This window comes from Elgaria multicarinata, chromosome 6 (assembly GCF_023053635.1).
Source record: "Elgaria multicarinata webbii isolate HBS135686 ecotype San Diego chromosome 6, rElgMul1.1.pri, whole genome shotgun sequence".
Taxonomy (NCBI): domain Eukaryota; kingdom Metazoa; phylum Chordata; class Lepidosauria; order Squamata; family Anguidae; genus Elgaria; species Elgaria multicarinata.
In genome coordinates, this window is record NC_086176.1 from 110083602 (window position 1) to 110213926 (window position 130325).

Here is a 130325-nt window from a genome sequence, read left to right on the forward strand (position 1 = left end):
AAATTTGTCACAGCGTGCTACCGAGGGTTCCACCATCTCTCGCCCTGGCCCAGAGTGTAACAGGCCGCGAACCACCCGGAAAAGCTCCGCCGGACGACACTGAGAAGACGCAATGCTGGTGGAAAAGAACTGCCTCTTTGCCACCCTCACCGCCACAGAGTAGGCTCGATAGTGAGCTCTAACCCGTGTTCGATCAGACCCAGCACGAGTCTTCCTCCACCTGCGTTCTAGCCGTCTCCCCTCTTGCTTCATTGCCCTCAGCTCAGGTGTATACCAAGGAGCTGACCGGGCTCTGCTCAGAGGGAGAGGACGCTTGGGCGCGATCGTGTCAACCGCCCGAGTCATCTCTGCATTCCACAGAGCGACCTGGGCTTCGACAGGAGCACCGGCCATATCAGCAGGAAAATCCCCCAGAGCCCTCTGGAATCCATCGGAGTCCATTAGCCTCCGGGGGCGGACCATTTTAATAGGCCCCCCACCCTTGCAGAGGGGAAAGGCCGCCGAGAGTCTAAACCTCAGTAGGAAGTGATCTGACCATGACAAGGGGGTAGATGTTAGTTCCCCCACTTCCAGATCACCATCCTCCTGCCCAGTCGAGAAAACCAGATCAAGCGTGTGTCCCTTTGCGTGTGTTGGGCCGATGACATGTTGAGACAGCCCCATGGTTGTCATGGCAGCCATGAAGTCCTGAGCCGCTCCAGAGACAGCAGCCTCGGCATGGAAGTTGAGATCCCCCAGAACCACCATCCTGGGGGTTCTCAACACCAGGTCCGAGACAACCTCCGTCAGCTCAGGCAGGGAGACTGTGGGGCAGCGGGGTGGACGGTACACCAGCAGAATCCCTAATCTGTCTCGAGTACCCAACACACAGTACAGACACTCAAGATCAGCACTCGACTGAACAGGAAGCCTAGAGAGGGAGATTGTATTCCTATAGACCACGGCAACCCCCCCTCCCCGGCCCTCGAGTCTGTGCTGGTGCTGCACCGAGTACCCAGGAGGGCAGAGCTGGGTGAGAGCAACCCCTCCCAGTTCCCCCACCCAGGTCTCAGTGATGCACACCAGGTCAGCCCCCTCATCCACAATCAGATCATGGATGAGAGAGATTTTGTTTTGGACTGACCTGGCATTCAGCAGCAGCACCACCAGACCCGAGAGCAAGCTGATAAGGCCGCCAGGAACCATCTGGTTGGGGGAAGGACTAGAAGAGGGGACAGCTGTAAGGAATTGTATGTGTGTATACCAGTGCTAAGCCTTGGGACAAAACCAAACTGACTCTTCTCGATCCTCCCAGAGTGCAGGACACGGAATAATGGGCTCAGGTTAAAGGAAGCTAGATTCCAGCTGGACATCAGGAAAAACTTCCTGACTGTTAGAGCAGTACACCAATGGAACCAGTTACCTAGGGAGGTGGTGGGCTCTCCCACACTAGAGGCCTTCAAGAGGCAGCTGGACAACCCTCTGTCAGGGATGCTTTAGGGTGGATTCCTGCATTGAGCAGGGGGGTGGACTTGATGGCCTTATAGGCCCCTTCCAACTCTACTATTCTATGATTCTATGAAATTGCATGCTTACCTGAATGAAGCTTCTTGATTCCTGATGAGGCCTCCAGATCAACCACAGTAAGAACGTAAGAAGAGCCCTGCTGGATCAGACCAAAGGTCCATCTAGTCCATCTAGTTCACACAGTGGCCAACCAGCTGTCAACTAGGGACCCACAAGCAGGACACAGTACAACAGCACACACACACCCACCCATGTTCCCCAGCAGCTGGTGCACACAGGCTTACAACCTTGGATACTGGAGGTAGCATTATACTATTTATTTATACTATTCCAGAGTAACAGTTTTTATTTTCGTGCTGCATAGTAAACAGGACAATGAGAGTCATTAGGGTCATTAGGACCCTAAAGGGTCATAAATGACCCATAAAGGGTCATTAGGACCCTTTATCACAAAATACCAAGGAATTTTGTTTAGTTTACTTACCAAGCGTAGCCTCTTCCTTTCTCTTGATCCAATTTAAATACAGAGAGGCTGTATCTTCATCAGTGATCCTTAATCCAGAGCAGTCCTGTCGTTTATCATCATATTCCTGGCTGAATTTCTACCAGCCCATTAATACGGACCAGGGTTGTTTTTCAAATTTTATGTAAAAATTAAACCTTTCAGAGTTTTACAGATGTTTTAATTAGGTGAGGTTATTAACAGGAATGGCTTGGAAACAAAGATCTGGTCTATAAGAGCTTATAGACCATGAATGTCTGAAGTTAGGCGTCACCGGGGCCCTATTAAGTTGACAGTTGCAAGGTTTTATTGTGTTGGGGGGTGTCCCCCAACCCTTTTCTAACACAAAGCCTGGGTGGGGGAGAGGAATCCTTCAGAAACCATAGGGACACATTCCCCACTTTTATGGGGTTTTGTTAGTACAGTTGTAAAATGAAATTGCAATTTGAACCAAACCCCATCCGTCCTGCACATGTTAACTGCACCAAAGCCGAACTAACTTTTGTAATGACAATAAATGGCTTTTCTGGTCCGTTTGCGAAACTGTAAGAATGGAAGCCCTTTACAATTAACTTTATAGCGCTCCTGAGTGTTGAATTATTAGAGTGTAATTGTTGTTTGGGCTTTACTGGAAGTAAACTACACTCTCTTTTGGGAGGAAAGCACACCAGGATTACTTCAGAGCAGCCTACCCCAATCTGGTGCCTTCCAGATGTGCTGGATTTCAGTTCCCATTATCCCCAGCTAGTGGGGAAGGTTACTATTGAGCATAGTCCAATGAAACAAGATTGGGAATGCTGATCTGATAGAACATGTTTAGCACTGAGAAGAGAAGATTGAGGGGAGACATGATAGCACTCTTCAAATACTTGAAAGGTTGTCAGACAGAGGAGGGCCAGGATCTCTTCTCGATCCTCCCAGAGTGCAGGACACGGAATAATGGGCTCAAGATACAGGAAGCCAGATTCCAGCTGGACATCAGGAAAAACGTCCTGACTGTTAGAGCAGTACGACAATGGAACCAGTTACCTAGGGAGGTTGTGGGCTCTCCCACCCTAGAGGCCTTCAAGAGGCAGCTGGACAACCATGTGTCAGAGATGCTTTAGGGTGGATTCCTGCACTGAGCAGGGGGTTGGACTCAATGGCCTTGAAGGCCCCTTCCAACTCTGCTATTCTATGATTCTATGACTCTCCCTCCGTATGTATAGGAGTAGTTTTTCCTCCAGTTTTCAGTAGTTTAAGTACGCTGAAAGATCAGGATGCTTTAAGGTACATTCCTGGACTGAGCAAGGGGTTGGACTTGATGTCTTATAAGCCCCTTCCAACTCTACTATTCTATGATTCTATGAACAGTGCAACCATGTAGCCAAAGTTAAGCATCGCTTAATTCTCACTGATTTCAGAAGGAAAGGTTAAGCACAAACTTAAATCTGTCCTGCTGAAGTCAATGGAAAACGAAAACAAAAGTGAAGGAATTATCAAAAGGCGGCTTATTTTATTTGAGCCAGAGGCATTTCGGAAAGATTACTTTCGATCTTCAGGGGCTAGTCTATAAAAATATACATTTATATTACTTTTTAAGCATCCCCTGTCCTGTTTAGATGTGGAACTCCCATAGATACATTACACAAAAAACTGTTGGGAGACGGTCCACATTTCTCATCTCACTTGGCCCTAAGACTCCAATAACCCTTTCACAAAAGGAAAATAATCTTGGAAAAGTCTACATAGGATTCTTAAATGACTGAGGCAAAGGGAACAACAGGTACCAGCCTTTGCACAAGTAAATAAAATCCCAAAATACATCCCTAAGGGGACCAAATCATTTATTCTTCATTGTTGTCAGTCTTGCTCAAGATCTATTAGTTTGATACAAGGATCTAACTAAACATCGTTCATTCCAGTATTGCAATAGTATCTCTGTTTCTCCAAGGAGGAGAGTTCCAGCAGCAAAAAAAAAACCTAGTATGGTCAGTCAGTAAGATGGGTCCTAGATGTCAGCTGGATGACATAAAAATGCCAATTGGTTTTAGGCGTTAAAATATTGTGCAAAATGTTGCTCTTGTATCTTAAATAGAGGGCTACCAGATGGAGAAAGGTTCTCCAAAAAACAATTAGCAACCTCCACCTCCATCATCCAAAATTAGCAAACACCTCTGAGAATGGCCCATTCACTTTCTCCTGACGTTGTCTTTGAAAGCAAAAATAAACTCTTTTAATATACGTCTTCAGCCACTCGCTCGCAGAAATTTGCTGGGATTGCCTTTTCAGGGAGATGGTTGAAATCTTGGCTTAAGGTTTCAGAAACTAAGTCCGGCTCAGACGGATTCAAATTCTCTTTGCCAGTCGGCATATTTTTGGCTTAAATTCTTAGCCGAGGGTTTGGTGTGAGCAATCACGTCCAGGAAGTCTTCCGTGGTGACGACGTCCAGTTGGATTATGGGCAAGTCCCCGCTGTCTGGAGGAAGGAGAGCAGCGGCTAAAAATCCACAGGTTCCCAACCGCGGCCCTTTGGGGCAAAAATGGGTGAGTGAATGACTCAAGCCTCCAGGCTGAATGGCGTCCGGCCCAAATGATGGCAGGACCACCGAAGGAAGCAGAGCTCTGAGATGCTCTTGTTCTAGAGCAGAGCTTTCCAAACTGTGTGTCGCAACACGTTAGTGCAGCCTTCCTCAACCTGGGGTGCTCCAGATGTGTTGGACTACAACTCCCAGAATGCCCCAGCCAGCTGGCTGGGGCATTCTGGGAGATGCAGTCCAACACATCTGGAGCCCCCCAGGTTGAGGAAGGCTGCGTTAGTGTGTCAGCTGCAGTGTGTAGGTGTGTCGCGCGAACGTAACGAGAAACCTCTGAGTCTCTGTGAAATAAGCAATACCAACTTGCATGTATTTTTACGCAGCAAAGGTGCCGATTAGTATGGTGCACTAGCATATTCCCCTTCCGTCGTATCCGTGTATGCACACCACAGTCGAGGGATCATACAGGTACTGCGCATGCGCAGTATGCATAGTCGGGTCGAAACAGCTGATTCCGCGTCACTTCCGGTGACGCAGCTGCACCTGAAGTGACGCATTCGAGAAATTCCATGGGTCCAGTTTTTTGATAGAACACCGTCTCAACCGTCGCTCGATAGCAGCTCGACAAAATTGGTTCAATGTGAAAAGTCTTGGAAAAGTATGTTATTATCTTGCAAATCATATCTTTTTAAAAATATAAATGAAAGGTTTTCATGAGATATGTTGTGTCCCCATACATTTCGTTATTACAATTTATGTATGTGTCCGTATCTCTTATAAGGGGTTAGTTTAACCTCCGGTTTGCTAGTAAAAATGAATTACTGTGTCGCGAAATGATGCATGTCTAAAAAGTGTGTCACCAACATGAAAAGTTTGGAAAGCTCTGCTCTAGAGGGTTTTCTTTAAGGGGACGGGGAGAAGGTTCCTCTAAGACCTAAGTGAACTACCCCTTTGGGATTTGCCAGAATTTGACAGTCAGGAACAGATCTCCTTCCCCAAAAGCTTTGTCGTGTGTGTGTGTGTGTGTGTGTGTGTGTGTGTGTGTGTATGTGTATGTGTGTATACAAACACACACACACACACACACACACACACACACACATATATATATATATACACACTCACACATACAGTGGCAGCCAAAATTGTGGACACTTTTTGAAATCTTCATGTTTTGCAACTTTGCATGCTTACAGTAAATGTTCTGTTTCACGAAATTCAAATGTTTATAGATCAGTTGAAAGGCCTGATTCACGTAATACAACAATCCTGCTTCTTTTCCTGGGTGTCCAATCAACTCTTTTCTTTGGTGCCATTGCTCTGTTTACGATGTACGTACGCACACTTTTAATTTGAGAAATACCTCAAATATTCACAGTCTCCAATTGCGCTTCAGTTACAGAACAAACAGCAAAACTGACTTTCCCCAACTTGAAACGTGATGTATCGCAGCTACTGCCACGTGATTGGTCCCCAGAACAAGGACTGTGATTGGCCAGTAGGGTTTGCAATTCCAATCCGCTTCTTCACTCAATCACACCTGTTTGTTTTTAGGCTAAAATAAGCAAAACTTTTTTTTGTACTGCAGATATTTGCGTTCTGTGTTTTTGTATTGAATTCAGCATTACATTCTCTTTCAATTGATATATAAACATTTGAATTTCTTGAAACAGAACATTTTCTATAAGCATGCAAATTTGAAAAACATGAACATTTCAAAAAGTGTCCACAATTTTGGCTCCCACTGTATGTATTTGTGTGTATGTATGTATACATATATGATTGACACTTTCGGCACATTATAAAGCAGCCTACCACAGTCTGGTCTCCATCACCACCCAATGTGTTGGAGTGCAACTCCTAGAGCATTTCCAGCCAACACGGTCAGTACTGGCTGGGGATTATGGGAGATGCAGTCCAAAACACTGGAAGGGTACCAAATTGGGTAAAGGCTGCTATAAAGACTAACAGGTTCATTACTAGTTTAATGCCACAATAAATTGTGGGAAGAAGAAGAGGAGGAGGTGAAATGTAAATAAATAACTAAATAAATGAATAAATAGTGCCATAATTCATGGAGGTTCCTTCTTGCCAAGAAGGTTGGAGGAACTACTCTTCACCAACCAAAATTAACGTGACTATCAGGAAATTGAATGCTGCCACCTGCTGTTATATTTATAGAGCTGTACATCACATACCCCAGGAAGATACTTGGTTAGCGTCTCCCCCCCCCCCCCTTTATACAGGAGGGTTTACTGTACCTGGCTGATGATTTTCAAGGGCATTGAAGATTTTTCTCACGGGACGCATAGCAGCTTCTTTGCAGACCAACTTAATGTCGGACCCGGAGTACCCTTCCATCTCCTAGTGCATAATCAGAAAGACACATTTTGATCTGTAGAGACTTCCGTCCCACCGTAGATGGTTGCAAAGCTAGTATTGAACAGAACTGGGGGTGGTGGGTGGTGATTAAACTAGGGTGACCATATGAAAAGGAGGACAGGGCTCCTGTATCTTTAACAGTTGTATTGAAAAGGGAATTTCAGCAGGTGTCATTTGTATATATGGAGAACCTGGTGAAATTCCCTCTTCATCACAACAGTGAAAGCTGCAGGTGCCCTGCCCTCTTTTAAATCTGGTCACAGTATAGCTGCAGTATAGCTCCTGCAGCTTTAACTGTGGTGGTGAAGAGGGAATTTCACCAGGTTCTCCATATCTACAAATGACACCTGCTGAAATTCCCTTTTCCATGCAGCCGTTAAAGAGACAGGAGCCCTGTCCTCCTTTTCATATGGTCGCCCTAATTAAACAGGGAAAAGGTTGTGAGGAACCTTCCCCCATGAGAGCCTTATCTGCCACGTTCATTTAGAACACAGTTCTCCCTAATATTATTCTTTTTCTAATTCTCACCCTTTCCAAATAAAGTTGAACTGACTGTCCCAGCTACGATCTGCTCGGTACACGTTGCTCTTCCTGGCCCAGGCTTCCTGCCTCTCATCTGGCAGTCGTCCCACTGATACAAAGTCAGGTAGTTGGGCTATTTTAGCTTATGCAGCTGCTGGGCTACTAATCATACCTTTTAATGTCTATATGAAAGTGGCGGGTGAGGTCATCAGGGGACTTAAGAGTGAAGTGTCACCACTATGCAGACGGCACCCGGCTCTATTACACTTTGCCATCGGAGGCAGGTGAGATTCTGGGGCAGGGAAACACCAGACAACGTAAGATGATATGAGCCCTGTTTGTAAAACAGGGGTCAGAATCTTTAAGGCCTAGGATCAGGACCTGCATCAACGGTAGGGGTGGTGGGGCACCTGCCAAGGGTCCACAACCCAGCCGGGGCCCCTCTGACAACAGCCCCTTCTTCTCTGCTTTGCCCTACTTGATCGCCTGTCTCTTGGTCTGGCTCAGACAACAGAGGTGGTGGTGGTGAGGAGGAGGAGGAGGAGGAGGAGGAAGAGGAAGAGCAGTGGGGACAACAATGGCGAGTAGTCAGACTCCAAATCGCGCGAAGGACTGGTTCCTCTCTATTCGGCACTGATTGGGCCTCATCTTAAGTATTGTGTCCAGTTCTGAGCATCACGCTTCAAGAAGGATGTGGACGAGATGGAGGGGGTTCAGAGGAGGGCAACACGGATGATCAGGGGTCTGGAAACAAAGCCCTACGAAGAGAGACTGAAAGAACTGGGCATGTTTAGCCTGGAGAAGAGAAGATTGAGGGGAGTCATGATAGCACTCTTCAAATACTTGAAAGGTTGTCACACAGAGGAGGGCCAGGATCTCTTCTCCATCATCCCAGAGTGCAGGACATGGAATAATGGGCTCAAGGAAGCCAGATTCCGGCTGGACATCAGGAAAAACTTCCTGGCTGTTAGAGCAGTACGATAATGGAACCAATGCCCTAGGGAGGTTGTGGGCTCTCCCACACTAGAGGCAGCTGGACAGCCATCTGTCAGGGCTGCTTTAGGGTGGATTCCTGCAATGAGCAGGGGGTTGGACCCGATGGCCTTACAGGCCCCTTCCAACTCTGCTATTCTATGATTCTATGACTCCCTGACAGAGGGGGGTCCATTGAGGGTGCTGGCACTGCAGACCATTTTATTTTTACATTTCTTTTCTTTGTGCAGACCTGCTCCCCCGTTTCCCCAAGCCGAATCTCAAAACTGTTTTTAAAACACAACTCCAGTTCAGAAATCTCTTGCCGTACAGCCCTGCTTTTTAGGAAACCCCAACACAAATGGAAAGGACCCTCGGGCGCATGAAACCAGCTGCACCGTTCCTTGCATCCTGGCCACTTGGGTTGGGAAGAAGGGATTGGCCTTGAGACAAAAGGGATTTGTGACTGGCTGTTTTGTCGTCCCAAAAGAGAACTCCAAGGAGCCCTGTTGGATCAGAGCGATGACACAGCTACGTCCGGCGTTCTACTTCCTTCAGTGGCCCAAACAGAAGCCTCAGGAAGCCGACAAGCAGGGCAAGACGGCCACAGCCCCTCCCTCACTGTTGCGGCCCACCGACTGGAGGCTCAGGGCCTCTAAACTTGTGGGCCTCTGTACGGTCATCAACACCTGTCTAACAGTTCTGCCGCTGTTGAAGCATTTGGTTTGTCTCTGGTGACTAAGAAAAAAACAACCCTTTTGTAGGGCTTTAACTAAAAACTAAAAACAGTGTGAGACTACTATTTAGAGTCTGAAAACCCTACTCCCACGGCTTTTGCTCGCACACGGCGAAAATGAAACTGTTTCTCTGATGAAGTCTAGCATGACGAAACGGGGTTATTACCGGATGCCTGTAACTTATGAAAAACAACTCAGTTATTTATCTGTTTCATTAAGAATCTACCTACTTAATTGCGTAAAATCCAGACTTGAGATATAACCAGTTAGTTGACGTAATTGTCCTATAAATAACTTTTATTTGTGTTGTATGAAAATAATTTATCTTATACGCAATTGTGGGTTTTTTGGTATTGTTTGTTTTCGGCCATCACCACTGACAGAAGAGCCTTTGCGATCTGCGATGGGCAGCCGGACCTGCTCTCTCCTCACCTGACTGAGCAAGGTATAGTTTAAGTCTGTCCTCAGCTCCACTCCTCCGCTGTTGCTCACCGACGGAAGCCAGTGCTGGACCATCGCCTGCCTTGCCTCTGGGTTTGGGAGGTCCACCAGGATCCTCTTTTCCAGCCGCCGCAACATGGCACAATCCAATTCCCTGAGAAGAGAGAAGAGCTTCCTGGGTAATAATTACACAGGTCAAAGCACTTCACAGACATACATAGAATCATAGAATAGCAGAGTTGGAAGAGGCCTATAAGACCATCGAGTCCAACCCCCTGCTCAATGCAGGAATCCACCCTAAAGCATCCTTGACAGATCACTGTCCAGCTGCCTCTTGAAGGCCTCTAGTGTGGGAGAGCCCACAACCTCCCTAAGTCACTGGTTCCATTATCGTACTGCTCTAACAGTCAGAAAGTTTTTCCTGATGTCCAGCTGGAATCTGGCTTCCTGTAACTTGAGCCCGTTATTCCGTTATCTTGCTCTTCTTACAATCACTCTGTAAGATAGGTCAGTGTTTGTTTGTTTGATTTGTGCCTTGCCTTTCCACCAAGAAAATGGTGCTCAAGGTGGGTAAATTTCAGAAGGTAGATAAAAACAATTACAATACATTAAAAAAAAACACAAAAGACAGAATAAAAACAGCACCCAGCCCAACAGGCCAGGTTTTCATGCCAAAAGTCTTTGAAGAGAAATGTCTTTGCCTGCTGATGGGAGGACAGTGGAGACAGAGCCAAGCAAGCCTCCTGCAGCAGGGAGTTCCATATACTGGGAGCAGCCACCGAGAAGGCCCTCTCTTGCGTCACCACCAAATGCCTCTGAAGTACTATTGCTATTATTATCATAACCCTCACCTTGTAGACAGCATACTGGGGCTGAGAGCAAGAGAACGGAGCCTGCCCTAAGACCACCTAGTGAATTCATGGCAGGAAGAAGATTTGAATTGGAACCTCCTAATTCGCCATTACACTATACTAGTCCCTTTTCCTTGTTATTTCTTTATAAAGTAACTGAAGATACTAAACGGTATATATTTTCCACCATTCTCCATTCCCCCCTCCCCCGACCAGATTTAAGCGACATTAAAAAAAAACTGAAGGGTTTTAGCCTGAAACTTTTAAAAGTCACCTATTAATACCAATAAAATCCAACCTTCCCTATTTATAGAGCATATCTTTTCTGAGCGCTGCATGTTTTAAGCACCTTATGAGTTTCTTTGCTGAAAACCTTCTTTAGCTTAACCATAGTAAATAACTTGGCTATCAAGTCCCTTTTTAAATATTAGCAGCTGGCTTGCGCTGGCATATGTTGCCTTTACAAAGGATTATCCACTCTTGTGGCGCAAACAACAAGAACTGCAGAAGCAAAAATAATAATAAATAAATAATAAATAATAAAAAAAAAACCAAGTAAAAAGCTCCCAATTAATCTTTGAAGGCTTTAACCAAATATCAAGGCTTTTACTGCTCTGAGTCTAAGTAAAATCTTTATCTGTGTTTAGAGGCTCACGCAAATGTATTCAAAGCGTACTCTGGATCTCTTACCAGGGCAAGTTGGAAGCTGCTAAAACAAAGACAAGATCATCCGATCGGGCCAAGCCGTCCATCTGCACCAATAATTCAGTTTTCATCCGCCGGCTTCCTTCGTGTTCACCGCTTCCAAGATGTATTTGGAGGGGGGGGACGGGGGAAAGGGGGAAATGTTATTCCTTAGCCTCATCAAAACAATCCCCTTTAGGGACGGATGTAGAAACCCAGCCATGCATTTTGTGCGTCTTCCACACCCCCAAATTCCAAGTGTGGCTGAGTTCCATTAGCTAAAACCTAAGCATTACGTCCAACTTCGGGACGATTAATGCCCAGAAGTTAATTCTACGATGAATCCACTCATAAGAGAACCCAAATGAAAGCAAATGCACACTCTGGAGTTTTATCTTTGCATGCAGATTAATAGAAGAGGCACTGAGCAAATACCAGAGCTGGCATTTAGTGAGAAGGCTATTAAACCTTGAGTTGGATAATGCTGGATAATTACAGAGAACAGAAAGAGGCCAAAACTCAGTGGTAGAATGCAGGCTTTGCTCATCTGATCCTACGTTCCAAAGCAGACAGCCTCCCGAGTGCCATTTTTGGTGGAAAGGTGGGACACAAGTCAAATAAATAAATAATGTACAGCAGACTGCCATTTCTTGGTTGTCAAAGCAACCCTTCATCGTTGAAACTTGAGTGAGCACAGTATACAGCGCTGCCTAAATGACCTTCCATCGATTTTTTGAAACGTACCCTAGGTCATTCAAAGCTGGCAGCATGTGCTCAGTATCTTCCATCTTGAGAGGGAATACGGCCTAGTGGTCTGACTCAGTATAAGGCAACTTCCCATGTCAACAGTCCAATTCTTAGAGGAGAAAAGCTGAATGTTTGGGAAAGGTTCTAATCTTCAGCTCAAAGGACTCATTGGCTTGCAGGACTGAACCTTAAGAAACCACGGGTAGGATTCTCAATTTTAGCATGTGTGTGTGTGTATATGTGTATAAATATATCTTATATAAGAATATGGTAGTGTGAGGCTTTTTACTCGAGATCTTCCTGACCAATTTTGCTCATTTTTGTTTTAAACCGAAGCTTGAGCAGTGTAGATGTGCAGAAAAGTTTGAAATTTCAAAAAAAGTTCAAAGCTAGAGCTTTGGGCAGCTCAGGAAGGGAGAAGGGATGATGCAAAGGGGAGGTTAATGCATCTGCCTCACACTGTGCATGTAATGTTACGGGTGACACAGTGACTGCGTTCAGACAATATGATAGTCAACAGTGGGGTAATAATCAACTCGAGAGTTGTTTATCTAGATCAGCCTTCCTCAACCTGGGGCACTCCAGATGTGTTGGACTGGCTGGGGCATTCTGGGAGTTGTAGTCCAACACATCTGGAGCGCCCCAGGTTGAGGAAGGCTGATCTAGGGGTTACTCCCCACATAACATGATAATAATGAACCGTGGCGTGGATTAGGATCAGTGTTGCCTGTTAGTCCACCCTGAGTTGACTCACTCATCTCCTGCCCTCTCCCCTCCTCTCAGTCCTCCTGCTAGTATCCCATCAGCCATTGCTGCCGAAAATCTAACCTGCCAACTAGACTAGAGCAGCAGCCACCACTTCGACCGCTCTTGCCTTACGACTCTGTGGCTGACGAAATAACCAACAGCGGCCGAGGAAATAACCAACGCTGCCCACCACACAACACGATAACCCATGGTGGGTTAAATAACCAACTGTCAACTATTTAAACCACCATTGGTTATTATGTTGTCTGTACCCTGTCAGTGTGAGCACGTGCACATGTAATAACGCTTACTCCTGTGAGTTCCCAGAATGCTGGGACAATGAAAAGACAGGCACAGAACGTTGGGAAAGGGGCAGAAGAAAAGTCAAGTTGGTAATACTTATAGGAGCAAGAAGAGAAGCTCAGGAAAAAGAACTAAAGGACACCAGAGGGAGAAGAGAAAGAAAAATCTTACATGTGTTTTTGACCTCAAACTTCAAAAAATGGTAAATGTTCTTTTTAAAAAATATTTTTGTTTTGTTTTCACCTTTGCCAGTTTATTTTTAGTACATTTACTTTAAAGGTGTAAAGTTGTTCCAGTCGCAAGGGAGACGGGCAAACAATTTTTTATCGCACCATTCTCAGACTATTAGTTCGTGTGTGTGTTATATAGCAATAAAGGTGGGTATCGGAGCCATTGGCAAAGCTTATAACTCTTTCCTCACTTTGGGCCAAATCTATAGCGCTGTAACAGAATCATCATAGCATAACCTCATACAATGGTCATCAAGACTGCTCAAACTCTGGAAGCGCTTCCCATATAATAAGCACCTCAACGCATGGGCCCACGTCATCGTGAAGAAAAGAGTAAGGGGAGCAGACTGGGTACATAATGCCTTAAGAATCCTACCTTTTTAAAGGTATGGAGCCTCCCATCTCCAACACAGCTGCATAACCGTCGGAAATCCACAGGGGAAGCTCATCTCCACTGCATAAAAAGCTTCCCCTGTTGATTTATGTGGGTTACGCAGCTGTTCATTTTGCTTCTAACAGTTACAAGCAGACCTCCCAAAATACAGTGGCGTCTATCTGTAAAAGCAAAACCCCAGATCCTCTATCTGTAAAAAGAAGAGAGAGAGAGGGAGAGAGGTCTGAATGATGTATATACATTGGAGGGCTACCCAATGGCTCCTTCAGACAGGAAAAGGCCTGTGTCAGCCTTCCCCAACTTGCTATCCTCCAGATGTCTTAGACTTCAACACCCAACAGCCCCAGCCAACATAGCCAATGGTTAGAGATGATGGGAGCTGAAATCCAAAGCATCTTGAAGGCACAGGTTGGGGAAGGGTGCCCTAAGCTGTTCCATATCCAGCAGAGGCTGTATTTCCCCTTGTGAGGCCTACATGGGCAAGGTAATAGAGCCAGGCCTTGGAGGCCTGGGGTTCTTCTGTTGGGAAGGGGGTATCCCTGAGAGCAGTAGTTTCATTTCTCCAGTTAAGGTTTTTCCCCACAAAGTGGAAACTTTACTTTCTGTTTTGGGAGGAAGAGGGAGCAGAGTCAGGAAAGACCAGAGCCAGAGAAAGACCAGACCATAAGGAAGGAGTCGAAAGATGCAGCTGAAGAGGTCTAGGTGCAGCTTAGGGTAAAAACTTGCATTTTTGAAACTTTTATTTTCTTTAGATTGTAAGCCTATGCGGCAGAGTCTTGCTATTTACTGTTTTACTCTGTACAGCACCATGTACATTGATGGTGCTATATAAATAAATAATAATAATAATAATAATAATTTTAATCCCTTTGTATCACTCAGCTCTATTCAGTATTATTTATTTATTTATTTATTTATTTAGCACCATCAGTGTACATGGTGCTGTACAGAGTAAAACAATAAAATAGCAAAACCATACAACATAAAAGAATCATACAACTATATACCTTTAGTTGTAAGTTGCTTGTTTTACTGTACTTGTAAACTGTTGGGTTAAACTAAAAGTGTCTGGAGTGTCACTCACCTCACATCTACAGCCTAAACCCCACGTTACAGGAAAAGGGAAGGTAAAAGAAGGAAGGTGCAACTCTTGAGGTGGCAGAGATCCTTAAGGAGTTGCTCAGGGGATCCAGGTCACAGGAAGGAACCCTGACACCCCCACTTCTCAGAGGGAGCTCAGTGGGAAGACGACCTGGTGGCCAGACATCCCAGCCAGCTCTTCCCCTGTGCTTTCCTGCGCCATCAGCCCTACCCTGGGAGGAAGGCATGCACTTTAACACGGCTAGTCGAGTAAAGAGAAGATCACAGCCCAATTCTCAATATCAATGAGAGCTGCAAACCCTGCTCCTTCCAATACAGATGTGTCTAGTACCTGCTTTCACTTAGGGGAGATCAAACTGCATGTTGTGTGTGCTTTTAGGAGCCCAGCTGAGCATTCACACATATGTAAGGAGGTTCAGAGACAGAAAAGGGAAGCGGGCTTTATGGGAGGACCAACAGATTTCCTTCTATGTTCTCATCCCACACATGCAGCACTTCGCAATTTGGTTGGGTTTATCATTTGGCCAAAATATCTACCTGACGAAAAGCAAAAAAAATTCCTGTTTTATCCACATTTCCAGTTATTCTGATAAGAACGCGCCACTTGAAAATTGTTACCCTGGAGCAGTGCCCCGTTGACTCATGACCGACTCCAGCTCATCCAGGAAGATTGTGGAGGGGGCATGGTAGCGGGCCAGTTCAAATAATACCTGTTCAGAAGAAGGGAGAAGTCAGGAGGGGCAAACCTGGCTTGCATGGGGACGGGGGCTTCTCTTCCATCGCCTAAAGTTGGGAAGGTTACATTGCCATGGCAAGCCACTATCCAAGAGGGATGATCGGAACACATCAAGGCAGCTTGCCTTGAGCTGGACCGATGGTCCATTTAACCCAGGGGCAGCGAACGTCTGGCCCTGCAGATTTTGTTGGAGTGAAATTCCCATCAGGCCTAGTCAGCATAGCCAATGGCAAAGAATAATGGGAATCACAGTCCAATAACATCTAGAGGGCCACATGTCCCCCATCCCGGATCTAGCCCACTAATGTCTCTTCTAATTGGAAGCTGTTCTCCAGGGTGCCATGTGGAGCTTGGTCTCTTCACCTTCTTTCAGGAAGCCTTGCAAGCAAGTTACTATGCCCTTGTGCACCTCCTATTCTTTTCAATGGCAAATGTGCAAAAAAAATCCCAACGAATTGTTTTGCTTGTAACCTAAAACTGTCATCAAGGCAAATAAGATAACAACAAGAAGATTGCCTGAAAACAATTCAGGGGGAAATAGTAATCTCCAAAGTTACTGATATGCACAATTACTATGTTTTGGCTGCAGTAGTGAACAACCCAAAGTAAAATAACACTCCTGTTCAACCGTATTTCCAGTTATTCTGATAAGAACATAAGAAGAGCTATGCTGGATCAGACCAAAAGCCTATCTAATCCACTGTCCAACCAGATGCCCCAATGGGAAACCCACGAGCACGTCATGAGGGCAATAACTTAGAATCATAGAACAGTAGAGTTGGAAGGGGCCTATAAGGCCATCGAGTCCAACCCCCTGCTCAATGCAGGAATCCACCTTAAAGCATCCCTGACAGATGGTTGTCCAGCTGCCTCTTGAAGGTCTCTAGTGTGGGAGAGCCCACAACCTCCCTAGGTAACTGGTTCCATTGTTGTACTGCTCTAACAGCCATGAAGTTTTTCCTGATGTCCAGCTGGAATCTGGCTTCCTGTCACTTGAGCCCATTATTCTGTGTCCTGCACTCTGGGATGATCGAGAAGAGATCCTGGCCCTCCTCTGTGTGACAACCTTTTAAGTATTTGAAGAGTGCTATCGTGTCTCCCCTCAATCTTCTCTTCTCCAGGCTAAACATGCCCAGTTGTTTGTGTTCCCTCGCAACTGGTACTGAGACACACACACTGCCTCAATTCCCAGAGGTAATATATGTGGCCATCATGACTAGTAGCCATTGATAGCCTTTATTCCTCCATTAATGCATCTAAAACCCTTCTTAAAGCCATCCATATTGGTGGCCAAGTTTAGATGGTCACTCCAGGCCATCTATAAACAGTATTTACACAAAAAACACAACCCATTTATGTCAAATGCAAAGGTCCTTAAAAAATTACCAGGACTGAGACCTCTTTTGTTTTCACTTCAGAAATGTTTTTTAAAATGCTAAACTAATGGAAACAAATATTGCCAATTGCTGTACGTTTCCTTGATGTAATTGGGCTGTAGTGATTGATTATGTTTGCTTCTTCATGTCATGTTCTTATGATCATATGAGCGATCCAAATTTAAAATCGCTGTAAGCCACACTGAACCCATAGAATAGCATGGAGAGCTATAAATACGATACAATAAATAAAAAACATTGTATTTATGTGGTATTTTGTTTTATGCTATGACCTCTAGCTGATGTAGTGACTAATATTTTAAGAGAAATAAATGCATGTTCAACAAGACTATTCAAGGAAAATATTTGAAATATTGCCTTGACATGGGAGTACAAACCATTTCTTAAATCTGCAAGGCTTATAAAAGAGGAGAGAAAGAGCAAACATACACAAATAATCCTGTCTTTATGTTTTAAATCTTTTCCTCCTAAATCCTATCCAAGTATATAGCAAATAATAGGATAGAAGAAAATTATACTAGAAAGGGATTCTGGGCAAATCCGAAAGCAGTCACTAGAGATTAAAACATTCCACTTCTTGTATTGTTGCTCCATTAGTAGATTTTTAAATAAGGATTAAAAAAAAGAGAGAGAGAGAGAGAAGAAATGCAATTTCAAATGAAGTTGGGCTGAATTAAAATATTGGTGCGGGGGATGGGTCTGACCAACACAAAATGTGGAGGATCCCACACTACTAAAAATGACGCCTTTTTTTGTTCAAAAAGAGATGGTAAGATGATTTCCACCCCCTACCAACAGAATTGATCTGAGTTGATCTGACATCCCGTCACTTGTACAATCCTGTGTTATTGATTTTCTTGGTTAAAGATGACAGCCTTAAAATGCACATTGAAGTAAACTCCAGCACAGGCATGAAGTTATAGCTTTAATCTTCGCAGTTAATGGCACCACCTACTGAGAGCTGAATCTTTTCAAAGGCTGCTACTGTAACCAGATGGTTCTCTGTAGGTTCTGCATTCCCACACCAGTGCAGAAAGACCAGAGAGCTTATGATACAGGCCAAAAGTTCAGCATTCTGACAATCGGAGTTGTCTTCGCTGTGAAGATTGGCTTTACAGTCTGGAGAAAGCGGACAAGGGGGACATCTTTCTCCCTCTCATAACACCAGAACTCAGGATCATCTCATGAAACGGATTGGTGGGGAGATTCAAGGTGTGAGCAAAAACAGCCAAAGGGATGGGGTGGAACTAGGAGTTGTGTGTCTGAAAGGATTTATTATTGCCAAATTCAAGACAGATAAAAGGAAGGACTTTTAAGGAGATTCAAGACAGATAAAAGGAAGGACTTCTTTACATGGTGCCAAGTAGAACCATGGAATTTGCTTCCAAAAGATGTTGTGACGGCCACCCATTTGGATGGCTTTAAAGGGGGCATAGACAATTTCATGGAGCACAAGGCTATCAATGGCTACTAGTCCTTCTGGTTGTATGCTACCTACAGTATCAGAGGCAGTAGAGCCTGGGTACACCAGCTGCTGGAGTACACAGCAGGATGGTCTTGTTGCACTCATGTTCCACTTATAGGTTTCCCACCGGCAGCTGATTGGCCACTGTGAACAGAACATTGGACGAGACGGACCCTTGGTCTGATCCAGTAGGGCTCTTACATTCTTATTTCCACCCCTTCCTAAGGCCTCCTTGCTAGAATTTTTTTTCTGTTCAATTCTGCTGGTGTACAGGGAAAACAAAAGCAGTTTTTACTTTGACAAGCTTTTCCGAATCACCCCTCCATTTGCTGACGATAGTGGATGCCGAGATGTTGAAGAAGGTCGTATTGCATTCGGTGGCAACAGCTTTAGCTAGCAGCGTTTTCCCAGTACCTAAAAGGTGTAGGAAAGTAGGCATTACTCTCAACCCTTACTTGAGATTCCTCCCACTTGGGAACTGCACATGCACTATGTTTTCATAATAATTTTCCTAAGTTACATGGTCAAGACTAGCTTACCCCCATTAAATATCCTGCAATTAATATAATTTTAAAAGGAGTTAAAAGAACAAAAGGATTTATTGCCAGAAATGTTTCATAACCATCACTCAACCAGAACCCAAACAATGGAAATGCTAGATGAGATGAAAAATATATATAACTGTTTCCAGCAATTTAATATTCTGTTTCAAGTTCTGGGGAAATGAAATTTCCACAGAAATGGATGCCCTAGTGAGAGAAAGGGAGGCTACTTCTGGGTTTGGGAGCAGCACCTTAAGTTACGATGGTGCATTCCTTGCATGCAATAAATACTTTAAAAAGGCCTTTGAAGAAAACAGGCACAGTATCTAGCCTGGATGGTGGTGGTTCTACGGCAATATGAGACAATAGGGAATGACAAATGTTGTATTTCAAATATGGTGGACGTAGTCTCAGGAAACTGTAGCTGCGTTAAAACCAATGTCCAAGAGTAAGTTATGGTGATGGTGGTAGAAACAACAGTATCTTTTGGGGAGACAAATATGTGACTGCCTATTGGCTAGTGTCTAGAATGTCACCCACGTATTTCCACCCTCAATACCTAGAATAATTTTGCAAAGGGTTTAATGGGTTTGCCTTTTCTTTAAGAATGCATGCATATACAGATGTGATTGTGTAAAAGATTTCTTTTCTTTCTTTCTTTCTTCTATCTATCTATCTATCTATCTATCTTATATAAAGCAGCTCGCCTGAAGTATGAGGGAAGGGTCATGACTGGCAGCTAATCTAGCACCCAACTTGCAAGACATACTATGCAGACGGATCCACACCACGGATGAAGAACCTGTTGTCACCATTGCTAAGGATGTTATGCCTGCCTTCAGCCAGAGTGTAAGACACGAGACAGGCGCCTAAGTGAATGCAGGAGTGGATTCATGAGCTGCTTCAGTACCTGGAGGCCCATAGAGCAATAGTCCTTTCCATGGAGAGAGGATGCCCGTAAATAGCTGTGGATACTGAGAAAAGAAGAGGAGGAGTCTGAGAAGTACAAAGAAGTTTCATCTTTGAGTCAAAGAATAAGTTTTTCAACAGACCTCCAAGCTGTCCCCCTCCCAGTCCCCTGTGCTAGTTCCTCAGCTGTTTATATTCACAAACCACAGGGGCAGTTTGTAGCTGAACAGTATGAACACGGGGGAAGGAAGTGAAAGCCACCCCACCCCCCGGGCAAAATGCTAACTTCTTGTGAAGCTTTGCTACTTAGACTTCCACTTGGACCAGAGCACTCAACTGAGAGAGCAGGAAGCCAAAGCCCTTCGCAGGCATAGCCTGAGGCTTGTCTCAAAGTGTCCTAAGCAATGGGGTGGGGTGGGGGAATCAGGTAGACTTCCAGGGAGGCTAGGCCTATCTCTGTGCTACAGATTCGGAGGCAGGCAAAAACCTTTTTGTTTCGGCAGGCTTTTGGAACTATACTGGACCTGTGTTAAGGTACTGGCTCCCCCCCCCCCTTTTAACCTGTTACCTTTTTTAAAAAAAATTCTAACATGTTTTTTAATTCTATTTTCACTTTTGTAAATTTATATTTATATGTTTTAATTGTACAATTTAATCTTGTAAACCGCCTTGAGTCCCAGTACTGGGAAAAAGGTGGGATATAAATAAATATAATATTAATAATAATAAGTGGTCCAACAAACTTTGGAAAAAAAGTGAGTGGTGGAGAAGTGGACAAATGAAGCTGCCTCGCAGTGAATCAGACCATTGGCCCGTTTAGATCAATACAGTTTGCTCTGGCTGGCAGCCTCTCTCCAAGGCCCGAGGCACAGGAAGGTCTTTCCCAGTCCTGCTCTGAGAGGACTGAAACCAGGGGTGTTGAACCTCTTGCAGCCCAAGGGCCGCATTCCATTGTGGAGAAGCGTCTGGGATGGTGGGCGGAGCCAAGGACAAAAAGGGGCGGGGCCAAAGGGGCCTTCGGGCAGGCTGCCGCTGCCCAGTGACGTGCCTGGTGCCAGTGGCTGCTGCATCCCTATGTGATGCGCCTGTTCCAGCTGCCCTGCAAAGAAGAAGAATGGAGCCAGTGCAGAGCTAAGCTCCTCTCCTTGCTCAAAGTTCTCATAGAATCATAGAATAGCAGAGTTGGAAGGGGCCTACGAGGCCATCTAGTCCAACCCCCTGCTCAATGCAGGAATCCACCCTAAAGCATGTTTCTACATTTCTACATCTACTGAGCCCTGCTGGATCAGACCAAGGGTCCATTCTCTCCTTTCTACATGTGCTGGTCAGGGAGAATCACTGATAAAGAGATTGTGACTGGTTGGTACGCAGACACAGTAAGAGGTAGATTTTCCCACCCACCCCTCTTTTCATGGTCTGGGGCTGGGAGATGGATGCAGGTGGGGGACCAGAGGGGTCCTCCCTCCCTGCTCTCAATAATGAGTCTCTATCACCAAGCCACTGCTTCTGTTGGAGAAAGCTGCTGTTGACTCCCGTCGGGGTGGGAGACATATAGGTCTCAAGCCCAAGGAGGGCAAGTTGCTATAAACTACTGCACCGCAGCAGTGCCAGGTAGACAATAGAAGAAGCCAAAATGCCAGTCATGGTTCAACCAAGGAAACTCGACCTTATACACCTTCCACTCCACGGCCCCATCATAGAAGCTAATCAATGTTGAGAATGCAGAACAAAAGAAAGAAAAAAGGAAAGGAAGAGGAAATCTTCGGGGCACAAAATTCTGTATAGAAGGAGGGGCCAGTGTTGCGGCATTCAAAATAGCTATTTAGGATTCGCTTACCCTTATGGGGTACACAACCGCTTCCTTGACTAACCGCTTGGCTGCGTCGAGTCCAATAATATCGCCCCATTTTACGTTGGGGTTGTGGAGGTAGATATCCTGCAAGACATTGTTCGATCTCCTTAAACAGCAAGACTCCTACTTCCCCATACAAGTCTAATTAACAATGATGCAGCAAAATAAGCTCAGTTATGCCAGGTTATAAAATTAAACAGTGATACAGAGAAGGACAGGCTTGTTTTGCTTTGGGACTACAAGCTATAAATTGTTAATTCAACAAAGGACTGAAAATCCTAAGAATGTTCACCTAGCAGTAAATCCCACTGAAACTGATGGGACTTTGTGCTGAATAATTAGGCTTAGGGCTGCAGTGTATGGGTTTTATGGCATATGGGCAGGATTTAATATACACAACAAGGCCACTAAGGATACAATCCTGTCTATGTTTAGATGAACAAACAGCCAAAAAAAAAGGTGTAGTCCTTAACAAACAAAAACACAATGCTCAACCAAAAGTTAAGGGTATACATACAATGAAACCATAATATTTAATGTACAAAAAAGTAAAATAAAGATTAACAATAATATCACATTTATTTATTTATTTATTACATTTTTATACCACCCAATAGCCGAAGCTCTCTGGGCGGTTCACAAAAATTAAAACCATAATAAAACAACCAACAGGTTAAAAGCACAAATACAAAATACAATATAAAAAAAACAACCACGATAAAACCACGCAGCAAAATTGATATAAGATTAAAATACAGAGTTAAAACAGTAAGATTTAAATTTAAGTTAAAATTAAATGTTAAAATACTGAGAGAATAAAAAGGTCTTCAGCTGGCGACAAAAGGAGTACAGTGTAGGCGCCAGGCGGACCTCTCTGTAAAAGCACAATAGCATATTGCACAGATCAGAGTGTATCTAAAACTTCAAAGAAAGAGGCCAAACGCGTTTCGACGGAAAAAGTCTTCGTCAGTGGCCAATACTAGAAAGCAATATACAAAAAAAATGTTACATGAGTGTACATACATGAGTAAATGGACCAAACACAGCTAACTGATTGTAATTTAGAATATGGACACAAGGGTGTGAATATAGAACAGAGCTGTTTAACATACCGGGCTGCTGTTTACTCCCTGCAGGTTTACTTTACAATTCTCACACATGTGTGATATAAGATATAAGATGTCACTCCCCTTTAAAAGTATGTCGGGAATCCTAAAAAGAATAATACAATATTTACAAAAATAATACAAATAGCAGTCCCATGTTGTTAATCAGAATTCCTTAAGAATTTTACTTTCCATAAACTAGTGGAAAGAACAAAACCAAGGTATACTCACAGCCTTTTACACCGCCTAGGTCATAGTCTTTAGAAGAATGGCGTTAAGGCTGGCTGGTTTACCTGCAGGGAGTAAACAGCAGCCCGGTATGTTCATAGAATCATAGTTGAAAGGGGCCTACAAGGCCATTGAGTCTAACCCCCTGCTCAATGCAGGAATCCACCCTAAAGCATCCCTGACAGATGCTTGTCCAGCTGCCTCTTGAAGGCCTCTAGTGTGGGAGAGGCCACAACCTCACCAGGCAACTGACTCCATTGTTGTACTGCTCTAACAGTCAGGAAGTTTTTCCTGATATCCAACTGGAATCTGGCTTCCTGTAACTTGAGCCTGTTATTCCGTGTCCTGCACTCTGGGAGGATTGAGAAGAGATCCTGGCCCTCCTCTGTGTGACAACCTTTTAAGTCTTTGAAGAGTGCTATCATGTCTCCCCTCAATCTTCTCTTCTCCAGGCTAAACATGCCCAGTTCTTTCAGTCTCTCTTCACAGGGCAGCTCTGTTCTATATTCACACCCTTGTGTCCATATTCTAAATTACAATCAGTTAGCTGTGTTTGGTCCATTTACTCATGTATGTACACTCATGTAACATTTTTTTTGTATATTGCTTTCTAGTATTGGCCACTGACGAAGACTTTTTCCGCCGAAACGTGTTTGGCCTCTTTCTTTGAAGTTTTAGACACACTGTGATCTGTGCAATATGCTATTGTACTTTTAATGTGATATTATTGTTAATCGTCACCCTGTGGGGAAGAAGATGCGAGGGAGACTGGAGCAGGCAGGCACCATCAGAGCCTGCTTCAGTTGGAAACCCCCCCACCCCCAGGGCTAACATCTTCACCATGTGGGGGAGAAGGAACTGTTGGTTTGCCCCTCCATTGGGAGATGAGAGGACGGAGCAGGGCCTTCCCACCAGCCTAAGCAGTCTCCTTAATTTCTTTTTATTTTCTCCCTCTTCCCTCCCCGTACACTTTTCCTTGTGTGTCATGTCTTTTTTTAGAATGTAAGCCTGAGGGTAGGGACTGTCTTCTTTATTGATACATTGTAAGCCGCTCCGAGAGCCTTTTGGCTGAGGGGCGGGATAAAAATACTCTAAATAAAATAAATAAATAAAATAAATAAATAATAAATAATCTTTATTTTACTTTTTTGTACATTAAATATTATGGTTTCATTGTATGTATACCCTTAACTTTTGCTTGAGCATTGTGTTTAGATGAAAACAGTCCTACAACAGCATTCCTCAGCCAGGGCGAGCACCGGCTGGGCCACCCTAAGGCTGCCCTGCATAAGCACAGGAGGAAGAGGCTTGGAATTTCACCACACTTTGTGCATGATTAGGGCCAACAGGGCTGGCTGGGAGTTGCTCAGTCAAAAAAGAAAAAGTCCTACAGGCATAAGACTGCACTCTTACAAATTCTTGCGCCCTTCCCCTGTGTTGCATTGGACAAAACATTTGAGACTCCCTCAAGTTTAGAGGTTGAGGGTTGCTTGAATGGTTCCTTTCTTAAAAACGTAAGAGGAGCCCTTCTGGATCAGACCAAGGGTCCATCTAGTCTTGCATTCTGTTCACAAAGTCACCAACCAGGTCTCTGCAGAGGCCACCAGTGAGGGAGGAAGCAGCAGCCAGGCACCTCTCCACCGGGCCTGGGTCCAGCTCCAGCTGAGAGCCCCCTCCCTCCTGCTACCAACTGTCTCTGCAGAGGCCACCAGTGAGGGAGGAAGCAGCAGCCAGGCACCTCTCCACCATGCCTGGGTCCAGCTCCAGCTGAGAGCCCCCTCCCTCCTGCTGTCACCTGTAACTGCTGAACTTTGCAACTAAGATTGTAGTGCCTGAATTTACTTTCCTTTCCCCCTCCTCCTCCTCCTCCCTCCCAGTCCCCTTTCCTTTTGTGTCATGTCTTTTAGATTGTAAGCCTGTGGGCAGGGACTGTCAAGAAAGACTTTTGTAAGCCGCTGTGAGAGCCTTTTTTGGCTGAATGGCGGCATAAAAATGCTTAAATAAATAAATAAATAAATAAAATGCCCACAAGCAGGACATGAGTGTAACAGCAGCCTCCAGCAACTGGTGTATACAGGCTTTACTGCCTCTGCTACTGGAGGTAGCACATAGCTATCAGGACTTTTAGCCACTGATAGCCTTCTCCTCCAGAAATTTGTGTAACCCCCTTTTAAAGCCATCCAAATTGGTATCCATCGCTACATCTTGTGGTAGCGAATTCCAGAATTTAACTATGCGCTGCGTGAAGAAGTACTTCTTTTTATCTGTCCTGAATCTCCCCCCATCCAGCTTCATGGGGTGACCCCATTGGGTCCCTAGTATTATGAGAGAGGATCTTTTGGATCTTCTTTTTGAAAGAACGGATCCAGAAGCTCTCAACTGTCCAAGCCACTCCGTGGGCTGAGTGCGGCTGCCTGTCAGAGCAGAGAGCTGGAAACACACAAGCTGCTGTTCAAGGTTACGGTGATAAACCATCAAGCCCTCTCTCTTTCTTCTGCCAGCGACCATTTCTTACATGGGTACAAAGAGTGTGCAACTGGGCAGGAAAGTCTCCTGTCTGGACCCCACTGAAGTGGACAGGAGCTGAGTAAGAGTTAGAAGTTCCTTTTGTGGGGCTCATGCAGGAAACCTTCCCTACTGGATTGTGCAAAAATGCACGAAGATCTCCATAGATGCTCCTTCTGTGGGTCCTGCCTGGCTCCTTGTACTGAGAGGTGGAGAAACGGAGGATCAATTCCTCAATACCAACTCGGCTAGTACTCGGAACACATTGCAGGACTGAAGAGAAAGGCTCAATCTCACCCTGCTCACAACGGCCGCAAGTTCTCTCATTTCACCCGTCATCCCGACAAAGGCGCCCAGAGGTTTTAATAATCGTTCCTATTTAAAACACAAACAAATGAAATATGCTCAGCGGTATTGTTTTGAGTTACCTAGAGATACCACCAAATGGGACTTTAAACATCCAACTCCATTTTGAAGTAGCCTTTTATATGTTAGATCGTCTTCAGAGACATGAATTCCCACTCCCTGTTCCATCAGGCTCACATACTCTCGCCCATCTTTTCAAATTCAGGAGACGCTGTGGTTATTTGGACAGGGAATTGTCCTGTACCCTGGATATGGCATCCAACGTATGATCAAAGGAGGCCCAATCTTCAAGTAACCACGGGATCTCCCAGTTCGGAGGTCACACACTATGCAAGCATCAAGATGAAGCTGTACTGAAGGCCATCTGGGAAAAGGGCCAGACGTTCAAGAACGCGGGCAGGCATCTGGGGTTGGTTTCAGATGGTCGCGATGAAGAACCCACAGCGCTTTAGATCTCCTTGGCCATTTCCCATCCCCACCCACGCATCTCCATAACTTCCAGGCTACCTAAGGCAGCACGTCCCCAAAACAGTAATCTCGATCCCATAGGAACATCAGGAGCTGCCTTATATTGAGTCAGACCGTGGGTCTATCTAGCCCAGTATTGTGGACACTGATTGGCAGCAATGCCTTTCCAAGGTTTCAGGCAGGATTCCTTCCTAGCCCTGCCTGGAGATGCCGAGGATCGAACCAGAGACCTTCCGCATGCAAAGCAAGGGGTCTACCACTGAGCTACATCGCCTACCCTAACTGCGTCTAAAGCAGGATGCAATTTAAAGCAGCAAAGATGCACATGTGCAGGGAATGCCAAAGCTTCCTATATCCCCACTACCACCCCAGATCTGCAAGTCATCCTGGCCGGGGGAACAGTTTCTGGGGGAGGGACTGCAGAGAGAAAAGCAACCAGCAGAGGGAAGTGTCAGGACCCCTTTGCTCACCGTGCCTCCTTGGGACTTTCAAACTGCACGTCTCGCTTTGGGCACAATCTGGGCAGACTCAGCTTTGATGAGACCGGTCTGTTGCCATGATGTGGGCCTCCCATCTCTCCCAGGCAAGACCAAACCTTGCCTGAGGGAAAGGGAAGACAACTTTGTCTTGTGTATCCAAACTTAAATACTCTTCTCAAAGACAAACACCTCCCTCCTAATACATATTAATTTATTCTGAAATGGCTAAATCTGTTGGTCTACGTCATTAACTTAGATCATCCTCTTCCCAGAATGCTCTATCCTTTCTGAGGTCAAAGATGGACATTACTTCTGTTTTTCATGCGGTCAACTTGTCTACTTTACTTCTCTATTCTTATGTGATTTTTGCAACCACAACCTCACCTCTTCTTAACCCTGGACGCTTCACCTAGTTCCCTTAAAAGGAATACATTTATTTTATTTATTACATTTGTATACTGCCCAATAGCCAAAGCTCTCCGGGCGGTATACAAAAATTAAAACCATGAAAAGCATAAAAACAACCAACAATTTAAAAACGTGAATACAAAATACAATATAAAAAGCACAACCAGGATTAAAACCACACAGCAAAAATTGATATAGGTTAAGATATAGAATTAAAACAGCAAAGTTTAAATTTATGTTAAATTAAGTGTTAAAATGTTGAGAAAATAAAAAGGTCTTCAGCTGGCGACGAAAGGAGTACACTGTAGGCGCCAAGCGAACCTCTCTGGGGAGCTCATTCCACAGCCGGGGTGCCACAGCAGAGAAAGCATACCGAATACATACAGTTGGTATAAGTCACAAGTTCATATGACATATGTCTTTTGAGCAATAACAAGTTGCAAGTTCTCATGAGTAACGTCTTTGAGCAATATCAGATCATATTTCCAAATCATTTTCTATCAGGCCTCATCCAAACTAAAGCATCTAAACACTGATACAGTGTTCTGTGTGTGTACGCCTATTTGCCCATTTACTATTAAAGCATTACGCTTACCACCTGTACTCCCATTTAAACCCATTCCATGCCCCCAAAAGCTTCTTGCTCTATGCTATGCCAACGAACTTTTATAACCCCAATCTTACACATAATTAGTAAAATTTCAAATGAAGAAATAACCTTACACCAAGACCCTGGAGAGCGGCTGCCATTCAGACAAAGTAGACAAATACTCTGGCCTGGAACGAGGCAGCCTTCGGTATTTTCTTCCTCCCTCTCTCTCTCTCCTGAACTGAGACACAGGCGATGCGGTCCTCAGTGCCCTCTTCAACGTATGAAAAGCACCTGAGGCTCCAAGAGAATCCTCCTTTTCTTCATCACAGCGGCTCATTCTCTTGGGTGAGCCAAGATGGAGCCAATGGGAGTGAGTAGCTGAGGTGCATAAAGGGGAGAACTCAGCTGATGACCCTTCTTGCAGTTCATACAAGGGTCATCATGTCCCCAGGCTCTGAGGCTCCACACTACTCTGAGGAGGACTCTGATTCAGATGGGCCACTGGTTACCTCGTTTCAGGGGAAGCCCTCAGCACCCCCTTAGAGACCTTTCTGGCCAGAGAACATAGTTATCTCCCATCACCTGACTCTGAGAATGACTCCTCTTACAGCTTTTCCTGTCCACCAGCCGTGCAGGAGCATGGGACTGCAGAAACAGATGCTAGCCCTGTGAGAACTACAGTCAGCAACCAGCTGGGCTGGAGCCACTGAAAGACCAGGCTTCTTAAGGCCTCAGTTGACGGCAGGTCTCTGCTGGGACAACAGCTCCTTATGGGAGAATACTCCAGACAGTACCGTATGCAGGGCGCTCTCCAAGGTCCTGCCTTGACTCCTGCCTTGCTTAGCATGAGCCCAGAACAAACAGGGAGCGCTGCTGTGCCATCTGCTTCCTCTGGGCCTCATGCCTAGCCCTGCCATTGGGGAAAAGAGGTTAAGGAGCCCTTGTGTGTGTGTGTCAGTTTCTATGGAGGTGAGTCAACAGGCAGGACTACGGTTCCCGGCCCTGCCCCCTTGCTTGGTTCAAAATATGGCCCCTGTTAAGGCCTCGTTGCCAGCCAGAGCCCTAACCTATCCCTTTCCCCCAGGCCATGCTCCCAATGCTTCAAAAAACCTTAGGCTGTCATTCTAATTAATTGGCAGAAATTAAACAAATGCACACATATTTCCCCATTTTCATTTTTCAAAAGTCTGGGTTTTCCATCATGCCATGTAGAATATTCTCCCATATGTACCTGCCCGGACCTTAAGATCATCCACAGGGGTCCTTCTCCGTGAGCCCCTACCAAGGGAAGTGAGGCAGGTGGCTACTAGGAGGAGGGCTTTCTCTGCTGTGGCACCCCGGCTGTGGAACGAGCTCCCCAGAGAGGTCCGCCTGGTGCCTACACTGTATTTTGTGAACTGCCCAGAGAGCTCCGGCTATTGGGCGGTATAGAAATGTAATAAATAATAAATAAATAAATTCCTTCCATTGCAAGCTGAAGACCTTTCCATTTTCTCAATATTTTAACACCTAATTTAACTTAAATTAAAATTTGCTGTTTTAATTCCGTATTTTAATCTATATCAACTCTTGCTGTGTGGTTTTATCCTGGTTGTGCTTTTTATATTGTATTTTGTATTTGTGTTTTCAGACTGTTGGTTGTTTTATTATGCTTCCCATGGTTTTAATTTTTGTGAACCGCCCAGAGAGCTTCGGCTATTGGGCGGTATAAAAATGTAATAAATAAAATAAAATAAAAAAATATTAAGGTTTTTTTAAGCGCAGGAAGTCATCATCACACGTTACACTTTGATTTCCAATCGGCTTTCCCAGTCATCATCAACTACTTCTTAATTTATTTTTTTACTGACTGTAAAGGATGCCACTCACCGAAGGATCTGGATTGCAGTTCAGGCTGTGCAAAGCAATTTCATTTGATGCTCCTTTGATAGCATCTTGGATCATCCCGCGGAAATCAATGATTTGGCCCTGTCAGAGAAACAAACAGCACTTACAAGGCCTGAAGCTCATAGCGGGTCTTGATCCCGGAACGTGAAGGACGCCAGGACAGGAACCAAAGGGTAACAAGCTCTTGCAATAGCGGTCGGCCAGAGGGGGTCATGCAGCAAGGCCAGATTCTCTACAAAAGCCGGGTGTATTCTCCAGCTTGAACTACAGGAGGAAATGGTCGTCCTTGCCACAGACCTGCCTTGCTTTGCTTTGCCTGCCCCGCTTTCCCACTGCCTCTGCCTTCCCACCAGGGCTGGATCCAGGTCTGATGAGGCCCTGGGCACAGTCCCTCCTCCAGCAGTGGGCTTAGCTGGCAGCGCTCTGAAAATAGCACCAGGTGGCAGGGTCTGGCTGCCATTCATGGTGCTCCAGAACCATGAATGTCAAGGAATTGTGGGAAATGTCAACATCAGCTAGACAAAAAGTGTATGTGTGTGGCGGAGTGGGCGAGGCAGGCATCAGCCTTGGGTCCAGCCAGGGTGCTGGAGCCTGAGAAGCTTTCCAAGGATGCTGGGTGCTGATGCCAGTCCTGCTCCCAACACATGGCTTTTTTAGCTCCTAGGAACTTCCAGCCTGACTTGGCAACAGCCAGGACCAAGTTGGATTTTGAACAAAGGGACAGGTCTTGGGATCCTGTGACTCTGCCGTGGCTCCCCCCTCCAGGCACGCCGAAATCGTGAATAACCTCTGCGTCACGCATGCAATATTTCAACTAACCCTTCTGGGATGACAGCCTTCTCCACCTCCTCCTTTGTGGATTGCAGATACATTTAAGCCAAACTCAGATGGCACGTGGCTTAAAACATCTTCATTCTCCTACAGGAAAACAAACAAGCAGTTTTCAAGTTACAGGGTGCTGAGGTTTCCAGGGAGGTGAGTTTTAGAAATGCCCACAATTCTCTGGGCTTGCTATCCCTAGCAGAACAGATGGCCGTGTCTGCAACACAGCTTTAAGATTTAAAGTGTTGTTTGCATGTATCTCAGGCTCGCCCATTTCTCTCTCCTCCTGCCACACAATCAGGAGGAAAAATAACGTTAAGTCTCACTTTCCCCGATTCTTGGCTTGGTGTTGAATATGAACCAGGAATCATTGTTTAAAACAAACTCTGGTTTGTTAAGCAAGCCAACAATCAGGGTTTGCTGGTGCAGGAATCATTGTTGAAAACAAACTCTGGTTTGTTAAGCAAACCAACAATCAGGGTTTGTTGGTGCAGCACTTGACCTGAGAGTTTGTTTAACGACACAGTTCCTGGTCCCTACATAATGACAAACCAGGAATCAGGGGAAATGAAACAGAGACATACTTTATTCTGCCTCCCGTACAGAAGAAGGTGTGGGGAGGGGACATGTTTGAGCCCAAGGCTTCACTCAGTCTTGCTGAGGCTCACGCATGTAACACTGAACCCTGTCTTAACATTATGTGCTAACCAGGTCAGTGCATTCTGCTAAGTTTGCAACATCTAGGTTGCCAGTAGAATGCGGTGCTAATCTCAATAGCAGCCTTCCCTAACCTGGCACTCTTCATATGGGTTGGACAGCAACTCCCATCATTCCCACTAGCATGGCTGTTGGAAGGCAACATACAAGGCCACAAACTATGGCCAAACATACCAAAGCCACACATCATAAATAACTCTTTGACCAGATCAGCCACAGCATCTCTGATTAAAATGTTCTGCAGCATTTGGGGCTGGGAAAAGGCTTCCAAAGCCCTGGAGAGATGCAGCCAGTCACAGCAGACATGCTGGGCTAGGTGGTCCATTGATGTGATGACATTAGGCAGCTTCACAGCTTCCTAACTACCTTCCTGTTGAACATTCTGGGCTGGAGCCAATGCGGAATAGCAGGACAAAGAGGTAGATCTTGGAAACTTCCCTATTCAACACAGTGCCAAGCCAACGCCCATTGTGTTACTTTTCTCTATCAAATTATTTAATATTTAAAGCGTTTACATGGTTTGGGTCCAGGCTACCTGCGGGATCGCCTTCTCCTGTACAATCCGCCCCGCATACTCAGGTCCTCTGGGAAGAATCCACTTCAGTTAGCAAAAACTAGATTAACAATGGTTACCCAGAGGACCTTTTCTTCCACTGCTCCCAGACTGTGGAATGGCCTGCCGGAGGAGATTCGTCAACTTGACAGTCTTTTAGAATTTAAAAAAGCAATAAAGACTGATCTATTCCGGCAGGCCTATCCAGTGAATTTTTAGAATGTTTTCAGGATGTTTTAATCATGTATGGTATGTTTTAATGTGTATTTTATATCATGTTTTTATACTGTTTGTTTTATACTTTGAATTGTTTTAGTTTTTGTGAACTGCCCAGGGAGCTTCGGCTATTGGGCAGTATAAAAATGCAATAAATCATCATCATCATCAATCTCAACAATCTACAAGTTGCCTTCTCCAGCTGCTAAACAGACTGCACTCCCCAAATTTAGTGGAAAGCAAAAAACCAATGAGGAATCTCAACCTGTTTAGGGCTCTCCTTGCTGGAATATTTGGGGTCAGCTGTCCTAGCAGGCATAGCTTTTGATACCGGCCTCTGCGCTGTTTGATGCTGGCTGATTTTAGGAAGGTTCCGACACGTGCCGCTAGCTGCCCTAGGATACAAAAACAGCTTTCAGGAGGTGTCAGGTTTACATGCTGCCTTGAAATGCTGAAGGACGACGGGCTGAATGTTAACACAAGTTAGCCAATATTGTAAAAAGTGGCGTCTTAAACCAAAGTCAATCCAGAAAACAAAAAAAGGTTTAAGAAAATTAGTATGAAATGCGGAATAGCAGGACATAAAATAAAAAAACCACATAAAAAGTATTAATAAACACTTGGAAATGTAAATATTTAATCCTTTAACAAATACATACAATTAAAATACAAACTAAATAGTCCACAAACGTAAAACATACAGCTATCCCAACCGCCTTTCGACCCACATGGTCTTCATCAGTGGGGAATTTTTTATTTTTTACAACGTTCTAGCCTCAAATACAAAAGGTTTTAATGAGCTCAGTAATTCCATTTGGACCAAGCATTCGCTCCTGTAAATCTGATCTGTTTCTGTCCATCTGAGGATGCATCAGAAAAAACGGGGGACTTAATGTTCCCTCCTATCTCATAACTGCACTGGCTGCCTATTCGCTACCGGGCCAGGTTGAAGGTTCTTGTACTTGTGTCCAAAGCCCTAAACAACTTTGGACCAGGATACCTGAGAGAGCGCCTTCTCCCTTGCCAACCAGCCCGGTCACTGAGGTCATCCGAGGGCCTGCTCCTGGTGGTCCCACATAGATCCATCCTCCGATTGGAATCCCCCAGGGGAAGAGCCTTCAGCGTGGTGGCCCCCCTCCTGTGGAACTCCCTGCCTCTGGAGGTCAGGCAGGCGCCAACCTTGTACTCCTTTCGGCGCCTCCTGAAAACATCTTTATTCCAAGAAGCCTTTCTCTAACATGCAGCCTTGGATTTCTGTTTTTGCTTCTTTTTAAATTTTTGTTTTAACTGTTTTATTCTGTTTTTATTTTCATTTTACCTTGTACACCGCTCCGAAATTTTTCAATGGGGAGCGGTATATAAATACTCTAAATAAATAAATAATATAATAAATAACTTCCAAAATGTAGCTGAAGTATGGGTTGAATCCTTAGTGCAGGCTTCCAAAAAGGCACTGCTTCCAAAAGCATATCCAAGCCTGCCGGAGTGGGGTGGGGAGTTAAACAAAAGAACGAATGAATTAAGAATGTGCGCTACGGTTACAAAAACTCTATTACCTGATGCTCTCCTTGCAGCTGCCATCGCTCTTACCTTTTTGACTTTCCTCCACTTCTTGTTTTATTATCTGCTGTGTGGAGAGAGAGAGAGAGAGAGAAATAGGAAAGAGAATTTTCTTTTCTTTTTTAAAAAAATGTAAAACGAACAATAGTCCTGGAGGCCTCAATCCAATACAGAGATTGTGTCGGACTGTGATCTAATATTTGCTATCATGAACATGGTTGTTCCCTACATGCAACTAGGCTCTACAGAGCAAGTGAACATTACGCGCACCCCCAGATTGTATGCAACATGGAGTACAATCCCTTCTCCGCCTTAAGCGGAATTGAAATGAAGGTGAGCTGCAGAAGTGAAGAGACTGGAGCAGGCAGGGACCATCAGAGCCTGCTTCAGTTGGAAACCCCCCCACCCCCCCAGGGCTAACTGCCATCTTCACCTTGTGGGGAAGAAGGAGCTGTTGGTTTGCCCCTCCATTGGGAGATGAGAGGATGGAGCAGGGCCTTCCCACCAGCCTAAACAGTCTCCTTAATTTCTTTTTATTTTCTCCCTCTTCCCTCCCCATCCACTTTTCCTTGTGTGTCATGTCTTTTCTTTTTTTTAGAATGTAAGCCTGAGGGTAGAGACTGTCTTCTTTATTGATACATTGTAAGCCGCTCTGAGAGCCTTTTGGCTGAGGGGCGGGATAAAAATACTCTAAATAAATAAATAATAAATAAGTGCAGTATCTTTGCAATGCTTCCCTTCCTTTCATTGAGGTTTGCTCAGGAACACATACATCCCAGGCAGCAGATTGTGTCCGTCAATCCCATTGCAAAACCACATGGTGGCTTGCAAAACCATGGCTACCTGCAAAGGCTTCTGGGTGAATGGCTTTTCTGCCTTTAAGCTAGCAAACTGTTGTTTTGCTTCTGTACCAGGCAGCAACATTCCTTTGCGTTATGGGAAAGATGAATCAAAGCACAGTTACAGTGATCTCATGGTGTCTTATTTGGAAACTCTTAACGAGCTGACATTCCAGAGTGGTTCAGCCTCAGACTGAACCATAACACCTTTAGAAACCCAATTAGTGGGTCTTCTCCGTGCCAAGGAAATGCCAAGTGATTACAACAATGCTATAGTCTTTTATGATGAGAAGAGTTGCTTTGTTATTAATCCACATGTATGACTGATCTTTCTCTGAAGTTGGCAGCAATGCCAGTCTAGTTATACTATAACTAAACTTGTGCCCAGGGGGTGGGCGTCCATTATTTATTGCGAATGCCTGACTTCTATCCCAACCCTGTGTTGGATCCAGAATCTGTCTTCTGCAAGAAGGGCTCCGTCTGCTTGCAGAAAATCCCTCCGCCTGATTTTTGAGGATCCCCCCCAAACAGATATGTACCACAGCTCAACTCATTCAGCGGGGTCTCCTAACTCTCTGTGTAGCATTTTCAGGCAGCTAGACAGGCTGCCGTGGGAAGGAAGGGGCAGGGAAGTCCACTTCTGTCAGTGCAGTTGATCCAGTGCAAATCTGGATCTAACCCCAGGCCCAATTGCATGACTAGTTGAACAAAAATGTGGACAGGGAAGTGTGTCCAGGGTTGCATACACATGGATTCACAGCGGAAAATAACGCAGCATGGACGGAGAGCAACCACAGTGAAATGTGAATCCAATTTATGCCCCCAGTTCCTAATCTGGCAAGTGATACATACTGTATGCAGACTAGGAATGGCATACTTATTAGTACCAGCGCATAGAGGACAACCCTCAAGAGCAGAGACCACCACACTTCTTTGTTCACGGCACTAAAGCAGCTTTAAATATTAGCGGAAGCAGCAAAACCTGAATTAAACAATGGTGGGAAAGAAGATATTCTTCCTCCACAGAGCCACGTACTGGTGTCTAAGGCTTTTTTGGTAATCTTCGGATACTTTTGGAATTTAACGTAGTAGTAGCTTTCATATTCCATCAAAATAGTCTCAAGATCGACATTGTCACAAACTTCAAAGCGCCGCAAGCCCAGCTTCGTCTCTTGCTCCAGGGCGTTGGCGGCACCGACGTACCTGGGAATGACAAGTTTCGGAGGTTCCAGTGGATTGTCAAGACGCAATCGTTGTAACAGGAAGGCACGTGTCATACAAAAGAGGGGAAATGCAACAAAATACAGGCTTAGGATTGTTGAGGGACCACTGAAATAATCAAACATATTATTATTGGAGTGCCGTTCGTATTAGCCACGTGCAACGTTTGCAGAAGCAGCTACTTTAGAATGAGCCAATCTCTGCGCTTCCAGTGTACAACCAGTTCTGCCAGGGCCAGTCCAAGACATTTTGCTGCTTAAAGCAGAACAGCAAACGGCATCCTAGCTCCCCAAGTTAAAACACATAGAGCCCAACCACAGAAGGCTGGCGGCTCCAATGTCAGCAGGGCAGTGAATCCGCTCCGGGTTTCAGTTAGAACCAGTCAGAACTCTAAAGGAGCGAGCGAGCGGATTCACTGCCTCACTGCACCTGGGATAGCTCCTTTAGAGTTCTGACTGAAATTCAGAGCTCTGCCCCACTGACATCAGAGCCACCAGCCTCCACTGGACCCACCACTGGGCAAGTTATATTGGCACCCGAGGCAGAAAATCCCAGAAGCACTTCTTCCTCTTTCCTAGTAATAAAAATAGAGTAATAATATTGCCAGAGAGCTTCAGCTATTGGGCCGCATAGAGATGCAATAATAATAATAAAAAAAAGCAGCAGATAAAATAAATAATAATTTCCATAGCCACTAATTTTCTGCCCTTAGATGACAGAAGAAATTAGCTGCCTCTCTCTGCATAATGGGAGCCCTGGCCTAAGCTCTGAGCCAAGAGTGACTGCTGCAAACTGATGTCTTCATTGGAACCTCTTTAAACAGGCTATCTAAAAATCACGTGCTGTTTTACCATTTTAATGATTTGTTATTGCTTTCATTGAACTTACATAGTTTCAGGTTTTGCGTCTTCCGCTAACATAGTCACTCAGGAAGCCTCATCAGGAGGAGGGTAAAAATACTTTAATAAATAGGTTGATCCCGGGCTTTGGGATTGGGGGATACGTAAGGTACAATCCAATGTATGTCCTACTTAGAGTAGAGCTATTGAAACGAATGGGACTTCAGCTAGTCATGACTAACTTGCATCTCATTCATTTTAATAGGTCTACTTTAAGTAGGACTTGAGTTGGATTTTACCCGTAGTTCCCACAAGCCTGAAGCCTGCCCACCCTGGCTTTAAAACAGTTAGTGTTCTATTATGATTCACTTTACAGGTAGATAAATTGAGGATGGGCTTTTATAGATAAAGAACTGGGAAAGTACTGTGATCATTTAGGGCACAGGGACGGCTCAAACATTTGCTCCTTTGCCTTCCCCCTCCCCCCATTCATCACCTGCTCCACCTCCAACCCCAAACTTCTTCCACCACGCCCACCCCACCACTACACACCATCTGGCTTCATAGAATAGCAGAGTTGGAAGGGGCCTATAAGGCCATCGAGTCCAACCCCCTGCTCAATGCAGAAATCCACCTTAAAGCATCCCTGACAGATGGCTGTACAGCTGCCTCTTGAAGGCCTCTAGTGTGGGAGAGCTCACACTTTTATTCATTCCTTCCCTTTCTCTCACTGACTCTTCCACACCATTTATATTTTATATATATCTCAAACAGTTCTTACGTCGTTTTGTAGAACCCGGTTATTCATGTGAAAATCACAGTCATCACATAATAGCCCAGTCATCTGAAGCGTTCATCACATGAAAAACACTCCATCCCTCCAAGTTACACCTGATGAAAAACTGTCATTGCATGAACAGATTGTTAACAAGTCATTTGAAGAACCAGCTTGCAATTGCCTACTGAAAATAGGAATCTACTCCAGGTGTCTGGGCAGAAGAGCTTTTCAAAAGTGTGTTCTCCCTCTAGACTATGACCAAGGCGGCCACCCTTGACAACTGGGAGAAAGCTCCATTGAAATCAATGGGCTTATTTCCAAGTAGAAACACATAGGATTGTGCTAGGAAGCGGACAGCTAACAACGGCTGTATTCTTGCTACCATACTGTTCATTTAAAAACAAGAATGAAAAACAATAAAAAAATAACCTCTATCCTGTTAAGCAAAAAAAGTCATACCCTTCTTCAGTTAAATAATGTAAAATCAGAATTAGAAGATTTTTTCGACGGGCTTCTGTCCGCATCTCTTCCTGCAAATAAAACGGAAAGTTTTAAAATATACTCTTCTTTTATAAGTGTTTTAGAAACACTGCTGGTTGGAGATTGTAAGCCTCCTGGAAGCAGAGACCTGTTGCATGCATGCGTCTTATGAAAGTAAGTGTGTGCGTGCCTGTGCATGTGTGTCTGCAAAGTACAGCCATAAAGACTAATCCCTTCCGGCAGGCTTACCCAGATGAATTTTAAACCTAAGAATTATAAGATGTTTTGATTGTTATTTTAATATTGTATTGGTTTTATATGCTCTTTTAATCAGTTTTATGCATTTGATTTATATTGTATTATTGTATTTAATGTTGTTCCCTGCCTCAATCCAGAGGGAGAGGTGGTTAAGAAATAAATAAATAAATAATTATTACCACCACCATGTAGACCGATGAATCTCCAACAGAGATAAATTTTAATATATGCTGTTCCTATTAAAATATTTTCTGTATTCAAACATGCTGTAGTAAATATTACTAGTATGCAGCCAACTCAGTAAATTTTAGGATTAATTCTGATGGGACAATTGGTAGATTTTTCAACTGGGATATGAATGTTGTTGCTATTAGTAGATTTTCAGCTTTAACGTTTTAAGAGTTCCATAGCTGTTAACCAAGATTAAGTAAAAAGTAAGTGCATTTGCTCACTTTTATATCTGGCTTCACTGGTTTCTCCTAACTCCGCTGTCTATTTTAGATTGTATATTCCTTGGAGTTTATAAATAATAAAACACCATGCACACAGACGGTGCTCTTTAAATAATACTTTACACTGATGTCATTTACATATATACACAACGTACATTGAAATCAATGGGTTTTACACACATGCAGGCTGCAATCTATACATACTTACTTGAACTCAAGGAGGCTTACTTCTGAGGAGACAAATGTAAGCTTGCACTGTCATCATAGGATTATAGTCTACAGAAAGCAAGTGTCTCCCCTTATTAATTCACAATGAAAACTGGTTTTTGAAGAAGGAATCTGACCATGTTGTGTGTGGGGGGTTTTTTTTTTCAGGAAGTAGAGCGCCATCTAGTGCTCCCAGAAGGAAAGCCATTTTTCATTTCTGCGCATTTTTGAAAATGAATACTTGACTTGCACTGGGGAAAAATGAGCAATGCAGCAGTTATAAAAGCACGCTAGGGCACACTAGTTCCTGCAAAAGGACAGCTAGCAAGACACAAGTAGACTTCTGGGAGACCAAAGCTCCCATCCACAGAAGGGGCTGCCCGTTGCATCTCTGAATGATTCATGCTCTGGGCTTATCTCCTGCCAAATCAAGAAGGTCTCACACAGAAACACAAGGTCAGGGTAGGCACCTCAGTTCTTTCTCTACACAACAGTATGTCATTTCAGGTTTAAATGCATGCAGTGCCACCAATTTCAACATTCAAAAGGTCATACGCCTCCGCTATCACAATTTTTTCTGAAACAATCGCTGAAATCTACATTCCATTTTTTATTATTATTATCATTATTATATAAGGCCCAGTAGCGAAAGCGCTCTGGGCGGTTTACAAAACATGATCATCTTAAAAATACAATATAAAATCTATTTTAAAAATTACATACAAAACAATTTAAAACATGACTTTAAGCAGGAAAAATTAGGCTTTCAACAATGTCTTAATTCCAGTTCCGATAGGGAGTAGAATCCAATTAACCCCTCCCATGGACAGAACAGCTTTCCTCAGTAGAAGTGGAGAGAATTCCCCTTTTTGCCATGGTCCAAGGCCGAGAGCCCTCCGAGACGGATGTTTCAGGTGGCAGCAACTCCGAAGAGGAGTTCGAACCAGTTCCCAGACCTTCACAAGTGGGGCCCTGTACCTGTCCTCTCAATCCTCAGAAGGTGCTGCTGCCCTCCAACTCTGAGGAACAGACAGCGGGGTCCTCCAGTGCTTAGAAAGGCCATGGGGAACATTCCCCAACCAGCTTCTCACTCTCCAGACTTTCACCTCGCTCCCAAAAGCCAGCAGCCGCAGGAAGCTGTCACTGGTTCTTAAAAACAATAGCAACAGATGCAGCCCTGGAGGAGGTAGAGGTCCCAGAAGCACTCTGCCGGCTTGGCTTTAAAATTCTACCAGTTGCTCTAAGCCGAGAGTAGGCAACCTGGTGCCCTTCAGATGTTTTGGAGTATGGCTCCCATAAACCCTGACCACTGGCCTTGCTGACTAGGATTTCTGGGAGATGCAATCCAAAATATCCAGAAGGCACCAGCTTGCCTCCTTCTGCCATAGCTCAGTGTGATAGAGCACCCGCCTTGCATGCAGAAGGTCCCAATTTGGATCCCGGGTTTCTCCAGGTAGCGCTAGGAAAGGATCCTGCCTGAAACCCAGGAGAGCCACTGTCAGTCAGTGTCAACAATACTGAGCGAGATGGACCAAGCGTCTGACTCAGTATAAGGCAGCATCCTATGTTCCAGTGCTCTAACCCAGTGTCAGGCTGATTTGTCTCTCTTGGATGCTGTCCATGGTCCTGAAACTGCCATGGACCAGGACACTTCCCCTCCAGCCCCCTCAAATTCTGCTCCAAGGGGGTTAAAGAGGCAACCCTCTGGAGCATCTCTTCAGGGGAGCAGTGGGCTACAAGTCCCATTGCGCAAGCAAATGTATGTTTGTGAAACACTGGATTTTATCTGTAACATTTATTCAAACAAAACCCTAGCACTTGTCGTATTAGTTTCCAAAAATGCTCACAACTCAGCATTTTTTTTGAGTTACCCCGGCTCTGGCTTAGAGCAGGGCAGGCAACCTGGTTCCTTCCAGATATTTTTCACTACAACTCCCATAAGCCCCGAAACAGCATGGCCAATGGTCACAATTTATGGGAGCCCCAAACATCCCAATATAGTTAAGGAGAACGGAAGCCACTTCCACATGCAAATCACTTGCTAGATCAGGAATTGCAGATGTAAATCTGATGCACTGCCAAGTATGGCTGCCATAGGATGTGCATTGGAATGCACACCCCGGTTGCCATGTCTACTCACAAGTAAATACCCTGGTTAAGTACAACTGGAGTTGAACTGGGGCAAGAGGCATTCGTCTTTTCTAAATTATTTAGTTCATTACTTGTTTGTCACTTTTTAAGCTGTATGGTTTCGCCTCTCTACCCAAGTTAAGTTGCTCTTTCTACTGTGCCTACTTTCCCCCATACATTACTTTGCTGCTTGTGTGATTTATATGTTGCTAAATAATTCTGGAGCCCAGGAATCAATTCAGCAGATAATAGGTTATTAGGAAATTATAAGCTAAGGCTGCAATCCAAAGCACACTAACCAGCGAGGAAACTGAAAGCCAGGGAAACTGTATTGATTTCACTCTTCTTTTGACTACTGCATACCTGTGAGAACATCTTTCAAAAGGAGCTCCACTGATATCAATTGTACTTCCAAGTCAACATGTTTAGGAGAGAAGTTAAGGAGTTCCCATTACAGGGAGACGTTTAGAGCAGTGGTTCCCAAAGTGGGCGGAACCGCCCCCTTGGGGGCGATGGGATTGCATAGGGGGGGCATTAAGAGGCAAGGGGGCGGCAGGGGGGCGCTCGAGGTGGTCTTTTCCGAGAAGCACCTCTCCAGAAGGTCTTAAAACCCAGGGACATTTTTATGGGAGAAGGTAGTTTGGTCCCAAGCCATATAGGGAAGAATCCACCCAGGTATTAATACCGTTTAAGAAGAGTCCTTTTAACGGTAAATTGAAATGTTTCAAAAGCACCAAAACCGTAATGAAGAGACATACCCTGCTTGGTGTGCCCCGCCACGCCGGCTGCAGAACAGAGGCATTCGCTCTCTTTTCCCTCCCTCCCTCAGCAAGCCTGCGGCAGGTGCTTTGGATTTTGAATAAATATTAAATTAATTGTTACTGTTTTGCATTTTTTTGTTATTATCTTCCTTAGTGGGTTATTGGAAGCCGCTATTCTGAATAATGATTTTTATAGTATAGGGTAGGGGGGCACTGGGCATGAGTTTGTGGAACCAAGGGGGCAGTGACCTGAAAAAGTTTGGGAACCACTGGTTTAGAGGATCCAGCCCTACACTAGTCTTACAGACCATTCTCTGGCCTCCTTAGAAATTGTGATACAAGATGCAGGTGAAGTTGGGGAGGTAGACAGGGAAGGAAGGGGTTTGGCTCATCCCCCACAGAGATGGCCTTACATTCTTCTTCGTAGCCCAATCCTGTTACCTCTAACTTTAGGCTTTCTCAAGTGTGTGACGATGGATCTGCTTCCCTTACCAGACCAAACAGATCACGTACTTGTTCATAGCTTTCTAAAATCCCGGATCTACTGTAATCTATACACCTGCCCAAATCCAGAACTAGGATTTAATCCTAACAGTGAGAAGTTTGGACCCATGCACCTTTTCGTTTAAGACGTCCTCTGAGTATCACCCTGCTATGTTGCTTTTAAACTGCAGGACTGCACTTATTCATTGTTATAGACAATTTGAGACTTTAATATTTGTTTTAAGCTTTCATGTTTCTAGACTTTTAGGCTTTTTGAGTAGAGATTGTTGAATGTTCAGAAACCCAAGGCTGCCTTGGCAGTTCTAATGGTAACATGCTTTAAGGTGGATTCTGAGCAGAGGGTTGGACTTGATGGCCTTATAGGCCCTTCCAACTCTTACTACTTTATGATTCTATGATTACTACAGTTTACATAGCTTCCTTCTGTTTCACTTGGGCCCTAACTTTGGTTCTGCTCCTTCCTTTCTAAGCCTGAGTCTAACCCTTTCTCTTTACTGCTTGGCTGCGACAATGGACTGGATGAGGGCTAATAAACTGAAGCTCAATCTAGACAAGACTGAGATGCTGCTGGTGGGTGGTTCCTCTGATCGGATGGGGGGTGTTCAACTGGTTCTGGATGGGGTTGCACTCCCCCTGAAGGAGCAGGTTCGTAGCTTGGGGGTTCTCCTAGAACCATCTTTGTCACTTGAGGCACAGTGGCCTCGGTGGCACAGAGTGCCTTCTACCAACTTCAGTTGGTGGCCCAGCTACGCCCCTATCTGGACAGGGATAACCTAGCTTCAGTTGTCCATACTTTGGTAACTTCCAAATTAGATTACTGCAATGCCCTCTACATGGGGCAGCCTTTGAAGACGGTCTGGAAACTGCAGCTTGTGCAAAATGCGGCGGCCAGATTGATAGCTGGAACAGAAAGATTTGAGCATATAACACCGATTCTGGCCCGCTTGCATTGGCTGCCTATATGTTTCCGAGCCCAATTCAAGGTGCTGGTTTTAACCTATAAAGCCCTACATGGCTTGGGACCACAATACCTGATGGAACACCTCTCCCGACATGAACCTACCCGTACACTGCGCTCAACATCTAAGGTCCTCCTCCGAGTGCCTACTCCGAGGGAAGCTCAGAGGAAGGCAACAAGGGAGAGGGCCTTTTCGGTGGTGGTCCCCTGACTGTGGAATGATCTCCCCGATGAGGCTTGCCTGGCGCCAACGTTGTTATCTTTTCTCTTCTCCCAGGCATTTTAACAGCATTTAACAACGTTAAGTTTGTTTTAATGGATCCCAGAATTGTTGTTTTAAATGGATACTGTTGTTGTTTTTATACTGTTTTTATGTTTTTTTAAAACTTTGTATACTTTTAATGATTACTATTTTTAATTGTTGTAAACCGCCCAGAGAGCTTCGGCTGTGGGGCGGTATATAAATGTAATAAAATAAATAAATAAATAAATACTGCAAATCATTCTAGTCCTTGGCAAACATTCCCCATATTGCCAAAACTCAAACATGCCATGCACATCTGCACTCAGTGACACTCATACTGATTTGCATGATTTCCATAATTTATTCCAAGCACAATATTTAGTTGTTGTTGTTTTTTAAAAAAAGTCCAGAGTTAATCCAGACCTACCATGCTACCAAAGACAAACACTGCCAGTGGTTACCATAGAAGTGGTAGATCTTAGACATGTGTGAAGAATAGAAGCACTTAAAGAGCAAAACATTACTTAAAATTCAGTTTAGGTTTATAGTGATTTACGCTTGCTTCTTTAATTGGTATGTAGAATGCCCCCAACTTTACAGCCATTGGTATTTCAATAGATGTTTAAGTGTTTAAAGTTTAATAAGCTCCCATTCCTAGAACAAAAAAATGGGTGTAATTAAATTTTCAATTACTATAAGGGGTTTTCGGTCCATACAATTAATAAAAGCTTAAGGCACTTAAACAGGAGCTAGCTTTAAATGCTAAAAGTGCTTCCCTAATTAGCTTCAATGCTTACAGAGCACATTAGTCATTTCTTAAAATGCCACACGTTGTTTTCTTTGCAGCTGCCAAAAGATGAATTAGCGTGCAATCAAGGTTTAATATTACAATCAGATAATTCCTCAAGGTTCTTTTTTTCTCTCCGAAAAGGTGCTGATATTGCTCTGCTAATTTAAATGGATCTGAAGCTGGGATGAATGGACCTGTTTTTTCCTCCATTCCTCATAGTCTTTGGACATTTTGATTTCTCCTTCCATCTCCAAAAGGGCACACGAGTCTCATTAAATATCTAATTAGCAAGTCTAAATGAAAGCAAGGAATGCTGAATGCATGTGCGTCAACCATACAAGAAGAACGTTACTATTATCTTAAAGGCTTGCAGACCAATCTTTTATTCAAGACAGGCAAAAAATAATAATTCCTATATATATTTAAGGATCACAGTGCCAGTTGTACATCTACCACAGCCCATTTCCCCCCTACCCTACCCTCTTTCTATTTCACACAGTGTCTTCCCTCTTGTTTTCTCTGCCATCCTGTATATATTGTTCATGACTGGATCTGTGAATACAAAGAGCCACTGGCAATTGTGGACACTTGCATGAAGGCCTGGAGGTGCACAAACTGACAACACTGATGCGATGTTGCATATTCCACAGCTGATGTGGATTATCACCAATACATGTTGGACAATGTGATCAGAGAGACTTCACATACTGCCTAGTCAATAATGCACAACTTCCCCAATTGTGCGCATTAGCTGACTGACACTATGCAGATGGAGATTCTCCAGTACCACTTGAAGACTGGGGATCAGGAAGTCCAGCAACTCTCAACCTTAGGAAACCCTTTCCACATCAATATACCTGCTGTGAAACTTCTACTACTTCCCTGAAAGACTGTGTTTGCAGTTTGGGGGTGCTCCTGGATCCGTCGCTCCAAATGACAGCCCAGATAGATGCGACGGCCAGGAGTGCCTACTATCAGCCTCGGCTGATACGCCAGCTGCGCCCCTTCTTAGAGTCAGAAGACCTAAAGACAGTTGTGCACGCGCTGGTAACTTCAAGGCTTGACTTCTGCAATGCGCTCCACATAGGGCTACCATTGTACCTAGTTTGGAAACTTCAACTAGTTTAAAATATGGCAGCCAGGTTGGTCACCGGTACATCTAGGGGTGAGCATATTACCCCAACATTAAAATCACTCCACTGGCTGCCAATTAGTTTCCAGGCAAAGTACAAAGTGTTGGTCATTACCTTTAAAGCCCTAAATGGTTTGGGTCCAGGTTACCTGCGGGATCGCCTTCTCCCATATAGTCCGCCCCGCACACTCAGGTCCTCTAGGGAGAACTTACTTCAGTCAGCCAAGACTAGGCTGACATCAGTTTCCCAGAGGACCTTTTCTTCTGTCGCCCCCAGATTGTGGAACGGCCTGCCGGAGGAGATTCATAAAATTAACTCTCTGTGTGATTTTAAGGCAGCCTTAAAGACCAGCCTTTTCCGGCAGGCCTATCCAGATCAATGTAAAATCGAGAATTTTTAAGATGTATTGATTCCTGTTCTAATGTTGTTCCCCGCCTCGATACAAAGGGAGAGGCGGGTAAGAAATAAATATATTATTATTATTACTACAGATTGCATAAGGTTGTGAGACACCTTCTAGAGCAGAGGTGGGCAACCTCCTTTCTGTTGAGAGCCACATTCTTTAGTGGACATTCAGTAGGGGGCCATATGTTGGTGCTGGGTAAGTCTGAAGCTAGTGGTGGATAGGCCAGAGCCAAAAGTGTGTGAGTGACCCCCTTTTCTCTTTCTTCTTCCTTCCCATGCAGAGGATTGCCAGGGAAGAGACCGATTGGCAGAGGTTTGAACTGATTGCATGCAGAGGGCTTTTTAAATTAAATTAGTCTGAGGGCTGCATAAATTAGGCACAGGGCTGTAGGTCACCAACCCCTCTTCTAGGGCTGGGTGAGCTCATGTAGAGTGCTAATCCATTACTATTGAGCTCCACTAAATACCCAGTCAAACTGAGAGTGACCCCTGCCCCAAGAACATCCTGACACTCCTCTGCAGCTGCAGATCACATATTAATAACAGTTATTCCAGCCCCTTGATCATTTTAGTTACCCTTTTCTGCACTGTTTCCAGCTCTATAATATCCTTTTTTAGGTGTGGTGACCAGAACTGTACCCAGTATTCCAAGTGTGGTCACACCATAGGCTTGAATAAGGGCAGTATGATAATCGAGTTTTATTTTCAATTCCTTTCCTAATTATGCCTAACATGGAATTTGCCTCTTTCACAACAGCTGAACATTGGGAGCAATATTTTAATGGAGCTGTCAGTCACCACTAGCTCAGATTCCATCACTGTATATGTGAAATTGGGACTTTTTTTGCCCCAAAATGCATCACTTTACACTTACATTGAACCACATTTGCCAAGTTGATGCACATTCTCCCAGCTTGGAGAGATCCTTTCAGAGCTCTTCACAGTCCATATTTGTTTTAAGCACACTAAATAACTGGTGTCATCAAATGTGGCCACTTCACTGCTAACTCCTTATTCCAGATCATTTATTAATAAGTTGAAAAACATTGGTCCCAATACAGATCCCTGTGGGACCCCACTGTTTGCATCCCTCCACTGGAAGGTCAACGTTTATCCCCACTCTCTGCTTTCTGTTATTCCATGACTGCTAAATTTGCTCAGAAGTCTTTGATGAGGGACTTCATCAAAGGCTTTTTGGAAGTCCAAGTAAACAATGTCCACTAGATCATCCCTGGCTACATGGTTTTTATTTTATTTTATTGAGTGATCAGTTACATTTCTATACCATCCATTAGCCAAAGCTTCCCTGGGGAATTCACAAAACAAAACTTAAAATTGTAAAATATAATAACAGAATAAAACATACTATAAAAAAGTAAGTTTAAAACAGAATAAAACCAAAGTAGGAACTAAGATAAAAGCCAGCAGCAGTGTGAAGATCTAAAATCTCTCTCTCTCTCTCACACACACACACACACACACACACAAAATATAAAGCCTGGAAAAATAAAAGTTCTTCACCTGGCACCAGAAAGACACCATAGGAGCCTCTCTGGGCATTACACAACTGGCATGCTACCACTGAAAAGGCCTTCTCCTTAGTAGCCACCTACCTACCTACCTCACCTCATTCAGTAGGGGCACATGGAGAAGGACTTCAGAGGATGGTCTTAAATTCTCTGTAGGTATAGATGAAAGGATACAATCCTTCAGGTAAAAAAGCCCCAAGCTTTTTAGGGCTTTATAAGTCAATACAAGTGACTTAGACTTGGAAATGGACTGGTACCCTAAGACACTCTCCTGCGACCATAGGATTGCTCTTATTAGCATTCAATTTGTCAATATAGCTGACAACTTCATCTTTTTCACTATTTGCCTCAGTTCCTCAGACTCCCTGAAAACATCAGTGAAGGCATAGGGATCTACCATACATCTTCTGCAGTGAAGACAGATAAAAAGAATTCATTCAACTTCTCTGTGATCTCTTTGTCCTTCTTTAGTACTCCTTTAACTCAATTGTCATCCAACTGTCTCTCTACCTGTTTTCCTTCTTCTGATATATTTAAAGAATTCTTTATTCCTGGCCTTGATGATGTTGGCAATACGCTGCTCAAAATGCACTTTTTTTGCATCTCATTGTCTTCTTACATTTCCTTTGTGCACATTTGTGTACTTTTTTTCTTCTCATTTGGGTAAGACTTCAATTTTCTGAAGGAAGCCTTCTTATCTCTAATAGCTTCCTTGACACTGCTTTTTAACCATGCTAGTGACTTCTTGGACTTGATGCTATCTGTGCATACATTCTAGCTGCGCTTCTCTTATTGTGGTTGTGAGTAAACTGCCAAGCATTTTTGGAGAGATTTACTCCTCTTGCCTTACCCTTTCAACTTCCTTTTTACCAATTCCCTCAGTTTAGAGAAGTTTCCTCTTCTGAAGTCAAATGCGACTGCATTGGACTACCTAGCAGTTTTCAACTTAAATATACATTAAATCTGATAGCACAATTTCCAAATGGTTCAACAATAGCCACACTAGGTCCTGGGTGGTACCAGTTAGGATTAAATCACAGGTCGGCTCTCTTGTGGTTGGTTCCATGACAAATTGTTCTAGGGCACAATCATTTAGGTATCAAGAAGTTTAACCTCTTTGTCATGACTGGAACATGCATTTATCTACTCAATTTGGTTGGACTCCAACTCCCATCACACCCAGCCAGCACACTGGCTGGGGATGATGGGAGTTGGAGTCCAACTTATCTGGGCGGCGCCAGATACGTGGGGAGAGCTGGTTTATTGGAACAATATTTTAAATAAACAGGCAGACCAGTAACTTCGCTCACAACGACACAGGCAATGCGCGTGCGCAACACAATCGCACCTCAGGGTGCGCATGCGCAGAGGATCCCGGTCGCTAGGGTTACCATAGTAACGAGGGAAACTACAACCAGGCTTCCCTTTCCACTCACCGCCTCTTTGGCCTGATACGTCGTTTTCAACGTTTGGTAGGTCAACTCCATTTGTACGGCAGGATTTAACAACACGGAACCTCGCCTACCCTTTCGTTCAGGGCTTCACGCGACAGCACCGCTACACGAATACCGCGGCCTTAGCGGTGCCTTTGGCCCATGTAGAAGACTGTCCAATCAACAGCCCGGAACGTAGAAGGCTTATCCAATAACAAAACGGGTAGGGTGGGATAAGGAACTAGCCAGTGGTGTTGTGGGGCGGGTTGAAAGACTGACCAATCACGATCGAATCGGGTGAAAGGCGGGGACTCTTTAAGAACTGACCTGTCAGTGAAAGAAAACGTGGAGATATTAGCCAATGAGAGCACAGAGAGGGGCTTTTCCCAACCCGCCTCCGTATCCCTTTTGATTAGGTGCACGTACGGCCACGCCTTCGGTTTTTAGCTGAGTCAGCGGAGAGGACTTGCTTTAATGGTCCAAGAAGCGCAGCTTTTGTTTAGTAGGGTGGGACGCCGGGGGCGTGTGAGGGGAGCACGTGCTTCAGGCTTAGAATTAACTTAGTAGTAGGCCTTTTCCTCTGTGCATTTGGACAACTCTCATATATTAACCTGGTAATTGCCAGGTTAAAGTTTCAGAAGCATCTCTATGGCTCTGGGTGCCCCTGACCCCAAGAAGACTGATGGGACTTTGGGGCTTTTGTCCGGGTGTTACTGTTGTGAACCTCCACCTATGCTCAACCTGTATATTGGTAAATAAATGCAAATATTACAAAACAATAGTGGGTCTCCTGTGACCTTAACCCAGGGTAAGTGCTGGAACCCTTGAAACCTCACTGCTCAGGTAATTGGGGTGCATTTAACACATCTGGCCAAGACATAAAACTTAGAGAGCGCTCTGTAAATAAGGAGTACCATAGCTCAGTGTCTCTTACTGAGTTGTATGTCACAAAGTAAATATGCTATTATATTATTTTAGTATTAATAATAATATCACTAATACATTAGAACATAGGTAAATGCCTTGTATTGAGTCAGATCATTGATCCATCTAGCTCAATATTGTCAACACTGTCTGGCAGCAGCTCCAGGGTTTCTTTCCCAGACCTACCTGTAAGTGCTGGGGGTCAAACTTGGGACCTTCAGCACGCAAAGCGCATGTCTGCTTCTGAACTATCCTCTCCCGCCCTCTCCCCATCTCTCAAACTGATATTATGCTTCAAGAAGAGCACAAGAAAGCAAAATGCTAATATTAAGAAAGTAAATTCGTCCATTCAGATTAAAGGAGTGTTACAGCAGATGGGGTGCTGGTGTATGTTTTGGACTACAACTTCCAGCAGTCCTGAACATTTTCTATGCTGCCTGGGGCTCATGGGAGTAAGACTTTAAAACATCTGGAGGATGCCAGGTTGGGGAAGGATGGACTAATTTATTGTGTAGCTTTTCATTTTATTTATTACATTTCTATGTTGCCCAATAGCTGAAGCTCTGGGTGGTTTACAAAGATTCAAAACCTTAAAAATACAATACTATGCAAAGTATAAAAACAATTGACATACAAATATATAAACACATAGCACAATCACACCCATATATCCTAGCAATTTTAAATAAGAAAAAATTCAGGATCTAATTAAAACCTCATCACAGCATGAACTTCCATACTTGAGATTTTTGAAGAGGACAATGGAGGAATTACCGTATTTCTTCGATTCTAAGACGCTATCGATTGTAAGACGCACACTAATTTTAGTACTACCAACAGAAAAAAAGCTTTGATTCTAAGTAATAATAAACGCACCCACGATTCTAAGACGCACCCCTTTTCAGAGATGTTTATATGGGGAAAAAAGTGTGTCTTAGAATCGAAGAAATACGGTATATATCCTATTACACAAAGTGTGCATAGTAAGCGCTATTCAAACAGGTTACTAATGCTTAATAGGCATGATTTACATATCCACATCCTATTTACTTAACATTGACATTGCTTGCTGTAGATTGGTTCAAGGTACTTTTTTTTTTGGTAATCTTTACAACCCTGTAAAGTTGGTAGTTTTATTCCCCCAATACTGTAGATGGGAGACAGGGGCCTGCCAAAGGCCACCTGACAAGGCAGATGTGGGTGTCAAACTGGGGAGCGTCCTGATTGATAGCTCAGTCTCATAGCTACTGGGCTGCATCCACTCTCCTACTTCAGTTTTCTGAGTCAGTACGACAAAACAACACTCCCTAATTCTTCTGCTCCCCTCCTTTCTTTGCAAGTCTTGTTGCTCTTTGTCGCTTCCAGAAGTTCAAAACAGAAAAGACCCATTGAAGTTCATTCAGTCGTAGAGCTCCGTCTTCATACACACAATTATGAACTATCTCTGTCCATAAATATATTTTCTATTGTTTATGGATAGAACTTCCTAAATAGGAATAGTCTGTTAAAATGTGATAAGAGCACCATAGCAACCATATTGATGGTTGTAACTGATCCTTCTTGCTGAATGAAAATAGAATTTTAGTTCTCAACAAATAAAGCTATGGGATATTAAACACCTGCAAACACAAGTATCCCTGGTAGCTTTGGAGTTAACAAGCAGATGGGTGGAGGGTTCAACCTGTTTCCAACACTGGTTATTTAAAAAGAAGGCCTGCTGGCTGGTTCTCTGGTAGTACTATGTGCTTGGGTTTACACAACTGTAGTTTCTCCTCTTCCTCAAAGAAGGTAGCAGAGATATCTCAACAACTGCCTCCATATCGAACCCCAAATCTACCACAACAAAAAGCAGAGAAAGAAATAAGGATAAAGCTGGCAATCACCTCTCAAGCTCCAAGGTTAAGAAGATGTTTCAGGAGGTTTAAAAGGAGATGGGAAAAGAAAAATAAAGCCACTTGCACCTGAGGTGAGTGTAAGGAGATGGGGAAGTTTGATTGTGGCTGCAACCCTATACAGTAACACCTAAAGAACACATGCTTTGAGTACAGTACAACCGACTTCAGAATAAATATACATAGAGGCTAAGGAGAGGAAGAGGTTTTGCTGTTATTGAAAACTTAGCACAATGATAGGGAGCAGCGAGATTATAGTAAGTTTTGAGTCCATTGGGGCTTACTCCCAGGTAAGAGAGGCTTGGAGTGTGGCAACGAGGGACAGGGCCTTTTCGGTGGTGGCCCCGGACTATGGAACGATCTCCCTGACGAGGCTCGCCTGGCGCCAATGCTGCTATCTTTCCGGCGCCAGGTTAAGACTTTCCTCTGTGCCCAGGCATATGGCAGCCCATCTTAATCACCCACATGTTTAGGTTTTTTTTCCACGGTTTTTAATGCTTTATGTGTGTAAGTTCTGTGTTTGAAATTTTGTATACTTGTTTTTATCTCAATTTTAGAATTTCTGTAAACCGCCCAGAGAGCTCTGGCTATGGGGGTGGCATAGAAGTGTAATAAATAAATAAATAAAGATAGAACCAAGTGCCAGTAATTTTATGTACTTCTCCTTCCTATGGAATTCTTTGCTCTTGGAGCCTCCTGAAAAGTTGTTTCAGGAAGCTTTTCTCAAGTGATTGGCGGAAATTTTTCAACACAGCGCATAGTTAAATTATGGAACTCACTACCACAAAATGTAGTGATGGCCACCAATTTGGATGGTTTTAAAAGGGGGTTAGATAAAATTTCTGGAGAAGGGTATCACTATTAATGGCTACTAGCCCTGATGGTTGTGTGCTGTCTCCAGTATTGGAGGCAGTAAGGCTGTGTGGTAAGAGCGGGAACACTGCTCTCTTTGGAGGGAGTTCATTGTCCAGATGAGAATAAATTTTGAGATGGACAAGTGGGTAAGATTCCAAAAACACGTTTATTTGATGCAATTGCTTCAAGACCAAACAACCAAGGAAGTATGAGTCCCATTCCGCGGTTACAGCAGTTATTTTATACACATTACAAGGCTCAGTCTTGTTGCTATTCTTTTCAAGACATGGCAGTGTGCTAAGTTTTCTCAGTAGAGAATGATAACTTCTAGCTTTTGCTTAGGTCTGTGTAGTTCAAGGACTTGTACATTTCCTGCAATCTCCTTTCTTCTAGTGCCGGCGAGCAGTCCCTTTCTGGTCACCAGAAATGGGTGCACCAGTTGGTGGGGAACATGGGTGGAAGGGTGCTGTTGTTGATTCCAGCTGGACATCAGGAAAAACTTCCTGACTGTTAGAGCAGTACGACAATGGAACCAGTTACCTAGGGAGGTTGTGGGCTCTCCCACACTAGGGACCTTCCAGAGGCAGCTGCACAACCATCTGTCAGGGATGCTTTAGGGTGGATTCCTGCATTGAGCAGGGGGTTGGACTCGATGGCCTTGTAGGCCCCTTCCAACTCTGCCATTCTATGTCCTGCTTTGTTGGTCCCTGGCCGATGGCTGGTTGGCCACTGTGTGAACAGAGTGCTGCACCAGCAGGGCTTTTCTTATGTTATCAGAAATCTCCCCCCCCCCCTTTTTTTTAAAGTATTTTAAAATAAGCTTTTATTATCTTATCCTGTTATTCAGTACTCTGAAATCTTGAATATGGTGGAGCAGTATGTACTGTAAATAAAAATAAATTCATTTCTGGAAAAGTAACATTGAAGTAAGCCGTCCCAGAATAAATTTGAGGTGAAGGCTGCAGGGGTGGTAAAAGAGACCCAGTTGGGTTCCATGCAGGGGAAAGACTCAGAAAGACACTCAGTTTATTTATTAGCTTTATATCTCGCTCTTTTGGCCAGCGACATTTATTTATTTATTTTATTTATTTATTTATTTATTACATTTTTTATACCGCCCAATAGCCGAAGCTCTCTGGGCGGTTCACAAAAATTAAAAACCATAATCAAACAACCAACAGGTTAAAAGCACAAATACAAAAAAATACAGTATAAAAAGCACAACCAGGATTTTTATTTTTAGCGAAGCGACCGTTGGAAAAGGCGGGAAAGTAGCCTTTGCGCACCCTCACGGAGCCCCGCCTCCCTCCCCCGAAGGCTATTCTCCTCCCGCCCTCCTCCCACCCCAGCAGCGGAGGGGGCGTGGCCCGGCCCGGCCCCGCCCTCACGTCACGCGACTGTGAAGGAGGAGGAGGCGGGGCGCTCGGAGCGTGCAGGATGGTGGCGGCGGCGGCTGAGGCTGAGCCAGGCGGCGGGTAGAAAATGGCGGATTTCGAGGAGCTGAGGGTGAGGAGAAGCCGCTGTTACCCTCTCGCGACCCCCATCCCACCCCTGCCTCCTTTAACCGCGCTCCTCACAGACCGCCCTTCTCCGGCTCCCGCGGCAGCATCTTCCCCTTCCTTCCTTCCTTCCCTTCTTTCTCCGGCCAAACGGATGAGCTCCTTTCTCCCGCCCGTCTCCCTCCGCCTCCAGGGACCGCCTCTCGTCCTCCCCTTCTTCACACACAGAAGGCGGGCTGGTCTGGCCGTGACCCTTCGTCCCTTTCTTCGACCCCCCCCCCCGGCCTATTTATCTCCCTTTCTCCTCCTCTCACTCCCCCCTCCCCCTTTAATTGCAGAGGCGCAGGCTGCAGCCCCCCCCTCTCCCCTACGCCTCCCTGCGAGTAAGCCTCCCTGGGCTGAATCGGGCTTAGTCCCCAGTAAGTCGCCCTAGGAGCCAACACTGGTGCCTTTCTTTTTCCCTTGACTACCCTTCCTTTGCTGTTTTTGCAGCTTGTGGCCTAACCCAATTTTCTTCTCCTCCCCCCCCCACCCCCGGGGGCATCATTTATTTATTTATCGATCCTCTCAGAGTGCAGGACACGGAATAACGGGATCAAGTTAAAGGAAGCCAGATTCCAGCTGGACATCAGGAAAAACTTCCTGACTATTAGAGCAGTACGACAATGGAATCAGTGACCTAGGGAGGTTGTGGGCTCTCCCACACTAGAGGCCTTCAAGAGGCAGCTGGACAACCCTCTGTCAGGGATGCTTTAGGGTGGATTCCTGCATTGAGCAGGGGGTTGGACTCGATGGCCTTGTAGGCCCCTTCCAACTCTGCTATTCTATGATTCTATGATTTCATTTATATCCCACCTTCCCCCACCCCAAGGAACCCATAATCCTCCTCTTCTCCATTTTATCCTCCTCTTCTCCATTTTATCCTCACAACAACAACCCTGGGAGGTAGGCTGGACTGAGAGTCTTCCTGGTTTCTCATACCTCTCTGATCTGTTCACCCTTTTGTGTGAGCGTTGCCCCTTACAATGCTGTTCTTGCAGGCCTTGCTTTTTATTCCCCCTCTAGCATTTCACATACAGATTTTTCTCCTGTATCTGTGTCAAACTAATTCTCCTGTTCCTCCCCTTTTCCTTCCGCATCCTCTTTTTTCCTTAATACCCCCCCCCCCCATTCCTTCTGTTTTATACTTTGAATGTTTTTAATTTTTGTGAACCACCCAGAGAGCTCTGGCTATTGGGCGGTATAGAAATGTAATAAATAAATAAATAATAAATAAATAAATAATAGATTCCCCTCAGAGCCAAGCCTTAGATCACTTGTGTTCTCCCACAATATCCTATCTCTGCTTTCCTTTTCATCTTGTTACACATCATGCTTTCTCCCCCACCCTAATCTTACTACTGTAGCCCATTTCCTGCCCTTTCCAAACTTGTTCTTCCTCACCCCCCTCCTCCTCCTCCAAGACTGGCAGCATAAAGAGTGCCAAGCGCTGCACAAATTTTAAGATGCAATCCTGTGAACACTTATTTCAGTCAAAGCCCCATCAATTCACTGCAACTTACTTCTGGATAAAAAAATGCATGTGATCAGTCTGTGAGTGTGTGTTTTATATTTTTGGGGACCTGGTGGGAAAATCCTTCCCCCAAGAAACCTGAGAGCCCTCAGGGATAACCTGCTTTTGAGTTCATCCTTGACTGTTACAAATTAGGAGCTGGAGGGAGAAAATAATACACATGGATTGTGACTATTCTGTTAATGAGATGTTAAGATGCTTTGTGCCTTTTATTTTACCCTTCAACCTAATATGACTTTGAATAAATTATGATTCATTTCTTGTGCTGGTGTATGCTGGATTTGGGGAATTGTACCGATTCCAATTTCCCCTTTCAAGTTTAGATTTTGTTCTGACACATTTTTTAAAAAATCATCTCTTATCGATAGTAATAGTTTGTACTGGGGAGTGGGAGTGCAGGAGTGAGAAGCACAGGAAGGGTTTAAAAGGATGTGTTCTTGCGTTTGATGTTCTCCCCTGCCTTGATATTTCTTCATCTTTCCAGTGTTTTTTTGTTTAATACCCCAGATGCAATATTAGTATTTGGGGCATAGTTGTTGGAAATTTGAAGCTGAAATAAACCCAAGAAATGTTGGAAAGAATGTCAAGATTATAGATTAATACTATTTTATCTGCACATTCAGTTCCCTTTCATTTGGTATCTGTGAGCATCCTATCAAGTGATTTCTGCTGCCTTTGAAATATGTCTTACGTTGTGATTATATGGAAAATACTTTATTGATACCGTTCTACTATTTTTAAGTGTCAGTACCAGCTTATTTTAACACCTTATATTAGAAGCATGGGTGGAGCTAGTACTTCATTTCTTCTGCTGTCTCTGATTGTTACTGATTAGCATTCCATATCTTGGTTTCTTTGTATGGAAAGTTAGCACTCTGTTGCAGAAGTAGTAGCCTGCCTGTCACATCCCTTATGTTGGGCAAAGGTCTTGCAGTGTCTTCCCTGGGTTTCCCCCCATCTCTCTATCACTGGAACTTAATGCCTTTAAAAATTGTCCTAATTTTTGACATAATTACCATAAACTGACCACACATTATAAATTTCTCTTCGGCAGAGTGAAAAGAGGGTTGGACTTTGTTGTAAAGTTTTGACATTGCTCAAGTAAATGAAATCATCTCAAATCCTCCACTCACCTTCCTTGTTGTATATTACAACAAACTCTGTTTTGTGTGTACCTTATATATAACCATATCTAAGGATCTCGCAGTAGGAATAAGCTTGCATAAAACCATGAATACTTAACAGATTTCATAGTTGTTGGTCAGTACTTTGTGGTTTGTAATTTAGTATAAAATTGGCAGCATTTGGCAAAACTGCCTTCATTTGGCGCTGGTCTTCTAAAACATCTAGTTATGCTATGTTTGGCAAAACTGTGTTTAACTTATTCAGAATTGGGTCTAGGGGCTAGCATTTCACTTTCACATATTTTTTTTAAAGAGAAAATGTAGCAGACTGGGAAAATTGACTCTCACAATTACTCATTCAGTCTGTACTATTTGCAAAAAAAAGCTAATATTTTTCTGCTGAATATATTCCTTGTTTTGTTGAGCTGTTCTTTGTTTTGGCATGTTTTTGTTTTTCAGTCCAGTTAGATATTTACTGGGAGGAGAAACCAAAGTTAGTGAAATATTGCTGTTTAGTAGCTGGGAGCGGGTGAAAGTTTGAATTCAAGATTTTTTAAAACACGAAGATGAGTAGATTGACAAATCACAAAGAAAGGAAATGCAGATTTTAAACCAGTGTTTCCAGTGGTATTTTTAACTACTAAAATATATTGTTACAACTTAAGAACACAAAAACGGGAGCATAAACAATCACCTGGGTTACGGACAGAGGTCCCTGTGATCACCCACGATGAATGGTTTTTGTAGTAGTATGCAGGATGACATTTGCTAAAGCCAAGTGCTGGATCTCTGTGTCTGTGGTTTGCGAGTTCTTGGGCCGCATGAACAAGCCCATAACAATATAATTGCCTGCCATAATGCCATATTTGTGTTTGACTTCAAATATATATATTATATCTGTTTACGTAGGGGGGGAAAGCCTTCAACTCAACATGCTGTATACAGGGCTATTGAATTAGTTTTAAGAGGTTAACAGCACAGTCCTATACATATCTCCTCAGAAGTAAATTCCATTGAATTCAATGGGACTTACTCCCAGGTAAGTGGGTATAAGGTAGTGCTAAGTGTAGGTTTAACCTGCCTGTATTCATACTTGGTTCTAACCAGGCTATGAAAGTTTTTAATACTTGAGATGTTAAAACTCATGATTTTTTTTTTATTCACCTGCAGAGAAATAGGTTGTACCAGGATTGCAGTAACTTCTGAGAACTTTCTTGTTGATAGTGTGGTTTTCTGTCGGAGAGTTTCATTGTGAGTCAAGATCATTAAATATTTTGTTGCAAGATATTAGGGACCTAAATACTTAAATAGTATATAACCTAGTATACCGTTTAGGCAGGCTATGTGTGCATTTGATTCGAGTTTTGGTTTTAGGTTAAGATTACCTTTTTGATTAGGTGGATGGGGCACCTGATTTTTTTTGCAGTAGTTCTTGCATTGGAAGACATCTTTAGTGCCTGTGCATATCTGAGACCAAAAGGCAGTTGTATCTTAGTTCCACCTACTTATAATTACTACTGCTAGCTGATCAGTAGTAATAAGTAATGTTTACCTTATTTTGTTAAACTATGCCAGAATATGTGAAAATGTATTTGTAATTATTGGATAACTTTTGCAATGCTGCCATTCGAACATAATATGCATAATTGGGTAGTTATGCTTTATAGACTTCGACATACTTCAATTGAACCAACTTTTTAATGTCTTCAACATATTATTAAATGTTCTCTTACATCTTGATACCTTGCTTTCAAAGACCTCTTGCTGAAAGTATTCAAATTTGCATTTCAGACAAATGAAACTAACAAAGTTAATTAACAAAATGAGGCAGGAACATTGACAGTGGCTTCCATAAATTTCTTCTTGCACCACAGTTGTGTACAATAATGAGCACATGCTCACACACTCTTCCGTGCACATCATTTCTGATGACTCTTTTGTCCCTCTTATCTCAACATCTTCAAATGTACTTTTAGTAATATGTCATCTTCCAAGTGATCTATGACAAAATTATGAGAGGAATATAACTTACAAGATTTAAAGATATTTATTTATGTAAAGCATTTTATCCCAGTCTTCAGCCAAAACGGCTCCCAGGGTTGGGGAAGGAAGAGGAAAACCAGTAAACCCCAGCACCATTTTTAAAGTTAACGAAGGTCTTACAATTATCTGCTTGAATGGAAGCAGTCCAGGGAGGGAAGGAAACAAATATGAGCCCTGAATGATCAGTGGATCTACATGTCTTCCCTCCTTCTAAAGCTCCAAGCTTCTGTTCAGTTCTTGTCTTTAAGGTTGGGTTGGCAACCTTACTACTATTTGACTTTGCTTACAATTCTATGAAGCAGAGAATGGCTTCGTAGGCAGCAACAGAATACAGGGTGCACAGGACATTTTGTGCTCCCCCATCCTGCATAATTGGTTGGTCTGCTCTATAAATCTAAAAATACTGTTAGGAAATAAGAGGCTGGCTCTTGGCTGAGTATGAACATAGGGATACCACAACACATTAAACTATTGAGGGACAGTGAAGTCTCACTTTAAGGTTACAGGACAAACACAAGAGGAAGAACAGCCTAGTTTGGGGTGTTCATCCTTACAAGCCTTTACACTGAAAAGCTGCAGTCATTCCTATTCATCATGATATGTAGAATGCCATTTGTTTCCCAATAGTAGTAAACATATGGTAATCAAACACCGTAGGTATTTAACTCCCTGAAGACTAACTCCTTTATCTAATAAATTCTTTATGAATTCTTGAGCCCTACAGGACAACAACTGACTGATGAGATAACCAGTCCTGCTCCTCTAGAAAATAGGGCAATTTTGCATTCTAACCATACCTTGTTCAATTCTATATTACCAAAGCATTTGGTAATCACATTAGTATTAATGCCGGCTTCAAATAAGCTTCTGTAGCTGTTCTTCATGCTACTATGTTTTCCTACTATTTTTTTGTTTTCCAGACAGAAACATGGTGACCCTTTTAAGAAAACGTCGCCTACTAAGACAAGCAAGAAACTTAGCTAAGAAACAACAGGAAACTACCTCAGCAGCTTCTAACCTACAAGTAAGATTACCCCTAAATTATCATGAGAATTCCACAACATTCTTCTAAAAACAAAATTACAAACAAAAACAAAAATGTAATTTCAAAGGCCACTTACATCCTTAAATCCACTTTGAAGCTCCTCAAATTTTAAATGTCCCTTGGAGTCTTTGTGTATGAAATAACTACTTAAAATTACTAAGAGAGAAATCCCATGGCCTCTACATAGCATCAGGGGTGGGTGGGGGATAGGAGTTTTGGGATTTCTGGATCCAAGGCTGGAAACAGCGCTCCAGCCTTGGATCTTGGAGTCTGAGCTCCCCTCCTCCTCGCACATGGTGAGGAGAGAACTGTGCCGGTTGTCTCTGTGAGCTCAGAGGGGAGGGAAAGGGGACGTTCCAGTGGATGAGGAGGAAACAGGATGGCTTATGCCATATCGCAGCCTCCTTCACATGCCCCCTCCACATTACCTCAGCTAGATAGGCGAAAATACTTGTCTAGCTAAATTGCAGACTGGGATGTGTAGTGCACCTCCCACTCTGCTTTGGATACTCTTAAGCATCTTGAGTTCAGCGGCTTAGATTGACAAGGGTCAATCGAATAGGAATGTGCCCTAAAAAGCTAAAACAATTGAGCAGACCAAAAATTAGATAACAATCAACACTGTAAATAGAACTAGTATTAAATATTAAAATGAAATTAATATTGACTATATGGATAATGGAGGAAGGTTAACTGAAGTTACAGCTGTCTTAAAGAATGCCCTGTGGATGTCCTTAAAAATGACCTATAACACTACAGTGTATACAGCTACTATAAGTACTTCACACTAGGAACAAAAAATTATTTTTATTTGGTCATAATTTGTTTCTAAAAGAAAAACAAGGCCATTCTGTATAAGAGTACCTCGAAATGAGCGCATAATAGCTAAAGAAAATGTGCCCAAAGAATTACTGAAAGGTGACAAAGTCCCTGTTTCAAGTTGAAATACCTTTTCCGTAGTTCTGAGTTAGATAGGATTCACTTGGAGGTGTGTGTCTTGTGTTTCTCTATTGTTCTCACTATCCAAGCAGTGCAGTTGGGAGAAGGCTGTGATGCCAAACAACAATTTTCAGAGTGCCAGCTTCTTTTTCAGGCTTGTAGGTTGAGAAGTCCTGAACATCGGGTGATGTCTTCCTGCTTTTCTTGATCCTCAGTTGTTGCTACAAATTGAGTTTGAGTATCCTAGTAACAGAGTAAAAGCATGCTTCATTCATACCTACTGCCCATCTTTTCTTTTCCAAGCAAGCCATTCATTCCAGCTCAAGAATGTTGTGACATCTACATTGTACCATATTGTCACCTTTTGTATTCCTGCTGTCAGTCCTCCTGTGATCTTCAGCTTTCTAGGGTAAGGTCAGCATTGTAAATATTTCAAAAATATGCATATCTTGGAACTCTTGGACGCATTTCACTTCCATGTAAGCAGCGGCTCTGCACTTCTTAAACCAGTTGTTCAAGCTGCTAAATGCTTTGTTGTCAAATGAAGCATCTTCATTGCAAGTTGTTAAATTGTTCAGAATCTTCTGTAGTAGCAACATTGTGTGCATACAGCATTATCGTTATTGTACTAGAAATAGTACTAGTAGGTCTTGCTCTTGACTGTCAGCAATCTGTATAACTGTTGTTAAATTTGAACTTCAGTGCATGCTGCATTTTGCTTAGTTCCTGCAATGTAGCCTATGCAAGCTTTAAAAAAGAGACAGCCACATTCAGACATCACAGTAAGACAGCATTCAAAAACTAATAATTCTGGCTTGCTGTGAATGAGCAAGAGTGCTGATGCATTCTGCTTGCTTACACTTGCTTCCTCGTTCCAGAGTGTGTGACTAAACAAGCCAGAGACATCCGTCCATGGTCATTTTAGAATGATATTTAAACTAGAAAGGTTTTCTCCTAGCAAGCCAGAGTCATAAGCCAAGAATAAACTTTGGCTTACGATTCTGGCTTGTTAGAGGAGTAAACTCAAGTTCCCCATTCGAATACCACGCTAAACAGACTATGAACGGAGAGTCCCTGGATTGTTTAGACTCGCTCTTAGAAAGACCCAAGTGGGAGTGATAGAGCAGCATACACCAGTACATTTGTGTGTTCACAGTAAGTTAAATTTTAACAAAATTCTGGCTTACTGTGATGTACGTACCAGGCCTACTTCTGAAAACTGCCATGGCAGCCTTCCTCACTTTCTGCATTTTTCCTTTTTTGTTTTGTTTTTGCTATTAAAATACACTGCAAACCTCTGTGGAATCTGAGCGATACACCATAAGAGCAATATCAAAAGTGAAAACACTACAATTTTGTCTACATGCATTGAACCAGAGAAATGAGATTGGTGACATTTGACTTAAATATCACAATTGTTGAGAAAGTATACGTGGTTCTTCATGTTTTCTGCTATTCATATTAAAAATGGATATGCATTTTAATGAACCACCCAGAGAGCTTTAGCTATTGGGTGGTATAGAAATGCAATATATAAATAAAAGTAGATGACAGATGTGTCAAAGAAATCATAGAACAAGGAGATTACATAAGATTATGCTCCCTTTCTCAAATTACTTCATATACGTGGCCTAATGTAGTGGCTAAGAGACTGAGATACAAATTTAGAAGTTCACAGTTTGCCATGAATTTTCTAGGTGACTGATAGGAAGTGCCTTTAAGCGGCACTCTCTCCCCCCCCTCCAAGTATTGGGAATAATAAAGTTGATTTGCCTTTTATGTGACAGCTCCATTGGTGATATTCAGCAACTTCATCTTTCCACTTCTTCCCCTTAAATCTCTAACTCTGTGTCCCCCACTGTTGAAGCTTAGATGATAAGCTCCTTATGGCAATGGGCCTGTGTGCCTTCACTTATATTCTCTATATTCATGTATGTTGGTGCTTCATAAACAATAAACTCTTATGTGTGTGTAGCACAAGTTCTAGCTGATACTCCCAATGTGTCTGTATTGTTTTCTCTATGTCCAATTCCATTGCTGTCGGGGACATTAAGCAAGGATAGAAATTACCATGGCCAAACTACTATATTGTGGTTGTGATAATGCCTATGATTTCTGTCTTGGTTATAACATGGGGTACTGGTTACAGTGTCTAAACATAAATAGAGCACAATAGTAAAGAGGATGTTGTGGCTGAGCCTTAAAACACCGAAAGTGTAGAGAGCTCACTTTAGTTTAGAGTTTTTGCATCTTAATTGACCGAAGCTTGAGTTTTGTGTAAAAACAAACAGGAAGCTTTCTCAAAGCATTTATTTCAGCTTCTGACCCTTCTCACTGGTTTGGAGAAGGTAATGGATTATGAGAACAATCCCAATTAAATGTTGTTGTTACTGTTAATAACAGCAATAACATACTACTATCTATGAACGTGGCCCTTCATAAAAAATGTCAGGACAGCCTCTGCCATATGGACTACAAAAACACAGAGGAAAGTCAGGGTTAAACAGGAGAAGAATATGTGATTATTTCAGTTACTTGTACACTTAGTACAGATATTAAAAAGTTTAGTATTAGTATAGATATAATACTCCATGCCTACTTAACTGCAGCTGTTAAAATCCAGGTAGAATAGGGAAGTCATCTGGTGCTCTCAGAAGATACTCAGGGGTATCCTTTGATGGATTTCTAAGGAAGGAAAGCTACCAAGCATGCTGCCTCATTTGCCATTGTTATTTGAACTTGGCTTACAGGCAGAACAGTTAGATGGTTCTTACAGGATGTGATGGAACAAAGGAAATAAGGCCTACTGTAACTAGTTCAGTTGAACTTTCATGTTCAAAAGCTGATGATTTGACTTGCGTTTTCCCTACTCTGAAAATCTAGCACTCTATTTGAGTGGCATCACTTTTAAGAAGGACAATGACAAACTAGAGTACATCCAGAATAGGTTAGAATGGTGAAGAGAACCAAAGAGCAGTTGAAAAAGCTGGGTATGTTTAGCTTGGAGAAGAGAAAATTAAGGGGAGACATGATAGGTGTCTTCAAATAATTGAAGGGTTGTCGCAGACTTGTTCTTCGTTTTTCCAGAGGGCAGGTCTAGAAGTAATGGGTAAAAATGGCAAGGAAAGATATTTCTGCTAAATATTAGGAGAAACTTCCTAACATTAAGGGCTTTTTGACAGTGGAACAGACTGTCCTTGTTCACATATAAAGGTGGCAAATTGTACACTAAGTGGATTGTTTAGCCCATGATTAACCTATAGTATCTGGGTTTTCATGTCACAGAGCAACCTCTGGTTGGGACCAATTGGAGGTTGCATATTCAAAATGGTAGTGGTATACAACCTGCCATTACATGCAAACCAGGTCACTCTCTTGGGGGGATGATGGGCTCTCCTTTGGTGGAGGTGTTTAAGCAAAGGCTTTACACCCGGCTGTCAAGGATGCTGTAGCTGCACTGAGCAGGGAGTTGCACCAGGTGACCTCTAAGGTCCATGCCAACTTTAAAATTCTACAGTTATATAAAATTCCATTTGATTCAGCCGTTGTAGTTTAAGACCACAACCAAAGTAGGAGCTACTTCTCATGTAGCAACTTATATTTTCTGTAATATTTCCAGTGCGTTGATCGTGTTTTCTGTAAAAAGGGAAGATGCTCACCCAGAAGTTGCCTTTGGAGTGTTTAACGTCCTGTTGTAAATAAATATTTTTGTTCAGTTGCAACTTGTATTTTACTAGTTGAGTTGCTATCAGTGGGAGATACAATGATTTATCTAAATAAAATTATTAAAGAGGTAAGATGGATAATCATAAATAAATATGTTGGAATATTTTCTACTCTGCATGGGTAGGTTTACAGCCACATTATCATGGCAGTACAGTCTATGCTTTAGTGACTTTATTAGGTGAGTTCAAACCATGAAGGCTTGATTGCAATTCTGCCTGTATATGATTTGATGTAGTGTTGTAGGATGTAGGAAAAATCTCCGGAGTGTGGGGAGACAGAGAGCTCCTGAGCAACACTTGCAACCTCTTCTTATTTTACATTTTCATATGTAAATTGAAAATTGAATGTCCGTTGCCTTCGATTCATCATAATTGTGCATGTTTCCATAAACTGTTAATCTGTGTTTTCTCTTAGAATATGGTATCGAGTTTTCGTGTCTCTGAACTTCAAGTGCTGTTAGGCTTTGCTGGACGTAATAAAAGTGGGCGCAAACATGACCTCCTGATGAGGGCATTGCACTTGCTGAAGAGTGGCTGCAGCCCAGCAGTTCAGATAAAGATCCGAGAGCTCTACAGGCGCCGGTATCCCAGGACAATAGAAGGTCTTTCGGACTTGTCTGCTATAAAACCATCAGTCTTCAATTTGGACAGTAGCTCATCTCCCGTGGAATCTGATTTGGCTGTTGCTGGACTGCATCCAATACCCTCTACTTCAGTCACTCCTCAGTCCCCTTCCTCACCGCTTGGTTCTGTGCTACTTCAGGACACAAAGCCTCGATTTGAGATGCAGCAGCCATCGCCTCCAGTTCCGCCAGTGCATCCTGATGTTCAGCTGAAAACCCTCCCGTTTTATGATGTGCTTGATGTTCTTATAAAACCTACGAGCTTAGGTAAGTGTCAGAATATCACAACATAACTTGGCTGATTTAGCAAGGCGGTGAGAGAGACTTTATTCATGCTGGAATTTCTTGTCTGGAGCATTTAAAGGTTCCTAATCACGTGCACAGGCCCTACCTAATCTGAAAGTAGTGGCCAAATTGCATGTGCTGCGTATGCTAAGGTTTTAAAACGTTCTCTGTATCACTTCAGCATGACTCCAGTTTCCCACATATTGCAAACTAAACTCTTAAATCAGTCCGCTGCTGTAATGTACAAAATACTTGCCACGACTTTCCTCCTTTAAGGGACAAATGTCAAAAGCAAGATTTGCATATAAGCCAAGGAAAAAAACTGGGGCATAGTGAATAGTGCCTGAAAGGCTCAAAGGTAACTGAAGACATGGTGTAGAAGGACATCTGTGCAGGCATTTTTTAAAAAAATCCTATAGAACACTGGCATGTAAAACACACAACAGAGAAGATGCTGCAAAAATAAAGAGGGAAGGGGGGAAAAGCAACCATGAGGATCAAGCTGTAATTTTCCACCAAGAAGTTGGTACCTAGTTCTCATGTTATAACATAAGCTTCTTAGCAGCAGCAAAGTTGTGCAGAGATGTACGTTTATCTGAAGTCCATCAGTGCTCTGAAATGTGAAGGACTTGAATGAAGTACGCCCAAATTTATGAATCTGACAAGAACCACATACAAACTTTAGCAAAAACAAAAAGTAAGAGTGCTACAGTGACAAAATTCAACCAAACTGTGGTTTGGCTCAGCCATAGCTGAGACCCCAAACTATGGCTTGAGCTTTTCAAGTATACAGGCAAACAGTGGTTTAGAACTGCTTGTCTGCTTTAATTTTACATCTGCTCAACTACTATCTTTAGGAGCCGTGGTCTCCAGAGGAGGAGCAATGGCTGTAACCGTGGCTTGCCAATTTGGATATAATGGTAAACCACAGTTAAGCATCCCTGACTGACTTGGTGTGGCATCTGAATTGATCCTGTGTGTCACTTGGCTCAGCACTGCTGTAAATAAAATAAGCAAGTGGGCTCCTGCAATGAAATGTTGCAGTTTATCATGTGTGTATTACCTGAGCCTGTGGCTGATGGGAGCTGTCGGATCAATTTGGGGAGGGGGTAATTCTCCCTCTGTAGAGGGGTGGTACCTGAGGGGCCCCTTACTAGGAGGAAAGGGCGCCTTCTCAGATTCTAAGGCGGCAATCTACAGGTCTCCTCCTTGTTCCAATCTCCGGCATTTCCCTCTTGTCATTTGTCCAACCTTTTCCCTCCCCTCGCTTTGTAACATTCTGCTTCCTCTCTCTCTGTTGCTTTATCTGTCCCCATCTCCACTGTTGCTCATCCCACAGTTTTCCATCCCCTTCTCCTTTTGCTCCCTGCTCCCCTGTCTTGTTCTCCTTTATCTGAGTTTGTTTGTAGTCAGAGCCGGGTGGAGATGGATGCGTTTGAGCCGTTCTAGAACTGAAGGAATACAAAATGGTCAAGTGCAGTCTAAACATTAATTTTGAAATTACCACAATCCTAAAAATGCTGGCTCAACTAACTTTTTTGGGGGAAATAATATATTAGATTTATATTGCTAAATGTCTACATCCTGCATGCTTGACTATGTTGATATATGAGTATCTAATGACAAACAGAATTCCATCTGTGGAATTCCAGTGTTTGAGCAGAGCAAACCGTCGGACCACCTCCTCAGTTAATACTATTACAACGTCAACTCCCAAGACACCACAACTGTCTTCTGTTATGATGCCTATAAAGCTATATATTGCCAAGCTACTGAAAAATACAAAATATAATCGTTTTGGGAACTGATTGTACTAGGTGAACACTTAAGGACATCTAACTGCAGATGTGAGTTCTCCCCCCCCCCCCATTTAATCTATGCTGAAGACTTGAAAGCTGTACAGTGACAACTCAGTGTTCTTGCAAAATTGGGGTGTTGAAGACTCCTGTTTCTCTGCTGCCTTTTGCAGTTGCTGGACTTTGTCCGTGGATTATGACAGCTAAAAGATCTTTTATGTGTCTCTTCAGTACAGAGCAGTATTCAGAGATTCCAAGAGAAGTTCTTTATCTTTGCTTTAACACCTCAACAAGTGAGAGAAATCTGCATTTCAAGGTAATGGCAGAATGCTTAGCCTGAATTTCCTCATCTATAGTTTACCTAATGTCTTTAACAGGATTGCAGGAGAGTTGAATTTTAAGGGGAATTATTTTGGGCATCCTTTCTTCCACACAAAGTGGCAAATACCTGCTGCAAGCTACCTCTAGGCAAAATAGTTCCGTGTGTTAGCATGCATGAACGTATTTTGCTGGGTTACACCGAGAGAGGGCAGCATGTTTAGAAATGAGAATCCCGTTGGAAACGTGAAACTGGATGACAGCAGCTAAGTTGAGTTGTGTGCAGTTAATGAGAATATGACACATGATGATTCATGATGCATAGATACATAGCACTTCAGCTGCAGTCTATAACTGCCTCAAATATAATAAATGGACCTAGCAATAATGGCACTTGGAAATGCTAATAAATTTGGTTATTGTTTGTCAATATGCCTGCAGGTTTGTCTTTGCAACTGTGGAGGCTGGCCATACATGTTGTTAGCATAGCTTTGCTCATTGCTGTCAATGGAATATGGTTACATTTGACCTTTTGCCTAGGGTAAATTGCTGCCCATAGTAAACATGTATATAAGTAGATCACACTGAGCCTGCAGTTACTTAAACCTCTTTAAAAAAACAAAAAAGTTACGTTGCAAATCAGGAACGGAAAGCTAATCTTAAAATTGTCTAATTTATAATTTTGTTGCAACAGGGACTTTTTGCCAGGAGGCAGAAGGGATTACACTGTGCAAGTTCAGCTGAGGTGAATTCAACTTCTTTAACATTTATGTATAAATGTGTCTTTTAATTGGAGTGTATTTAAATTTATGTTTGTGTTCCCTCTCTCCCCCCCGCAAATAGGTTATGCCTGGCAGAAACAAGCTGTCCCCAAGAAGATAACTACCCTAGTAGTTTATGCATAAAAGTAAATGGGAAACTCTTTCCATTGCCGGTAAGCTATTGACATAGGATTTCTGATTGGACCTAATTTTCTTGTAATCCTGACTTGCCAACACAAAGGGGGGTAATGTCACACAACTTCACACCTAAATATCCCTGGGATTAAGGTCATGGGACAATATTGTTAAGTATATAAAAAGTAATACTTGCTTAGTCATTAAAATTGTGTATCTATGGCTATCTCAGGGTTAAACAGAGAAAGACTATCTGTGTGCAATTACCTTGAGATAGAAGCTGTACTGGGAACCTTGCCAGGATTCTAAGATATTATGGTGTTAATGATATGAATATACCAAAGATCCTTGAGGCTGGGTTAGCCTAATCACAGCTGTATGTAATGTAGATAAGAACTGTGTAGATGTGTATATAGTTTCTCACTTTTGTAAAATGGAACTGAACTGAACAGGACTGCACAGAAGCCTGAAGTGAATAAACTAGCTCTGCTAAGTAAGACTTGCATGGTGTGCATTTGTTTCTGAGCACGGACAGAATCCCAGAGAGAAAAGTTCTGGCAAACCCAATAAATATTACTATAGTACTTGGAATTGTAGAGTTCTGTGAACTGACACATTTCAAAAACAATTGTGAACTATCCAGAGAACTTCAGTTAAGGGGTGGTATAGAAATATAATAAAAGAAATTTGCACAGCGGAAATAGAAATCCTATTTTCACACCTTGGAATGTCTTGTTCCAATTTCCCCCCCCCCCCCCCCTCTGATTTAGAGGAAGGATTGGCAACACATATTGTGCGGTGTTGTATTCATGTTCGTTTTGTCATAGCTATTCGTTGAGTAGGCTAATAACTCCAAATGTCTTTCATAGGGAACTTCTTTTAAACTTCTTCCCCCTTGAAGGCTGCAGACCTGTACACACTGACCTGAGAGTAAGCCGCAATGAATTCAGTGAGGCTTACTTCTGAATAGATTTGTATAGGATTGCACTGTAAGGCTACAGTCCTCTGAATTCATATGTAGACGTAAGCGATATTACCTTTGTTCCTGTCCTTTTCAGGGATATGCTCCACCACCCAAAAATGGTATTGAGCAAAAGAGACCTGGACGACCCTTGAATATTACGTCCTTAGTCAGGCTATCCTCCGCAGTGCCAAACCAGATTTCAATTTCCTGGGCATCTGAAATTGGAAAGGTAAATTGAAAGCTCTTTGTGCGCTACAAGATGTCATCATGTAAAAAAATACAGAATTGTGTTGCATGAAAAGTCCCTTCCAACTCTACTATTCTATGATTCATATTCATGAAATAATCTTTCCAGCTTTTGTTTTACCTGCTGTGATCTCTTCTATATCTGCTGTAAATAAGGACTGTTGTTGTTGTTGTTGTTGTTGTTGTTGTTGTTGTTGTTGTTACATTTATTTGTATCGCATCTTTTGCCCAATACTGGGCCTCAAGGTGGTATTACAAAGTTTATACATTTTAAAACACAGGAAAAGAAATGTAAAAAAAAAAAAAGTTTAAAATACACAACAAAATTATATGTCAGTAGGGGGAGAAAACAAAACAAACAAGGGGACAGGCCCGTGCCTTGGTGTCGCCCCCTTTGGGGCCAGACCCACCCCCAAAGGAACCTGCCTCTTAAGCTCCCAGTCCCAAAATGTTGTTGCAGCTGGGGGTGAGATGGTTCTGTGCTGGGAGCCTGAGTCTGCTAGGAGGCAGTTCCGCAAACAATTTAAATTCTCTGTGATACCTTGGGACCTTCTCATTCTGTCATAACATTCCCTTTTGTAGAATTACTCGATGTCTGTGTACCTTGTACGGCAGCTCACATCAGCAATGCTGCTGCAGAGGCTAAAAATGAAAGGCATTCGAAATCCCGATCATTCCCGGGCGCTAAGTGAGTAGAGTGGTGCTTGCATTTTTCTTTGAGTAACTTGTTCATAACGGGCTCTAGGCTTCTGCAGTGTAATTACTCTAATAAAAGAAGTTAAGGCCATAAGAAGAGCCATGCTGGATCAGACCAAGGTCCATCTAGTTCCCACAGTGGCCAGCCAGATGTCCCAATAGGAAACCCACAGACAGGACAGGACAGCAACAGCACCCTCCTGCCCAAGTTGGCTGCCTCCTCCTCAAGAGTAGTTCTTGAAATCCCATGTGACTAAGCTTGAGGAGGAGCAAAATATTGTCAGAGACAATGTTAAGGATGCTTGGAGCTTAGTCCATCAACTTCTGGAGGGCCACAGGTTTCCTATACCTCTCTTACAGACTTGATTTGACAAAATGCGTTCTCAGTACGAAACCAGTAGTACAGGTGTTGGCAATGTGACACCCGCACGCTCCAACCCTATGTGCCCTCCAGATCCTTGGCCACCAGCTCCACTCACTTCAGATGAGTTTCGTCCTCTTCTTCCCTTCTGTCTACTGTCGCTGCTTCCCAGCGGTTCCGCATCTCCCCTCTCCTCCTTTGCTTTGGTAGTTTTGGCCTCCCCCCCCCCCAACCATCACCTTTCCTTTCTTCCTCCACCCCCCTGCTGCTGCCGCCTCCTTTCTTACTCTCCCCCCCTCCTGCCACCTTCCTCCTGGCCAAGCACTGCAACTGCTTTTCCATCATTCCTTTCCTCCTTCCTGCTGTGCCCTGCCACCTCCGCCTTTCTTTCCGCCCCCTCGGCTACCTTACCATTCCCTCAGACCTGAGAGCAAGAGTGGAATCTGGAGGAAGTGGATGCTGAGGCGGAAGCTACTCATGGGTGCTCAAGCTTCTCCTCGGGGTGAGTGAGTTGTTGCCCAGGTCGCACACATGTGTGTGTGTGTGTGAGAGAGAGAGAGGGAGAAGAAAGATGCATGGATTCCCTGCCGCACCCCCCCAAATAAACGTTACTGCTGGTACTTCTTTTCCTCTCCCCTGCGTGTGTGTGACTGAGTGGGGCTTCCCTCCCCACAGATACATTTTACTAAGTATCTTTTACTAAGTATCTGCTCCTTTTAATGCCAATAAACATGTGGGTGCGCATACAGAGAGAGAGAGGAGGGATGAGTGGGTGTTCATATGCATTTTATAGGGTTTATAAAATTTATAAACCCTATAAAAGTTATATCTTACGCATTTTTGCAGTAAATAAAATCTTCCAAACTTTAACCACTTGAGTGTCCGTCACATTGCCAATCACATGCTCATAGCTACACACGGCCAGTTTTGTCTTGGTGCTCATGACACCCTCAAAATTCCCAGCATGGCCACAAAGGTTGCTTGTACAGTGACCTTCAGTACAGTAGCTCTTTAAAAGTGCTGTGGCATGAAACTTTGCAGTCCAGTCACGTTTCTTGTTTTATGTTGGGTTTACAAATAGATGAAATAAGTAGACCATGAACTTCTCTGAAGCGTTTGAGTAACCAGAAGAGCATTAATTTTTACTACGACAGTAATTCTATTTTTTAATCTTCTATCTCCTTCCCTCCCTCCCTCCCTCTCAAAATAATAGTTAAAGAAAAACTTACAGCTGACCCAGATAGTGAAATTGCCACTACCAGTCTGCGGGTGTCGTTGATGTGTCCTGTAAGTAATGCTGGAGAAATGGGGAAATCCTTTGTTTTGGTTTAGCTTACTTGGTAGGTGAGCGCTGCAAATCAGCATGTCAATAGTTACGTATTCCAGTTACTACAGTTTGCATATTTATGTGCAATTTGGTTTTTTAAGGTGGAACTGAAAGTCCCTAAAGTATTAAGAGAAGGTCGGTAAAAGGTTGGTAAAATGTTACTACATCTCATTTTAAAGAAGTCTAGAACTGTCCTTTATGTGTACAATAATAAACTTGTCCCCAAAAAATTGCCAGATGGGAGGAGTTACAGCCCTGCAGTAGACATGCTTTGTAGGTAAAATGTCTTGGGTTCATTCCTTAGCATCTTCAGCTAAAAGTGATCTTAAATATTTAGAGTATTTTTATTCCACTTCTCAGCCAAAAAGGCTCTGGGAGCAGCTTACAAATAATCAGTAAAAGAAGACAGTCTCTGGCCCACAGGCTTACAATTCAAAAAGGTATGACACTCAAGGAAAAAGGAATAGGGAGGGAAGAGGGGGAGGGGAAAATCAAACCTTTCAGCAGAGCTGATAGAATATCCCTGCTTTTCCCCCTCTTATCTCTCTCAGCTCAGCCTGCTGGAATTGCGGCTGCTATTAGATTGTAAGCCTACGCGGCAGGGCCCTGCTATTTATTGTGTTATCTGTACAGCACCATGTACATTGATGGTGCTATATAAATAAATAATAATAATAATAATAATAGTGACAGTTGAAGGAAGAGGAGCCTTCATGGGGGTGGTCTTCAGCGGTGCTAATGGAATGGCCCGGCTGTCCCCTCTTGGGCAGCCAGGCTGGAAATGGCTCTATCTGAAACTGTGGAAGCTGCTTCTAATCAGAGTAATCAATATCAGGCTTAGATGAACCAGTGTTCTGACTCTGTATAATGCAGCATCCTACGTTCATAGGCCTGTGCTGTTAATTTGGATGCCAAAGGTGCTTTGATGCTGTTATTGAGAGCCTCCCTAAATCAAGAAAAGACACTTGAGTCACACGGTCACATTGCTGGAAGGATTCTAGTTGACCAAATTTCTAGTGTGCTCTCACAGTCCCCACTGACGGGATGCTCCCCTGATGAGGCCTTGTGGAGTAGGCAAGCGTTTGAGCTACACATGAACCCTAGTGCTATGAGATTTGTATGTGGCATTTCATAACACATTTCTTCCTAGCAGAAGGTTTTATGACTGAAACCTTCTGAGTCTCATAGATCAGGTGTGGAAGGCAATCTGATTGCTGGCAGGAGTGTGATAACTTTGGTGGAGATGGATCAAGAAGGAGTTTGCACCTTCCTTAGGAAACCTGTCTATCCACACTGTAGGTGGTTGGGAATGTGAGGATCTCTGCTTTAAGCTTTTTCAAGCAAGACTGTCTCTTGTTGTGTGTGTTGTTGTTGATGATGTTTTAAATAAGGGCATCTGGTTCCAATTTCTGACAGTGGATTCCTCCCCTCCCCCTGTCTTTCATTTCCAACTCTTCCTGTCCGCACTATCCCGTCTTACTCTTTCTACCTGACCTGGTCTCCAGCTGGGGAAAATGAGGCTGACAATTCCGTGCCGTGCTGGTACATGTACCCACCTGCAGTGCTTTGATGCTGCACTCTATCTACAAATGAATGAAAAGAAGCCTACCTGGATATGTCCTGTGTGTGACAAGAAAGCAGCATATGAGAGTCTCATCTTAGATGGGTAAGAAAAGAATGCAATATCTTGCTTTTGAGGGATACCTGTGCTTTTAGAACAGTAAAAGTAGTTGCTGAATTTGAGCTACTTAATAGAGAAACTAGCATTGTGTATTTCCAGAAACATTCTACTGATCTGAAGTGATAAAAACACTACTGCCCAGATGAGAACCTTGTTTAGTTAGTTTGAAGCTTGGAACTTAAACATTCACTAGTGTTATATTTATATGAGCCCAGTATGTATTGTGACAAAAGGTTTTGTAACCTTTTACACTGCCAACCAGTTTCTAAGGATACTGGTGTGGCATAATAAAATATTTCCCACAAAAATTCACTCTTTGTGGCTATTTCTTATAAAATAAGCATTAGATCAAACCTGCACATCTGATTCATTACCAGTGTCCAGTCCCAGAATGCATGCTGGTAGGATGTAATACTAGCTGGTAAGCAGTAACTTACAGTGGTAATAGCCATTGGAATGAGGAGAGGATACTTCAATTCCTTTTAGAAGGGAAGTACTGTCAGCATAATTAATGGAAACTAATATATGTAATGCTGTTTTCCAGGCTCTTTATGGAAATTCTAAATGAATGTTCGGATGTAGATGAGATCAAATTTCAGGAGGATGGTTCCTGGTGTCCTATGAGGCCGAAGAAAGAAGCTTTGAAAGTAGTTAGCCCACAGTGCACCAAAATAGAAAGTAAGTAACCTGAGGGTTAAGTCAAGAAACTTTTCTTTGTTGTGAAAGTATCCAGGCTGGGCTTTTACTCCACCTGGCTGCTCAGGAGACTGAGACCATGTGACTTGAGGATTTCTAATACTTTTGCCTCCCTGGAGTAAGCCCCTCCCAGTTCCTTCCCTGCGTTTTTCAGGATCCAGGCATTCATTTTTGTCTTTCTCCCCAGAGAACAAATCTTTGCCAGGCCTTTCAAATCCCCATTAATCTGCTTACCATTTATTTATTTATTTATTTATTTATTTATTTATTTATTTATTTATTGCATTTCTATACTGCCCAATAGCCGAAGCTCTCTTTCATATTGACCTCTTAGTTTTATGCTCTTACTTTTTTCTGAGGTTCTTCTTCGTGGTCTCTATGCATCACACATATGGGCTCTGCGCCCGCTCTGAAACCTGAACCTCAAATAGCTTAGTATAATGTTTTAGGCGGGAACCATCCCCCAGCACTACTGCGCTTGTGCACGCGTTTCCCGCCTATACCTCAGTTCTTCGTCGTCCGCCATTGTGGCTAGACCATACGAACCAACCTCTTAGCGTTTTTCTTGTACTATTACTTGAGAATACTTACATTTCCACTTCTTTAATCTTGTTCTTTCTCTTTTCTACTTTTTCTGTGGGAAAAAAAAATAGAATAGTTTTTGATTCTACCGAGCGATCTCTCGGTCGCCAGTGGCCTTGGCCGTATGGCCGTAAAAGCACCCTTTAGGAAGTGCGTCAGCTGCCGCAGCAAACTTCCACCATTGGACAGGCATTTTCTCTGTGTACTCTGCTTATGGCGAAGGACACAAGGTAGAAGCGTGCCATCATTGCATGTCATTACACTTTCGTTTCCTCTCTCTACCTTATCTTGACTTCTCGTGGCATCAGCAGGGAAGCATCCTGAAACGAAGCCTGTGAAAAAGGCGGTGTGTCTAAAACATCTCTCTTGTTCGCCCCACCTGTCCAAACTCCCAAACTTGAGCGATCCTCTAACAACCCAGCGAAACAGCTGAAAAGGCAGGAGCTGCTTCTCCATTCAACTCAGTGGCCAGCTATGGCACCCAAGGGCAGTAGCTGACTGACAGCTCCACACTTCCTTTGGCCTCCCACAGGTCGGAGCAGATCAAATCCCCCTCCAGCAGCAGCACCCTGTTTGCCTGCTGTGCAAAGTGAAGGTATTCCTATCACAGGCCAACAGGTGGCAGCATTGTAATCTATACTGACTTCCTGACTGTTAGAGCAGTGTGACAATGGAACCAGTTACCGAGGGAGGTTGTGGGCTCTCCCATACTAGAGTCCTTCAAGAGGCAGCTGGACAGCCATCTGTCAGGGATGCTTTAGGGTGGATTCCTGCATTGAGCAGGGGGTTGGACTCGATGGCCTTGTAGGCCCCTTCCAACTCTGCTATTCTATGATATGATTCTATGATACACAATTCCATCCGCTCCAGCAGGGACAGGTTTGTTGGAAAACAGCTCCAGAACCTCCCTGCTGCCTGCTTCCCATCAGGAAAGGCCAGCTTCTGGGACTCTTACCTCGCCAGAATGACTCCATTCCCAATTTTTCTGCATCCACCCTCCACGCTCAGTTCTTTCAGAGAGTTGAGGCTACAATGAACGGTATTACTGAGCAGTTGCAAAAGCAGAGCACACCCATAAAAGGGGCAGAACTCCTCTTCCTCCTCTTGAATCTTCCCACCTCAAAAGGAAGAAGATCAAAATTTTGGGGCCTTGGCATGAACAGGGTTCTCCACGTACCTCTCATTCAAATGACTCTTTTGGAGAATCTCAAATCCTCCACTAGGAGGCAGGATTCTTCAAATAAAGGAAGACTTGGCTGAGGAGCTGGGCTAGGAGGTGCCTCCCAGTTTCTCTTTAAGGCCGGACTTCACATGCCTCTGTAGCGAATGGGTAATTTTCTTTAGGTCTGCTCATTAACAGTAGGCCTGAAGAAAGACAAAAAAAAAAAGAAGAAAAAAAAGCAAAGGCATTGGTAGGTTGTAAAGGGCAAGACTGCTAGTTTGAAGCTTTTCTCCACATGCTCTGGACTTTGAGTGTGAAACTTGTACTCCTCCTGCCACATTGCCTGCCACAGAAGAAAGGGTGATGTGGGTCCACGGACTCTGCCCCAGTCTTTATCCTCCTATTGTCAAGCAATCAGATCTTGAAATAACGCTGTATTTCCTACATAAGATGATTCATGAAGGTCACATTCAGTATTACTAGGGGCCAGGGACCTCACACACATAAATAGATACACTCTTTCCCCATACTCACACATGTGTATACACATTCCCTCCCTCTTGAAACCTGGACGCGTGCCCTCTTGAGTGCTAGTTTCTGGCGTGTTCTTGGGGAAACAGGCTACAGCAGCAAATTAATGATAGTTTTGGTCATGCAAGGCCCCAGATGTCACCTTGGGCTGTGTGTGTACCACATGTTGTACACCCCTGTCTGGAAGAGAAAAGCAACGTAGCAACTCTGTTCAAGCACAGTTTGACCGTAAGCCTGACATAGGGGGAAACACACTTATCCTTGAAAGGAGTGACAGTTACAAAGCACTTCAAACTTTGTAAAGCCAGTGGGATGCTGGACACAAACTCCCATCAACTCCAGCCAGCATAGCGAGGGGTGCTGGGAATTGTAGTCCAGCAGCATTTGGAGAGCTGCAGGTTCCCCAGTTTGCTGTAAAGAGCAATAGGGATTTATTGACTTATTTATTTAAAACATTTGTATCCCACCCTATATCACTAGATATTTACATCATTCTCTTTTCCAAGATAGGAGTTGCTTAGCTGTTTTCTCTGTCGGTTGTTTTCCTCACAGGTTCCAGCATGGTCAGCAAGCCATGCTCCATGCCCATCGGTGAAGTCAGCAAGAAGAAAGTTGATGTCATTGATCTTACTGTTGAGAGCTCATCTGATGAAGAGGAAGATGCGCCTCCCAAAAGGAAATGCATATATATGTCTGACACACAAGCAAGTCCCACCAAAGGGTTTGTTGATTTTAAATGAATAAATGTTGTCTGTCCTGGTTCAGTCCAAATGTCAGGCCTTTGTTTCTTCAGACTGAGTTTTCAGAATCCCAAGGAAGTTGACCCAGTTCCATATTGCAAGGGAGGGGAAATCATTCAGTCCATACATGGGATTGGCCATAGTTGCATGGGCTGTTTTGTGAATAATTTTGTGGCAGCATAAACGGGAAGTGTCAGTCCCCCATGTTGTGCTCTCTAGTGAACTACTATTAGCTGAGGAGGGGCTGTTGCTTGATGTTTGAGCACATTGTATACAAAATGTCCTGGGTCTGATTCCCCTATTTATCGTAAGAACATCATAAGAGCCCTGCTGGATCAGACGAAGGATTCCTCTAGCCCAGCGTCCCCTTTCCCAGAATGGCTAACCTGATGTCTCAGAAGCCCAGAGGCAAGGCATGAAGGTAGTAGCATTCCTGGCCACTGTGGGCCTATTCTGACGACACACTAAGCCATGGTTAGGCCACTAACCCTTTTGCAGCAAGTGGTTAGTGAGGGTGTTTAAACTGTGGCTTTGTAGCCACCATGGTTCACACAGCACACTTTGTCGTGGTTCATATGACACACTAAGCCATAATGTTTAGCTCAGAATGCTTAACCATCATGGTTTAGCGTGTTGTCTGAACAGTGCCTGCGTGTGTGCAACTGTTCATTGGCAGCCCTCCTAATAAAAGAATCTTCAGCAGCACTGAGTGGGCTGCAAAAATCCTCTGCCTGAAACCATGGACAGCCGTTTCTAGTTGGAGTAGACAGTCCTAAGTAGATGGATTGATGCTCTGTCTTGAGTATAAGGCAGCTTGTGTTTATATATATTAAAGAACATGTGCTAGATGTTGAAGTGGTTTCATGCCAGACCAACCTCATCTCATTTTTGATAGAGTGACTAGTTTAGTGGATCACGGGAATGCTATGGACATAATATATCTTGATATCAGCAAGGCATTTGAGAAGATTTCACCTGATATCCTTGTTTGGGGGGAAATGGTGAAAAAATGGCTTGGACACTCCTACTGTTGGACGGATTAACAGTTGGTTGAGTAGCCTACTAAACAAGTACTCATGAATGGCTCTGCATCCTCCTGGAGGGTGGTCTCTAGTGGAATGCCACAGGACCCTGTCCTAGGCCCTGGGCTGTTCAGCGCTTTTATAAATGATCTGAATGAGGGTGTAGATGGGTTGCTTATAAAATGTGGAGATGGTACAATGCCAGGAGGGCTAGCAGACGCCAAAAAAGACAGGCTCAAGGCTCAAGACAGGATGGAACACTGGGCCAGATCTAACAATATGACATTCAACCGAGATAAATTTAAAGCCTTGCATTTAGTTAATAAAAAAGGGTGTTTAAGCTTCCATGGGGACCCTCCAACCCAGACTGGGATGGCCTCACTCCAGCCTCTGTTTTCCCACCGAAACACTCCACCATTTCCTTGGGCCTGCAATTTGTGCTGCAACTGGTCAGAGAAAGGCTCCTCCAACAGGCCACATCCAGGAGAACCTTCCTGATAGCCCCCATGCCTGTAGCTAGTCAGTCCTCCTCCACTCCCCCTGGTCAAGATAATGCCTTAATTGCCGCCCTATAACAGGCCCTATAACTCACCTTCCAAGCTGCAGACAGGGTTGGGAAACACATAAGAGAGATTGGGAGCCTTTCTTTTCAGATTCCTTCCCTTCCTTAGGCTGCAGAGAGCTTAAAACAAAAGCAATTTCAAATTACTGAGCTCTGTAAGAGCCATAAGCCAACTGCCTGGCCTACAGCAGAACTCTTTTCTTCAACAAGCTCTGCACCAGAGTCTCGCAATCGCTGAGATGTGACCCTTAGGATACAAATCCTAAGATTACTTCCACAGATCACCTGTGGGTTAGCAATTCTCTCCAGGTACAGGAACAATCCCAAAAAAGGAGGTCTGACCTAGGCCTTACAAAGAATGTTCTAATGCTTACCTGTCTTAATAATTTCCCCCTCTCTTGTCTAAAGCTATGGCTTCATTAGAACTCTGCTCTAACATGAGGAATCATCTAAACCAGCTTCTCATGAGGATGTACTTTATATTGTCACTTCATCCTTTCCTTTCTCAGAGGGAAAGAGGCTCCTGTAATGCTACTCTTTCTTTAGCTTGGCTAGGCCAAGAGGGAAGGACGGAGCCACAGAGGCCAGGACCAAGACAAAAATCTTGGTCACACGTTGCTTGCCTTGTCCTGACCAGTGGGAGGAGATAACCCATCATGGACGCCTCCTTCATACAAAACTGGCCTTGAATTTTGTGATGAGTAACGAACTTTGCATTTTCGAAGAGTCAGCCTGCAGGCAGATCAAATCCCACCATGGGTTTAGAAGTTAGGAAAACGGGTGCTTCAGGCTGTTCCTGAGAGAACGTATTCCTCTACAAAGTACACTCATAGCTCCACCTGCCAAAATAGTGAGAATGTAAAGTACCGTATTTCTTCGATTCTAAGACGCCATCGATTCTAAGATGCACACTAATTTCAGTACCACCAACAGAAAAAAAAGCTTTGATTCTAAGAAAAATAAATTTCTTAGAATATCTTTTATGAGTAGAATTTCTTAGAAATTTCTTAGAAATATCTTAGAAAGAGCTGGGTTTTGGTGCCACTGGGCTGGGAGGGGCTTAGGGGTAAGCAAAAAACCAGGCGCTTACCCTCCCAGCTCCTCTTCGCTCGCATGGCTCGCGGCTGCTGCAGGAGCTTCCTCTTTTGGAGGCCTACCTGTGTGAGGAGGAGGAGAGAGACGACTGGAGCTGCCGCGTGAGAGCAGCTTCAGCGGAGCAGCACTTCTTCGGCCTCTGGCCACAGGTTTTTCGGGCCACTTTGGCCCAGCATCCGTGGGCGTGAGGAGTATTAGCAGTTTGTCCTGCCCTCCAGCAAACCAGGGGGCGGGGACTACTTCCAGGCTCCACTCGAGACACGTGCTTCCCATCCGCCGGAGCCGGGTGGGTACAACTCAGCTGGGCGTCTTCCCAGGGCGGCGGCTGGGGGGGGGGTGAGCCTCCTGACTCTTGGAGCCGCGTGTCTTCCGGGCGCGGCTGACGAGGGCCACCCGGCGCTGTGCGGGGGGCGCTGTAGGCCCCAATCAGGCTGCAAAGCGATCTCAAAAAAAACACCAATCACTTGCAAAGCGATCTCAAAAAACCCTGCTTGCTCAGCTTTCTAAAAGCAATAAAGCCAGAGAGAGAAAGTTGGAATGGATGTTTCAGACACTTTTTTTAATAGGATAGAGTCTTTTTGCATCTACCATATTGCTTCGATTCTAAGACGCCATCGATTCTAAGACACACTCCATTTTTAGAGATGTTTATTTGGAGGGGGGGGAAGTGTGTCTTAGAATTGAAGAAATACGGTAGTCCTCCCTAACCTGATTGCTTCTTTATCACCACCCTGTTAAGCAAAGGAGAGATTTAAAATTGCAAGCAAGCTGTAGATCATTTTGAAGATTCACTAAACTTAAAAGGTGCTTCAGGTCTCAAAATCATTCTATTACATCTGGTAGCTTTCCGGCCAGCTAGTTGCCGCACCTGTTTAACTTGGAGTAACTCGACACGGTTGTCTGAATTATTACCATATAAATTAATTTTGTCACTGTAAAAGAGGGCTGGGTTATCTTTTGCCTTTGATTCACCAGCTCACCTTCTAGCTTTCCTATTTATCATGAGTTGTAACTGTTGAACAGAAGCCCGAAATTGTTCATTGGCTCTCTAGTGCTGGCATGTTTGCTTGAAGCCAGCCCAGAAGAATGTGGTTGTGGCATGAGGCTGTCTTTCCATACCTAGTTTCTTCTATCACATCTCCTTTGAGATAGCAGGCTTGCTGGAACCAGGCCAAGTAGCTTTCCCTTAGTTAACAGCTGGCCCCTTTCTCTGTCCAGCTTAACAAGAAACAGATGTGTGCCTGCTGCATACATGATTTATGCTTGATTGGTGAGTCCTGTATGTGTGTGTGACACTGACTCCTTTGCCCTCCTCCTTTGGCTGTCCTGATAAAAAGGGGTGGTCCTGATCCTTTGAGACCAGGGGTCCTTGGATAGATGATGTACTGTATTACTGTTCTAGATCCTGGCTCTTCTCCCAGCAATGGGGCAGAGGCATGTGAGGCCTTTTCCAGTGACTGTCGTGAGGGAGTACATTTGCAGCGAGCTAGACTGAAGATGCAATTTTTATCCTCTGTTTTCCTTTAGTCTCAATAAATAGCCCCCCTCCCAATCTGCATGGGAAGTGTAGATTAAAGATTTCTGAACAAGACCCAAGGCATTTGGATCTGGACATGGAACGGGAGGCTTAAGTAGGTGTCTCGTACCATCACAGTGCTAGGGAGAGGTTGTTGGTATTAGCTAGTCCACACAGGCCTTCATTTTTCATGTCTAATTATAGATAAATATCTCTTAGTAGAGGTACACAAAGTAATTCATCCCAACTTAATTTAGACACAATTGCTTAGTCCTCACAAAAAAAAAATCCTACTTTCATTGGCTTTGGTCAGAATGTGATTATGCCATGGGAAGTTGGGATTTGGGTGAGCCTCTCCCAACACACAGCTGGGTAATTGTCTCATTTCTTTCCCTTAGTGAAGTTGATTGCTCTTGACACTGTGCCAACATCACACTTTGCAAAACAGGCAGCGTTTTCATTCACGTATCGGTTGTTCCTCGGCATGTAGAAGGGAATTATTCTGAGTACCTGAACATTCCTTTCTGTCGTCTTTGTAGAACAACGTGACACTACTGTTAGTTCTAAACCACTTCCAATGTGGCTACGTTCTCACACCTAATTAGCAGTTCCCTCTCTTCTGCCTTTCCCTTTGTCTACATTTTAATGATGGAAAGGAATTCATAAGTTCATATATATATTAAGATGATTTAATCCAAGTACTGTTGACTATAACTCCTTCTCAACTCTGCTACTCGAGAACTTTTTTTTACTGGAGTTGCCAGGGATAGAAACTGAAACTTCCTGTATACAGAGCATGTGCTTGACCCATCAAATCTTGAAAAACAGAAGAGGTCTCTGGTCACTTCCATGTTTGTAGCCCATGCTGCAAAGTTATTAAAAGGTTTATATCCTCACAATCCAAAAGCTGAATTCTGTGGCCCAAGTTAAATATCCAGCATCTCCAGGGCTGGGGGAAACTCCTATCTGAAAGCCTAGAGACAGAATCTTTGTGCCAATCAATGTAGTACACGGTACTGACTTGGTATATGGCTGCGTCTATTGTGGGCAGAGAGTTAGGCCCCAATCTGGGAATCTTGAGTCAGCCAGTGCTTGGACTTCTGAGAGGCCAGAAGGCATGCTCACACACTTCCAAAATTATATTCACATCTATAAGATCTAGACCTAGCAATCTGAGATTCTCAGGCAACTAGATTCTGTATCCAATGCCACAGTATTTTTTTTTAAAAAAAATTTGCACACCTGTGAAATTATGGCTTGCTCACAATTCTGGCTAGTATGGATTCTAAAGAGGCAGCAAAGGCTTTACGGGAGAAATGAGTAAAGCAGGAACATGGCATGTAGAAGTGTTTTGTATGGTGCAACCAGCCCAAATAGTAAATAAAATAGGGCTTTATTGAGCAAGATTTGAATTTGTCTCATTACTGCTGCATGCAATGGGCGTTTACTGCCTATACATAGATGATGGTGTGTTTAAATCTCCACCCTGAACTGTGTGTTTGACCTTTTGCTCTTAAATCATGGCTGCTGTTAGGAGTTGAGATTTATGTATATTTTTGGCCAAGTCATGCTGTCTTTTACTGGTTCAGAAATTTCCTGAATATGGAATGTTGTTGTGTTGTTGTTGTCTCTTTTCTCGCTTGTGGTCATTTTTAGACGGACGTGACAGGCTTTGCCAGATCACGCTGTCTTTTACTGATTCAGGAATGTCCTGACAATTGAGCATGTTTTAAGTATGACTGCTTTCTGAAAGTTTGTGTGGATGTATTTTGGTAGGCACAGTTTTTGAAGGTTTTCTGTATAGTTTTTTGATGTGATGCCAGTGACGGACTAATGGGATAATTGTGACCTTTTCCTGTTGCCATAGTTCTTTGAATTCCATGGCCAGTGGTGTATATTTTTCTCTCTTCTCTTCCTTTTCAACTACATTTTTGTCATTAGGTGTTACTATGTCAATAAGGTATACATGTGTTTCTTTTTAGTCTATAACTGTTATGTCTGAATGGTTGCAAGGCATTGTCTTGTTGGTATGAATTGTTCCGTCACAGTATATTTATGATCTGCGTTTTCCAAGATTGTTTTGGGTGAATACGTATAGTATGGTGTAGATTGTTTGATGAGATAGTATTTGATGGCTTGTTGGTGAATTATTTTTGCAGCTGTCCTGTGTCTGCCGTATAGTCCATTCCTTCCAGAATTTTATATCCTCCTGTTACATGGTCTATTGTTTCTTGGAATTGATGACATTTCCTACATAGATCTGTTGCTACACTGTTATCTTTTATGATGGATGATGATGATGCAATCTATACTTGGTCCTAACCTACCTACCTACCCCATCTAAATCCTATTCTTCAAACCCTACTCACTAGATCTACATTCCTTCAATCCTTAACCCCAATCTGAACTATTGACTATCAGTTCCCCCCTTTAAAAAAATCCAGAACCCTCACACACACAAGCCCCTCCCAGCTTTCATTCACACACTAACATTCTATTAACCCTAACTTACCTGGATCACATTTAACCAATACAAGCACGTACATTTATAATAATACGCATGTGTGACAGTTACCTGCATTTTTTCTTTTGAAATGATTAGGTTGTAATTTTAATTATTGTTTTGTTCTTAATTGAATTTTTAAAAATATATTGCATGTTTTGTTAGCCTCCATGAAGGCTTGTTTTGGGCCATGTTAACAAGATAGAAATCCTTTTTTTTAAAAAAAAAATACTCTTAAGGGAGCAATCCCCTGTCTGGGAGACATAGGATTGTTTAATTTCCTGGTTTTGAGCTTTTAAGGGCTCAGAGCACGGAAACTGCACTCTCCGCCCCTTCTCCTCGGAGCCAGTGCGGAGAGATCCGTGTCGACTATCTCTCCGTGCTTACAAAATGAGCCCCAAGATGGGGAAAAAGAGGTGTTCCCGGGGGAAGCGAAATGGGGCAGCAGGCATATGCGAATTCCTATGACCACCCCAGCCTCCTTCCTTCCCTGAAGCTCTGCTAGATGGGCAAAATCTCCTGTCTATCTTAAATGCAGAGTGGGAGGCTTACAAGTAGCTAAGGACGTATCCCATAGCACTGCGCTCTAATAAACTCTTGCCATTGAAGTACAGTGGTGTGTGTAATCACAGTCTGGTTAATTGTGCTGTATTCTAGTGACATTGTGAACAATAGCTCACTCCTGCACATGACTTCCCTTCCTGTTAACTGCTGGGTTATTCCTAACTTCTCACCTGCTGTTTCAAACAGGGTGCTCATGTATCAGCCATCTTCTGTACGAGTCCCTGGGGTGAGCACAGTGGATCCTACTGCTATTCCACCCTCATTAACGGACTACCCTGTACCATTCCATCATCCACCAATATCGAGTATTTCATCAGACTTGCCTGGTAGGTAGACTTCTTGGTGTGCGTGTTTTAACTAACCCATTCTGATATAATGTAAGGTAAGAAGCCACTGAGGTTATATGGGAGAAATGTCTGAAGGCTCAACTTCCCTTCTCTCCCCTCCCCTCCTCTCCCCATATATATCTGCATCATTGTTTGTTTCAAGCAATACATCCAACATGTACATACTTTTGTGCTTAATTCTAGAATTCAAATTTCCACATTTGTTGAATGTGCATGAGAAGATACTTTCTCAAGATTCAGATAACCTGTCAACTTCAACTCCCTGGTTCTGTTTTCAAGTCCTAAAGTACAGAATATGACCTCTGTACAGTAATTATTTATTATCATATCCCTTGGCCTGCTTTAATTCTCTTCTTCACACACAAAGTGGTGCAAACTCTTCCCACTTTTCCAGTACTTACCTTGGAACTGAAACCGAGGCAAGATTAAGGGCTCCTGAGGCCTTTGTGGGGTTTCTGGGTGGTGGCCATGTGACAGGCCACCGAGGAAAGTCAGGGGAAGGCTGATCAAGAGTCCATTGCACTCCTGATTCCCTATCTGCCTGCTCCTTCCCTTTCCTTCCCTTCCCCCAAATCCGGAAACACTGCCACACTGCCAGAAGTTAACTTCACATGTGTCCAAGCCATGATTTAAAGGAAGATTGTGGGGGCTCTCTTTTTTGAATAGCTCTGTGGCCACAAAATACTGGAAATGGCCTTCCATGGCTGCCATAGTTGCAGACATAGAGCTATTCAAAATAGAGAGCCCCCACAATCTTCTTTTCAATTGCGGCTCGGCTCTGAAGAGGACACATGTGAAGGTAAGTCGCAGCTGCGGCAGGAGGTAACCAGGAAGGGAGAGGGAGGTGAGTCCGTTGGGTCCAATGGACTCATCTGAAGTCATGGCTGGCCAAGCGCCAGCTTTTCCGGGCTGGCAAGAGGAACGGCCCAGCACCACCCCGAATCGGCCGAGGCACCCCAAGGCTTCGGTGCTGATCCACTTTGGCCTCTGGGTGCCTTGGGCTGTGACCCCACACCACCTCGGATTTGGGCTGAGGCAGTGAACAGCCCTACAAAATACTGTAGTGTGGAATGCTTCTGCTCAGGGTTCTGTTTGCCACATTCCCTTTCTCCTGCCCTGCCCTCCTACTGGATCTTCCTCTTTTATCTCTCTGACAGTCATCAGCCTGTACCCACTGAACATGCTTAGTCATCATGGCCTGCATTTGGGAGTTTTTCTGCATTTGGTTCCTCCCCACACACCCCGTGCAGTGGAATGAACACACTTACACCCAATCACTGCTAAATTAAATTGGATTTCTCTATTGACGTGTATGGGCAGCTTTAACTTCTGTCCCTGGGAACACTTCTGAAAAAGCTTTTCAGTGCCAACATATCCAGTCTGACAGTTCTGTCTACCCTTTTTATTTCTTCCCCCATCCTGCTCCCCCGCCACTCATTCCATTCTCCTTTCCTTGTTTTATCCTACCTTGTGATGTAGGCTAGGCAAAGATGGTAACTAGCCCAAGATAATAACTGAGCTTCGTGGCTGAGTGGGGGTTGGGACCTAGGTCTCCTCAGTCATAGACTGACACTCGTCTTGCCAGACCGGCTCTGTTGATGCAGCCTTTAATCAAATCTTACTTGTTCTCTAAAGGCAGCGTGTCTCTTCTCCCTAGGTTTGGATTTTCTTTCTTTAATCCAAGTTGATCCACAGGTAAGTGTCTTGACTACAAATATCTTACGTTTGTTACTAACATCATAGAAACATGAATTAGACTGGAATTACTTGGAAATGAGTAAGAGTGTGGAACCCTCTGAGCACTGATAGTTTTATACTTTGTGCAGGATTAAAATGACCTTCACTGTTGTCCCGTGGCTCCTCTGTAGCATTTTCATGTTAAATTGGTTGTGGAAACTTAACATCCCCGAGGGGCATGTGTGCCAGAAACATGAAGCACTAGAGGTGATTTAGTAATGGAGCAACCCTTTTTAATAACTTCATTTGTGTCCCACCCCTCAGCTCGCTCACCAGTCTCGCAAGGCAGCGCACTGAGGGTTATTATTATTATTTATTATTATTTATTTATATAGCACCATCAATGTACATGGTGCTGTACAGATTTTTGTGACTAGGTGACAGATAAGCGTGGCTAATAATGTACTCTGTGCGCCAGTTCCTTTATAGCAGGGTTGGGAAACGTGTGGCCCCTCCAGGTGTTGGTCGACTGCAGTTCTGATCAGCCCTAGCCAGCATAGCCAACGGTGAGCGATGATTGGGAGTTGCAGTCCAACAACATCTGGAGGAGCTTCTTGCTCTGCTATATAGGCAAAGTGTGGCCATAAGAACGTAAGAAGAGCCCTGCTGGATCAGGCCAAGGGCCCATCTAGTCCAGCACTCCGTTCACACAATGGCCGACCAGCTGTCAAGCAGGACATGAGTGCAACAGCACCCCCCCCCCCCCTGCAACTGGTGCACACAGCCTTACTGTCTCTGATTCTGGAAGAAGCACATAGCCATCAGGGCCTGTAGCCCTTGATAGCCTTCTCCTCCAGGAAATTGTCCAGTCCCCTTTTGAAGCCATCCAAATTGGTGGCCATCGCCACATCCTGCGATATGAATTCCGTAGTTTAACTATGCGCTGTGTGAAGAAGCCGTTTCGTGCAGTGCTCCGAAATCGTCCTTTCTGAGCCGTTCACCTGGTGGCTGACATCTCCAGGTCGCCCGCGTCCTAGCAGAAGCGCGACGCAGTTTCCGTACTCGTAGCTTGGATGCTTGTGCTTTTTCTCCCCCCCGTTGTGCATCTAGTCTCTCTTATCTGCATCATTGTTTGTTTCAAGCAGTACTGTGCTCCTATGTTTTTGGATAGTCTCACCTCGACGTTGCCCACGAGCACCACCCCCGGCAACATCATCACCTCCACCAGCCACCATGAGAGCAGCACTCGTGTTAGTTCCTCAGGCCGGAGCGAGACAGCGGTTATCACCAGCAGCGGGAGCAGCATTCCTGACATCATCTCCCTGGACTAAAAGCTGGCGAAACCTGCCAGTCTGGAACTGCAGAGAGCTGCCATGCGCATGCCTAAATCCACGGACCATCTGCTGCTTGGACCTTATTTTGGGTATTTATTGAAGGAAGAAAATGGATTGTGTCACCCTCTCTACATGTGTAATTGACAGTACAACTGCAAGAGGAAGAAAACTGACTGGAAGGAATTGTGGTTTTTTGTTCTTGTGATCATCTTGGGCTTTTACTTCTCTCTCTACTTGGGAAAAAATTATGATCTGTTTTTGTTTCTTTGAAGAAGTCAAGCCTTTCAAGCTTATTATGAAGAAACTGACATGGCTTTGCTACATGGATTCCATACGCTAATTTTATTTTTTTTGTTACATCTAGCAATAATGTAAACAGTTTTTTAAAAGAAAAATTAAAAAGGCACTTAATTACTCTGGAATGACAGGAGCCTATGTTTTTCCCAGATGTAAGGACAAGAGAAAAGGAGTTACGTTTGTTTGCGTTCTTGACCTTTCACTGGGGCTTAGAATAAATCTTCAATGGAGAGGATGAATCTTTGTGAAACAGTTGTTTGAATTTACACTTTCTTCCCTTCCTCTCCAGTCACCATCTCTTTCCCAAATCCGGATTATTATTTTTTTCATATTTGGAAGTTTATGCTGCTCAGAGACTATTCAGTTACAAGTGGGGAAAAAAAAAGCACAAGAATGTGGGAGGCGGGAGAGAAGGAAAGAATGCTATGCAAAGTCAGCTTCATGCATCTAATCCATTTTCATTAAAATGTGAATGCAAAGCTTAGTAATTTGCTTTCAGGACATGGGTTATTGCTTCTAGGTTTGGTGTGAGGAGGCATCCTAGAACGAGTTAGCCCTCCCTATCACCCAAGAAAGGAAGGGATCCTGTGTCAAAAGATCTTACATTAGGCATGGTACCCTCTGACTCAACACCAAGGTCTTCCTTGCCTTTTGCCCAGCACAGCTCACTTTGAGAAGTTGTTCAGTCTTACCAATTCTGAATTCTTTTGTCATTAATCCTTTCTAATTCTAAAGTGTTAACTCCTCAGTCCTTTTCACTTCTCCCTGTCCTCAGCCTATTTTTTTTTTTAAAAAATCCAAGCCTATAAAGCCAAAGGCAACAGCCATTCAATGCTGGGCAGCTAGAAACAACCAGTGCTCCTCAGACTGCATCCAGCCTGACATGAGGTTTGGAAGAAGGGCAGTATGGTGGTGGGGCCATGATTGTGCTACTCCTTCAAATCTATCCTTTGCTTGCTAAAAAGACACGCCCTTCTGCAAACAGTAGGACACACAAGGAATTAATCACTTTGGTCTGTTGGACTGGGACTCAGAGATCCGGGTTCTACTCCCCACTCAGCCATGAAGCTCATTGGTTTACTTTGGGCCAGTTACTGACTCTCAGCCCAACCTACCTCACAGGGTTGTTGTTGTGAGAATAAAATGGAGAGGAAGAAGACCATGTAGGCCACCTTGGTTTCCTTGCAAGAGGAAGAAAGGCAGGGTATAAATGTAAATAAATAAAACAAAAAAATAAATAAAGCCCTACAGCCCTACGACAGTTTCTTCCTCCAACTTAATGTCAGCCACCAACCAATCCTAATAATGAAGTTGGCTGTTGCACATCCCATTCTTGGCTGTGTCCTCACACCAAACTGAGAACAGAACATTGGTCCCTTACTGTGAAGGTTCCTTTTGGTTTGGTGTGACTGAGGCATTCAGAGCGCACCCTAGCACTGGCGTCTGACTTGCACACCTGATTGGCTTCAGCTGTGGCTGCACTTGTTTTTTCCTGCACCTTATCCAAAGTGGAGGTGCTTGTTTCTTCCCGTATTGTCCTTTCTCGTTCACCCTCTATGCACATAACACTCCACGAATCACTTTCTGTCATAAGCTTGACCATGGGACAGAACTAGTGGTGAAACCAGATGGTCCTTAGCCTAATGCAAGATCTCTTGCCCCATGACCCTTGCCTTTCCTGAACCGTGGGGAAAGGTAACCTATTCTTTGATGCTTCTGTCGCTTCAGAAAGGAAACTTCATGGTAAGTGACCAATATTCTGTTCTTGAATGAAGGGGCAAAGAAAAGCCATTCTGTTGCTCTTAAGTCCTGCAAAATGGCCAGTGCTTCGGATTTGACTGTGGTGCTAAGCTTCTGCTGAGTTACTTTGTGTTATGCCACATTTTGTATCATAAACTGTTTTTATAACTATAACTCATATAACTTGATCAAGCTGCTGCTAGACTGATTCTCATTCTCTTTAGGGCAGCTGTGAGAATGATATACTTGATGGGACACACTAGGGTCCATATCAGATCTCTTAAAGTTTTTTTTAGAAAACTAATTGGAAGAGGCTAATGAGTGCGCTTTAAGTACCATTGTTGAAAAGTTTACACCTTGATCCAGTTAGTCCTGGTTCAGATGAGGCCGTTGTGAAATCACCTCCAGTGGAGAGGGAGGTTTCCCCAGAATATTACTTCCTTATCAGGAAGCATCCCAACAATAGGAATTCTGCAGGTGGAGTGCAACTTCATCTGCAGCGTTCTTACCAGATTTTAATGCCGGGAATCCTCCATAATGGGGAAAAACGTGTGAATGGGCCCTTTTTGTTAACTGTTTTTCCATAGCCAGACTTCACACCTGAGAAGCACCAAGTGCAAATTTAAGTGGTGCAACGTTGAGAGGATCTGGAAGACTACGTTTAAAGCAAAGTAGAGCTATCTTGGCAGGGAATTGCAGGGTTGATTTTGTTGTGTATAACAGTGGGTGTAGGCAACCCAGTGCCCTCCAGATTTTTGCACTGCAATTCCCATCAGCCCCAGCCAGTGTAACCAATGGTAGAGGATTATGGGAGCTGTAGCCCAAAACATCTGGAGGGTACTACATGTAACAGACCATATTCTGAAGATCATATAGGCACAGTTAGGGAAAACATGTTGGCCTTATCTTAAAGAGGGCCTGCAAGCCTTCCAGTCCAAAGGCTCCTTAACCTTTAATAGCTACATGAGTATTTTAAGCAGTATAGCAGGGGTGTGAAAAGCTGGGTAACTCTCACTATAATTTGGGGGGGGGGAGAACAGGAAAGGGTATTCCTGCTGCCACATGCCGCAAGCCCATCCCTGCTACGTTTTCCAATTTGTAGCCCTAAAGACTAAACTGCAATTACATTGTAGTGTTGATCTTTTGCTAATATTTGTAGTGTATCTGGACTAAGTATACATAAGAGATGCCTAAATGACCAGGTATGGTTTCCCTTTTCCCCATATCACCACCTAAGCTCCAGTTCTCAGCTCCTGTTATGGATACTGCATTGCATTAGATCGCCATGTGTTTAGTTAGCGCATAATTAAGCAGTCTGGTATTGTTGCGCTTTTGTCCTTAAAACGATGCGGTCTGCTCGTTTAATATCCATTCACTGCTAGTGTGTTTCCCCTGAATCCGTGACTGACTGCGTATCAGATAATTTGCTGTGTTAGAGCTCTGCAGATCCCAGGAGATGAGGTAGATTCACTGAGTCAGGTGATGTGTCCCATTTTTTCAGAGCTTGAAATGTAACTTTGTGAAACCGAGTCAAATTCTAAGCCATATTCTTGTACTAGATAACAGGAGACAACTGTTCCAAAACGGAGATTTTTGCCTTGTAAGCATATTTTGTAAACAGGTCTTCAGCCTATAGAAACAATGTCTATGATGTGCCAAGCGAGTAGCAGTAACTATGGGACAAATGGGCATACTATGCTTAGAGGCCAAAAGGTCTCTATAAACGTTACCTGATTTATGTATCTAGGGTTCTTGCATTGGAAACCATTAAGTGAAGCAGCCTGCTTCCTGAGGAAATAAAATTCAAAATTCTACCAAATAAGCTGTTCAACAACGCATACTTTTATTTCTCATTTGAGTGAACATGACATAATTGCTAGATGCTGGTTTGTGTTTTTGTTCAGCTTTGTATGTTCAGTTTCCCACTTCTTTCCTGGCTTTGTGAAGGAATCCAATTTCATAATGAAGTTGGGTACTGTTAATGGCTACCCCTCACCTGGATGAGGCTGTAGTTACAATTTGTCTAGGAAGTTGTCCAGAGGTGGAATACCCTCCTTCAAACCTTTACGTTTGCGTGTTTCAGCCACAACTTGGAAAGGACGTGAATTGGCATCGTAAGGGTCTCCGGGCAAAACCTGCCAGTGATCAAAGACACACTGTGGAAAAGCCTGGCCACCGGTGTTGGATCTCAAGTCAGCTGTGAAGCCTAGGGGGAAGAGCAGAAATGAATGACTTTCAGGAACTATTTAACCCCATATGTAGTAAAACAGCCAGACCTTTTATTCAAACCAACATTTCCACCCATATTCGTCAAGTTTACCTTAAGGAGCATTCCAGCATGCGACTTGACTTCATGATTTGTACCTGAGCACTAATCTGTTTCCAAAACCAGAGTTCTTCCATCTGCGGTACCTCTAAACTAGTCTTGCAACTTTTTTGATGGCTTCTCTCATTATCGTATTATTATCACTGCATCTAATTTCTCACTTCCAACCTCTTATCTCTTTTTGGCTCATTCTTCCTCTTGAGTTGGTACCACTCCACTGTGGGGTATTTCCCCCTACCTAAACTAGTAGGAGGCAGCCTCCCCAAGACTGGAACACTGGACTTACTGTGCAGGTTCCTTTTCTACAGTGGATGGAGGGTATCCTAGTCTGGGTTGCTCCTCCCATGCAGACTAGGATACCTTCCTCCACTGTAGGAAAAAATTTGGATGTGATGAATGCTAATTGTCATTGTTTTACTGAGATAGCCTGTCATATTTTTCCTGAAGGCTGTTCAGCAATGTCTACTGAACGCAGAATTTTCAGTTGCGTGTGTGTGTGTAGAGTAACTCATGTTTGATAGATGATAAATATGTTTAGTTTACAAGCCCTTAAGGATTTGTGATCGTTCCTCACAAAATTCAGGAGTAACTACAGCTGTGGCTCTCTTAATGGATCTCTTCCAAACTAGATAGTTCCAAGCTCACTCACTTATAGTACAGAATGATGTGGAAAGGAAGGAACCAACGAAGGCCAGTTACACCGCTGGCATTCTGCTGCTAAACTGTCAAGTCAATGGCTACTGTTCTTTAACTGGCAAGCTCTTTTGAAGAGAGGTAAGAAAGGCCACAGTATGAACTATTCCTGTTCTATGGTGTCAGTGATGACAAAAGTTGGGCTTCAGCACCTATAAATGCATTAAAATGGCCTACAAGGTAGATGTCTAGCTCCTTGCAACTAGCCCTGTCAAATGTAATGGAGAACAAGCAACCCCTGCTGCCCCCAAACTGCTGACATTTCCCCCAAAGTGCTGACACGTTGCTGGATTGGCAGGGACCAGTTACTGGTTTAGAACTAGTGAGCTGAGCAGACAATCAGGAAGTCATATGTTTTGAATTTGGGGAGAGAGACAAGCCCCCTACTCAGTGAGGCAGGTAGAGGCATGAAGTCAATAGACATATCTTACCAAAGGACTCATTGACAGGCAGATATGCTTTAACCACAAACATTGGGGTCCCAGCTACTTGGGACTCTTCAAAAACATGACCCCGTTTCCGATTCAGCACACCATAGATGCCTCCAACTACTTGTTCTGGACACTAGGAAGAAAAAGCAGATGCTTAGATATATTTTTTCCCTACTGGCTGAAGTGCAGAACCACAGCATCTCACTCTATCATACTTAGATTCTGAATATTGTGCTGCAAAATTACTTACATAATGTGCATAAACAATCTCCCTTAACATAAAATCTAATACAAATACAGCTCCAATGAAATCTTTAAAAGAAACCTTTTTAGCCCAGTAGGGAGAGTTAAGAACAAAATATAAGTGTCAAGAGATATGCACTGCAAAATTCTTGCCGGAGTGTCATAAAGCAAAGACTAAGCTTCCCTGGTCTGGTGGTAAACTAGATTTCCCCACATCAATGAGAAGACAAAACAAAACTGGAAGAATTGGGCTTGGGCAATGGGGATATCTACCACTTCCCAAGCTCTGCCTGGGCAAAGTTTACGTCAAAAGAATTTCCCTGCTTGAACCAGGCGTGAGGGGGATTAGTTACACCAGCCCTAGGCTGGCACAGTTGAGGGCTGGTGCAGCTAATCCACCTCACTCACTAGGGAATTGAAGAGCTTTAGATGTAGCAGATTAAAAGCAACCCCTGTCCTGTCCTAGGGCCTACCACCACCAGCAGATCTACATCTGCAGAATGGGTGTAACTATGGCCTCTGGGGCGGGGGGACATACCTCACCTTGCTGGTGGAGGGGCTTTTCCACCCTAACTCCCGCCATAGATCAGGGGTTAGAATTAATAATTGCTCTGTAAGCATCTATATTATTATTTTATTAGTTACATTTCTACAAATGTAATTCTACAATCTACAAATGAGGTTCATTTCATTTCTTACATGGAGTTCCTTATATTTCCATTTCTGCACAAGTGGTAAAGTCAGGAAGTACAGCAGCACAGGCAATCAGCTTTACGCCCCTGGGCAGAGCCCAGAGGGAGAACTAAAAGAGCTACTGGTACTAGCAATTTTTAATGCAAGGCATTTTACAATGTTTGTCTGGGAGGAGTGTCACTACTGTCCCCCTTAAAGATAAGGAGCTAAAGTAAGAGAAAGTAGTTCAGCCTGAGCCAGACATTGCATCTTTGACAGAAGTGGCCACTTTAACCCAGATCTTCTATGTCCATTGCGCAAGGTGGGTAAAGAGCCGGGATGTGGAGCAACATTCCATCACTCTAGTTTCTGGAAATATTTACAAGCACAGTTGCAGAGAAGATTTCTCTAGCTGCCAATGGGTGTAAAGGATATATGAAAGACTGATACCACTGGAGTAAGCAAAAGGTTGTTAAAGGCTTATATCAGGGCAAGTGATTGGGGATTGGGGCCAAGGATATTCCTAGAAACTAGAAGTACCACTTTTGCTCTGATCCCACTGGGAGTACGGTGGAACTGCAATTGACTGGATCTAGTGTGATGGGAAAATCCTGGGATGGAATGACACTGCCCCTAAATGCCAGGAAGGATCAGAAGCTGCCTACCCTTGAATCCGATGACAGGTAACGTACCTGAATCTCTACAAGGTAGATGGGCTCCATCAGCCGGGGCTGGGCAGTCAGAGCAGAGGCGTACAGAACCCTCCTTGCAGTTGGGATGATTTGTCCCCCACCACGATGGATAGCATCAGCATGGAGAGTAACATCATGAATGTCAAAGCGAACCCCCCGCATGTTCTCTTCACACAGAACGCCCTGCAAGGAGAGCAATCAAGGTGGAAAGGGAAAGAGGTTTCTGGCACTACAATGCTGTAATGCTTAAAAACTATTTGAATTCACCTGGAAGGAAAACTCACTTATGGTGCTTGGCTAAGTTACTACTTGTGTGGAAATAAAGCAGGGAACTTCAGTGAAGGTTGCAAATGGAGCTGCACAGGGCAACGTTTAATTTATACAAGTCAGTTCATATCTAGGTTTTTTAAAAAGCAGATTATTACTAGTGGGAAATTACTAAACTTAAGAAACTGACTTAGACTGAGTCAACCTACTGGGGTCCATCGAGTCCAGAATTGGCTGTTTACAGGAAATTGAACCCAAGATCTGCATTATTCTCAGAATAATTTCCACAGCAATATCCTACATGTGATTTTGGTAGCAGACCTACCTCTTTGGTTGCCCACTGGAATCCAGCCACCACACTGTCTTTGATTTCATTGAGATACTGGACACCCTTGGTAATGTCAACCAGAATATTGGGACCTGTCCCATCAGGGCCAAAGCACCAGATCTTCCTTGCTTCAGAGACGTCCCACTCATACTTCTCAGCCAGGTACCGAGCACGCTGCTTTAGCTCTTGGCGGGAGCTGACATCCCCCTTGTCTATATCTTCTGCCAACCCGTCCGGGAAGGGGCGGGCTTTCATGTACAGCCGGTTGTGTTTGTTAGGGGATTTGGACAAGCACATCTGGCCAGACTCTTCACAGACCGTCTCCCGATAAGATACTACTGGGTCGGATTTCTGCAAACAATCAAATTCAGTCCAGCTTGCATAAGTGATATATACTATAACCTGAAATCAACCTAAACATCCCAGTTTAACAATTCACGTTTCAATTCTGAATGGTGGAAGGGTTTCATCCAACCCTGCCCCCGGCGTACATTCAAAAACCAAAGCCCCTCTACAAAAGCAAACCCTCTTGGTATGTATGTAGCCCTTGGGGGAGACTGTACATAGCAGGCCAGGCCAGGCAGACATGAAAGTTGTACTGGTTGTATTGCAAGTTTTCTTGCCGGGTTTAATCTCTAGCATAAGCATCTGTGAAATCAGCTGTCCCATTAGAATTTTATCTGAGTAATAGAGAGGACACAGCAAGTTAAGATTTAGCCATCTCATTCGGGCAAACCTGTAGATTGTTTATTTCTTGGAATGCTAACGCATGATTGCCCGTTTACGGAGTCTGAGCTATGTTGCCAAGTGAAATCCAAAAAGGAGAAAGAGGGGCAGCAAATCTGGCTTTACCTTGGTAGCCAGCCATAATTTGTTCTGGCTATGACTCTTCCCCTCCCCCCACCACCATTGAGTCCCAGCAAAACCGGGGGGGGGGGGAAGCTGCTTGTCCCCTGCAGTAAGCCCCACGCTCAGCAGCAAGACATCTCATGGCTCTCCCAAGTGTCTCCAGTGCAGTATCAAGGAGAGCTCCTGCCATTCTCCCCTGTCTCTAAAGTCAGCCTAGCACCACAGGGAATCCCCACTTCTCCAGGCACCAAAGAATGGGGGAGGGAGGGGCTTTTTGATGTTGTGCTCTCGCCAGAGTGAAAGATGGACCCGCCAGTAGCAACTTGGCAAGTGCATTTGTGTATCCTTGAGAAAAATCTTCACAAGCTCCACTGAATTGACTGAGAGCTGCATGTGAGGACAGCAGTCGTCTAACTAATAACTTCACTAGGCAGAACCCAAAGTCAGGGTTCTGCACTTAAGAACATAAGACGCGCCAGGATGGATCAGACCAAGGGTCCATCTAATCCAGCACTCTGTTCCCACAATGGCCAACCAGCCATCGGCCAGGGATGAACAAGCAAAACATGGTGCAACAGCACCCTCCCACCCATGTTCCCCAGCAACTGGTGCTCGCAGGCTTATTGCCTCGAATACTGGAGATGGCACGCAACCATCAGGGCTAGTAGCCCTTGATAGCCTTCGCCTCCAGGAATTGATCCAACCCCTTTTGAAGCCATCCAGATTGGTGGTCATCGCTACATCTTGTGGTAGTGAGTTCCATAATTAAACACTGCGCTGTGTAAAGAAGCTTCTATCAAGCAGGATTAAAACCTCATATCTACTGCAGAAATTAGCCTTGTTAAGAATTTGGTGAACAGCCAGGACCTTTAACACCTGACCATGCACCTTCCTACCCACCGTCCCATATCTTTACTTTCTCCCTTCTTGCTCTCTGCTTTATCAGTCCTTTGGAACAACAGCAAGAATCACACCCACCAGATTCAATCTAATTTCTAGAAGCAGAATTACATGTACAGATCATATAAAGATGCTCCATTTTCATACTTTATTTCTTGGCGCAGACCCAGACTTCTGTTTTTTAAACACTTTATCATTAGTCCATCCAGTGTTTACATGTCCCAAATCATCTCGTCCACAAGTCAGTTTGCGTACCTTGATTGGAATACAGGCATGATCCTCTTCCAGATCCTTGAGGCAAATTTCCAGATGCAGCTCACCAGCTCCAGCAATGATGTGCTCTCCAGATTCCTCAATAATGCACTAGAGAACAGGGAAGATGGGTTATGTGATTGCTCTGGTACTGAGGGAAAACGTTACAAAAAATCTGGGTGCATTTACGAGTCTGGTAGTTCATGCTATGCAACATAACACATTTCTGCAAAGCGTTTTTGAAAGGATTTTCACTGTAGGCCTTTCCAAAACGCTGAGCAGAAATCATCATGAGGAAATGAAATGCCATTTTAGGCTAGGATGTGCCTTTGATGCATGATCTCCCAACGAAACACCTACCTACAAAATGCAGAGGGGCTACCAGGTGAAACTCTGCAGGACTGATATTTATGCTTGTGCATTAATAACTGAACTTCTTGTTCAAAGAGAATCACCACGCACCAGAATAGGAGGCAAATGCTTCACAATGTTGAAAACACAGCAAGCAATTTACAAAGCGCACGAGCACAGCTTAAAATCAAGCCTGAAAATGCTTGTGTTTGTTTATGATTTTTATCCTATCCTTTTCTTGAAGACTTGGGAGAGATAATAAGGGGTTGCCACTAAAAATCTGTTTTTTTAAAAAAAAAGTAGCATGCCATCCTGGGATTTAAGATTCCATGGATTCTACAGAACTGCCTAAAGGCGCAGATCTATAGTGGACTAGGAGTACAGTTACTCATTGCCTTTTCGCGCTCTTTTCTACCTACCACCACACGAACCACACTGAGAAGTTGTGACAAACCATGGTTTGTTGTGAGAAGAATGTGCTCTGGTGAGCCTCAAGCTTTCATGCTTCCTAGTTCCCTTCTTCGTGTATGAGGAGAGAAGATTTCAGCCCAATACAGGAAACCATGGTTTGTACAGATTATCCTGGTATATGAACGGTAAAAACACAGTTTCCCATATTTGGACGTAACAGGAAACTGGGCTTTGTTACAGGCTATGCCCAGGAGTTTTAAATCTACTTCCTGCTGGGGGAGGGGGGAGTGAAAGCCTGCAAGCCCAAGGTTTACTGTGTCCTTGCAACATTAAACCATGGTTTAGCATTACATTTGAATGCAGCCACCCTTCAATGCACCATTCCCAGCCAGCACAACCTCAAGCACACTCCCTTCCAGCTGTATTACTCACTATATTTCATGTATATTTTTCCAGATTTATATTTTTCTAGTACATCAGGAAAGCCAGGCAGCGGCAATTTCCAACATCCTGTCCATCACGTACGCTAATGAAATAAGTAAAAACCAAAGGGCTGCAGGAAAGGTTTCTTATGAAGTTATTCTAAATTTCCCAAAATGTTTCAAAACATGTGCCGCCTTCTTTAGGGGAAACTATTCAACAATTAAATTATGAAAGCAATATTCTGACTGAATTCAAGCTCCTCCAGCTTGGAGAGAATAGTGTGTTTATGGTCACCAACCTGAACAGAAAGTTGGTTTTCTACAATTGAATAACAGTTAAATAAGTTCATATATTTTGGAGAAAATGAGAAAAGATAATTTAGGGTGTAATCCTATGCATGGTTGGACAAATAAATAAATAAATAAATAAATCCTAGAACTCCTAGCGTGCCCCAGCTGTCTTTTACTGCCTAAATATTGCACCTTTAGAAATTTACCTATTTTATTTATTCCATTTATATCGCAACATTTTGCCATGATGGAACTCAAGCCAACATCCATGGAGCTACCAGGCGGTCTGCTATCCAGGCACTGACCAGACCTGTTTAGCTTCAGCCCGGGTTAATTGCATCATGGTTCTTCAGACCATACCATGAAAAATGGATAAATTGGTAATAAATCTTTCCCGAGATCATTACTTTTTGTATCATTCTGTCACATGATACAGCCTTTTTTTTATCGCTCCAGTAGTATTCTATGCTGCCCGTATACCATCTCTCCCTTCTCACCGTTTTAAGACCTGCCTTAACCTATAGACAAGGGTGGCATCTGTAGTGTCTGTGGATGGGTTAGATCTTGTCCTTTTCTTCCACCCACCCCAGCTTGCACAAAAAGGTTTGTTTTAGCCTTCAATTGGATTGTTTTGTTTGGAGATTTTTAACTAGGTTCTCAACAAGCCTGTAGTTGCTTCAGTTGAGTGACATGCTGGCAAATGGTATTAGGAAAACCAGAGATGAACACTCTCTCTTTCGTCAGAGCGCCACTGCAAACCATTAATTCTAAGTCACACACGTACAGCTAACACTCACCTGGACCATAGGGTCAGACTTGGCGAGACGCTTTAGACCTTCCACTAGTTTTGGTAGGTCGGCAGGGTTTTTTGCTTCAACTGCAACACGTACAACTGGGCTAACACTAAATTTCATCACTCTCATGTTGTGGGCATGTTCAAAGGTGGTAATGGTGCCCGTCTTCACCAAAAACTGGTCAACACCAACTAGACCAACAATGTTGCCACAAGGTACATCCTCAATGGGCTCAACATAACGACCCATCATCAAAATGGTTCTACAAAGACAGAGGATGGGTAACAATCCTTGAGTATCTGTTTTATTACTGGAAGTATTTCTTTAATCAACCTTTTCACATAAAAGGTATTCTCCGTAACTGCCTTTTTAAATTGTCTTATCATACTTTTCAGTTACTACATTTCTACTGGATGTTCCCCCCACCAAAAAAAAAAAGACGGGGGTGGGGAGCTGTAAAGTCTTATAAAAAAAAGAGAAATGTCTTCCTTCCTAACAGATTCCACCACCACCACCCGCAATGAAACAAAAGGTGCTTCATAACACTGGTTTCTTTGCATGCACCAAACTTCGAAAAGAAGGAAAACCAACACGATTTACCTCTGAATGGGCTTTAAGTAGAGATCTTCCTTCTTTCCTGGGGTGTAATTTGGTCCCATTATTCGCACTTTCTGGCCTGTGGAAACAATGCCAGAGAAGACCCGTCCAAAGGCGTAGAAACGGCCTTTGTCAGAGGTGGGGACCATTTTGGAGATGTACATCATCAAAGGCCCCTTTGGGTCACAGTTCTTAACACCTGCAGCAAAACAAGGCATAAATGGTGAGGCCTTTATAGGCAGTTCTTGAAATTCAGCTGAGATATCACACTGGGGCTTTGCTTTACTTTTTTTAATGAAGTAAGTATCATTTAGGGTACAAGTTCCTTCAGGCATAGGACATTGTCAGGACAAAAGCTAAGTCTGTCCAAATGCAGAAATGAAATGGAAACAAAAGTATGTTTGGTAGATGTCTGCATATACAGAGATCTATGATGTTTCAGCTGAGGACCTTTCAGAATGCCAAGTCCCTTCATACTATCAGGACTCACTCCCTATTTTAAAATATTTGTACGTTTTCAGCAAGGAGGAGGCCAACTTCTGCCAAAGGAACACAAAACGACGAAGGAAAATTTGGCAAACATCTCAGGAAGTTCTAAATTAATAAAACTGTCCATGGGATTTGCAAAGTAGCCTCATGCTTGAAGTACTGAATGTTCTGGTCTTACCCATTGCTGCTTCGTCATCAGGCGGTCCCTCATACAGAAGTTCGCAGCGATATTTCTGTGCAGTTACAGGGGAAGGCAGATGGATGGTAATCATCTGAAGTAAGGCATCTCCAGCAGGCAACCATCGACGCATCACAGCCTTGGAAGCATACATTGAAAACAGCTTTAGAAACCCTGTTAAGAGTTACCAAGCAATGCTTTCATTTCCTTGTTTGGTTACTTTGGAAGGATGGTGTTCAGTTCTTCAGAAATGCAATGTTACTCTTCCAATGCCCATCTCATGAACATACGTAGTTGGCCATGGCAAAGCCAGTGCTTCTGCTTAAGGCCTTTTCCAGCCTTACTACCCAAGACTGAACTTCCTGTATTCAAAGCAGATGCTTTTACGTTATGCTAAGAGGGACACAAACACACTATTCAGCCAACAACTCTGTTGTGAATGGCCACTGTAAATAAGGTAATCATCACCATCAGTACTCGCTGCAATCCTGTTTCCTCTGAACTGACTTTTTACAAATTTCTATCCTCTGCCCCCATGTACTTGGAACGCAGGACAACACTTCATGCCATCTGTTGAAATCCATTAAAGTCTGTAAAGTACCACAAGACTTTATTGCTTTTGTTGCAGCAGGTTAATGTTACTAACTCTCCAGAAACAGACCATTTCACAGTACCTTGAGAAGCGGCTTCCCCTCCTTTTCTCGGTCTTCAGCATCTAGCTTGATATCCAACTTCTCTATCAGCTTGGACGCCTCTTCCTTTTTAAAGTTCATAATGGCATCAAAGACCTATACAGCAAACGTAGGATAAAGAGATTTTATTTGAGAGTCAAGCTAAGCAAGAATGCTGGGGATTTTAGGGCATTTTTGTCAAAACATGCATAGGATTGTGCCCGTGAGTGACTTTTACATTTGCACTTACCTGGGAGTAAGTCCTACTGAACTCAATGGGACTTACTTCTGAGTAAACATGCACAGGATTGCACTGTAAAAGCTAGATTTCATTTCGTGACAGCTCTACTTTCTTCTTTTTCTTCTGCTGCCCCTTACACCTGGAATGCTCTTCCAGAACACTTGAGAACTACAAACTCAATCACAGCTTTTAAAACTCAGCTAAAAACTTTTCTTTTCCCTATAGCTTTTAAATATTGAGTTTGTTCTGACTCTATACTGTTTAGCTTCACCCTACCCAGTGCCTGTTTACACTTCCCTGTGCCTGTTTGCATTCTCCTTCCCTCTTTATTGTTTACTACAACTTATTAGATTGTAAGCCTATGCGGCAGGGTCTTGCTATTGACTGTGTAATCTGTACAGCACCATGTACATTGATGGTGCTATATAAATAAATAAATAATAATAATAATAATAATAATAATAATAATAATAATAATAATAATCTACTGAATACACAGTTCTTTCATAGGCTAAACATAATTTTCTTCCAAACTCTGCTCAACAGCAGCCCCCTCATTTTATAGCTTGCCACTGTTACAACCTTTTTATTAGGGATGTGCATTATAAATGATGCTCAGGAGCTCTTTGCGTTCTGCATGCCCTGCTAAGTTCACAATACTGGGGCTATGACAATTTGTCAGAGCGGCATTCATCATGCTTGGTCCTAAAGGTCTGCATTATGGCACATTTATTTCTGGATTAGATTGTAAATCACTTTAAATCCAAGTCTAACTAGTTGGAGAGTTAGAGTATCAAGCTGGTTAGCTGCAATCTCAGAACATTTACCCCAGAGTAATGTTATCAAGACTGGAGAAGCCTGTTTGTTGGTAATAAGCAGTTTGAGCTTTACAGGCTTCAACACTGCTAAAAATGGCAACACAAATTATTAATAGTTTGATGTAGATCCCGCACTCTGTCCTTTGACATTTTGCAAATTAGCCAGTTCTTGGCCATACAATTTTGTTGGCTGAGTTCTAGCAGTTAGAGGAGGAAATAATTAACACACAACTTTACATGGTAATACTGTTTTGGTTAATCACGGTTTTACCTTAAAAATAGGATCCAGGATGAGTTGGCAGAATGTCCGTGGCAATTTTTTTCCATCGGGGCTGGCTGCCGATTTGCTGAATTTTCCAGTTGCTGGGTCAAAATACCTAAATTATAAATTAAGAGTAATTTACATACTGTAACATGCCGAGGAAGTGAAAAAGAAACTGAACTTCACGCTACCTTATTTATTTGGACCTAACTTATTCATCTGTCAAATGAAGCCCATTCTGCCCCACCACACCCAACTGACTGTTCTTGCGAAATTCATAGTTTACAGACCTAGAAGAAAATTGAATATATTTATTTATCATATTTATACCCCGCTCCTCAGCCAAAAAAAGACTCTCGGAGCGGCTTACACTTAGGAAAAAAGACAGTCCCTGCCCTAAGGCTTACAGTCTAATAAAGACATGGCACACAAGGAAAAGGAGTCCAGGAGGGAAGAGGTAAAGAGAGAGAGAAATTAAGTGGATTGGGAACAGGGCTGACTTCCAGTTGTCACAGACACCATTACTTCCAGTTCTTTCAGCACTTAAAAGTATTTTCTTACTATTATAGTTGGTTTAGTAAGAGGCACAACCAAAACCAATACAGATGAGGGAATTAAATATGCAAGTAAACATCACCCTCTGTAAACATCCTCTAAACTGACTACCTGGTTTACACCAAAGGCCATTTACAAATATATATATATATGCCCCTACTCACTTGTCTCCCCATAGCTTTTTCATCATATCTTCTACCTTCTTGGCCCTGTCAGCTGCAGAGAGCTGCGTCTTCTCCCCTTTGGAAGCAAATTTGGCTACATACATCTCGGCAAACTGTTTAAGAGTAAAAGCCCAACCATGCAGGCCAGAGCCAAAGCCAACGGTACCAATGACTGGATCAATCTACAAACAGAAGGAGGGGTCATTTATTACAAAGGATGTAATCCTAAGCATACTTGCTTGGAATTACATTCCATGCAATCTATGAGGTTTATATCCAAGTGAACGTAATTAGGGCTGAGCCATTTTAACAACAGCTAGCGTGTACTTGAGTGGCTACCAGGCAGAAAGGAGAATTTAAAGCACATTCCTTAAGTAAAATAAACCCTATATTCCACCTCACCAAGTTCTATTGTGGGGAAAGCCACCAAAGTCTGAACGTAGCCCAGGTACATTCTAGCTTGTCCTTTAAAACAGGGGTCCCCAACCCCCGGGCCACAGACCGGTACCAGTCTGTGGCCTGTTAGGAACTGGGCCACGCAAGTGAGCTGCTTTCACCCACCCACACCCACCCCAGCGTACCTGGGCACAGGGCACCATCTCGCCTGCCCGGCCGAAGCAAAGCCAGGACGCTGGGGTGGGGCAGCTTCGGAATGGTGTGCCCGGCCGGAAGTCGCTCTGGGAGAGCGACCTCTGGGTGCGCCGCTCAGAAGCTGACCGCCCACCCCAGTGTCCTGGTTTCACTTCAGCTGGGCGCCCACCCAGCCGAAGCGAAGCCCAGGACGCTGGAGTGAGGGGCGGGCGGGTGGGCGTGGCTTCCCAAAATCATCCCCTCAACCCCAATCCCACCCACCCTGGTCCGTGGAAAAATTGTCTTCCATGAAATCGGTCCCTGGTGCCAAAAAGGTTGGGGACCGCTGCTTTAAAACATCATTTTGGCAACTCCAACATGTATGAAAGCATGACACTCAAATGAGCCCTGCACTACCTAAGTGCCTTGCTGTGGTCCTGCCTCTTATCTGCTGAGCACTGGAAAGGCAGGTTGGACTGCAGCCAGATCCTAGGCAGGGAAACCATTGTGGGACCCATGTCACAGGTTTAAAAAGGTACCTGAGTCGGCTGCACAGTGTGAGAAATGTTAACGTGGCTTCTTCATGGAAAAAGACCTTTGTCTATTATCTTTGCAAAATCATGGAAGACGGGTGAGGTGCCGGACGACTGGAGGAGGGCTAACGTTGTCCCTATCTTCAAAAAGGGCAAAAAGGAGGAACCTGGGAACTACAGATCAGTCAGTCTGACATCCATCCCTGGGAAAATTCTGGAGCAGATTATAAAGAAGTCAGTCTGTAAACACCTTGAAATCAATGCAGTGATTATTAGAAGCCAACATGGATTTGTCAGGAACAAATCCTGTCAGACTAATTTGATCTCATTTTTTGATAGGATAACCTCCCTTGTGGACTGTGAGAATGCTGTGGATGTCATATATCTTGACTTCAGCAAAGCTTTTGACAAAGTACCACATGACATTCTGATTAACAAACTAGCTAAAAGTGGGCTAGATGGAACAACTATTAGGTGGATCCACAGTTGGCTACAGAATCGGACTCAAAGAGTACTTATCAATGGAACCTTCTCAAACTGGGGAGAGGCAGCGAGTGGGGTACCGCAGGGATCAGTCCTGGGCCCAGTGCTCTTCAACATTTTTATTAATGATTTGGACGAGGAGGTGCAGGGAACGCTGATCAAATTTGCAGATGACACCAAATTGGGTGGGATAGCTAATACCCTGGAAGACAGAAACAAACTTCAAAGTGATCTTGATAGGCTAGAGTGCTGGGCTGAAAACAACAGAATGAAATTTAATAGGGATAAATGCCAAGTTCTACATTTAGGGAATAGAAACCAAATGCACAGTTACAAGATGGGGGACACTTGGCTCAGCAATACTACAAACGAGAAAGATCTTGGAATTGTTGTAGTTCACAAGCTGAATATGAGCCAACAGTGCGATATGGCTGCAAGAAAGGCAAATGCTATTTTGGGCTGCATTAATAGAAGTATAGCTTCCAAATCACGTGAGGTACTGGTTCCTCTCTATTCGGCCCAGGTTAGGCCTCATCTAGAGTATTGCGTCCAGTTCTGGACTCCACAATTCAAGAAGGATGCAGACAAGCTGGAGCGTGTTCAGAAGAGGGCAACCAGGATGATCAGAGGTCTAGAAACAAAGCCCTATGAAGAGAGACTGAAAGAACTGGGCATGTTTAGCCTGGAGAAGAGAAGATTGAGGGGAGACATGAGAGCACTCTTCAAGGACTTAAAAGGTTGTCACACAGAGGAGGGCCAGGATCTCTTCTCGATCCTCCCAGAGTGCAGGACACGGAATAACGGGCTCAAGTTAGCCAGATTCCGGCTGGACATCAGGAAAAACTTCCTGACTGTTAGAGCAGTGCGACGGTGGAATCAGCTACCTAAGGAGGTTGTGGGCTCTCCCACACTAGAGGCCTTCAAGAGGCAGCTGGACAACCATCTGTCAGGGATGCTTTAGGGTGGATTCCTGCATTGAGCAGGGGGTTGGACTCGATGGCCTTGTAGGCCCCTTCCAACTCTGCTATTCTATGATTCTATGACAAATGACGGTATCTGTTATTTTTCATGGCTTTGCCTGATCCAATAAGTACTCATGCAGTTGCACTACAGCATTGAACATACATCCAAAGTAGCCTTAGATGGAATCGTGCCATTGGTCCACACTACCTGAGAATATTCCGCCGCCGCCCCCCCCCCCCCGCCCACACAAACTGGAGATGCCAGGGATCGATCCTGCGACCTCTTGCATGTAACACATGTGCTCTACCACTCTACCGAAGAGAGGTCTGATGTGGAACAGCTGCCCAGAGAATACTGGAGCAGTGACTTCCATGAGTAGGATGTATCATTTCTGCAGGTAAGCCCCCGCCCCCAAATCCTTTTGTGCTGCATTCTGTGTAGCAGAGTTTGATGTAACAACCCCCACCCCCACTGAAAATAATGCTCAGTTCCATTCCGAACACAGTATAAGTTCTCTTTACCATAATATTACCCATGGGTCCAGTTTCACCCTCTCCATAAGTGGAGATTATAACGTTGACATTTTCCACAATGCGCTGGAAGGTCTGGTAAAGCTCTTCTCGGTCTAGCTGCAGCTCCAGCAAAGCACGGTCCATCTTGTTCATCATTAGCACTGGCTTGATACGCTCAGCAATTGCCTGGCGAAGTACAGTCTCAGTCTGCACACAAACCCCTAGAGGACAAAGTTGACAACCAACGTTTTCTAGACTGCTTCTAGAGAAAACCCGTTGCAGCGGAACTGATCATAGCCAGGTCTGCCCTTTTGAATTTGCCCTGACATTTTTGTCATGATGAAGAGAAGGGGCGGGGGGGGGGGGGAAGATAGCCTGCTGCCTATCAGCCTGAACTATGGGTGGCTGTTAATTAATTTTTAAAATTTTCATTTAAATTTTTTAGATTCCATCCCTTAGAAATGCTTTTAGGGCAGATTACAAAAAGAAGACTGTTAAAAAGACTGCTGTAGCATCAGCTCTTGCCTCCTGTAGCCATGAAGCTTTAGGCAGAATAGTATGTAGGCTGCTGAAATTCTGCACTCTTTATAAATCAAGCAGATGTGCAGATGCTCATTCACAAAATTCATCCTACAGTCGCAGCTACAGGAAATTCTGTTTAGCCATACCAGCATACCCTGCTCTGAAGAGGTCATCAGGCTTTGCCAGCTACTCTGAAGCCTTATCTTAACAGGCAAAAAAGGGCTAGAAACCTGCTTATTGCAAAAAAGAAAACAAGTGAAATTTTCAAGGTCAAAAGGCTACATTATGACAGGATCTCAGCGCACCCCTACATAACTGATACTGGGCTTGCCACATCCATGCTGGTTCTCCAGTCTATTGCATGCACGCTGGAGAATCTGAATCAACAACTTGTAGGATTAATAAGTGAGGCAAACAATATCAGCAACAGATCACATAATCACATTTCCGATTTATGGAATGCTTGCAGTTCGAATGGAACTAAATGGTACAATGATCGGTTGTACCCCTCAACGCTCTCCATGCTGTGCAGAAACAAGACAAGAATTTACAGAATCTGTGGCTGCCCGGACCCTGCTCAGCCCCAGGGGGCAGGTCTTGTCCCCAACATCACTCTGTGCCCTTGAAACTCAGTAACCTGGTTCGCACATAATGCTAACTCATGGTTTATTTAACCCATGGGTTGTTGAATTCTGGGTTGCAAAGATGTGCAAACTTAGCTACAGTAACAAACCACAGTTTGTCAATCATGAACAACCCTGAAAGTGAACTGATGGTTTGTTGTTGAGTTGTGAACTCTGGGTTGTTTAAACCATGAGTTGTTGTTACATTTGAACCCAGAACCATGGGTTGTTCCACCAGGCTACAGAGGTGGTGGAGTGATAAAACAAACAGCTGCTCTATATGCCAGTACAACAGCACCACAAAGGCATTTGGGATACAGGGAGGGAGCAGGCGCAGGAGGAGGGAAACAAGCAATCCATGGGCTGAAAAAACAAACCACTGTTTGTTCAATCATCTGCCAGACAAACACTGCATAAGGCAACAAATCATGGGTGAAATAAACCATGGGTTAAGCATTATATGTGAACCAGGTCAGTGTAAGATCAGGAACAATTCCCTGTTCCCTTCCTGAGCTTGGAAGAAAGGATGAGACTCATCGTCACACTTATCAGAGGCAGTGGAGCATTTACCCTGGCAAGTGGAAATGTGGAATCCTGAAAATTCAAATTTTTATGCCCAGAGGTTATGCTATCACTTACTAGCTGCCTCACATAGAGCAGAATGTTCACATGCACACTTACCTGAAACACAGTCAACAACGACAAGAGCGCCATCAGTGACACGAAGTGCTGCTGTGACTTCAGAGGAGAAATCCACATGTCCAGGAGAGTCAATTAAATTAATGAGGAAGCCGGAGCCATCTTTGGACTGCTTGATAAAGGCCAAATCGTTTTCTGAAAGCTCATAATACAGAGAAATAGCCCTACAAAACAGAAGGATAAAGGAGTTTCCCAAAACACATTCCAAATTTATTTATTTAAAACTTCTGTATACACCACACCTATGGCTGGCAGGTTACACTACTATGTGTCCCCCTATGCGCCTTGAGATCAGCTGAGGAGACACTGCTTAGGGTCCTTCATTTCTCAAAGGGGAAGTGTTAGGGCCACACTTCAGGCGCTCTCTGAAATGGTGGCGCCCTCCTTTTGGAATTCCCTCCCAGGAGAGCCGCATCTGGCCAAACTCGCTCATGAGTTTTCCGAGGGCAATCAAGCTTCCCATTTTTAGGGGATACTGGCATAGCCAATGGGGTTTTGTTTCCTATGTTTTTAACATACTCACTTTTAGCTGCTTGTGAATGAAGAGTTTTTGAATAATTTTCATAACTTTGGGGGGGAAATGTGTAAGCTGCTGTGAGAACAAATTGAACAGATGGGATATAAGAATTAAAATAAAAAGGGCAAAATACCGGTGAGCAAAAAAGTACTGTTGAGTTGAACGAAACAAAAGAAAAGGAAATCCTATGCACATTTATTGGAAACCATGCCCAATTAAAAAGTAGAACTTATTCTATTTTTCTACAATTCTGCATTGTAACTGAAGTGGATTATAGTCCATGGAAGTTTGTGCCACACTAAATCTGTCATCTTCCGTAAAGGTTCTTCACTGCTTTTGTTGCAACAGACTGGCATAGCTACCTCACTGGAACTCAACTCTAGAAGAACCCAACCTACAGAAGGATATAAAACAGCCACTTCATGTACGCAATTAAGGAGAGGCAATTTGGCATTGAGTTGCTTCAATCAGACAAACCGCCTGATCCATAAATAAGTTAAAATGGAGAACTTGAAATAAACCCAGTTTAATCCTAGTGTTTGGGGGAGTCTACACTAGCCATTTATTGCAGGATTGTATCGCAGTCATTACTAATGGGGCACATGACATTCACCTGCTCCCACGGTGATCTGAGCTCCACCTCTGTTTTCCCGGAATATCCCTGACTGCTTTTGTTGTGGTTTTTCCGGCTCTCTCGCGTCCATTCCGAAGAACGTTTGCCGTGTGCCCCCCACTTTGCGAGGTCATTGCTGTTTGCTGTGAGTTCCGGGCTCAGCAAGCAACCAATCAGCTGTGAGGGGCATGTGCATGGGTATCAGAGGTGTGCGGGAGTGGACCTGTCTGCCATTTCTGCAACATGTTTTGGATGGGTATTGGTACCACCGAGTGTGTGTGTTTTTAAATACAAACATATCTCTGTGCAGGAGTGCATATTTGATGGAGTTCCTATCCCCCCCATGTGTCGCTGCACGTCTTACGCTCATGCACATGCCTCACGAGTCAGTAAAAATAAGTATATCTCTGCCCCATAGGAGCGTCTTCTGCTCAGCAATGCCCAGTTCTGCCGATCCACATGCTCAAGCGGCGTAACGGGGCACACATGCTCCCGCAACAGCACTCCTGAAACTGAGGTACACTTCAGTGCTGTGTGCCCCGTGAGTGCCGATCGTGGACGCGGGGAACATTCGGAAGCATCCTCTTCTGTGCCGAAATGCCTGCAGGTGTAGATTAGCCCTTTAAAACACTTCATTTATAACTGGTTTGTGGTTTACATAAAGATTATATGCAACGTTCATGATACTCACGTAGACTTGATTGTGATACATCTTTCCTGCTCATCTTTCCGTGTGTCAGTAAATCGTGTTTCACCAGCTCTGGCTGAAGCAATGATACCAGCTTTACACACCAATGAATCTGTAAGTGTAGACTTGCCATGGTCAACATGAGCAATCACAGACATGTTCCTGATGTTGGACTTTTTGTCCATGATCGCTCGGATCTGGTCTACTGTGAAATTCACCTGAGCGAAAAAGGAAAGAGAACAAACAACCATCAGGCCTTTTCCACCAAGTGAGACGCAGAAAATGCATGCATGCCTTACTCTAAAGATATTTTCTTTTCTAAATGAGTGTTATATATTGCAACAACTAGTTTCCACGGCATTAGAGCAGGGAACTTGATTAGTCAAGTATTTTTAAAGCATTCATTTTATTAGAGCACCGTTTTATTGTTCAACATTATTTGCCATTGTTACAATTTTAATTCTTATGCTAGTTACAAAAACAAATTAGTCCACATTTATGGTGATACAATGAAATCTAAAAGACAAGTGAGATTTTTTTATAACTTGAAATGTTAGGTTCACAAACAGTTCTCTTGGAACACCAGTGTCAGCCTAGGATTACATCATCATCATCATCATTATTGTTGCAATTAAAACAGTGATCTTTGCCAGTGATGTCTGCTTACATTCCTGCCGAGAGATGCCTGTAGTTATAGCATGCAGCTAGATTTGCCTATGACTGCTTCAGGGTTAAGGGGCAAGCAGCTCCTCACTAACAAATGAAATGATAAAGATTTTTTTTAAAATTAAGTTGCCACCTACACAGTGGCATTCTTGGCTTCATGGCATATTTGACCCTGGTCAAATAATAAGCAGTTAACTGACCAACATACATTCGCTAACTGCCATCGAGGTAAGGAGCTGAGATAAGAGACAATGACACTCCATTCGACTCTTTTGCATCACCAGATCTTAACCCACAGAAACTGCGGCTTTCAGTATTTGCCAGAATTGGCTTTTTGACACCAACAATATGGGCACAGATATCTTATAGAATCATAGAATAGCAGAGTTGGAAGGGGCCTACAAGGCCATCGAGTCCAACCCCCTGCTCAATGCAGGAATCCACCCTAAAGCATCCCTGACAGATGGTTGTCCAGCTGCCTCTTGAAGGCCTCTAGTGTGGGAGAGCCCACAACCTCCCTAGGTAACTGATTCCATTGTCGTACTGCTCTAACAGTCAGGAAGTTTTTTCCTGATGTCCAGCCGGAATCTGGCTTCCTTTAACTTGAGCCCGTTATTCCGTGTCCTGCACTCTGGGAGGATCGAGAAGAGATCCTGGCCCTCTTCTGTGTGACAACCTTTTAAGTATTTGAAGAGTGCTATCATGTCTCCCCTCAATCTTCTCTTCTCCAGGCTAAACAGGCCCAGTTCTTTCAGTCTCTCTTAATAGGGCTTTGTTTCCAGACCCCTGATCATCCTGGTTGCCCTCCTCTGAACACGCTCCAGCTTGTCTGCGTCCTTCTTGAATTGTAGAGCCCAGAACTGGATGCAATACTCTAGATGAGGCCTAACCAGGGCTTCACATGGCGGAACAGCAATTCTGTCATTATTAGGCCTCATAACTAAGGAGCAGGCTTTACTCATTCTTCTCACCACATTGAATGTGGCACCAGCCTCTGGCGAGCACAGCAAACAACCAGCCTTCTTCCCAGCTTCAAAGATGTAGAGGTGGGCAGGGATGATCCCAGCAGTTGAGTAGCAATCCTCATCATCTCCAGACATTCTCTAACATTCATCTCTAACATTCAGAGGAAGGCTCAGAGTTTTCTGGCAATTATGTAGATATGCTGCCTTGAGCACTTTGACCACACAGGAAAAAACGGCCCTTCAATCCAATTTCCATTTATCAATATTGCCTTAGTAAGGAAATGGGGCTTACTCTCAGGTAAGTGGGTATAATATAATCTTTAGCGTTGGGTCCGGACTGGGACCTCTGGCTTGTCTCTTCCCCAGCAAGATGGAGAAACAACTCTAGAACCCTATGGATTCTTTTTTTTAAAAAATAATATTTATTAAACTCTATTTAACAAAGCAGTTTTAATAAAGTTAAAAATATATATAAAAACATACAAGTCAGACAGCGTTTCTAATAAATACACAAACGCGATTTCTGTAGATGCCGAACCAAGCTTGTTTCCTTCAATTTACTGTGGTCAGAGGAAGATTTGTTAAACCAGAGTTGGATGCCACATCTGTACCATTGATGTAATCGAGAAAAGGAGACCATATTTCATTGAATGGGTCATAGCTAAGTTGGCCCGACGAGACTCTGTGGTGGTAGGTTAATTTTTCAGAGCAGGCTATATCCCACACTTTCCCTTTCCATCCAGTGAGTGTAGGGCCCTTCGGATCCTTCCAGTGTTCGGCGATTTCTAAACGAGCTGCCGTAAGGAGGATAAATACCAATTCTTTATGGGTAAGGGAGGGGTTTAGAGCATTGGGCAGGGACAGCAGGGACAGGCTTGGTTCTGGAAAGATTATCTGATCAGTGGCCTTAGAAATTATATTGAAGATAGTTTCCCAGAACTGCTTCTGGGCCTTACACTCCCACCACATATGTAAGTAAAAGCCCTTTTCATCGCATCCTCTCCAACACAACGGGGAGATTGAAGTCGTTGCATGCGAGAGTTGAAATGGAGTTATATACCATCTTAATATAACCTTGAGGGCTGACTCCTGTATGCGGGACGATATTGTTCGGAGGGGGGGATTTATCCAAATTTGTTTCCATTTTGTATCTTCAATCTGTATATGTAGATCAGTTTCCCATATGTTCCTCAGAGCCAGGGAGAAGCCACCGCCCCTCTCAAGCAATAGGTCATAAATTGCTGAGGTCACACCTTTATCTTTCCCTTTGGATATCACACATAGATGCTCAAAGGGGGAGAGAGGGCAAAAATCTGTCTCGCTACTGAATGTTTTGTTTAAGAATGTTCTGACTTGTGTCAGTTGGAGCCAAGAGGGATTGATCCCTTTTAGCTTGTCTTTTAGTTGACTATCATTAATTATTTGGTCTTTGACTAAAAACTCCCTCAAACGATAGATCCCCTTACTATCCCACCCAGCAAACTGGGCATATTTATCTTCATGTCTAAAAGATGGATGATCTAAAAAAGGTAGCATTGGAGACTCTGGGGGAGAGAGATAGGTTGACCATTTTTTTCATATTGCTAGGGTAAGGCATGTGAATGGATTGGAGATTTGTTTGACGATGGCCCAGGAAGTTTTTAGGAAGGGGAGAGCTGGAATTGTGGGTTGTTGGGATATCATTTCTATTTGTACCCAGGGAATACTAGTCTCACCGTTGATTATTTTGACTAGCTGCCTAAGCTGGAAGGCCTCAAAGTACATCAGTAAATTGGGCATTCCTAGGCCTCCTTTTGTGCGTTTCCTATATAACGTCCCCTTATTTATACGGGAACGTTTGCCGTGATTGACAAAGCGGTCTAGTGTAGCTTGCCATTTGGAGAAGGACTTAGGAGGGATATTTATAGGTAAGGCCTGATAAAAGAATAATATTTTGGGCAATAAAGACATTTTTATTGCAGCTAAAGGCACTCTTGAATGAAACGGATTATCTAGATCCATTTCAATCGGGTTTCAGGCCTGGTTTTGGAACAGAAACTGCCTTGGTCGCCCTGTGGGATGACCTCTGTCGGGAGAGAGACAGGGGGAGTGCGACCCTGTTGGTTCTCCTGGACCTCTCAGCGGCCTTCGATACCATCGACCATGGTATCCTTCTGGATAGGTTGTCTGAGCTGGGAGTTGGAGGTACTGCGTTGCAGTGGTTCCGCTCCTACTTGGATGGCCGATTCCAGAAGGTGGTGCTGGGGGATTATTGCTCTGTGCCGTGGCTCCTAAGCCATGGGGTTCCGCAGGGCTCTATTTTATCCCCTATGCTGTTTAACATATACATGAAGCCGCTGGGGGAGGTTATCCGGAGATGTGGACTGAGGTGTCATCAATATGCGGATGACACCCAGCTCTACCTTTCCTTTTCATCAAACCCAGGTGAGGCAGTGACTGTTCTGAACCAGTGCCTGGGCACGGTAATGGACTGGATGAGGGCTAACAAACTGAGACTCAATCCAGACAAGACGGAGGTACTGTTAGCGGGTGGTTCATTTGTCCGGCGAGGTGATGTTTGCCCTGTCCTGGACGGGGTTGCACTCTCCCTAAAGGATCGGGTCCGTAGTTTGGGGGTGCTCTTCGATCCAGAACTGTCACTTGAGGCACAGGTGAACTCAGTGGCAAAGAGCACCTTTTATCAGCTTAGGCTGATATACCAACTGCGCCCTTATCTGGACAGTGATAGCCTAGCTACAGTTATCCATGCTCTGATAACCTCTTGTTTGGATTACTGCAATGCGTTATACGTGGGGCTGCCTTTGAAAACGGTCCGGAAGCTTCAGCTGGTACAAAACAGGGCAGCCCGTTTACTAACAGGGACTGGCTGGCGAGATCACATTACGCCAGTCCTTTTACAACTTCATTGGCTGCCAGTCCAGGTCCGGGCCCGATTCAAAGTGCTGGTATTGACATTTAAAGCCCTAAACGGTTTGGGGCCAGGTTATTTGAAGGAACGCCTCCTCCCATATGTACCTACCCGGACCTTAAGATCATCTACAGGGGCCCTTCTCCGTGAGCCCCTGCCAAAGGAAGTGAGGCAGGTGGCTACTAGGAGGAGGGCTTTCTCCGCTGTGGCACCCCGGTTGTGGAATGAGCTCCCCAGAGAGGTCCGCCTGGCGCCTACACTGTACTCCTTTCGTCGCCAGCTGAAGACCTTTTTATTCACTCAGTATTTTAACACTTAATTTTAACTTAAATTTAAATTATACTGTTTTAACTCTGTATTTTAACCTTATATCAATTTTGCTGCGTGGTTTTATCCTGGTTGTGCTTTTTATATTGTATTTTGTATTTGTATTTTTAACTTGTTGGTTGTTTTATGATGATTTTAATTTTTGTGAACCGCCCAGAGAGCTTCGGCTATTGGGCGGTATAAAAATGTAATAAATAAATAAATAAATAAATAAATAAGCTATTCTGCCAAGATATGTGAGTTTTAGTTGGCTCCATTTAGTAAGGTCATGGAGGATCTGATTAGACAGTTTCCCAAAATTTCTTTTAAGCAGCTGCAGTGGGTCTTTTGTAATAGTCACTCCTAGGTAGCGAAACCCCCCATAGCATGGTTTGAAGCCTGTTTGGACACACAGAGAATTTGTAGTCTCTAGGGGGGTATTCAGTGTCATAAGAATTGATTTTTCTTTATTAAACCATGGGTTTATGGATTCTTTTTGTGGTTTGCCAGGGGTGAGACAAAGCTACAGGTCTGGATTCAGATGCACTGCTAAACAGTCCAAGGACGGAATAGCCTTGGGTTGTTTAGCCATTCCTACTTGTAGCGAGAACGATCGGGCAGTGTGTACCACCATGCTCTCTGATTCATGACAATCCACAATTAAAAATAATAATTACATTGTGGGTTGTCACGATATGTGAACCGGGCCATAGAGAATCACAAACCTCTCCATCTCTCAAATTACAAGTCGTAGTTTAACTCTACAAACACAACCTCTGTGTTCAAGAGAAAGGCCTGGACCAGCAACTCCTGGTTCCGAATACTGCTTGTCCTGTTGTAACACTGCCTCTGATTGGCTCTAGCAAATCTCATAAGTTTGTAAATAAGAATGATTTACAGTGTAGCAATTCATTCCCCGCCCCACCTCACAGTAGCAGGGTTGCAGCCTAAGCCAACAATCACCCAGCAGGTCTCCAGGACCCAGCAAAGCGTACCCACAACCTATATGGCAGGGGTGGGGGGATCTGTAGCTCTCCAGATGATGTCGGACTACAACTCCCATCATCCCTGACCACTGGTCATGCTGGCAGGGGCTGCTGGGAGTTGTAGTCCAATAGGTAAACAACTACAAGTTCCCTACCCTTGCTATACAAAAATGAGCTGCAGTAGCCAGTAGCCTTGGGCCCACATTTCACTCCAGCTGTGCCAGAGAGCATCCACTTTCCTTTTTAAAAATTGTATGTATGCCTTTCTGCTTGTTTTATCTCTCCCCTACTTTCTCCTTACCTCTTTCCATGTGTTTCCCTGTCTACACCTACCTTTGTCTTTTGACGCTCCTAGAAAATGTTTGGGGTCCGCCAAGGTGAGTAAGTGTGTGTGTGTGTGGGGGGGGGGTGATAGAAGTGTACAATTTGTTTAATTTCTATACCGCTCAACAGCAAAAGCTCTCTGGGCGGTACAAAATCGCAGACTTTCTACTGTTAGTTTTACCCTACCCTACCCTGTGCCTGCTTACCCTACCCTGTGCCTGTTTGCATTCTCTTCCCCTCCTTATTGTTTCATTATGATTTTATTAGAATGTAAGCCTATGCGGCAGAGTCTTGTTATTTACTGTTTTACTCTGTACAGCACCATGTACATTGATGGTGCTATATAAATAATAATAATAATAATAATAATAATAATAATAATAATAATGTGCAGTGTGGAGAAAATGGACAGGGCAACATCCCACCCCCACCCCCTCTCTCATAATACTAGAACCCCAAGAGGTCATCCCATGAAGCCGATTGGTGGGAGATTCAGGACAGATAAAAGGAAGGATTTCTTCATAGTTGCTATGGAATTCGCTATCACAAGACTGGGGCCACAGCTAGACCTAAGGTTTATCCTGGGATCGCCCAGGGTTCGCCCCTGCCTGAGCACTGGATCCCCTGCGTGTCACCTAGATGAACAGGTTTGACCCCTGGACGATCCAGGGATAAACCTTAGGTCTAGCTATGTCCATAGTGATGGTTACCATTTGGATGGATTTAAAAGACAGTTTGTTAAATTCATGGAGGCTAAGGCTATCGATGCCTACTAGTTGTGGTAGCTATATGCTACCTCCAGTATCAGAGGCGGTATGCCTATGTACACCAGTTGCTGGGGTACATGGGCGGGAGGGTGCTGTTGCACTCATGTCCTGCTTCTGAGTTTCCTGTGGGCAGCTGGTTGGCCCCTGTGTGAACAGAATGCTGGACTAGATGGACCCTTGGTCTGATCTAGCATGGCTCTTATGTCCTTAAGTCTAAGCCAGGGGTGGTGGAGGGATCTAACAAAATGTTGGAAAAACAACAACAAAGACGTAATATTTGATCTCATATGGTTACAAAAAATAAAACAAGCCTGTGCCCAGAAAGCAGGCTGTCCCCACAGTTGATTTAGCCCTGGACAGCTAAACTGAAACCAGGAGAGGGGGATGAAATTGTGTAGGGCTTTGCATTACTGCCTGTTTTGAACCATTTTTGCTGCAACAGAGCAACACAGGCCTCATCTACACCAAGCAGGATATTGCAGTATGAAAGTGGTATATCAAAGGCAGGAGCCACATGACTGCTTTATAGCGGTATTGAAGTGCACTGACACTGTTAGGGCTCATGACACACGCCATATACCACTTTCATAGTGCTATACCTGCTTGGTGTGGCTCCTGCCTTTTATATACCGCTTTCATACTGCAATATCCTGCTTGGTGTACATTAGACCACAGCCACTCATCTCAAAATTGTTTGAGCCTATGCCACTCTTGCTCATGGCCAGTCAATTGTTTGGACTAGCAGCAATTGCTATGGGCATCAGCGCATCCCCCACTGCTGCTCCCAATATTTGGTCAGTATCAAGTGTATCAGCATGTCTGATGTTCAAAAATATCTTGTCTAGAAGCAACCTACCAAATAAACAACCAAGGAACAAAAAAAATAACAAATTAGATTTGAAGGGTAAACTGTTTTGTGCAAAACCTCCGACAAGTGCTGGTGAAGCATACTGACTGTAATCCTATGTACGTTTACTTGGGAGCAAGTCTTATTAAACTCAGTGGGGGATGCTTCAGTTAACACACAAAGGACTGGGCTGCATAAGTAAAGGCCAGGAAATCCGTGATCCACGTCTCACCTCAGGCGCAACAGTTGTATGGCCTTACACGAGCCTCTTTTCTTTCGGCCTCAGCCCCCTCCATATAGGCAGTACAGGGATGTTAATACTGACCTTGTTGTAAGGACTACTGAGATAATGTATGCGAAGCACTTAGAACACTTGAAATGTACGATGATCCTGAAAGCTGCCATCACTCAATCTCCCCCTTGATGAAAGCAGAATTGTGGCTGTGTTTCTTTAAATATTCTTGCTAGATTCTGCTGCTATTTAAAGCCAGAGAGGGAAGCTAGCCAAAAAATAAATACATCCAACCTCTCCACCCCACCAACTCTTGCGGTACATGCTGCAGTATATGGGTGCCCACCTCAAAAACACAACCGATCTTCATCAGGCAAGGTGCAGAATCAATACAAACGAACTGCGGTTTAGATAACTATTTTTTAAAATGCATCCTTCTTTTATTCCACTCTCAAATTCTGCCATTCCTTAAATTACCTTGCACAACGTTTCAATGGATTCTGTAGCACCAGACAAAAACCACTGCAATGAATATGCACTACAGTATTTAGCAGACACAGAGAGAGGGAGAGGAGTGTATACATAAACTCACAGAAGTCCTTTACTACCTGAACAATAGAAGAAGGAGGAACATTTCCATATTTAAGGCAATTTGTTATACAGGGGAGGGAAAAGATGTCCAGATTTACAATAAACCTGCAACCTCTCTTTTCCAACCGCCGTCAAAAAACGATATGGCCAAAACAGAAATAAATAACTCAGCCTCTGTGATCTGAACAACAGATATAGATATAAACGGAACAGCCTTCGACCTCTTCCATTACACAGGAACCCATTTAACGAACCGTTATAAATAATGTGCGGGGAAGAGAAAAAGAAGATGCTCTTGAGTGGGAAGAAAAGGACAGTTACACAATAGCAAAGCTTTGGGAAACGTAATCAGGAGGGCTTAATGGGGCTGCAGAAATTTCACTGATGAGAGCGATTATTATGATTATTATTATTATTTTAATTACAAGACCGGGTGAGCTTTTAAAACAGGGGTTTCCCGACCAAGGTTTTGATAGACCCCCCAGCCCCTTACCCTAACATATGATGCCAAAAAGGTGTATATATATATATATATATATATATATATATATATATATATATAATCCGCATTTCTGTCAAACTCCCATAATGGGTTTTATACATTATAAGCGTTATGGAGAAGGATAATGGGGGGGGGGCAGGAAGGGATGCCACCCTTCTGGTCTATATGACAACAGAGGGCCCAAAGTGAGAAGGGCTCTTGCTCACCCCCTCCCCACGCACAACCCAGCCTCCCCCACCCCAAGTATTGCGGGGCAGCTGCCACTGACACCATCCTGACAGGTGTGTTTACACAGGGCCTTAGGGGGGAAAGGGGAATGGCGCCTCCTCCCCCTCCCCCTTCCACTGCCGTTATGAAGCCACTGCCCTGAAAATGGTCGTTATCAGGAACGTGGGGGGGGGGGGGTCGTGATGAAAGAAGGGGTCGTGTGGAAACCAAAGGCGTCTGCGTCACAAAATGGGGGCGCGGGCGGGTCGCCGGCATCCCCCCCTCGGGCTATCGAACCTTCCCCCCCGGGGAACGGCTTACCATTTTGGCGGATGGCTCCGGATATTCCCGTTCCCCCGCCCCGGTTTCACCTCCACCGCCGCCTCAGCCGAGACCGAGGAGGACTGAGAGCCGGGAGTGGAGGGCGAAAAACCACCGACGGGAGAGGGGCTCCTAGAGCGGACGCTTCGGAGAATGAATGGGGGGTGGGAGGCCTTCTAGCCTTCGCAGCGGCGTCTATGAGCTGCGTCCTCACAACTCGGCTCTGTGAGGGAGGGGGGGCGTTGCCATGGCGCCGGAGCAGCGCAGTCCTCCAGGAACTTGTTTACCTGCCACAGACCCTCCCCACTCGTGTGCTGCAGGACAGCCGATGCACACACTGCACAACACATAACATATGGAAATAGGGACACTTGCTGCAATGGTGCTTTTGCAGCAGAAGCCCAGGGGCCCCCATTCAGCTGAATGGAGGGCAAGGGGTGGCAAACACAGCAAGGCTGGCGTGCTACATTTTGAAGTGAAGGCACATACTGGAAAAGACCAAGGGTCCATCTAGTCCAGCACTCTGTTCACACAGCGGCCAACCAGCTGCGAACTGGGAACCCACAAGCAGTACATGAGTGCAACAGCACCCTCCCACCCATGTTCCCCAGCAACTGATGTACACAGGCACACTGCCTCTGATGCTGGAGGTGGCACATAGCCATCAGAACTAGTAGCCATCAGATAGCCTTCTCTTCCAGGAATTTATTTATTTATTATTATTATTATTATTATTATTATTATTATTATTTATTTATTTATATAGCACCATCAATGTACATGGTGCTGTACAGAGTAAAACAGTAAATAGCAAGACCCTGCCGCATAGGCTTACATTCTAATAAAATCATAGTAAAGCAATAAGGAGGGGAAGAGAATGCAAACAGGCGCTGGGTAGGGTAAACAGGCACAGGGTAGGGTAAAACTAACAGTATAGAGTCCAAACAACATCAGGTTTTAAAAGCTTTAGGAAAAAGAAAAGTTTTTAGCTGAGCTTTAAAAGCTGTGATTGAACTTGTGGATCTCAGATGTTCTGGAAGAGCGTTCCAGGCGTAAGAGGCAGCAGAAGAAAATGGACGAAGCCGAGCAAGGGAAGTAGAGACCCTTGGGCAGGTGAGAAACATGGCATCAGAGGAACAAAGAGCACAAGCGGGGCAATAGTGGGAGATGAGAGAGGAGAAATAGGAAGGAGCTAGACCGTGAAAAGCTTTGAAGGTCAACAGAAAAAGTTTATATTGGATTCTGAAGTGAATTGGAAGCCAATGAAGAGATTTCAGAAGTGGAGTAACATGGTCAGAGCGCCGAGCCAAGAAGATGATCTTAGTGGCAGAGTGGTGGACCGAGACCAACGGACTGATGTGAGAAGAAGGAAGGCCAGTGAGAAGAAGGTTGCAGTAGTCCAACCGAGAAATAACCAATGCATGAACAAGAGTCTTGGCAGAAGAGACAGACCAAAATGATCGAATCCTGGCAATATTATACAGGAAAAAACGACAGGATTTAGCTACTGCCTCAATATGAGGAATAAAGGAGAGCGAGGAATCAAATATAAAGCCAAGACTACGAGCTTCCTTGACCGGAGTGAGTGTAACATCATTGACAGTAAGAGAGAATGAGAGATGAGGGGAAGGTTTAGGAGGAAAAACAAGCAATTCCGTCTTTGCCATATTAAGTTTCAAACGACGATGAAGCAGCCAAGCTGAGATATCTGAAAGACATGCCGAGATACGATCGTGAACATCAGGAGAAAGTTCCGGAGATGAGAGATATAATTGTGTATCATCGGCATACAGATGATATTGGAGGCCGTGAGATTGAATAAGCTTACCCAAGGGCAACATGTATAAGGAAAACAACAAGGGGCCAAGCACCGAGCCTTGCGGAACCCCTACTGAAAGGGGAAAAGAGGAGGATGAGGTGCCGTTAGCCAACACGCTGAAAGAGCGACCCGCTAGATAGGAGGCAAACCAGTTATAGACAGAGCCACAAAGTCCAAGGTCATGAAGGGAGTCTAAGAGAAGATCATGATCAACCGTGTCAAAGGCTGCAGTTAGATCAAGGAGAATAAGAACGGAATAAAGGCCTTTAGACTTGGCAGTAAGGAGATCATTGGTGATCTTAGTAAGGGCTGTTTCAGTGGAATGCAGAGGACGGAATCCAGATTGAAAAGGATCCAGAGCAGAGTTACTAGACAGAAAGTCAAGACAACGAGAGTAGACCGCACGCTCCAGGATCTTTGAAACAAAAGGCAACAAAGAGACAGGTCGACTGCCCCATAGCCGAATCTCTCTGGGCGGTTTACAAAATGTAAAAAACAGTGAACATTAAAAAGTATACAAAATTTAAAACCATCAAAAAACATAAAAACAAAAGCATAAAAACAACGGTATCCATTTAAAAGCAACAGTTCTGGGGTCCGTTAAAAAAAAACACAGCGTTGATAAATGCCTGGGAGAAGAGAAAAGTCTTGACCTGGCGCCGAAAAGATAACAATATTGGCACCAGGTGAGCCTCATCGGGGAGATCATTCCATAATTAGGGGGCCACTCCCTGTTGCCATCCTCCAAGCTTCCCTCGGAGTAGGACCTTAAATGTTGAGCACACTGTACGGGTAGGTTCATGTCAGGAGAGGCGTTCCATCAGGTATTGTGCTCCCAAGCCGTGTAGGGCTTTATAAGTCAAAAGCAGCACCTTATCCAACCCCCTTTTAAAGCCATCCAAATTGATGGCCATCACCACATCTTGCAGTATGAAATGAATTCCAAAGTTTAACTGTGTGCTGTGTGAAGAAGTCCTTCTCTTTATCTGTCCTCAATCTCCCACCAATCAGCTTCATCGGATGACCCCATTGGGTTCTAGTATTATGAGAGGGGGGGGGGAATATCTCCTTGTCCACATGCTCCACGTCATGTATAATTTTGTACGCCTCTATCAAGTCTCCCCTTACCCTCCTTAATTCCAAGCTAAACAATCTCAGCTGTTGTAATCTTCCTGCATAGGGGAGATGCTCCAGTCCCTTGATCATTTTAGTTGCCCTTTTTTGCACTTCTTCCAACTCTGCAACATTTTTGCCATTTAAAGCAATCCTGTGAAACCTATGGTCCAGGGGTCAAATATGACCCTCAAGGGTTCCCCAGCTGCCCCTGCCCACTTTTCCTGGCCTCGCCCCTTTCCCTTGACCACTGATTGTTTGGTGGTTTCCCGGCTTTTGGCAATCCCCCCTTCCATACCCATTTTATGCCTCTCCTAAGACTTAGTTACTGGCAGTAAAAACTTCAAGCTAAAATATGCTAGTAGTAGTTTTAATGTTGGTATAGTAATCAGCCCCTGGACTGAAAGAGGTTGAACATTGTTTTATTTATTATTTTATATATTGCATTTATATTCCGCCTTTTTCCTCCAAGGAACCCAAGGCAAAGTACATAATCCTCCTCCTCTCCAAAGAATTTTTATCCTCACAACAACAACCCTGTGAAGTCGGTTGGGCTGAGAGTCTGTGACTGGCCCCCAAACACCTAGTGAGCTTTCATGGCTGAGTGTGGTCTAGAACCCGGATCGCCCAACTCCCAGTCCAATATTCTAGCCGCTACACCACAGAGGCTCTCTAAATATACCTCAGAAGACCATTTTGTAATGGACATAATTGCTACAGAATATTGTTGTATTTATATCTGGTGTGTACCTACTTTGAATGCAGAAAAGGATGGAAAACCTGGCTTGGCCTCACTTATCTGCTCTGCTGAATTCCTCTGTGGACTTTTTTTCTACGTCGCACTTCTGTTCTGCTCTGTATTATTCCATTGTGGTTTCATATCTATGTTTTCACTATTTTCTCGTACACTATCTGGAGAGTTTTCCAGAAAGGTGGCCTAAAAGTATTTCAAAGAAAGAAAGAAACTGGTGAGGTTAATCTTACCAGTCCTTTCCTTTGGATTTAAATTCTTCTTACCACCTGATGGGACGACGGGGAAGGAGTTACAGGAACAGGGTAGTACGTTGCTGCTTGGAAAAGGGGCATGTGTATTTATAGACCCCCGCCGCCGCCACCCAGTGCAGTTTATGACATTCTGAGACAAATTCAAAAATAACATTTTGCTTCTAAATAACAGCAGCTGACTTCGATCTGCTCAAATCTTGAAGCATTTTCAAAGACAGCTGCCTAACCAGCAGAGGGTGTGCAAGGCACGCTTGTCACTCCCTCACTGCTTTGATCCTGGAGAGCTTGCTTGATCACTTCACATCACCATAATATATTTGACAGTTTAGAATGCAGCTGCCAATCCACCAATGAACAATATTCAGCAGTGCCTCTTAAAAGCTAGATGAATTTTCCAGTGTTGGCTCCTGGTTTTGGAGGCCTTGGGCAAGACCCCCTCAAGCCCCCCCCCCCACACACACACTGAGTCTACTTTCTCACTACCACTGTCAGCAACTGTTCTTGCTCTTTCTCATCTTTTATTTTATTTTATTTATTTAAGGATTTTTATGCTGCCATTCAGCCAAAAAAGGCTCTCACGGCGGCTTACAAAAGTATTTCTTTGCTACTACTTGATCACACAGTGGCCAACAAGCTGTCAACCATGGACCCTCAAAGCAGGACATGGTGCAACAGCACCCTCCCACCCATGTTCCCCACAACTGGTGCACACAGGCTTACTGCCTTGAATACTGGAGATAGCACACAACCATCAGAGCTAGTAGCCATTGATAGCCTTCTCTTGCAGGAAGTCATCCAGCCCCTTTTAAAGCCACCCAAATTGGTGGCCATCACTACATCTTGTGATAGTGAGTTCCACTTTCAGCCGCGTACCATATGGCATAATGGTCCTCCTGTTACCCCTTTTTGGAGAGGTGAGAAAAGTGGTCCGCCCCAATGAAGTCAGTCAGATTGGGCAGTCTGGAGTTACATACATTATTCCTCTACAGATACTACTTGTTTCGTCCATGTACCTTATGATGTAATTAATTATTGGCCCCAGAAATGGTTTTTGGGGTAGCTGATACCCCCTAAACACTTCAGAAATTGCTCATAAGACTTGAGGTTTTGGAGATGACACAACTTTCACGGTTCACTTTTCGTTTTGCTTCTTTTAAAAATCTATTTTAAGGCGTTTTATTCCGGTTTTATTTTATTTTATCTTGTACACTGCTCCGAAATTTGGAATGGAGAGCAGTATATAAGTATTGCAAATAAATACATTAAATAAAAACTTTTGTAAAAAGTCTACATAGTCAAACTTTTTGTATCATATCATGTATGCATTTTGACCCGGGCTCTTCGACTACCAGGATCACCAATTTAAGCAAGCCTTTAGAGAGGATCTCCCTTGCACAGGATTCAGATTGCCTTCAAACAAAACACTGTTTTACCCAGATTTGTTCCAATGAACCACTCTCTACTAATGGATTAAAAAGAACTTTAACCAGTTTTCTCTTCCCATCCTCATGATAGTTCACTTGTACACTGAATCAATACAAGGAATTCTTTGTTTTGGATAATAGCAGTCCTGTTCTATTTATTATTGTTATTATTAGCATTCATTGCAGGAATACACTTAATTTCTTGTAAACAGCTATCCAGGGTGACTAGTACCGGCTGTAGCTTTTCAATTGCTGCTCAGGCATCTGGCATCTGTTTCCCTCTTTTTAGCCTGGATCTTTTTTTCTTTTTCTTTTTTGGCCTTCCTGAACACATGCTTCCAGACTGAGAGACACAAGGTCAATGAAATTCTCAGTTGGACAGAGGGTCGTGCGTATTCATCAAAAGTCAGAGATGACCAGCCCCTCCTCTGTTTCATAGCTGGATACGGAGTAGTGAGAACAACAGCATGGACAATGGGATTAATATAATGGACACTTAGCCCAGGGGTACAAAGCCTGGGGCCACGGGCTAAATCTGGTCCACCAGGGGTCCCAATCCAGCCCTCTGGGTTCCACCAGAAGGCCACACATCCTTCTTCTGGACCTACCCCTTCCCCCACTACTTCTGATTGATGGCTTACCAGCTTTTGCACAGTTTTTTCCCCCATTCTAAAAAGTTGATGTGCCTTTCCTATGGCATGGTTACTGGCAGGAAAGAGATCTAAGCTCACATTTTTGATACCTTGGCCCAGCCAACTTTGACCCCGCCCAGTGGTGGGCAAGGAATCGTCATCCCATCACCACTGGAATAACGCCCTCAAGAGCTTCTTGGACTCGATGGCCTTACAGGCCCCTTCCAACTCTACTATTCTATGATTCTATGATACTTCAAATTGAATTCATCACTCAGGCTGAACTAGAGTCATCAACCCTGCCTTAGACCTTCCTGCTAAAGGAACAACTTCCGTCAGTAGAATGGGGAGGGGACAAGTCAACCTTCCCCCTAAAGCATCTCCTGCATGCCCTCAAAATTGGCTCTTGGGGGGTTGCAAGAACATCCAGGGCAGATTTTGGGAGGCAAGGGATGATGGAGAGGACAGAATAGGAGAGGGAAGTCCCCTTGTGTGAGCGAAAGTCCCCTCGAGTGATGTTGCATTTCACTCAACAACCTAACATTACTATTCAGAGTAACAACCTTGAACTGACAATCATGGAAGCAACTTTGGTTGTGTGAATAAGAAAGGGCAGGTTTAACGAAGCCGACGTGCAAGACAATATATGAGTTTAATTAAAACACCATGCACGGTCCTTTAGAAAGACGAAGGCATTCTATATGCCACAGGCAAGAAACTACAGGGAGAAGTTATCTGGAGGGTTGGAGCCAGTTGTGACAACTCTCAGCTGTTTCTCTTTTTTAATGTGAACAAGGTATCAGGGTATCACTGTGGAAGATTTGCCTGATGTCAGTAATAGAGTGAATGAAGGTAAATACACTGAAACTTTGTCAAGACAAGATGGGGAAATGCGGACAGAGCTCCCTGCGGGTTGCACACCTGTGGTTTAAATGGATTCAATTCAAAGTCTGCCAAAACAGCAGCATTACAACAGGGCAGCAGAAAACAGAGGTGCTTTAGGGCAAAATCCTATGCATGATTACCCAGAAAAATGTCCTACAACTTCCATCTGGCTGGCTGGGAAATGTTGGGACTTGTAGGACTTTTTTCTGGGTAAACATGCATAGGAATGCACCTTTAAACTCAACCAACATACCCCAGCAATTTGTCCAATAATGTGCACCCAGTGGAGTGGTGCTCTCTGGGCAGGCTTTTGTAGATGGAGAGTGTCTCTTCATTGAGGGGAAATTGTGTTGCTTACCCAGTGCTTTGTGCTTCCTGGTTCTTTGACATGATTGCTATGGGCTGCATTACACAGGAGGAGAGGGGAGACCACATGCTTTGAATTGAATACTCCCCCCCCCTCTTTATTTCTATTGAGACAGCACCATCTGGTGGTGGAAGATCCCACTTTCTCCCAGATTACATTAAAAGTGGTTCTTTTCATACTGGGATTTTCAGGGTATACCACGGGAGACTTACTGGTCATTGACAACTTTATGTAATGGACTCGAACACTTCCATGAGCAGCCGATCACAAGCATGCAATAAATTGCTTGCTTAGAGGAGCCCAGAGTCACTCAGAACCTCTTCCACTCCTTCCTTTCTTCCTATCCTTCCCTCTGCATGTTTCCAGTGATCAAAGCACCTGGCAAATTTGAAGCTGCATGAATGAATCAGGAAAGCTCCTCAAGAAATAGGTCAATTAATGCAGGTGGAAATGAGGCAGAGACAGAGAAGCACTTGCAAACTGTGGATGCCAAACTCTTCTGTCCCCAATCCTGTGCCACACTGAAGTCTTCCAATAAGTTCTCTGGCATCCTCTGGTGCAGAAACAGGGCATCTTTCTCCACCAACTAGTTCCACTTGTTCCTCTGTGACTTCCTCCCTACCTTACCCCGAATGATTCCAGAGCAAGAGGGGCAAGCTAGGTACATTGGAGAATGAATGGCTGCAATTGGATAAAACCTGGTAATATGACAACCCTTATATCTTGAATGTCTAGCTTGCTATGTAGAAGTTTGTTTGTCTTTTAATAGAGAAGTACTCCATTCTGCAAGTCCCCACCTGTAGTCTGAAGCTCAGACAAAGGTTTATGACCACAGTGGCCTGGTTCACACATAACACTAACCCATGCTATGGGTTATTGAATTTTCAGTTGTTGTGATGTGTGAACCATAGTTTGCTATCCACAAATAACCCTGAAAGAGAACCCATGGTTTGTTGTTGGGTTGTGAACTCTGGTTTGTTTAAACCATGGGTTGTTGTTACATACAAACCCAAATCATGGGTTGTTTCACCAAGCTTCAGAGGTGGTGGGTAAGAATGGTAAAAACATCATCAACAACCAGCAGCTTTACATGCCAGTACTGCGGAGTCGCAAAGACATTTAAGATACAGGGAGGGAATGGATGAAGGAGGAGGGAAACAAACAACCCAAGGACTGAGAAAACAAGCCATGGTTTGTTCTATTGTCTGCCAGACAAACCCTGGGTAGGGCAAGAAACCATGGTTTTAATGAACCATGGGTTAGTGTTACATGTGAACCAGGCCACTGAGATCTAGACCTAAGTCAAATTATTGGTCTATCTGAAATCTTCTGAAATTCTTTTGGGAGACACATCAGATTTGTGCGGTATCAGCTATAAGAATCTTTAATTGCAAAGAGCCTTTTCAAGATCTGAGGGTGCTGCTGCAGGGCTTATTTTAAGACTGGCCTGCTTTTACAGTACTGTTTTAAATCCCCATTATTGACTTTTATGGTTGTTAAACATCTCAAGGCTTGGTGCAGACTGCACAGTGGGGTGGGCAATAGATTAGATCAGCCAGGTGAGCTTGACTACAACTTCCATAATTTCCACCCATTGCCCATATTGGCTGGGGATAATGGGAGTTGTATTTGAACACACCTTAAGCACGCCGGGTTGGGAGGGCTGCAATAGATAGATGCCCTATGCAAACATTTTGCCTGCTTGTGTGAAGGGCACACAAAGAGGGGGACGTGCACACACACGTAAGTCCCCCGCCCCAAGACGTCCCTGCCTGCATAGTGTAGGAGGAATTTCCTGGTGGTCTTTTTAATTTTAAGAGGTACTGAACATAGGCACAGGTTCTTGCAATACTTTGCAACAGTACTCCCTAAATTCCCCACTATAGTAGGTGTATGGAAGATCTGAAGATAGACGTCCAGAATGATTGACTTCACTCAGATTCACAAGCGCAATGAAACTGTTATAACTTTAAAACATTTATTAAAACAATTTAAGGAAGTTAAAGTCAAACAGACACACAAGCCCCCATTCAGCAAAGCAAATTAAAAGAACATACTCACAAGTCTGGCAGATTTCTGGAGGACAAGACAAGCTAAGGGCTTATCTATACCTAGCAGGATATTCCACTATGGAAGTGGTATATAAAAGGCAGGAGCCACACGACTGCTTTATAGAGGTATTGAAGTGCACTGCAGGATCTACACTACTGCCTTATAGTGGTACTGAAGTGCACTGACAACTGTTGGGGCCCATGACACATCTACACCAAGCAGGATATAGCTCTATGAAAGCGGTATATGGTCTGTGTCAATGGGCCCCAACAGTTGTCAGTGCACTCCAATACCACTATAAAGCAGTCGTGTGGCTCCTGCCTTTTATATACTGCTTTCATAGCGCAATATCCTGTTTGGTGTAGATGAGCCCATAGACAAACACAAACAAAGACAGACAAACACAGACTCTGTGAAGGAGCTCTTCTTCTCCACAGAGGGACTCCCATCTCTCTGTCAGGTTTTCGTGTTAACCTTAACAGTAATTAAGGTTAGATTATTGGCTGAGACTTGCAAGCTCAGCACACCTGTTGGTGATTGAGTGAAGGGAGTATAAGGCTCACTCTTCCATAGCAATATGCAGTCAGCCGGTGGAGGCTTGAGGGTATGGTGTAAGCTGCTGCCACTGCCAGAGAAAGGCGTATGCTGTTTTGATGCAAAGCCAACTTTTGCCAAGAAGAACTGTAAAGCTGTTATGCTTACTTTGACTTATGGTGAGACAATTGCTTTGTTATAATTTGCTGCTACAAGCCTGGTTGTTTTGTTTGAAAGACTTCTCTAAATAAACTGCATTGAAGATTCAAAACTCACGCTTGCATTTATCTGCTGTGGAGGAATTTGTACAAACTACTTATTTCCCCCAACACTCTCCCAGCCAAGACCAAACCATTCCTGAGGGAAAGAGAAGACATCTTAAACCTCTGTGCTCAGCCTTAAATGCCCAATTTGACATCATCAATTCCTTCTATTGACATCTTCTAGACTCCTAAACCCATTGGACCACCTCATAATTTAGACCATCCTCTCCTGAAAACCTCCTCCCCTTTCTCAGGCCTAATCTATACCAAGCAGGATATTCCACTATGAAAGAGGTATATAAAAGGCAGGAGCCACACTACTGCTTTACAATGGTACTGAAGTGCACTGACAACTGTTGGGGCCCATTGACACATACCATATACCACTTTCATACTGCAATATCC

The 130325-nt window shown here is 43.8% G+C and overlaps 3 protein-coding genes across 8 annotated transcripts; 1 reads left to right on the forward strand and 2 right to left on the reverse strand.

Annotated features, from left to right (window-relative positions):
- Positions 1 to 4288: 4288 nt before the first annotated feature.
- On the reverse strand, positions 4289 to 48471 carry KATNAL2 (katanin catalytic subunit A1 like 2). Its single transcript, XM_063128707.1, has 16 exons — positions 48408 to 48471; positions 37580 to 37650; positions 35319 to 35485; positions 33474 to 33510; positions 32149 to 32278; positions 30395 to 30493; positions 29558 to 29656; positions 25673 to 25750; positions 21522 to 21620; positions 19686 to 19749; positions 18529 to 18647; positions 15254 to 15345; positions 11120 to 11230; positions 9570 to 9732; positions 6786 to 6888; positions 4289 to 4466 (listed from the first exon to the last, which is right to left on the reverse strand). The coding sequence occupies exons 1-16, from the start codon at positions 48456 to 48458 to the stop codon at positions 4327 to 4329; spliced, it is 1623 nt and encodes a 540-aa protein (XP_062984777.1). The 5' UTR covers positions 48459 to 48471; the 3' UTR covers positions 4289 to 4326.
- A 5025-nt stretch (positions 48472 to 53496) lies between these two features.
- Positions 53497 to 91406, forward strand: PIAS2 (protein inhibitor of activated STAT 2). 6 transcript variants are annotated; one of them, XM_063128283.1, is made up of 16 exons: positions 53515 to 53581; positions 57442 to 57522; positions 59235 to 59338; positions 64439 to 64913; positions 66959 to 67043; positions 67740 to 67790; positions 67889 to 67979; positions 69000 to 69134; positions 69734 to 69839; positions 71422 to 71495; positions 73041 to 73201; positions 73761 to 73894; positions 76740 to 76908; positions 84376 to 84515; positions 86194 to 86231; positions 87356 to 91406. In XM_063128283.1, exons 3-16 carry the CDS (start codon positions 59243 to 59245, stop codon positions 87542 to 87544), a joined length of 1944 nt encoding a protein of 647 aa, XP_062984353.1. In that variant the 5' UTR covers positions 53515 to 53581; positions 57442 to 57522; positions 59235 to 59242; the 3' UTR covers positions 87545 to 91406. The 6 variants fall into 6 exon arrangements, with proteins under 6 accessions (XP_062984354.1, XP_062984356.1, XP_062984353.1 ...); XM_063128285.1 differs by having other exon boundaries at positions 87359 to 91406; XM_063128288.1 differs by having other exon boundaries at positions 87385 to 87548.
- A 4-nt stretch (positions 91407 to 91410) lies between these two features.
- LOC134400055 (elongation factor 2-like) lies at positions 91411 to 119962 on the reverse strand. Its single transcript, XM_063128281.1, has 15 exons — positions 119827 to 119962; positions 110208 to 110422; positions 108369 to 108550; positions 106552 to 106763; positions 103482 to 103663; positions 102772 to 102877; positions 101445 to 101558; positions 100771 to 100909; positions 100107 to 100302; positions 99510 to 99768; positions 97241 to 97348; positions 95234 to 95587; positions 94642 to 94824; positions 93035 to 93167; positions 91411 to 91790 (listed from the first exon to the last, which is right to left on the reverse strand). Exons 1-15 carry the CDS (start codon positions 119827 to 119829, stop codon positions 91597 to 91599), a joined length of 2580 nt encoding a protein of 859 aa, XP_062984351.1. The 5' UTR covers positions 119830 to 119962; the 3' UTR covers positions 91411 to 91596.
- Between the last annotated feature and the right edge of the window lie 10363 nt (positions 119963 to 130325).

What these genes read in the sequence shown, in the direction of transcription:
- KATNAL2 (XM_063128707.1), bottom strand. Translation starts at nt 48,458, where the DNA reads ATGGAGTTGACCTACCAAACGTTGAAAACGACGTATCAGGCCAAAGAG. An exon ending in GCAAGGAGAGCCCTAAACAG is followed by an intron (nt 30,494 to 32,148) that starts GTTGAGATTCCT and finishes GTTTTCCTGTAG; the next exon opens with GAGAATGAAGATGTTTTAAG. An exon ending in AAGGCTGTCATCCCAGAAGG is followed by an intron (nt 29,657 to 30,394) that starts GTTAGTTGAAAT and finishes TTTCTCTGACAG; the next exon opens with GGCCAAATCATTGATTTCCG.
- PIAS2 (XM_063128284.1), top strand. Translation starts at nt 59,243, where the DNA reads ATGGTGACCCTTTTAAGAAAACGTCGCCTACTAAGACAAGCAAGAAAC. An exon ending in ACTGTGCAAGTTCAGCTGAG is followed by an intron (nt 67,791 to 67,888) that starts GTGAATTCAACT and finishes CCCCGCAAATAG; the next exon opens with GTTATGCCTGGCAGAAACAA. An exon ending in TAATCCAAGTTGATCCACAG is followed by an intron (nt 86,232 to 87,355) that starts GTAAGTGTCTTG and finishes GTTTGTTTCAAG; the next exon opens with CAGTACTGTGCTCCTATGTT.
- LOC134400055 (XM_063128281.1), bottom strand. An exon ending in TGATGACGAAGCAGCAATGG is followed by an intron (nt 100,303 to 100,770) that starts GTAAGACCAGAA and finishes GTTTTGCTGCAG; the next exon opens with GTGTTAAGAACTGTGACCCA. An exon ending in ATGCCTGTATTCCAATCAAG is followed by an intron (nt 95,588 to 97,240) that starts GTACGCAAACTG and finishes GATTGTTTGCAG; the next exon opens with AAATCCGACCCAGTAGTATC.